The sequence below is a fragment of the Pelobates fuscus genome, chromosome 12, assembly GCF_036172605.1.
Source record: "Pelobates fuscus isolate aPelFus1 chromosome 12, aPelFus1.pri, whole genome shotgun sequence".
NCBI lineage: Eukaryota > Metazoa > Chordata > Amphibia > Anura > Pelobatidae > Pelobates > Pelobates fuscus.
In genome coordinates, this window is record NC_086328.1 from 1,988,937 (window position 1) to 2,110,832 (window position 121,896).

Sequence of the window (121,896 nt, forward strand, 5' to 3'; positions counted from 1 at the left end):
GTTATCCCTAATTCGCTTCCATTAAGGGTATACGTTGCTTGTGTATTCTTTACGCCGAAGTGCATAACTTTGCATTTTTCAACATTAAATTTCATCTGCCATTTGAGTGCCCAGTCTATCTAAATCCCTCTGCAGCAAAGTAATATCTTGCTCACATTGTATTATTTTACAAAGTTTTGTGTCATCTGCAAAGACTGAAACATGACTTTCAATGCTGTCTTCAATATCATTTATAAACATGTTAAATAGAAGGGGTCCCAGAACAGACCCCTGAGGGACACCACTTGCCACCTCTGTCCAGCTTGAAAATTTACCATTAACGACAACTCTTTGTATTCTGTTTTTAAGCCAATGTTCTACCCAAGAACAAGCATTTTCATCTAGACCGATTTCCTTGAGTTTGAAGACTAATCTATTGTGAGGAACCGTATCAAATGCCTTGGCAAAATCCAAGTAGATCACATCCACTGCAACACACTGATCTATACTTCTGCTTAACGCAATGTTTCCCTAGATTTCTGCAATGGGGCCTCTGCCGGTCTACTTTAAAAACAAGAGTTTATTTCCAAGAACTCTTTGCTATTTTTAGCTGGACTATCATCCTGTAATCTGTGTGTCAATATAACGTTGTTCTTTGTGTGCAGCCAGTAAAGAAGAAGAAGATTAAGCGAGAGGTTAAAATTCTGGAGAATTTACGGGGTGGCACCAACATCATCCGGCTTCTTGACACAATCAAGGATCCAGTGGTATGTACTGACTGTATTTCCCCGGCATGTACTGACCAATGGCTGAATGGATACAGGCTGGGGGTAATTGCAGATCAGTAAGGCTAAATCACCAGATTAGATGCCCAGTACTGTATCCAGCCTGGAGTATGTGCTGAACATGCAGACTGAATACCCAGTATGTACTGACCAATGGCTGAATGGATACAGGCTGGGCGTAATTGCAGATCAGTAAGGCTAAATCACCAGATTAGATGCCCAGTACTGTATCCAGCCTGGAGTATGTGCTGAACATGCAGACTGAATACCCAGTATGTACTGACCAATGGCTGAATGGATACAGGCTGGGCGTAATTGCAGATCAGTAAGGCTAAATCACCAGATTAGATGCCCAGTACTGTATCCAGCCTGGAGTATGTGCTGAACATGCAGACTGAATACCCAGTATGTACTGACCAATGGCTGAATGGATACAGGCTGGGCGTAATTGCAGATCAGTAAGGCTAAATCACCAGATTAGATGCCCAGTACTGTATCCAGCCTGGAGTATGTGCTGAACATGCAGACTGAATACCCAGTATGTACTGACCAATGGCTGAATGGATACAGGCTGGGCGTAATTGCAGATCAGTAAGGCTAAATCACTAGATTAGATGCCCAGTACTGTATCCAGCCTGGAGTATGTGCTGAACATGCAGACTGAATACCCAGTATGTACTGACCAATGGCTGAATGGATACAGGCTGGGCGTAATTGCAGATCAGTAAGGCTAAATCACTAGATTAGATGCCCAGTACTGTATCCAGCCTGGAGTATGTGCTGAACATGCAGACTGAATACCCAGTATGTACTGACCAATGGCTGAATGGATACAGGCTGGGCGTAATTGCAGATCAGTAAGGCTAAATCACTAGATTAGATGCCCAGTACTGTATCCAGCCTGGAGTATGTGCTGAACATGCAGACTGAATACCCAGTATGTACTGACCAATGGCTGAATGGATACAGGCTGGGGGTAATTGCAGATCAGTAAGGCTAAATCACTAGATTAGATGTCCAGTACTGTATCCAGCCTGGAGTATGTGCTGAACATGTTCTCACTGAAGCTGACTGAATACCCAGTATGTGTGTAATATTTACAGCAGTAACCGATATTACATCCCCTGTCTGTGGTTTGAAGTCACTGAGACAGACTGAAGCACAATCTAGGGGAATCTTGTCCCACACTTGATTTATGTAAAGCGACTGACACTCATCCAAAATTAGTATTAAACTAACCTTATGTTTTCCTTCTTGTGATTATCGGGGATTATGTCACAGTATTCTCATGCAGGTGTGCTGAAGTCAGTGTGTTGGCACCATGTTCCAAACGGTGCCAGTAAAGTTAGCAGGAGCTCTGATGGGTGTTTGTTGCCAGTTTCTAACAGATCTTTTTTTATGTATCGTTGTGCCCTAGAAAATGTTTTTGTTTTTTGTTCTTATTGCACAGTCCAAGACTCCAGCCCTTGTCTTTGAATACATCAATAACACGGACTTTAAGGTATGTGGCATAAAATAAGTTAAAGGGGGCTGGGAGAACCACGTAGAGACACATCCATGGATCTGGTTCTATATGTGTGCTATCTGCTGCCAGGCATGCCACTAGACATAGTCAGTTAGGGAAAAGGGAAGAGGCGACCCAGACTTTTTGTCATTTCTATATATTCACACTATATATATTATTATATTTTCTCTAAATTACATTTGGTGTTTTTGTTTAGAATGGAAGTAATCGGGATTCCCTGCGTTGTCACTTCACTTACCCTGTTTTTGTTTTGTCTCCCTCTTGCAGCAGCTTTATCAGGTCCTCACAGACTATGACATTAGATTTTACATGTACGAACTGCTAAAGGTGAGTCTCAGCAATAGCGGCTTAGCATTGTGGTGTTTGGGAGTCTGAGCTCCTTGATGTATAGGATTCCTCTGATTATTTTTCTTCTCTGTGTCAGGCCTTGGATTACTGCCACAGCCAGGGGGTCATGCACCGCGATGTGAAGCCTCATAATGTAATGATTGATCATCAGCAGAAAAAGGTAGTTGGTGTTTTACCTTCTCCCCCTTTCGGGGATTACTCCTTACCTTTCCTCCTGTAACACATTGCTTTCTCTTAGCTCCGGTTGATAGACTGGGGCCTGGCAGAGTTTTACCATCCGGCACAGGAATACAATGTGCGAGTGGCTTCTCGTTACTTCAAGGGTCCTGAGCTGTTGGTGGATTACCAGGTGAGTGTGCAGAGCCCAGTGGTGAGTGGATGGTCTGTTATACAAAGTGTGGGTAGCGACACTCACTCTTCCTCGTGGTGCCATTTACAGATGTATGACTACAGTCTGGACATGTGGAGCCTGGGCTGTATGTTGGCCAGTATGATCTTTCGTAAGGAGCCATTCTTCCACGGCCAAGACAATTATGACCAGGTGACTATTATCTACTGTAAATATTGATAATATGTGACTGTAAGAAAGAGATGCAGCTGCCATCCTTGGACTGATCATAATGAGTTATTGAAAGTGGATTTGTGGTAGACATACTCTGTGGGAACCATCACACCTGTGGGAGCTTGTTGGACATCTCACTAATATGGAATTGGCTGTCCTATGCGGTTATAACAGCTGCCTCTCTTGTGAGATATTGATTATAATGGTAGACAGTGGTGGCTAATGGCATAGTGGTTAAAGGTGTTTCAGGAATGCATGGTGACGGACATTGATGTATAATGGCCTGCCATAGAGAGATGTGGACTTGTGAGTTGTAGCGGAGCTACGGTACTCCATGCTGAGGTGGTTAAGGAGAAGGAGAGAAAAGAGCTTCTGAAATATAAAGCCAAAAAAGAAGACCCTCCACAATTACCTATTATTTTAGATTTTAACAAGAATAACATTTTGAAAAAGATTATAAAAAAAACACTGGCATATCCTTAAACAAGACGACCTTTTGAGAGACCATATCCCAGACAGACCAAATGTAATATTTAGAGGGGCCCCTAGTTTTAAGACCATCCTCACGAGCAATTATACGAAGAACAATGTGCAGCAGAGAAAAAAAGTTTTATCTATGCCGAAAGGTTTTTTTAAGTGTAATAAATGCAGTGTGTGTAAAACTACAGACATGCTCCGCAAATTAAATTCTCCCATGCATAGACACAGCCCAAAACACATTGAAAACATTAAGAACCTATACAACACATGGTATCCCCAGATAGCTCATCCCAGAGCGCCCAATCTGTGCAAATAGTGCCCTGATCAAAAGTCTGGCGTGGAAACGACACTTGGTTGATGTTTTGACTGGCCACGGCTAAGATTCTAGCTGAAAACCGTTCCACCTGGCCGGCCTGGAAATAGCACTGGATCTTGCACTCCAACTTTGCTGGAGGGTGCCAGCCAGGTCTCGGGGAAGCCATATTGAGAGATTATAGGTCTTTACAGTATAATCATCAGTGATGATGATACGTGCAGGCTAATAGTTGATGGAAGTGATTTATGAGATCCATTGTTTACACGTGCAGTTGCAACTATTTATCTCTTGTTTTGCAGCTGGTAAGGATTGCCAAAGTGCTGGGCACTGATGAGTTATTTGGATACCTTAAGAAATATCACATAGAGCTCGATCCTCACTTTAACGACATCCTGGGCCAGTGAGTAATGTCTGTTAACTTGGTTTTAGGAGGTGGGGCTGGGTAACCAGCTGGTGTAAGATGCATTGACATTATACCCCTCCACCCCTTCTAAAGGCACTCACGGAAACGCTGGGAGAACTTCCTGCACAGTGAGAACAGACACCTAGTGAGTGCAGAGGCTCTGGACATGTTGGATAAATTACTGCGTTACGACCATCAGCAGAGACTGACGGCACGGGAGGCCATGGAGCACCCTTACTTCTGTAAGTGCAGAAATTTAGGGCTTGTTTCCTTGTGAGTGGGAGCATATGAGGGAGGAGAGAGACAATATCTGAAGTTGTCTCAATTTCTTAGTGTTTTTGATGCCTCTGTGTTGCTTGATTTTTGGGGTACATACCCCAGTTTGTTTAGTGATGGCAGGACCAGTTGTTTTAATGTTCTTTTTCGTCTCTCTCAGATCCAGTTGTGAAGGAGCAGCAAGTGCAGGCAGACAGCTCTCTGGTCCCTAGCAGCCTGTCAGCCACTCGATGAGGACTAAGGATTGTGGGTAATGACACTTTGCTTTTCTTTCACCTGAATAGAACAGATTGCTCGACCTCTCCGGTCTGTCCTCCACCTGCTGGTAATCTCTCAAACTCTGGTCAATCACACACAGTATAGGATCCAGAGAAACCTTTCGTTATAGTTACATTTCCTTATTTTGGTAAAGTAAACCTATGTTTTGTGTTTTAGCGGGGGTTGCAGGGTGGTGGAAAACTCTCCTCAGGGCATCCAGCCTACTCAGGGGTTAAAAGACCTCCTTGTGCCACCTCATTGTATAATGAGGACGTTTGTGCAGATCCCAGAATGCACTGCTTTGCATTCCAGCACACAGTGAATTAGGCAACCAGACCGTCACGGATTATACTCACCTACTGGACTTCTCTGAAAGTTAGAAGGGGGTGTGAGAAAAATAGAGGGAAAGAGACGGAATGCTGGGGAACATGTGCAGCGTGAGTCAGATAGTAAGAAAGACGAGAGACTGGCTGAGCGGAAAGATATGGAACAAAGGGGGGGGGGTCAGGCTTTAAATGTCTTGCCTGCCACACAAGTAGCAACATCAATAAAATTAAAAGCTCTGCCAGACTGCTGTTTGTTATTACTGAAAGCTATTTCCTACGATTATGGCACTTGTGGTAAATGGTAGGTGCTGATATCACTCTGTCTGGCAGCCAATCCCTGTCCTTTTATGAGTTGTACTCGTTAACACTACAGCGACTTTGTAATACTATATAGATTCACTTAAGTAATGTTTTTGCCCAGTGTTCCTTTAAAGCAGATAAAAACTAAAAAATCAGCGCTTTTATAAAACTGATTCAGTGCAAAGACATCTCAATCACAAAATACAAAGTCTCTCTTATCCAATAGGAAGTAGGGTAACACAGAAGGTGCTTATGGAGGTATATGTAACGACAAAAGTAGGAGGAACGAACACTGTAGTAAGTAAAACCTCTAAGTGGATTATGGGTAAAGCTAAATTGTAGATTACACTAGCTTTAGTTTAACTATAATCTTAATTTTATTAATGACAGGAGGCTTCATATTTGCTTAAGTCTCTCTTTACTAGAACTCCACAGCAGCACATTAACACAGAGCTAAAAACACCAGAGACAAAAAAGTTAGGAATCCATAAAAGGCTTCTCCCAACCATTTCCTCTTTCACGCTGCGACAAAATAAGGTACATGAATACACCACAAATACAATAACAGGAGAAACAAACATAACATAACGATGAATGCAATGTGAACTAGAAACCGTGGAACCAGTGGGTGAAGCCTTGACCTTTATCCTGTAGATCTAAGAACTGTAGCCGAACCATTAAACTGAAACGAGATAAACAGAGTCGAAAACACTGATTAGCGAATGAAATGTACTGAGAAAACCTGAATCCCCTTCGTCAAATACTGACAGTACAGTATCCCAGGTACTGAGAAAGCATGAATCCCCATCATAAAATACTGACGATACCATATCCCAGATAACCCCAACTCCCCCAGCCTAACAAACCTAGCCCAGGAGACCAGGTGAATAAACAAGTCAGTCAAACCGAGAAACTGGGAGGGAAATATTCGCCTCCTGTCATTAATAAAATTAAGATTATAGTTACACTAAAGCTAGTATAATCTTCAATTTTATAACATAACCGGAGGCTTCATATTTGCTGTTTTAACGCTCAGACAGCAAAGACCAAAGAGACACGATCCGCTGTACCAACCTAAACTTTGTGAAGATAGCTCTTCGTAACTGGCAGGAAAGTGTACGATGTCTTGGAGAAATGCGCCCGCCATGTCGGCGCCTGAAGTCGCCGTGTTACCGACTGAAATGAACTGAAAAGACCTATATCCGCCGCCAATGCCAACAACAACCGAGTGGTACATGAAGGGCGAAAAAAGGCAAAGAACCGTCTAAACAAACGGTGGCGTTGAACGCAGCATAAAGGAGGCACGCGCAACCAAGATAAGAAAAAAAACCCTCGGGTCCGACTAGAACCGATAGACAACTAAGATCCGAACCCATCTGAAAGAAAAAAACAAGGTATAATAAAGGAAACAAATCCGAAAACCGGCAATTGAAGCACGACAAAAAAAAATGCGTGTACACCTTGGGGAGATGAATACCTGTCCTCAGGAATCGTAAAGGACTCACACCCCAATGAACCTGCACGTCTTGCTCGAAAAGGAATATTAAACAGAGCGAGGCCCGCCGAAAACAGTCGTATGCGCTACCTAATCTAAATGATACGACAGTCCCCGGTCAATAAAGTGACCAAACAATTCTCGAACCCTGTAACAGCGTTAGCAAAAATTTCTGGTAATCCGTACCAGACTGAACTACGTCAGGGTTGCCATGCAGACAAACGTCTTTCAGTCCCCGAGATCAAATGGGACAGGTCAGAGGAATCAAGGACACTAGTTTCGACCCGGCCGAAGAGGAGGCCATAATACCAAAGTACCAGCAGACCGAGACACCTGTAGTAAGGTCCTGGGACCAAACAAACGGTGGAGACTCGTCAGTGTCTCCGTGTCGAACACCCCTGGAGGGAAGCGTCCATCACTGAGCAAACGGGTCTGTAAGCCAGATGAACTGGTCGGGCCTGATAGGTCCTCCTCCGTGGACTAAAGTCTTGACGCCGGGTCCTCCCAGAAAACCTATTCCAAACGTACGAGAACTCGGGTAGAGGAAGGCGTAGGAGGCACCCTTGCGTCCAATCCACCCTCCAGGACTCTACTCCTCAAGATGTAGAGGGGGTCGATATTTCCTTGGTTGAACACAAAATCCAGAGACCCGAACAAGGGAAACGCAGAGAGCGCCTGACCTTTTGGTCTGGGAGGTACCTCGTGGAGGGTCCAGCAAGCCCGTCTGGGTAGACCGTACAGTGAAACGTCGTTGTTACAAACTGCCATTTGTAACTGTTATTGTATTTGACAAATTGCCCTGCTTCCCTGTGTTATGGAGAAGCCTTCTGCCCCATGACTATGGACCTAGTGTGTATGGCGATTTGACTGTATTTGTGGGATCTGAGCGCTGTTTGGATATATTGAGCGCTCAGATCCAAGCCATCTGGGGATAGGTTGAATGTGGGGTTTCCGTTCAGTATGATAGGAGTTATGTATTTTTGTGTATTTTTGCTGTTGTGAATAGATATTTTCTGTACCTGGAGATAGCTGGCTTACCACACCCAGTTAAGCCAATTATCTCCAGGATAGAGGACTCTGTGGAACTGGTTTGGGCTGGAAAGCCATGCTTCACTTGGCCACAAAGGATTTCGACCTAACTTTTAAACCACTGGAGGGAATTGACTGATGTTTGGATATGTTTGTATTTTAAGTATGCTAAGTTCGAATGTGTAATTTTTATGGAGATTGGATGTATGGTTTTAAAGTTATAGAGTATGTGTAAAAACGGTATTTTTACTGTCTGTGATAATTATGTTAATCCCTTGTGTAACATAATTATATCACAGGCAGAGGGGAGGATTTTGTGTGTAATTGCTGGGAGTGTTTTCGGTAATGTACGTGTATGATTGGTTGTTTTGTAACACCTTGTGGGTGGTCCTATCTAAGGGGATCCTGCATAAAAGGTTATTTTGGTGCCAATAAACAGAATGACTTGTCTTGTCCCTCTAACTTGCAGCCTTGACTCATGTTTGTAGGGGACATCTATAATCACTACAGGGATTGCTATGCTCTTCATACTCCCTTAGCTACTGAGCTCTTGTAAGAGCTCTTGTTCCTGATCCTGCTTCGCTCTACGGAAGGAAGAGGTTCACCTACTGGAACCTGGAGCCTGGTCGTAGGTCCAGGGTGGATAGCAGACGGCGAGATCCTAGCCCAGCAGCGGCGGTTCGTGGAGTCTGCAGTACTTATGGTGTCTACGCAGTATTTATGGTGTCTACGGTGCTGAAGGTCCTTTGGTGAGCGCTAGGAGCATCCTTTCTACGGTCCAACTTCCAGCCAGCCTGGAAGCAACCATAACAGTCGTATATCGGAGAAGTGCTGCGTCCGGGTCCCAACGCGTGGAAAAACGAGAAGGATATCTTCAGATAGTTCTGGTATTCCTGAATGTCCTAAATTCATCCAAACCTGCCAACCAGGCTGTATTATCGTCCGAATGAATGATGCCCCAGATACTCCTCTCGCAAGGGAGAAAATTGAGCCCGCCTTACCAGGAATAGACCCCGCAGTCCTTAGAAGTTCCCTGAGGACCGCGTCTAATTCAAAGTAACTACTGGATATACGTTCAAGCGTAGTCTCATGCGGAGGCTCCAAAGGGCTCAGATCCCTTAATCCCAAGCACCTCCAGCGGTCCAAACTGTGATTAAGATAGAGTCGCCTGCAATCCCCAGATTCTGGGTCCCGTCTGGTATGTCATCCGAAGGTTGAGGCAAATGTGGATTTCCGGGGCCAAGGGTCCAATCCCCTATAACAGGTACGGGTTGGAGCTTTAGATATGCCTCTGTAAATTTATTTATTTTTTCATATAAAAACTGGACACCTAATATACTTCCTCAAATGTCCCGCTAGCACAACTCACTCATGTAGAGGAGAACAATTGGCTTGCCAGTGCGGACTTAAAAGTAGAGAATAGGCACTGCAGCGGGCCGCACTCAGGATCTCCTGTATACTAGACAGGAGCTTTAACCAGGAAAGCCGCAGCGCCCCATCGGGGTCTAGGTCTGAGTACGAGAGCAGAGACTCTTCCAAAGAACCCAGGTGAGCAATGGGTCAAGGGGCGAACAGGGGTTCGTTTAAGGCGACCCACAAGACAACCTTTTCTTCCACATTTGTCGGCGCCCCCGTAGTGGGCTTTGTTCTCAGTCTCACGGTGCCACTTGGGGACATCATCATAGTCCCCACCCCAATCGTCCTCTCCCTCCGAGGGGGACCGGTCCGCCCACCATTCAGCTAGGGCGGCCATAGTAGGGGGGGTGGGTTACGGGGACTTTCACCCCTGCGCCACATAGGCAGTGTAGTCTGGCCATCGAGGCCAATCGTATCGGGGCTAGACGCTCCTCCGGAGTCTAATCTTTCCGGGCGCCTGGTTCAGGGCCTTCCCCCTTCCAGTAGCGCTTTTGCGCACTTGTCTGCTCTCCTCTAGGAGAGTCTGACTCATTCAAGTTGCCTGCCTTTTTTAAGAAGGTGGTCACTACCACGTCCGGTGGTCACTGACTCCCCTGCGCCACCTAGGCAGTGCCGTCTGGCCATCGAGGCCAATTGTTTCGGGGTTAGACGCTTCTCCGGAGCCTTACCTGTCCGAGCGCCTGGTTCAGGGCCTTCACCCTTCCAGTAGCGCTTATGCGCACTTGCCTGCTCTCCTCAAGGATAGTCTGACTCATTCAAGTCGCCTTCCCTTAAAGGTGGTCGCTACTGTAACCTCTAGGAGTATGAAGGACCAGTGTCACCGGCAGAAACATCGGGGCAGCACCCCATATAGTGACGGAGGCAAGGCTCGGCATGCAGGCATTCTGGCATAGACAAGGCAGGCCAACCAGTGGGGCACAGTCAAAGCAGGCCAACCAGTGGGGCACAGTCAAAGCAGGCCAACCAGTGGGGCACAGTCAAAGCAGGCCAACCAGTGGGGCACAGTCAAAGCAGGCCAATCAGTGGGGCACAGTCAAAGCAGGCCAATCAGTGGGGCACAGTCAAAGCAGGCCAATCAGTGGGGCACTGTCAAAGCAGGCCAATCAGTGGGGCACTGTCAAAGCAGGCCTATCCATGTTTCACGGGTAAGACAGGCTCATCATAGATGTAAAGGCAGGTAGGCCAAACGAGTAGCAGGGTAGGCGGGAATGGTAGGTCCAGCCGGTAAGCAACGGGTTCTGAGTGAAACTGCCCAGTGAAAAGGCCGCCTGCATGCAGCAAAAACTCCCCTAGGTAGAACACTAAACATCTCCAAAAATTAACCAAATTGGCAGGTGAGTAGTAATAGCGTTCTTTCAAGCCAAATGATGGTACTTATTTATATATATAAGTATGAATGGCCGAATTGATCCTGCCAGGATTTGAGTGACCTGCCTTTGAACAGACTTGTTGTCAGGTAATTTACCAACTGCGCTACCTCTGGGCAGCACGGAACACTCACAAAAACTCCATAGCCCTAGGGGGGGTTACCCACTGACATAGACCCACTCTTGGATGGTACCCCCACCAATACTCCAAAACCCTTGGGTGGTACTCCCACTAGAACAGAATAGCCCCTAGGTGGGACACCTACCTAAACCCAAACACTATACTAGAGCCCCAGGGTAAAACAAACCAGGCAGGGTAAAAGAGGGGGTAACCCCTGAATGAGACTCCCATGAGAAAATAACTATGCAGTGAAAAAAATAGTAAAGAAACGTAAAACCACACATTATATATGAGGGGTGTACAATCAGCCCAAATATCCTGCAGCAACCTCTCAACAAAAATACATACAGCAGGAAGTGAAGCCATAGGCTGTGGCATACAAAGATTCAATTTGCAAGTGATCTGGACACTTCCACTTGCCATATAGCACTCTGGTGTGTTGCCTTGCTAAACCATTTATTATACTATTAATTTCATGCACTTGCAAGTAAACCAAAAAATACACCAGGAAACATGTCCACTGATTTAGTGGTCCTGGTAGAAACTGGGTGATTTATTCATTTCCAGATTTAACTCCCTAAGATTTGACGTCACCTACCAGGAGCCCTGTTACCTAAGTGATCTTGCACATAAGAGCAGGATCCTCTGAGAAGAAAAGTAGATCGAAAGGAGCAACACGAGGTTGGGAGCCGTCGCTCCCATGTGGTCGCCCGTCCGGTTCCCACCGCGGTCGAGGCAGGACGGGAGGCGGTTCACTGAACCGCTCCCTGCCAACCGAGAGCAAAGGAAAGGGAATTGGGCTGCAGAGGCAGCAAGGGAGGAGGGAGAAAAAAGGAGGTAAGGAAGGGAAACACCCCTATCGAACCCTAAAACAAGCGGCATGTACACCCAGATTGACTTAATTAAAACAAGGTAACATGGAATAAAATGAAAATACATATAGTGTACAAACGGAAACATACACATAATTGCAAATAACGGTAAAAACCTCAGAATAAACATAGGATTAAACGAAAGTATAAACACACCTGGGCGGAAGAATCCATGCTTACGGGTAGTGCTGGTACTTCAGATGGTTCTTGTTGTAAGAGGTATCCTCATAGGAATATAAAACATGTATAGTGTAGTTAGTATATTGGGCTAGATTGCAGGGGTATTTCTATATATATGATGCACTCACATATTGTGGAGCCTAAGTATTGTCTCCAGAAATAGAGCGTGAAGTGGTATAATCCCTACTCAAGGGTATAGGTGTTGTGGGTCTCCGTGGAGATATATATAATGTGCACTGTAGGAATGGAGTATTAAGCACAATAAACAAATTAAAAACCTACTCACATGCTTTAGAGCAAATCAGGGTTTTCTCAATCCAGTACGCTTAGGTGGTGGTATCCACACCAAGGATATATAAACCAGGAATCGAACAGCATGAAATCAGATCCAATAAAAAATTACTTTTATTATTAAAAAAATCAACAATAAAATAAGTGAATTAAACAATATTGTAAGTACACTTAGCGCATTTCACCATAAGTTGGCTTTCTCAAAAGTATTTACCTTTAAAGCAGCATTGACCCAGCTGACCTTTTGTTTCTCTGTTCCTCTTAGGATGCCGCTGTGGTTCTCACTATGTTTCCGTGAGCAGGACCAGATCCTGGCATGAGTTGCCGTAAATGCGTGCAGCCTGGGGCGAATTCAGCGGCACTGCTCCCCAGAATCCTTCTATTTGGTCACTGAGATACAACAATGGACAGTCTGCGTTCTCACTTGTTGGACTGTGACCCCAGACCTCTCCCATTCCTTTCTTACCTCGGAGGGTAGGAAGATTTGGAGTCTGCATAAATATGTACCTTGGTTGACCCTTTGCCTTTTGGACAGCACTTCCTTGTAGAGCTGGTCAGGTATTTCTGAGCAGATCTTGCAGGGATGTGAGAGTCGGCCAGTAGATCGCAGGCTTTGAGGGAATGATTGCCAGGATAAAGACTGATTACTGCGCGGTTCCTTGTTTGTCATTGTATGAAGTGGAGCAGTTTGTTACAGGGTAATACTATGACAGATGCAGCAATACCCCCTGTACCACAAGATTATTCTTATTATTTTTAACATTATCCAGGGACCTTGTAGGTTTTAAGGCCATGATTTGTGAGTTTGAAAGCTCTATATTTCCAGTCTTAATTTTCTGTTTTTCTGCAGAGCCGGCAAATTTTGGTGACCGTGCTAAAAGGAGAAATTAGCCGCACGTCGAGACTGCCATTTTAGTTTAGAGACTGTACCCATTTTGGTTCTCTTGTATTGAGTTTTGGTCATGTTTAGTTCCAACGCTGGGACTGAGCTCAGGAGAACGTGCATATATAGACCAGTTATCCCATGTGAATGTTTGTTTGTTTTTGCCTTTTGGTTAATGGACAATCCGTGTAATGGGCACCTTCAGATACCTAGAGTCACCCTTTTCTGCCAGGCAGGACAGCGACTTTGTAATCTACTCCTGGCCCCTTTAACCTGCCCAGCATAGGACATCCGTTATACTGCTCCCAGGGTGGAGGGTGTGACCACCCACGTGGTTTTCACCCGTTCTCTTATCACATTCAAGCTACCTCGGTAACTGGCTCTGCTGCAGCGTGGGAGCCCGGCCGCTGCATTCTCTGCTTCTTAGTCTACGGCTGTGAGTTTGGAATAGACTTTCCTGGGGGGAAGACAGTGTTTCAGTGTTTTTATTTTTTATTATTTCCTTGTGTAAGCTCATGGGGTCATTAAGTCTGCAAGTTTGGGCTGTGGTACACTGTGCTATCATTGACTAGTCCTTCCAGTGATACAGGGTACAGCAGTTCCCCCTGACACGGTCTATAAATTGATCCAGTCGCCTCGGAGATGGAGAGGTCTACAAACCCTTCATTTTAATAAACCCTTTCCACTGTCTGGGTGGTAAAGTGGAAACTCATATATTACAATATGGGCGCTTCATGTGCAACCTTAACCCTCCGAGGGTCTGCATACCAGGACAGGGCATTCCTGTCTTACCTTCCCTTTGATTCCCAGTAACGATGGGCCCTTGTGGGCATATAGAGTGTTAGGTACACATTGACCCAAACAGTACTGTCTCCCACCTCTTGGAATCCAGTCTATAAATACCTCTGATAAGCAGTGTGGACTCCAGACTCTTTATTTCATTGTGCGTGTTTGTGCATGGTGTGTGCTTTGTGTATATGTGTTGATATGCCTCCACGATTATCGCAGTCCAGTTACACAGGATGAAGCTTCGCTATGGGGAGGGATAACCACACTGGTTTTACTGGAACCAATATAGCAGCGCTCGCCTGTCATTCGCCACGATGCTTCATAGCACAGAAAAGATTCATTCAGTAGGTTAGGAATCACAAATTGAGCATGGAAATTAATATTATAGGCCAAACAAATTGATTGAACTGGATAAATAGCTGCAAAGTGCTTCAAATGTGTCTATCTTTACCTGAAATTTGCAAATTGCCCCTATAGGTTCCCTTATCCAGGGCTTACATCAGAAATTTCGGGGCCCCTGACACAGTTCAAAGTGTGGGCCCCCAGGGCCCATTCTGAGTCCACCCACAAGGATGGCCTGTGTGGTGTGTAAAATGGATACAGATTGCACATTTGTATAATGAATGTAGTTTTGTGTGTTTTAGATAAAGTGTGTGTTTGTGTGGTGAATGCAGTGTTTTTGTTGTGGCTTTAGTGTGTGTATGGTGAATGCAGTGCGTGTTTGTGTTGTGGTTTTAGTGTGTGTATGGTGAAAGCAGTGTGTGTTTGTGTTGTGGTTTTAGTGTGTGTATGGTGAATGCAGTGCGTGTTTGTGTTGTGGTTTTAGTGTGTGTATGGTGAATGCAGTGTGTGTTTGTGTTGTGGTTTTAGTGTGTGTATGGTGAATGCAGTGTGTGTTTGTGTTGTGGTTTTAGTGTGTGTATGGTGAATGCAGTGCGTGTTTGTGTTGTGGTTTTAGTGTGTGTATGGTGAATGCAGTGTGTGTTTGTGTTGTGGTTTTAGTGTGTGTATGGTGAATGCAGTGTGTGTTTGTGTTGTGGTTTTAGTGTGTGTATGGTGAATGCAGTTTGTGTTGTGGTTTTAGTGTGTGTATGGTGAAAGCAGTGTGTGTTTGTGTTGTGGTTTTAGTGTATTTACGGTGAATGCAGTGTGTGTGTGTTTGTGTTGTGGTTTTAGTGTGTTTATGGTGAATGCAGTGTGTGTTGTGGTTTTAGTGTGTGTGTATGCAGTGTGTTTGTGTTGTGGTTTTAGTGTGTTTATGGTGAATGCAGTGTGTGTTGTGGTTTTAGTGTGTGTGTATGCAGTGTGTTTGTGTTGTGGTTTTAGTGTGTTTATGGTGAATGCAGTGTGTGTTGTGGTTTTAGTGTGTGTGTATGCAGTGTGTTTGTGTTGTGGTTTTAGTGTGTGTATGCAGTGTGTTTGTGTTGTGGTTTTAGTGTGTGTAAATGTGGGGGCTGTATGTAAAATAGGGGGGTGGGAGGGGAGCTTTTTTGGTTGCATTTACATTTTATGCCTCCCTCCCTGCTTCTTACCTGGCCAGGGAGGGGGGAGATCGCATCCCTGGTGGTCCGGTAGTCTGGTAGAGGGAGAGAGCCGCTGTAGAATGCAGACGTGGACCAGCCAGCACATCTTAACACTCCAGCAGTTCCTGCCTGTAAGTCTCGCGAGCTGTGTCTGTTTGCCGCGTGGAGCGTTGCCATGGTAACCCGTGACAACGCTCTGCCGGCCGCGGAGCTCGCAAGAGTTATGGGCAGGAGCAGCTGGAGCGTTAAGATGTGCTGGCTGGTCCACGTCTGCATTCTACAGATAGCCGGGGGCCGCAGGTGAACATATAGATAGCGATAATCGCTATCTATATGTGCACAAATGAAATGTGGGGCCCGGGCCTCCCTGAGCAGTCCGGGCCCCCCAGGACCGCCGGGCCCATGACAACCGTTATGGTTGTCATGCCCTGATGGCGGCCCTGCCCTTATCGAATGAAGTCCACTGTGGCCAATTGTCCCAGTATGTGACTGCTAGCGGCCTTTCATTACCATAAACAGATTCTTCTGGTCTAGTGATGTGTGATCATCCACGCACTGTCTTTTTTATTTTTTATTTTTACTTTTGTTGTGCAGTATGAGTTACAAACATGCCTGTTATGCCACGACAACAGTCACAGGTACATCAACGTAAACATTGTCCTGACATTTTTATAAACAGATATGAGGACTAATAGGTGAGTATATGCGATCAATGTTAAATGTATGCAAGTTGTAAAGCGTTAAATAACAGGCATAATTAACTCATTGCTATCCAGTGTACAGTTAGTTTATGGCTGTTCATGAAAGATCAGGATGCAGCTCCCCGTGCCGTGTAGGGAGCTAAATTAACATGGTATATAACTATATAAAGGGTGTCTCAGTGTTGGCTGTGGACATTTTGTCGTTCGATACCCCTAAAGGCTATTGGCTAGTGTCCCCAGTATCGATACCCCTACAGGCTATTGGCTAGTGTCCCCAGTATCGATACCCCGACAGGCTATTGGCTAGTGTCCCCAGTATCGATACCCCCTACAGGCTATTGGCTAGTGTCCCCAGTATCGATACCCCCTACAGGCTATTGGCTAGTGTCCCCAGTATCGATACCCCGACAGGCTATTGGCTAGTGTCCCCAGTATCGATACCCCTACAGGCTATTGGCTAGTGTCCCCAGTATTGATTCCCCTACAGGCTATTGGCTAGTGTCCCCAGTATCGATACCCCGACAGGCTATTGGCTAGTGTCCCCAGTATCGATACCCCTACAGGCTATTGGCTAGTGTCCCCAGTATCGATTCCCCTACAGGCTATTGGCTAGTGTCCCCAGTATCGATACCCCTACAGGCTATTGGCTAGTGTCCCCAGTATCGATACCCCTACAGGCTATTGGCTAGTGTCCCCAGTATCGATACCCCCTACAGGCTATTGGCTAGTGTCCCCAGTATCGATACCCCTACAGGCTATTGGCTAGTGTCCCCAGTATCGATACCCCTACAGGCTATTGGCTAGTGTCCCCAGTATCGATACCCCTACAGGCTATTGGCTAGTGTCCCCAGTATCGATTCCCCTACAGGCTATTGGCTAGTGTCTCCAGTATCGATACCCCTACAGGCTATTGGCTAGTGTCCCCAGTATCGATACCCCTACAGGCTATTGGCTAGTGTCCCCAGTATCGATACCCCTACAGGCTATTGGCTAGTGTCCCCAGTATCGATACCCCTACAGGCTATTGGCTAGTGTCCCCAGTATCGATACCCCTACAGGCTATTGGCTAGTGTCCCCAGTATCGATACCCCTACAGGCTATTGGCTAGTGTCCCCAGTATCGATACCCCTACAGGCTATTGGCTAGTGTCCCCAGTATCGATACCCCTACAGGCTATTGGCTAGTGTCCCCAGTATCGATTCCCCTACAGGCTATTGGCTAGTGTCCCCAGTATCGATACCCCTACAGGCTATTGGCTAGTGTCCCCAGTATCGATACCCCCTACAGGCTATTGGCTAGTGTCCCCAGTATCGATACCCCTACAGGCTATTGGCTAGTGTCCCCAGTATCGATACCCCTACAGGCTATTGGCTAGTGTCCCCAGTATCGATACCCCTACAGGCTATTGGCTAGTGTCCCCAGTATCGATTCCCCTACAGGCTATTGGCTAGTGTCTCCAGTATCGATACCCCTACAGGCTATTGGCTAGTGTCCCCAGTATCGATACCCCTACAGGCTATTGGCTAGTGTCCCCAGTATCGATACCCCTACAGGCTATTGGCTAGTGTCCCCAGTATCGATACCCCTACAGGCTATTGGCTAGTGTCCCCAGTATCGATACCCCTACAGGCTATTGGCTAGTGTCCCCAGTATCGATACCCCTACAGGCTATTGGCTAGTGTCCCCAGTATCGATACCCCTACAGGCTATTGGCTAGTGTCCCCAGTATCGATACCCCTACAGGCTATTGGCTAGTGTCCCCAGTATCGATACCCCTACAGGCTATTGGCTAGTGTCCCCAGTATCGATACCCCTACAGGCTATTGGCTAGTGTCCCCAGTATCGATTCCCCTACAGGCTATTGGCTAGTGTCTCCAGTATCGATACCCCTACAGGCTATTGGCTAGTGTCCCCAGTATCGATACCCCTACAGGCTATTGGCTAGTGTCCCCAGTATCGAATAACCCTACAGGCTATTGGCTAGTGTCCCCAGTATCGATACCCCTACAGGCTATTGGCTAGTGTCCCCAGTATCGATACCCCTACAGGCTATTGGCTAGTGTCCCCAGTATCGATAACCCTACAGGCTATTGGCTAGTGTCCCCAGTATCGATACCCCTACAGGCTATTGGCTAGTGTCCCCAGTATCGATACCCCGACAGGCTATTGGCTAGTGTCCCCAGTATCGATACCCCTACAGGCTATTGGCTAGTGTCTCCAGTATCGATACCCCTACAGGCTATTGGCTAGTGTCTCCAGTATCGATACCCCTACAGGCTATTGGCTAGTGTCCCCAGTATCGATACCCCTACAGGCTATTGGCTAGTGTCCCCAGTATCGATAACCCTACAGGCTATTGGCTAGTGTCCCCAGTATCGATACCCCTACAGGCTATTGGCTAGTGTCCCCAGTATCGATACCCCTAAAGGCTATTGGCTAGTGTCCCCAGTATCGATACCCCTACAGGCTATTGGCTAGTGTCCCCAGTATCGATACCCCTACAGGCTATTGGCTAGTGTCTCCAGTATCGATACCCCTACAGGCTATTGGCTAGTGTCCCCAGTATCGATACCCCTACAGGCTATTGGCTAGTGTCCCCAGTATCGATACCCCTACAGGCTATTGGCTAGTGTCCCCAGTATCGATAACCCTACAGGCTATTGGCTAGTGTCCCCAGTATCGATACCCCTACAGGCTATTGGCTAGTGTCCCCAGTATCGATACCCCTACAGGCTATTGGCTAGTGTCCCCAGTATCGATACCCCTACAGGCTATTGGCTAGTGTCCCCAGTATAGCAGCAGAGGCTATTGGCTAGTGTCCCCAGTATAGCAGCAGAGGATGGAGCAGAAGACATTTCAGTAGAGGAATTAGCATGTCAGCATTGCACAGCTTGACCTGTCTGGAGGTGTGTGCGAGGGGGGGGGGGGGGGGGGGGAAATCTTGCAGTTTTTAGTTTAACCCCATAAGGACCAAACTTCTGGAATAAAAGGGAATCATGACATGTCACACATGTCAGGTGTCCTTAAGGGGTTAAGGGAGATGAGTCACACCCTCTTTAGTTGGCTGCTGCAGGCGTGTATGACCCTACTGCGTGTTGATGAGTAGTGGCCTAGGTATCTCGCCGTCTCTAGTGCTGTCAGTGTGCCATCATGGCCTGCGATACAGTATGTCTGGGTGGTTAGGGGTCTTTCAGTCCCAGCGCCTGGGGGGGGTGGGCGGGAGGGGAGCTCTGTGCCCAGGTAGACTCCAGGTCAGGGTTTAGCCAGCGAGTTGTTATCTAAACAATATAAGCAATAATAAACATATTGATGTGTGTCATGCCAAGTACATTAAATTATGACTAAGCTATATCGCCCAGCGATCAATGGGTATCAGTGGGTGGTCAGCCCGAGTCTGACAGCACAGACCGGCTAGGATACCCAATACGTTAAACTAAACGATAAGCAATCGGTAATGAAGCAGAATAAAGCGCCACCATTGGGAATGCCCGGGGAGTCTGACTGTCCTCGTGATTCACGTTCTGCTCTGCACCTTATGTTCAGGTAGTTACAGCAACACTGGGGTCGGGTGTGAGGCCCAGCGGCACGGGCGGGACAGTTCTGGGGGGGGGTGCGAGCTATGCGGCCATGGAGCAGGGGGGGCGGGGAGCGGGGGGGAGCCATGGAGCAGGGGGCGGCCATGGAGCAGGGGGCGGCCATGGAGCAGGGGGCGGCCATGGAGCAGGGGGCGGCCATGGAGCAGGGGGAGCCAGGGAGCAGGGGGAGCCAGGGAGCAGGGGGGGGCCAGGGAGCAGGGGGGGCCAGGGAGCAGGGGGGGCGGCCATGGAGCAGGGGGGGCGGCCATGGAGCAGGGGGGGCGGCCATGGAGCAGGGGGGGCGGCCATGGAGCAGGGGGGGCGGCCAGGGAGCAGGGGGGGCGGCCAGGGAGCAGGGGGCGGCCAGGGAGCAGGGGGGGCGGCCATGGAGCAGGGGGCGGCCAGGGAGCAGGGGGCGGCCAGGGAGCAGGGGGGGCGGCCATGGAGCAGGGGGAGCCAGGGAGCAGGGGGGGCGGCCATGGAGCAGGGGGCGGCCAGGGAGCAGGGGGCGGCCAGGGAGCAGGGGGCGGCCATGGAGCAGGGGGAGCCAGGGAGCAGGGGGGGGCCAGGGAGCAGGGGGGGGCCAGGGAGCAGGGGGGGCGGCCATGGAGCAGGGGGAGCCAGGGAGCAGGGGGGGGCGGCCATGGAGCAGGGGGAGCCAGGGAGCAGGGGGCGGCCAGGGAGCAGGGGGGGCGGCCATGGAGCAGGGGGAGCGGCCATGGAGCAGGGGGAGCCAGGGAGCAGGGGGGGCGGCCATGGAGCAGGGGGCGGCCATGGAGCAGGGGGCGGCCATGGAGCAGGGGGCGGCCATGGAGCAGGGGGCGGCCATGGAGCAGGGGGCGGCCATGGAGCAGGGGGCGGCCATGGAGCAGGGGGCGGCCATGGAGCAGGGGGCGGCCATGGAGCAGGGGGAGCCAGGGAGCAGGGGGGGGCCAGGGAGCAGGGGGGGCGGCCATGGAGCAGGGGGAGCCAGGGAGCAGGGGGGGGCGGCCAGGGAGCAGGGGGGGCGGCCATGGAGCAGGGGGGGCGGCCAGGGAGCAGGGGGCGGCCAGGGAGCAGGGGGGGCGGCCATGGAGCAGGGGGAGCCAGGGAGCAGGGGGGGCGGCCATGGAGCAGGGGGCGGCCATGGAGCAGGCGGCGGCCAGGGAGCAGGGGGGGGCGGCCAGGGAGCAGGGGGGGCGGCCATGGAGCAGGGGGGGCGGCCATGGAGCAGGGGGGGCGGCCAGGGAGCAGGGGGCGGCCAGGGAGCAGGGGGGGCGGCCATGGAGCAGGGGGGGCGGCCAGGGAGCAGGGGGCGGCCAGGGAGCAGGGGGGGCGGCCATGGAGCAGGGGGAGCCAGGGAGCAGGGGGGGCGGCCATGGAGCAGGGGGCGGCCATGGAGCAGGCGGCGGCCAGGGAGCAGGGGGCGGCCAGGGAGCAGGGGGCGGCCAGGGAGCAGGGGGCGGCCATGGAGCAGGGGGAGCCAGGGAGCAGGGGGAGCCAGGGAGCAGGGGGGGCGGCCATGGAGCAGGGGGAGCCAGGGAGCAGGGGGGGCCAGGGAGCAGGGGGGGGCAGGGAGCAGGGGGGGCGGCCATGGAGCAGGGGGGGCCAGGGAGCAGGGGGCGGCCATGGAGCAGGGGGAGCCAGGGAGCAGGGGGCGGCCATGGAGCAGGGGGAGCCAGGGAGCAGGGGGCGGCCATGGAGCAGGGGGTGCCAGGTACCCGGGTGGGGGATTCATTATTCTCCACCCGGGTCTATTAAAAAAATAATAAAATCGCGGCAGAGGGGGCGGGGCTAATACCTCCCGAAGCCCCTGCTGCACAGGAAGAGGGAAGGAGTCCCTGCTTCTCAATCAGCCAACTGCATCCACTGGAAAGAGGTAAGTGTGTGTGTGTGACTGTCTGTGTGTGTGTGTGTGTGACTGTCTGTGTGTGTGTGTGTGTGTGTGACTGTGTGTGTGTGTGTGTGACTGTCGGTGTGTGTGACTGTCGGTGTGTGTGTCTGTCGGTGTGTGTGTCTGTCGGTGTGTGTGTGTGTGTGTGTGTGTGTGTGTGTGTGTGACTGTGTGTGTGTGTGACTGACTCTGTGTGTGTGACTGACTGTGTGTGTGTGTGACTGACTGTGTGTGTGTGTGTGACTGTCTCTGTGTGTGTGTGTGTGTGTGTGTGTGACTGTCAGTCTGTGTGTGACTGTCAGTCTGTGTGTATGGGACTGTCTGCCTACCTGTGTGTGTCTGTCACTGTGTAACTGTCTGTGTGTGTATAACTGTATGTGTGACTGTCTGTGTATATGACTGCCTGTGCCTGTGTGACGTTCTGTGTGTGACTCTAATTGTGTTTGTCGCTGTAGCTGTGCCATTGTGTGTGCCTGTATGTGTGACTGTCTTTAACTGAGTGTGTGTGTGTGTGTGTGCACATCTGTCAAGCCGCACTTTGACTGACAGATGCTCACTCACTGACACACACTCTCATATACACTGACAAACAATGACATACACACACACTATTACTTGGACACACACTGACAGATGCACACTCTCACTGGCAGATGCACGCACTCACTGAAAGATGCATGCCCCCACTAACAGACACTCACTGACCGACACATACACACTCACTCACAGACACACACACATTCATTTACAGACACACACGTTTACACACTTAGACACACACACACACACACATTCATTCACAGACGCACACACACATTCACTTAGACATACACACTCTCTCACACACACACAGACATTTCACCTAACACTCACAAACTAATATTTTTTAAATTCTATTTTAAATCCACCTAGCCTCCCTGGGAGAGCTGGAGCGATTTCTTACCTGCAGTCCAGTGTGGCTGCTGGGCGGGCAGGCAGGGGGCGCACAGGCTGAGTAGGCAGCGCTTAGTGATGCCGGGAGCCGGAATGACATCATATTCCAGCTCCCGGCTTCATTAAGCGACGCAGAGCAGGAAGAGCTCAGGTGAGTATGCTCCTTCGCTGCTCGCTGCCAGCCTCGGGGGGGCTCAAAGGTGGCCAGCGGGGGATCTGCCTGGGCGTTTGGCGGCTTTTTTTGCCTCCCCCTGCAAAGTGCTGCCCAAGGCAGATGCCTTGTTTGCCTCGCGATACACACGTCCCTGGTGCCTGTGTGTGTTACTGTATTCAGGCAAGTTGGTGGGGGGTGGGGCCCCGTGAAGACTTTTCACACAGGGCACCTAATTGCCTAAATACCCCCGGCCCTGGGGGTGTTGGTCAGTGAGGGAGGAATCTTGCCGTTTTTAGTTTAAGGGAGAGGAGTCATACTTTTGCTTCTGTAGAGGTGAACCCTCTTTAGGTGGCTCCTCCCCATGTTGTTAGGAGGTGAGCTGGGGGACTCGGCTGTGGTTTAGGTATAAGTTGTTTAGGTGTTTTTCCCCGTTTTTCCCCGTTTTTCTCGTTTGTGCCTCGGAGCTCCAGAATAGTACGACCGCTTGCCTCGGCTGCCAGGCTCCGCCCCCCTGTCAGTCTCCTTTTTAATGTTACCCATATCTTGTTAAGGTAGGTGGGAGGGAGTTTCCCCTGAATTTAAAGCACTATTTACCAATAATTCTGCATTTTTTCATTGTGGGTATATCTCCGCACACCTTGTAAACACTGCAGATGTCTTGTCTGAAGCCGTTGCAATCCGTCCCCTTTAACCCCAGAAAAGACTTTAAGATCCATGTGTTGGGGAAAGGACCCCATTTGGAAGTTTCTGATCTTGTGTGCAGCGTTCCAATGGAGAGATTGTGGGAGGAAGGGCCCTGTGGACGCGCTTGCTCATGCTGTCACTTGGGGAGAAGACAGAGCTAACAGAAGATATCCTCCCTGGCTGGTAAACTGCAAAGATTAACACAAGTTATTGGCGATTTTCAATCCTTCATTTAATGGTGTGGTTTTCAAAGAAGTGACAATTTGCCTTTAAATATTCGGGAAATGTTGTGTATTGTGCGTTTAGTGTGAATGTAGATCGTACATCTTATCCATATTACTGTACCGGGTGACTGAGCAGGACTCCACTATAGTGTTTTCCTGGCACTATAGCTCCCCGTTACAAACCCCTTCTGTCTCTTACCTGACATCAGCGCTGATGGACTCCTCCCATGCTGATGTCAACCCATAGTAAACCATACAATAATACAGAAAAGGGGTGCGCTGTGTCTTTAAGACAAAAAATGTGCAATATTCCTTTAAAAACACTCTGGTGCTTATATCAATTCACAACCTCTGCCATATAAAAGTGTGTTGATATTACATACACTGGTGTCAGTACAAAAAAGTGCGACGGTGCAAATGCCACTAATATACCAGTGCTATAGTGAAAATAAATAAAGTAAACGGAGCACTTACAATGTCCAGCTGTATATACCTTAGATCAAGTTGCTCCCAATTATATATACATATATATGAAAAACAAAAGGAGTTACATAGTGTAATACAGTACTACAAATATAATATGGAGACAGTATATATAATTGCACTCACAAGATGAGTCTGCTCTAACTGTATCCGCTTTTTAGATGCTTTAAGCCAAGGATCACAAGACGGCAGCAGGTCGAAAAAACTCTTTAATTTCAGCAAATCTTCAGAATTTAAAATTCACCAAAGTGCTGTCACTTGGCTCCCTCAGTCCTTCTATGGAATGTAGTCCGTTCGGTATGGCTGCCGGCTAGCACAATATTGGGAAATGCATTTCAGTGCATTGGGAAGCACCTGCTGCCGTCTTGTGATCCTTGGCTTAAAGCATCTAAAAAGCGGATACAGTTAGAGCAGACTCATCTTGTGAGTGCAATTATATATACTGTCTCCATATTATATTTGTAGTACTGTATTACACTATGTAACTCCTTTTGTTTTTCATATATATGTATATATAATTGGGAGCAACTTGATCTAAGGTATATACAGCTGGACATTGTAAGTGCTCCGTTTACTTTATTTATTTTCACTATAGCACTGGTATATTAGTGGCATTTGCACCGTCGCACTTTTTTGTACTGACACCAGTGTATGTAATATCAACACACTTTTATATGGCAGAGGTTGTGAATTGATATAAGCACCAGAGTGTTTTTAAAGGAATATTGCACATTTTTTGTCTTAAAGACACAGCGCACCCCTTTTCTGTATTATTGTATTTTTAGTGTTTTAAGAGCTATTGCACTTTATGAGGGAGCTGCTTCTTATGTTTTAAGGTTTTTTTTATATATTTATTCACGATTTTAGACGTGTATTGAGTGCCATCTGCTACTTGTTTTTTTCCATAGTAAACCATAACCTGTAAAATGCATCTTTGTGGGCTTCTGGGTGACCACATCCAGCGTCGGTTAGGCGACCAAAAGTCATCTAACGACCCGGAAGTCCCTCTAATGGCTATCTGCGGGTTAACTTCACCTCTAGGGCTGTCTCCCAAAGTTATTATTGCAGTTTGTTAAAAACGTTGCAGGGTTATGGGACCTGGGACAGCGCACCCAGACCACTTCAATGAGCTGACATGGTCTGGGTCCCTTATAGCAGCAGAGAGCCCCGCTGTCTAACCTATGAAATGCGACACTAGATACCTGGAATAGCCTTCCAGTGGGAGCGGTAACAGTGATATAGAAAGGGTGGTAGATACCTGGAATAGCCTTCCAGTGGGAGCAGTAACAGTGATATAGAAAGCTTAGTAGATACCTGGAATAGCCTTCCAGTGGAAGCAGTAACAGTGATATAGAAAGGGTAGTAGATACCTGGAATAGCCTTCCAGTGGGAGCAGTAACAGTGATATAGAAAGGGTAGTAGATACCTGGAATAGCCTTTTTATAGCAAATAGTTGCTTGAGCTACATTTAAAGATATTATTGGTTGCTAATCAGCAAGCGGCGTTGTTTTTGTGTCAGATTGAGAGGAGAGTTGTTTGGAGCAGTGAGTGCAGAGTGATGAAGCAGCCACGAGGGGGCAGTATAGTGTGGCTGTACCCACTTAGCCGCTAACAGCAGTGGAATGGAAGTTCGAAACTCAGTACTGAGCGGAACAGAGCAAGTCCCCCCCCTTCCTATCCTGCGAAGGGCACATTAACCCATTCCTATTCTGCGAAGGGCACATTAACCCATTCCTATCCTGCGAAGGGCACATTAACCCCTTCCTATCCTGCGAAGGGCACATTAACCCCTTCCTATCCTGCGAAGGGCACATTAACCCCTTCCTATCCTGCGAAGGGCACATTAACCCCTTCCTATCCTGCGAAGGGCACATTAACCCCTTCCTATCCTGCGAAGGGCACATTAACCCCTTCCTATCCTGCGAAGCGCACATTAACCCCTTTCTATCCTGCGAAGGGCACATTAACCCCTTCCTATCCTGGCAATAAAGCTCCCAGTAATGTACAGTGTATGGGTCATCACAGAGCTCCACTGCAATAAAGCTCCCAGTAATGTACAGTGTATGGGTCATCACAGAGCTCCACTGCAATAAAGCTCCCAGTAATGTACAGTGTATGGGTCATCACAGAGCTCCACTGCACTAAAGCTCCCAGTAATGTACAGTGTATGGGTCATCACAGAGCTCCACTGCACTAAAGCTCCCAGTAATGTACAGTGTATGGGTCATCACAGAGCTCCACTGCAATAAAGCTCCCAGTAATGTACAGTGTATGGGTCATCACAGAGCTCCACTGCAATAAAGCTCCCAGTAATGTACAGGGTATGGGTCATCACAGAGCTCCACTGCAATAAAACTCCCAGTAATGTACAGTGTATGGGTCATCACAGAGCTCCACTGCAATAAAGCTCCCAGCAATATACAGTGTATGGGTCATCACAGAGCTCCACTGCAATAAAGCTCCCAGTAATGTACAGTGTATGGGTCATCACAGAGCTCCACTGCAATAAAGCTCCCAGTAATGTACAGTGTATGGGTCATCACAGAGCTCCACGGCAATAAAACTCCCAGTAATGTACAGTGTATGGGTCATCACAGAGCTCCACTGCAATAAAACTCCCAGTAATGTACAGTGTATGGGTCATCACAGAGCTCCACTGCAATAAAGCTCCCAGTAATGTACAGTGTATGTGTCATCACAGAGCTCCACTGCAATAAAGCTCCCAGTAATGTACAGTGTATGGGTCATCACAGAGCTCCACTGCAATAAAGCTCCCAGTAATGTACAGTGTATGGGTCATCACAGAGCTCCACTGCAATAAAGCTCCCAGTAATGTACAGTGTATGGGTCATCACAGAGCTCCACTGCACTAAAGCTCCCAGTAATGTACAGTGTATGGGTCATCACAGAGCTCCACTGCACTAAAGCTCCCAGTAATGTACAGTGTATGGGTCATCACAGAGCTCCACTGCAATAAAGCTCCCAGTAATGTACAGTGTATGGGTCATCACAGAGCTCCACTGCAATAAAGCTCCCAGTAATGTACAGTGTATGGGTCATCACAGAGCTCCACTGCAATAAAACTCCCAGTAATGTACAGTGTATGGGTCATCACAGAGCTCCACTGCAATAAAGCTCCCAGTAATATACAGTGTATGGGTCATCACAGAGCTCCACTGCAATAAAGCTCCCAGTAATGTACAGTGTATGGGTCATCACAGAGCTCCACTGCAATAAAGCTTCCAGTAATGTACAGTGTATGGGTCATCACAGAGCTCCACGGCAATAAAACTCCCAGTAATGTACAGTGTATGGGTCATCACAGAGCTCCACGGCAATAAAACTCCCAGTAATGTACAGTGTATGGGTCATCACAGAGCTATATCTAGAATTACTAACGGCTGATCCATATATTCTATATCTAGAATTACTAACGGCGCGATCCATATATTCTATATCTAGAATTACTAACGGCGCGATCCATATATTCTATATCTAGAATTACTAACGGCGCGATCCATATATTCTATATCTAGAATTACTAACGGCGCGATCCATATATTCTATATCTAGAATTACTAACGGCTGATCCATATATTCTATATCTAGAATTACTAACGGCGCGATCCATATATTCTATATCTAGAATTACTAACGGCTGATCCATATATTCTATATCTAGAATTACTAACGGCTGATCCATATATTCTATATCTAGAATTACTAACGGCGCGATCCATATATTCTATATCTAGAATTACTAACGGCTGATCCATATATTCTATATCTAGAATTACTAACGGCTGATCCATATATTCTATATCTAGAATTACTAACGGCGCGATCCATATATTCTATATCTAGAATTACTAACGGCTGATCCATATATTCTATATCTAGAATTACTAACGGCTGATCCATATATTCTATATCTAGAATTACTAACGGCTGATCCATATATTCTATATCTAGAATTACTAACGGCTGATCCATATATTCTATATCTAGAATTACTAACGGCTGATCCATATATTCTATATCTAGAATTACTAACGGCTGATCCATATATTCTATATCTAGAATTACTAACGGCGCGATCCATATATTCTATATCTAGATTTACTAACGGGCGATCCATATATTCTATATCTAGAATTACTAACGGCTGATCCATATATTCTATATCTAGAATTACTAACGGGCGATCCATATATTCTATATCTAGAATTACTAACGGCGCGATCCATATATTCTATATCTAGAATTACTAACGGCTGATCCATATATTCTATATCTAGAATTACTAACGGCGCGATCCATATATTCTATATCTAGAATTACTAACGGCTGATCCATATATTCTATATCTAGAATTACTAACTGCGCGATCCATATATTCTATATCTAGAATTACTAACGGCTGATCCATATATTCTATATCTAGAATTACTAACGGCTGATCCATATATTCTATATCTAGAATTACTAACGGGCGATCCATATATTCTATATCTAGAATTACTAACGGCTGATCCATATATTCTATATCTAGAATTACTAACGGCGCGATCCATATATTCTATATCTAGAATTACTAACGGCTGATCCATATATTCTATATCTAGAATTACTAACGGCTGATCCATATATTCTATATCTAGAATTACTAACGGCGCGATCCATATATTCTATATCTAGAATTACTAACGGCGCGATCCATATATTCTATATCTAGAATTACTAACGGCTGATCCATATATTCTATATCTAGAATTACTAACGGCTTATCCATATATTCTATATCTAGAATTACTAACGGCGCTATCCATATATTCTATATCTAGAATTACTAACGGCTTATCCATATATTCTATATCTAGAATTACTAACGGCTGATCCATATATTCTATATCTAGAATTACTAACGGCTGATCCATATATTCTATATCTAGAATTACTAACGGGCGATCCATATATTCTATATCTAGAATTACTAACGGCTGATCCATATATTCTATATCTAGAATTACTAACGGCTGATCCATATATTCTATATCTAGAATTACTAACGGCTGATCCATATATACTATATCTAGAATTACTAACGGCGCGATCCATATATTCTATATCTAGAATTACTAACGGCTGATCCATATATTCTATATCTAGAATTACTAACGGCTGATCCATATATTCTATATCTAGAATTACTAACGGCTGATCCATATATTCTATATCTAGAATTACTAACGGCTGATCCATATATTCTATATCTAGAATTACTAACGGCTGATCCATATATTCTATATCTAGAATTACTAACGGCTGATCCATATATTCTATATCTAGAATTACTAACGGGCGATCCATATATTCTATATCTAGAATTACTAACGGCTGATCCATATATTCTATATCTAGAATTACTAACGGCGCGATCCATATATTCTATATCTAGAATTACTAACGGCTGATCCATATATTCTATATCTAGAATTACTAACGGCTGATCCATATATTCTATATCTAGAATTACTAACGGCGCGATCCATATATTCTATATCTAGAATTACTAACGGCGCGATCCATATATTCTATATCTAGAATTACTAACGGCTGATCCATATATTCTATATCTAGAATTACTAACGGCTTATCCATATATTCTATATCTAGAATTACTAACGGCGCTATCCATATATTCTATATCTAGAATTACTAACGGCTTATCCATATATTCTATATCTAGAATTACTAACGGCTGATCCATATATTCTATATCTAGAATTACTAACGGCTGATCCATATATTCTATATCTAGAATTACTAACGGGCGATCCATATATTCTATATCTAGAATTACTAACGGCTGATCCATATATTCTATATCTAGAATTACTAACGGCTGATCCATATATTCTATATCTAGAATTACTAACGGCTGATCCATATATTCTATATCTAGAATTACTAACGGCTGATCCATATATACTATATCTAGAATTACTAACGGCGCGATCCATATATTCTATATCTAGAATTACTAACGGCTGATCCATATATTCTATATCTAGAATTACTAACGGCTGATCCATATATTCTATATCTAGAATTACTAACGGCTGATCCATATATTCTATATCTAGAATTACTAACGGCTGATCCATATATTCTATATCTAGAATTACTAACGGCTGATCCATATATTCTATATCTAGAATTACTAACTGCGCGATCCATATATTCTATATCTAGAATTACTAACGGGCGATCCATATATTCTATATCTAGAATTACTAACAGCGCGATCCATAGAGTGATCGGCCCGCACTGTGTGAGTGTAACGCCCCTCAGCTGGTCTAGTTTTCTTTTCATTAATGATTGAGTCAGAGCGGCTAATAGACCATTAAACTGATGAACTCTGGGATTTCGTTAAGTAGAGTATTCCCCTCCCCATCATTACATTAGGAACATTGTGCGTCACACTCTGCTTCCAGACTCACAGTGAATGTTAAACACGTCTCCTGAATACTGATAGCAATATATAGTGTATACACAGAGCAAGCCCTGCTTCTATCTATCTATGGATTTATATAGTGTATAAACAGAGCGAGCCCTGCTTCTATCTATCTATGGATTTATATAGTGTATAAACAGAGCGAGTCCTGCTTCTATCTATCTATGGATTTATATAGTATATAAACAGAGCGAGCCCTGCTTCTATCTATCTATGGATTTATATAGTGTATAAACAGAGCGAGCCCTGCTTCTTTCTATCTATGGATTTATATAGTGTATAAACAGAGCGAGCCCTGCTTCTATCTATCTATGGATTTATATAGTGTATAAACAGAGCGAGTCCTGCTTCTATCTATCTATGGATTTATATAGTGTATAAACAGAGCGAGCCCTGCTTCTATCTATCTATGGCTTTATATAGTGTATAAACAGAGCGAGTCCTGCTTCTATCTATCTATGGATTTATATAGTGTATAAACAGAGCGAGCCCTGCTTCTATCTATCTATGGATTTATATAGTGTATAAACAGAGCAAGCCCTGCTTCTATCTATCTATGGATTTATATAGTGTATAAACAGAGCGAGCCCTGCTTCTATCTATCTATGGATTTATATAGTGTATAAACAGAGCGAGCCCTGCTTCTATCTATGGATTTATATAGTGTATAAAAAGAGCGAGCCCTGCTTCTATCTATCTATGGATTTATATAGTGTATAAACAGAGCGAGTCCTGCTTCTATCTATCTATGGATTTATATAGTGTATAAACAGAGCGAGCCCTGCTTCTATCTATCTATGGATTTATATAGTGTATAAACAGAGCGAGTCCTGCTTCTATCTATCTATGGATTTATATAGTGTATAAACAGAGCGAGCCCTGCTTCTATCTATGGATTTATATAGTGTATAAACAGAGCGAGCCCTGCTTCTATCTATCTATGGATTTATATAGTGTATAAACAGAGCGAGCCCTGCTTCTATCTATCTATGGATTTATATAGTGTATAAACAGAGCGAGTCCTGCTTCTATCTATCTATGGATTTATATAGTGTATAAACAGAGCGAGCCCTACTTCTATCTATCTATGGATTTATATAGTGTATAAACAGAGCGAGCCCTGCTTCTATCCATCTATGGATTTATATAGTGTATAAACAGAGCGAGTCCTGCTTCTATCTATCTATGGATTTATATAGTGTATAAACAGAGCGAGCCCTGCTTCTATCTATCTATGGATTTATATAGTGTATAAACAGAGCGAGCCCTGCTTCTATCTATGGATTTATATAGTGTATAAACAGAGCGAGTCCTGCTTCTATCTATCTATGGATTTATATAGTGTATAAACAGAGCGAGCCCTGCTTCTATCTATCTATGGATTTATATAGTGTATAAACAGAGCGAGCCCTGCTTCTATCTATGGATTTATATAGTGTATAAACAGAGCGAGCCCTGCTTCTATCTATGGATTTATATAGTGTATAAACAGAGCGAGCCCTGCTTCTATCTATGGATTTATATAGTGTATAAACAGAGCGAGTCCTGCTTCTATCTATCTATGGATTTATATAGTGTATAAACAGAGCGAGCCCTGCTTCTATCTATCTATGGATTTATATAGTGTATAAACAGAGCGAGTCCTGCTTCTATCTATCTATGGATTTATATAGTGTATAAACAGAGCGAGCCCTGCTTCTATCTATGGATTTATATAGTGTATAAACAGAGCGAGCCCTGCTTCTATCTATCTATGGATTTATATAGTGTATAAACAGAGCGAGCCCTGCTTCTATCTATCTATGGATTTATATAGTGTATAAACAGAGCGAGTCCTGCTTCTATCTATCTATGGATTTATATAGTGTATAAACAGAGCGAGCTCTGCTTCTATCTATCTATGGATTTATATAGTGTATAAACAGAGCGAGTCCTGCTTCTATCCATCTATGGATTTATATAGTGTATAAACAGAGCGAGTCCTGCTTCTATCTATCTATGGATTTATATAGTGTATAAACAGAGCGAGCCCTGCTTCTATCTATCTATGGATTTATATAGTGTATAAACAGAGCGAGTCCTGCTTCTATCAAGCTATGGATTTATATAGTGTATAAACAGAGCGAGCCCTGCTTCTATCAAGCTATGGATTTATATAGTGTAAACAGAGCGAGCCCTGCTTCTATCTATCTATCTATGGATTTATATAGTGTATAAACAGAGCGAGCCCTGCTTCTATCTATCTATCTATGGATTTATATAGTGTATAAACAGAGCGAGCCCTGCTTCTATCTATCTATCTATGGATTTATATAGTGTATAAACAGAGCGAGACGTGCTTCTATCTATGGATTTATATAGTGTATAAACAGAGCGAGCCCTGCTTCTATGGATTTATATAGTGTATAAACAGAGCGAGTCCTGCTTCTATCTATCTATGGATTTATATAGTGTATAAACAGAGCGAGCCCTGCTTCTATCTATCTATGGATTTATATAGTGTATAAACAGAGCGAGTCCTGCTTCTATCTATGGATTTATATAGTGTATAAACAGAGCGAGTCCTGCTTCTATCTATCTATGGATTTATATAGTGTATAAACAGAGCGAGCCCTGCTTCTATCTATCTATCTATGGATTTATATAGTGTATAAACAGAGCGAGCCCTGCTTCTATCTATCTATCTATGGATTTATATAGTGTTTAAACAGAGCGAGACGTGCTTCTATCTATGGATTTATATAGTGTATAAACAGAGCGAGCCCTGCTTCTATCTATCTATGGATTTATATAGTGTATAAACAGAGCGAGCCCTGCTTCTATCTATGGATTTATATAGTGTATAAACAGAGCGAGTCCTGCTTCTATCTATCTATGGATTTATATAGTGTAAACAGAGCGAGCCCTGCTTCTATCTATCTATGGATTTATATAGTGTATAAACAGAGCGAGCCCTGCTTCTATTTATCTATCTATGGATTTATATAGTGTATAAACAGAGCGAGCCCTGCTTCTATCTATCTATCTATGGATTTATATGGTGTTTAAACAGAGCGAGACGTGCTTCTATCTATGGATTTATATAGTGTATAAACAGAGCGAGCCCTGCTTCTATCTATCTATGGATTTATATAGTGTATAAACAGAGCGAGCCCTGCTTCTATCTATCTATGGATTTATATAGAGTATAAACAGAGCGAGCCCTGCTTCTATCTATCTATGGATTTATATAGTGTATAAACAGAGCGAGCCCTGCTTCTATCTATGGATTTATATAGTGTATAAACAGAGCGAGCCCTCCTTCTATCTATGGATTTATATAGTGTATAAACAGAGCGAGCCCTGCTTCTATCTATCTATGGATTTATATAGTGTATAAACAGAGCGAGCCCTGCTTCTATCTATGGATTTATATAGTGTATAAACAGAGCGAGCCCTGCTTCTATCTATGGATTTATATAGTGTATAAACAGAGCGAGTCCTGCTTCTATCTATCTATGGATTTATATAGTGTATAAACAGAGCGAGCCCTGCTTCTATCTATCTATGGATTTATATAGTGTACAAACAGAGCGAGCCCTGCTTCTATCTATCTATGGATTTATATAGTGTATAAACAGAGCGAGCCCTGCTTCTATTTATCTATCTATCTATGGATTTATATAGTGTATAAACAGAGCGAGCCCTGCTTCTATCTATGGATTTATATAGTGTATAAACAGAGTGAGCCCTGCTTCTATCTATGGATTTATATAGTGTATAAACAGAGCGAGCCCTGCTTCTATCTATGGATTTATATAGTGTATAAACAGAGCGAGCCCTGCTTCTATCTATGGATTTATATAGTGTATAAACAGAGCGAGTCCTGCTTCTATCTATGGATTTATATAGTGTATAAACAGAGCGAGCCCTGCTTCTATCCATCTATGGATTTATATAGTGTATAAACAGAGGGAGCCCTGCTTCTATCAATCTATGGATTTATATAGTGTATAAACAGAGCGAGCCCTGCTTCTATCTATGGATTTATATAGTGTATAAACAGAGCGAGCCCTGCTTCTATCTATGGATTTATATAGTGTATAAACAGAGCGAGCCCTGCTTCTATCTATCTATGGATTTATATAGTGTATAAACAGAGCGAGCCCTGCTTCTATCTATCTATGGATTTATATAGTGTATAAACAGAGCGAGCCCTGCTTCTATCTATCTATGGATTTATATAGTGTATAAACAGAGCGAGCCCTGCTTCTATCTATGGATTTATATAGTGTATAAACAGAGCGAGCCCTGCTTCTATCTATCTATGGATTTATATAGTGTGTAAACAGAGCGAGTCCTGCTTCTATCTATCTATTGATTTATATAGTGTATAAACAGAGCGAGCCCTGCTTCTATCTATCTATGGCTTTATATAGTGTATAAACAGAGCGAGCCCGGCTTCTATCTATCTATTGATTTATATAGTGTATAAACAGAGCGAGCCCTGCTTCTATCTATCTATGGATTTATATAGTGTATAAACAGAGCGAGCCCTGCTTCTATCTATCTATGGATTTATATAGTGTATAAACAGAGCGAGCCCTGCTTCTATCTATGGATTTATATAGTGTATAAACAGAGCGAGCCCTGCTTCTATCTATGGATTTATATAGTGTATAAACAGAGCGAGTCCTGCTTCTATCTATCTATGGATTTATATAGTGTATAAACAGAGCGAGCCCTGCTTCTATCTATCTATGGATTTATATAGTGTACAAACAGAGCGAGCCCTGCTTCTATCTATCTATGGATTTATATAGTGTATAAACAGAGCGAGCCCTGCTTCTATTTATCTATCTATCTATGGATTTATATAGTGTATAAACAGAGCGAGCCCTGCTTCTATCTATGGATTTATATAGTGTATAAACAGAGTGAGCCCTGCTTCTATCTATGGATTTATATAGTGTATAAACAGAGCGAGCCCTGCTTCTATCTATGGATTTATATAGTGTATAAACAGAGCGAGCCCTGCTTCTATCTATGGATTTATATAGTGTATAAACAGAGCGAGTCCTGCTTCTATCTATGGATTTATATAGTGTATAAACAGAGCGAGCCCTGCTTCTATCCATCTATGGATTTATATAGTGTATAAACAGAGGGAGCCCTGCTTCTATCAATCTATGGATTTATATAGTGTATAAACAGAGCGAGCCCTGCTTCTATCTATGGATTTATATAGTGTATAAACAGAGCGAGCCCTGCTTCTATCTATGGATTTATATAGTGTATAAACAGAGCGAGCCCTGCTTCTATCTATCTATGGATTTATATAGTGTATAAACAGAGCGAGCCCTGCTTCTATCTATCTATGGATTTATATAGTGTATAAACAGAGCGAGCCCTGCTTCTATCTATCTATGGATTTATATAGTGTATAAACAGAGCGAGCCCTGCTTCTATCTATCTATGGCTTTATATAGTGTATAAACAGAGCGAGCCCTGCTTCTATCTATCTATTGATTTATATAGTGTATAAACAGAGCGAGCCCTGCTTCTATCTATCTATGGATTTATATAGTGTATAAACAGAGCGAGCCCTGCTTCTATCTATCTATGGATTTATATAGTGTATAAACAGAGCGAGCCCTGCTTCTATCTATGGATTTATATAGTGTATAAACAGAGCGAGCCCTGCTTCTATCTATCTATGGCTTTATATAGTGTATAAACAGAGCAAGCCCTGCTTCTATCTATCTATTGATTTATATAGTGTATAAACAGAGCGAGCCCTGCTTCTATCTATCTATGGCTTTATATAGTGTATAAACAGAGCGAGCCCGGCTTCTATCTATCTATTGATTTATATAGTGTATAAACAGAGCGAGCCCTGCTTCTATCTATCTATGGATTTAAATAGTGTATAAACAGAGCGAGCCCTGCTTCTATCTATCTATGGCTTTATATAGTGTATAAACAGAGCGAGCCCTGCTTCTATCTATCTATTGATTTATATAGTGTATAAACAGAGCGAGCCCTGCTTCTATCTATCTATGGCTTTATATAGTGTATAAACAGAGCGAGTCCTGCTTCTATCTATCTATGGATTTATATAGTGTATAAACAGAGCGAGCCCTGCTTCTATCTATGGATTTATATAGTGTATAAACAGAGCGAGTCCTGCTTCTATCTATCTATGGCTTTATATAGTGTATAAACAGAGCGAGCCCTGCTTCTATCTATCTATGGCTTTATATAGTGTATAAACAGAGCGAGCCCTGCTTCTATCTATCTATGGCTTTATATAGTGTATAAACAGAGCGAGCCCTGCTTCTATCTATCTATGGCTTTATATAGTGTATAAACAGAGCGAGCCCTGCTTCTATCTATCTATGGATTTATATAGTGTATAAACAGAGCGATCCCTGCTTCTATCTATGGATTTATATAGTGTATACACAGAGCGAGTCCTGCTTCTATCTATGGATTTATATAGTGTATAAACAGAGCGAGTCCTGCTTCTATCTATCTATGGATTTATATAGTGTATAAACAGAGCGAGCCCTGCTTCTATCTATCTATGGATTTATATAGTGTATAAACAGAGCGAGTCCTGCTTCTATCTATCTATGGATTTATATAGTGTATAAACAGAGCGAGTCCTGCTTCTATCTATCTATGGATTTATATAGTGTATAAACAGAGCGAGCCCTGCTTCTATCTATGGATTTATATAGTGTATAAACAGAGCGAGTCCTGCTTCTATCTATCTATGGCTTTATATAGTGTATAAACAGAGCGAGCCCTGCTTCTATCTATCTATGGCTTTATATAGTGTATAAACAGAGCGAGCCCTGCTTCTATCTATCTATGGCTTTATATAGTGTATAAACAGAGCGAGCCCTGCTTCTATCTATCTATGGCTTTATATAGTGTATAAACAGAGCGAGCCCTGCTTCTATCTATCTATGGATTTATATAGTGTATAAACAGAGCGATCCCTGCTTCTATCTATGGATTTATATAGTGTATACACAGAGCGAGTCCTGCTTCTATCTATGGATTTATATAGTGTATAAACAGAGCGAGTCCTGCTTCTATCTATCTATGGATTTATATAGTGTATAAACAGAGCGAGCCCTGCTTCTATCTATCTATGGATTTATATAGTGTATAAACAGAGCGAGTCCTGCTTCTATCTATCTATGGATTTATATAGTGTATAAACAGAGCGAGCCCTGCTTCTATCTATCTATGGATTTATATAGTGTATAAACAGAGTGAGCCCTGCTTCTATCTATGGATTTATATAGTGTATAAACAGAGCGAGTCCTGCTTCTATCTATCTATGGATTTATATAGTGTATAAACAGAGCGAGTCCTGCTTCTATCTATGGATTTATATAGTGTATAAAAAGAGCGAGCCCTGCTTCTATCTATCTATGGCTTTATATAGTGTATAAACAGAGCGAGCCCTGCTTCTATCTATCTATGGCTTTATATAGTGTATAAACAGAGCGAGCCCTGCTTCTATCTATCTATGGCTTTATATAGTGTATAAACAGAGCGAGCCCTGCTTCTATCTATCTATGGCTTTATATAGTGTATAAACAGAGCGAGCCCTGCTTCTTTCTATCTATGGCTTTATATAGTGTATAAACAGAGCAAGCCCTGCTTCTATCTATCTATTGATTTATATAGTGTATAAACAGAGCGAGCCCTGCTTCTATCTATCTATGGATTTATATAGTGTATAAACAGAGCGAGTCCTGCTTCTATCTATCTATGGATTTATATAGTGTATAAACAGAGCGAGTCCTGCTTCTATCTATGGATTTATATAGTGTATAAACAGAGCGCGTCCTGCTTCTATCTATCTATGGATTTATATAGTGTATAAACAGAGCGCGTCCTGCTTCTATCTATCTATGGATTTATGTAGTATATAAACAGAGCGAGTCCTGCTTCTATCTATGGATTTATATAGTGTATAAACAGAGCGAGTCCTGCTTCTATCTATCTATGGCTTTATATAGTGTATAAACAGAGCGAGCCCTGCTTCTATCTATCTATTGATTTATATAGTGTATAAACAGAGCGAGTCCTGCTTCTATCTATCTATGGATTTATATAGTGTATAAACAGAGCGAGCCCTGCTTCTATCTATCTATGGGTTTATATAGTGTATAAACAGAGCGAGCCCTGCTTCTATCTATCTATGGATTTATATAGTGTATAAACAGAGCGAGCCCTGCTTCTATCTATCTGTCTATGGATTTATATAGTGTATAAACAGAGCGAGTCCTGCTTCTATCTATGGATTTATATAGTGTATAAACAGAGCGAGCCCTGCTTCTATCTATCTATGGCTTTATATAGTGTATAAACAGAGCGAGCCCTGCTATCTATCTATCTATGGATTTATATAGTGTATAAACAGAGCGAGCCCTGCTTCTATATATCTATGGATTTATATAGTGTATAAACAGAGCGAGCCCTGCTATCTATCTATCTATGGATTTATATAGTGTATAAACAGAGCGAGCCCTGCTACTATCTATGGATTTATATAGTGTATAAACAGAGCGAGCCCTGCTTCTATCTATGGATTTATATAGTGTATAAACAGAGCGAGTCCTGTCTACGTATTTCTTGTATCCTGAGAGGGTAACACCTCTCAGGATACTAGCCTATTATTTGAACTGCAACTCCCATAAAGCCATGCGATAGTCAGAACTGCTTTAGAAGACAATGAATCGTGACTGGCAATCACTTTCTGGTCTTGCTAGAGGTCGCTTCAGAGACTGTGGATTTACAGCAAATGAAAGTTCTAGGTCAGCCCCTGGAGTGTACTATTAAACAAACCGCTGACAAATGGCAATGTTTGCGGAGCTGGTCCAGCCCTTTCTGGCCGAGAAAGTAAGCTCTTTGCTCTGAGTCCAAGGTTATCCCTACCCCATGCTGACTGTGGAATGATGGAACAACTCACTGTTTAAAAAACAAAAAATTTAATAAAAACATAACATTTTCAAACAAACATTCAAGTGAACTTTGATCATAAAGAGATTCGTGAAACACTATCCATTCTCGTTGCACTCACTGGGATGAGCCCGATGTGTGACCATACGGCCTCTTTCTTCCTATTATAGAGAGATTTACAATAACCATTAACCACGTTCTTGTCTTCTAGAACGGCCACAGATTCTTCAGGCTTTCGTAAGATGCTCTGCTACAGTCAGTAATAGCTGACAGCATTGATATTAATCCCCCAATGAGCGCAAGAAACGTGAACAGTCTTATACCCTAATCTTTCCAGTGCAAAATGCATGGTATAAATAATATACATCCTCAGTGCAGGGATAAACATTCCCCAGGTATTTGCACAGTGCAGGCACTACCGACATTAAGGGCATTCATTTCCTGAAATGTACCATCGTTACCAGTATACAAAGGACACACGCAGGCAAGGTTAACCTGCGGACTACTAGAAGGCACCACTATTCACAAACTCTTGGGATGTCATCGATGGCTCTTACAGGGATCCTGATAAATCTCAGAAAAGGGAGGCACTATGCCAGGCTTTGGGAAAATGCTCTCAATGCAAAGGGTGGAATGGAAGAGATGAAGAGGATTCTTCAGAACCTCACCTTCCCCTGGTTAGCACCACAAAAAAAACTGAACGGGTCATAATAAGAGCAAGGTGGTGGAGGCAGGACGACATTACACCCACTCCTGTAACGAGCGCTTGCAGTACCGGAAGGCTTTAGGGGGTCCTTTACGGTGCATCTGAACAATAACGTATATTAGCCCTAAAATACACAGGAGGAGGAGAAGTGGAACAATCACCATGGCAACACTGATCGCCCTGGTGTACTCATCAATGTGGACAACAATGTCCGTCGTGTCTGGGGCTTCACGGCCACCACTTTCTGCATCCTTTTTATCTTTATTGTCGGTCTCCAAATCAGGATTAAATGGGGGGCGGTTGACGTCTGGCCAGCGGGGATCAGGGTCTGGGTCTTTGTACACCTCCTCCTGGCAGCCCATGAAATCACGCAGGATAGATTTTGGGTAACCCGGTTCTGTCTGCAGGCGCTGGTTATCAAACTTCCAGTACCTGGTTCCTTTATAGAAGTAAGTGAAGGCTGCAATAGAGAGGAAGGCTTTACACCACGGGTCATGGTATGAGAACCGCTACTTACACCTCAACCCTTCGATCTTCTAAAAATATATCTATATTGTATCAATATCTGGATACAGCTAACCCTTCAATATTCTAGAAATATCTATAATGTATCAAAGGGGTAGTTGTATACAGATATTGATACAATATAGATATTTCTAGAATATCGATGTCTGTATCCAGCTAACCATTCGATATTCTAGCAATCTGTATTGTATCAATATCTGTATACAGCTAACCATTCGATATTCTAGCAATCTGTATTGTATCAATATCTGTATACAGCTAACCATTCGATATTCTAGCAATATCTGTATACATATAATGAGTATCCATGGCTAGATCATATAGAATAGAGAGTGTTGATATATGCGATTCCCAGTTCTCCCTTCGTGGTATAATGAGACACTGAGACCCATTTAGCTGGGAATGCTGTGACCCGTCTGCTACGAGCAGGAAATAGATTGAAGAAAGGCCAGTGTAGGAGATGATATCATGCGGAGAGCGGGGCCTCTCTCACTAATTTGTTTCATTCTAAGACAGAGGGGACAGAATGGGTTAAGCCCAGCCCTGAAATGGCTCTACTAGAATGGAAGGGGGGGTGGCGGGGTCTCGTCCGGTTTCAGCCGGGGACAATGATCACTTTATTCTTAGAATGGGAGATAAGAGAAGATCACGGATTTCCTCACCAAATCCCCCCAGCCTTATTTTATCCATACTCACATGCGTCCGTACTCAGGAAGGCTCCTTTAGGGGTGTCGGGGATCCCAGCCCAGACAGTAATGGGTTTGGGGTAACTTGTATCAGCAGAACGAGTCTCCTCATTGAATCGCCAGTACCTGGAATGAGTGAGAGCAGTGAATGGCGCGTGTTCTGATTAATGTAATTAGATGTTTGATGGCTACTTACTGTATACAATATGGACCCATGTCAGATGTTTCTATATAGCGTGTACGTGTATAAAACCAGCTGTCTGACACCTAGCGAGGTATCTGTTCATGGAAACATGCTGGTTTGCTCTATTCATACACTTTTCCTGTTTTCCCATTTTATCAATGTGTCTGAGTGATCGCTAGCTCCCGGGTGGGACATTTATAACCTCACCCTTTATTGGTCTAATTCACTAATCTGCGGCTCCACTCCTAGCAATCACAGCATTCTATTACAATCCACATTGTCAGGTCACGGTGACCTCCGAGAGAGACAGAATCCTTACAGACACGTAATGAAGACTAGTAAACGCTGGGCGGGGGACGGCGGGAGTGTCAATTAAAAGTGGGTGGGGATGGCGAGAGTGTCACATACTGGAGGATGGCGGGAGTGTCACATACCGGGGGATGGGAGGAGTGTCAGATAAGGGTGGGCGGGACGGCAGGAGTGTCACGTGACAGTGGGCGGAGTGTCAATTAACAGTGGGTGGGGATGGCGGGAGTGTCACGTACCGAAGGATGGCGGGAGTGTCACGTACCGGGGGATGGGAGGAGTGTCACATAAGGGTGGGCGGGGATGGTGGGAGTGTCACTTAAAGGAGGGCGGGGATGGCAGGAGTGTCACTTAAAGGAGGGCTGGGATGGCAGGAGTGTCACTTAAAGGAGGGCGGGGATGGCAGGAGTGTCACACAGAGCAGGGGATTCACGTAAAGAAGGGCATGCCATTAACATTTTGATAAGTAATACCATATTAAATGTTAACATAAAACTATGGAGCAGAAAGAGATTGAATTTTTCTACCCAGCTCACAGACACCAACTCTAAAAAGAAAGATGAATCACCCCACAAGCACTGTTCCTCGTGCCGCAACGAGGAAACATGACCATACGTTCAAACTTGTTTATATTTGTTTTGGTTTGTTTAAAATGTTTAGAAACTTGTCAGAACAGAATCGCTTACGGAAAAATAACTACTCTACCTGTATATGCCTCTCTGTATCACAATGTTTTTTATTGATCTGTTCGCACTTTGGCGTTTGCATAAGCCCACACAATACCTTTTGTGCAACATTTGTGTACCTGTTAATTCTGTCAATCATAAAATAAAGAATTTTTAAAAAAAATCACCCCACAAGCCCCTTTCTTACTTGTCCCCACGGAAGAGGTAAGTATGACCGGTAGGTTCCCACCAGATGGCAGAGTCAATTCGGTCATAAGGAATGCCATATCCGTAGCTGGTGAGTGGCTGGGGGTACCCGCTTTCCAGATTAGCCTCTCTGAAGAGCCAGAACTTCTCACCTGTAAATAAACAGCGCCACAAGGTCAACGGCTACTATGGCACTAACCGGGAGACTGGCGCGCACACCGCTAACCGGGAGACTGGCGCGCACACCGCTAACCGGGAGACTGGCGCGCACACCGCTAACCGGGAGACTGGCGCGCACAGCGCTAACCGGGAGACTGGCGCGCACACCGCTAACCGGGAGACTGGCGCGCACACCGCTAACCGGGAGACTGGCGCGCACACCGCTAACTGGGAGACTGGCGCGCACACCGCTAACCGGGAGACTGGCGCGCACACGGGAAGAATTGAGTCTATTGAAGTGAGAATTACTGGGAGTTTCTACGTTAAAATTCACTGTATAAATATTATCTAACGACGCTGTGGTATTTCACAAAGCTTTACATCAATTATTCTCATTTAAACAGAGCTTATTAAAACTTCCATCCTTCTACAAATTCTCTGACCTTTAAAGAAGACGAATTTCCCATCATGCCTCTCATAGACCGCAGTGATGTTGGCAGGCAGACCTCGCCAGAAGTGGCCAATTGGCATTGGGTAGTTATCTAGGACTCGGTTATGCCGTACCCTCCAGAACCAGCCGCCCTACCGGCAGAACAAGACAGTATCGTTTCATTGTCAATGTAACATGCGTGATGTGACTGTACATAATATGGTGCTGACCCCATAAACAATGAACATTGGGAGTCTTGTCCCCCCCACTGCAGTCAAACAACAAATCCCGGCAATAGATTCACCTTGAAAACAAACATTTCTCCGCGCAGGACGCTTACGGAGTCAAAATTGCCCTCACAGATATTTGGTCCATACTGGTCAGGTCGGGTGGGAATACGAGGTGGCTGGTCTGGTCTCCCTCTTGGTGGTGGTTCCGGGGGCCTTTTACCAGGGCTCTCAGTAGGGGGCAAGGTTGCTGGGGTGAAAGGAACAGCATCTTCTGGGAGTCCTGGGGAAAATAATGGTAGTCAGACAAGATTCCTGGAAACACAAAATAATTTTAGGTAAGAATATACAGCACGGGGCTTGCTGGGAAATGCAATAACCCGATTCACGAGGGCTATAGATCCACATATATTGAGCAGCTACATGGGGTACAGATTCATACAGCAGGTACGGAGGGGGGTTATAGATTCACACAGCAGGTACGGAGGGAGGTTATAGATTCACACAGCAGGTACGGAGGGAGGTTATAGATTCACACAGCAGGTACGGAGGGGGGTTATAGATTCACACAGCAGGTACGGAGGGAGGTTATAGATTCACACAGCAGGTACGGAGGGAGGTTATAGATTCACACAGCAGGTACGGAGGGGGTTATAGATTCACACAGCAGGTACGGAGGGAGGTTATAGATTCACACAGCAGGTACGGAGGGAGGTTATAGATTCACACAGCAGGTACGGAGGGAGGTTATAGATTCACACAGCAGGTACGGAGGGGGTTATAGATTCACACAGCAGGTACGGAGGGAGGTTATAGATTCACACAGCAGGTACGGAGGGGGGTTATAGATTCACACAGCAGGTACGGAGGGGGGTTATAGATTCACACAGCAGGTACGGAGGGAGGTTATAGATTCACACAGCAGGTACGGAGGGAGGTTATAGATTCACACAGCAGGTACGGAGGGGGGTTATAGATTCACACAGCAGGTACGGAGGGGGGTTATAGATTCACACAGCAGGTACGGAGGGGGGTTATAGATTCACACAGCAGGTACGGAGGGGGGGGTTATAGATTCACACAGCAGGTACGGAGGGGGGGTTATAGAATCACACAGCAGGTACGGAGGGGGGTTATAGATTCACACACCAGGTACGGAGGGGGTTATAGATTCACACAGCAGGTACGGAGGGGGGTTATAGATTCACACAGCAGGTACGGAGGGGGGTTATAGATTCACACAGCAGGTACGGAGGGGGGTTATAGATTCACACAGCAGGTACGGAGGGAGGTTATAGATTCACACAGCGGGTACGGAGGGAGGTTATAGATTCACACAGCAGGTACGGAGGGGGGTTATAGATTCACACAGCAGGTATGGAGGGGGGTTATAGATTCACACAGCAGGTACGGAGGGGGGTTATAGATTCACACAGCAGGTACGGAACGGGGTTATAGATTCACACAGCAGGTACGGAACGGGGTTATAGATTCACACAGCAGGTACGGAGGGGGGTTATAGATTCACACAGCAGGTACGGAGGGGGGTTATAGATTCACACAGCAGGTACGGAGGGGGGTTATAGATTCACACAGCAGGTACGGAGGGGGGTTATAGATTCACACAGCAGGTACGGAGGGAGGTTATAGATTCACACAGCAGGTACGGAGGGGGGTTATAGATTCACACAGCAGGTACGGAGGGAGGTTATAGATTCACACAGCAGGTACGGAGGGAGGTTATAGATTCACACAGCAGGTACGGAGGGAGGTTATAGATTCACACAGCAGGTACGGAGGGGGGTTATAGATTCACACAGCAGGTACGGAGGGAGGTTATAGATTCACACAGCAGGTACGGAGGGGGGTTATAGATTCACACAGCAGGTACGGAGGGGGGTTATAGATTCACACAGCAGGTACGGAGGGGGGTTATAGATTCACACAGCAGGTACGGAGGGGGGTTATAGATTCACACAGCAGGTACGGAGAGGGGTTATAGATTCACACAGCAGGTACGGAGGGGGGGGTTATAGATTCACAAAGCAGGTACGGAGGGAGGTTATAGATTCACACAGCAGGTACGGAGGGGGGTTATAGATTCACACAGCAGGTACGGAGGGGGGTTATAGATTCACACAGCAGGTACGGAGGGAGGTTATAGATTCACACAGCAGGTACGGAGGGGGGGGTTATAGAATCACACAGCAGGTACGGAGGGGGGTTATAGATTCACACAGCAGGTACGGAGGGGGGGGTTATAGAATCACACAGCAGGTACGGAGGGGGGTTATAGATTCACACAGCAGGTACGGAGGGGGGTTATAGATTCACACAGCAGGTACGGAGGGAGGTTATAGATTCACACAGCAGGTACGGAGGGAGGTTATAGATTCACACAGCAGGTACGGAGGGAGGTTATAGATTCACACAGCAGGTACGGAGGGGGGTTATAGATTCACACAGCAGGTACGGAGGGGGGTTATAGATTCACACAGCAAGTACGGAGGGGGGTTATAGATTCACACAGCAGGTACGGAGGGAGGTTATAGATTCACACAGCAGGTACGGAGGGGGTTATAGATTCACACAGCAGGTACGGAGGGGGTTATAGATTCACACAGCAGGTACGGAGGGGGGTTATAGATTCACACAGCAGGTACGGAGGGGGGTTATAGATTCACACAGCAGGTACGGAGGGGGGTTATAGATTCACACAGCAGGTACGGAGGGAGGTTATAGATTCACACAGCAGGTACGGAGGGAGGTTATAGATTCACACAGCAGGTACGGAGGGAGGTTATAGATTCACACAGCAGGTACGGAGGGGGGTTATAGATTCACACAGCAGGTACGGAGGGAGGTTATAGATTCACACAGCAGGTACGGAGGGGGTTATAGATTCACACAGCAGGTACGGAGGGGGGTTATAGATTCACACAGCAGGTACGGAGGGGGGTTATAGATTCACACAGCAGGTACGGAGGGGGGGGGTTATAGATTCACACAGCAGGTACGGAGGGGGGTTATAGATTCACACAGCAGGTACGGAGGGGGAGGTTATAGATTCACACAGCAGGTACGGAGGGGGGTTATAGATTCACACAGCAGGTACGGAGGGGGGTTATAGATTCACACAGCAGGTACGGAGGGGGGTTATAGATTCACACAGCAGGTACGGAGGGAGGTTATAGATTCACACAGCAGGTACGGAGGGAGGTTATAGATTTACACAGTAGGTACGGAGGGGGGGTTATAGAATCACACAGCAGGTACGGAGGGGGGTTATAGATTCACACAGCAGGTACGGAGGGAGGTTATAGATTCACACAGCAGGTACGGAGGGAGGTTATAGATTCACACAGCAGGTACGGAGGGGGGTTATAGATTCACACAGCAGGTACGGAGGGGGGTTATAGATTCACACAGCAGGTACGGAGGGGGGTTATAGATTCACACAGCAGGTACGGAGGGGGTTTATAGATTCACACAGCAGGTACGGAGGGGGGGGGGTTATAGATTCACACAGCAGGTACGGAGGGGGGTTATAGATTCACACAGCAGGTACGGAGGGGGAGGTTATAGATTCACACAGCAGGTACGGAGGGGGGTTATAGATTCACACAGCAGGTACGGAGGGGGGTTATAGATTCACACAGCAGGTACGGAGGGGGGTTATAGATTCACACAGCAGGTACGGAGGGAGGTTATAGATTCACACAGCAGGTACGGAGGGAGGTTATAGATTCACACAGTAGGTACGGAGGGGGGGTTATAGAATCACACAGCAGGTACGGAGGGGGGTTAAAGATTCACACAGCAGGTACGGAGGGAGGTTATAGATTCACACAGCAGGTACGGAGGGAGGTTATAGATTCACACAGCAGGTACGGAGGGGGGTTATAGATTCACACAGCAGGTACGGAGGGGGGTTATAGATTCACACAGCAGGTACGGAGGGGGGTTATAGATTCACACAGCAGGTACGGAGGGGGGTTATAGATTCACACAGCAGGTACGGAGGGGGGGGGGGTTATAGATTCACACAGCAGGTACGGAGGGGGGTTATAGATTCACACAGCAGGTACGGAGGGGGAGGTTATAGATTCACACAGCAGGTACGGAGGGGGGTTATAGATTCACACAGCAGGTACGGAGGGGGGTTATAGATTCACACAGCAGGTACGGAGGGGGGTTATAGATTCACACAGCAGGTACGGAGGGGGGGGGTTATAGATTCACACAGCAGGTACGGAGGGGGGGGGGGGTTATAGATTCACACAGCAGGTACGGGGGGGGGGGGGGGGTTATAGATTCACACAGCAGGTACGGAGGGGGTACAGGAAATATGTCTACTGCTGTATAACAGGAGACACTGCGGGAAGGAACATTGCCAAGAATAGGTCCGGGCCATCAGCCAGTTTGCCAGCAGTGATTAGCAAGTTAAGTCAGCAGGGAGGAGCTTCCTGGCAGTGGGGGTGGTCTAACAGTCAGCAGGGAGGAGCTTCCTGGCAGTGGGGGTGGTCTAACAGTCAGCAGGGAGGAGCTTCCTGGCAGTGGGGGTGGTCTAACAGTCAGCAGGGAGGAGCTTCCTGGCAGTGGGGGTGGTCTAACAGTCAGCAGGGAGGAGCTTCCTGGCAGTGGGGGTGGTCTAACAGTCAGCAGGGAGGAGCTTCCTGGCAGTGGGGGTGGTCTAACAGTCAGCAGGGAGGAGCTTCCTGGCAGTGGGGGTGGTCTAACAGTCAGCAGGGAGGAGCTTCCTGGCAGTGGGGGTGGTCTAACAGTCAGCAGGGAGGAGCTTGCTAATAGAACATGTTGACTGACCATACAGCTGCTGTATCCCACGCCTGTCGTCTTCCGGCAGCTGGAAGTCGTCCGTGTCCATCCACTGATAGAAAGGAGCCATAATGGCTGTAGGATTGCTGGAATGCTCTAACCCAAGAGAGTGACCCAGCTCATGAACGGCCACCAGGAACAGGTGATTCCCTGCACAACAAACAATAACAGAGAATAATGGCATTACCATAAGGAATACAGAATATCGGCCATACTGCAAGACTACTGGACATTGCTATCCCCGCCTCCACGCCCCAACCATGTGTGCAGCGTCCTGTGTCTTTAATGATGCCTGCATGACATGTGGCGTTGCCATGGTTACAAGGATGTCATATGGCTTTCCCAATGCCCTGAGAGTATTGTGCAGAGTCTCCTCCATCACAAGAACATCGCACAGCATTGTGGGAAATGCCTGGCGTCATACGTCAGTCCGGATCGCACATACGTATGGTTCACTCATATCCACATGGATTCCACCTGAGATCTCTCACCAACAACAAACCCGCCACATTGGCCACACAAACAAAGATCTGAACATACAACATGCAATAACCAAACCTGAAATCTCACCCGACAGCTCCATGTTTTGCACAGTCCAGGGCTCGTCTGAGTCAAAATGTACATCACCTCCCATCCCTGGACCTGGGAAATAGGCATGTGCTAGGAAACCACCGGGACCATCAAACGGAGAGCTGTCTCCATGGAAACCAGACGCAAAGAGGATTAAAATGTCTGCTTTGGATTGCCGCACACGTACAGTCTCATAAGGCACTTCCTGAAAAGTTAGAGGCGTAGCACTCGACCAGACGCGGAATGCCTTGCGGATCGCATTCACAGAGCTGTCTGCTCCAACTTTCTCTGAGAAGTTCTGGATACTGTGGATTGGAGATGAAGATGTCAGAATGCGTGTGATTGAGTGTAATAAGAGTCGGCATGGTTTGGTAATCTCACCATCCCTGACGTGGCATCGTGTTTAGAACAGACAGACAGGAAGGAAGCACCATCCCACAGGGGTTTAAATGGAACATTTCACATAGAATAGATATAGATACGAGACCACTAGACTCTTCAAATAAATAAGGCAAAGAATGGATTGCTTACACTATATTTATCAGTAAGTTCCTCTCACCTACGGAGACATCCCAATGGTAGCAGTTTGTGTTCTCTGTCTAAGTGGCCGAGACCTGCCCCGTTTGGGGTCCATCCACCTAATAATAGGACAGCAAGACCTCCGGAGAGTTTGCAGTGTGGTTTCTTTAGTTCCCTTTCCAATTCTTTATTTTAAGAAATCGCAGTACACAGTGCCACAGCTGTCCATCATACAGACTAAGAAAACATATGAACATTGAATGCAAACCTACATTAAAGAGACACTCTACTCCCAAATACAAATCACTGCTTAGTAGCAATACCCCCAATGGAAACATACATGCATATATTTATGCAATTTTTCATTGGGGTATATAAACAGCTTGCAAAAACTGCAGATCTCTCGTCTGCTGCCTTTGCAAGCCCTCCCATTCTAACCCCGCCCAGACTTTCTGTGACTGTCCAATCACAGACTCCCAATACAGCTTAGTGAGAAGTCGTTGCAAGGCAGGTGCTCTGGGCAATTGCTGCATCTTGAGTTCAGTGAAAATAAGCTAACCAAACCAGGAAGTAACAGGATCGGGTGTCTGATTGGCAGCCAGGGGGGTGTAACCAAGTTCATTTATAAAAGTGGCAATTTCTATAGAATTTTGCACTTTTTCCAAAATGTTAAAAATAAGGACACAATTTTCACACATAAAGCTTTTCAGCAAGATAAAGTTGTTTAGGGGTCTGGTGTACCTCATTATACTACCTCATTATAATTAACAAAATAAGAAGGAAAGAATAGGAAGGATAGATAACCAAGAGAAGACATTTCTTGGTTTCTGTTGATAAAATCTCAGTAAAGAGCGCAGTGAATGAGAACGATTAACTGGCTGTCAGAAACAGGAAGCACAAGAAAATCATCTCATTCTAATAATCCTATTTATACCCAGGAAGAACATTTGTCATCTGTTAAACTACATGAAAACCATTCTAGACGCTGTTTGTACTCGGTGTTTACATTTTACAATCTAAATAGCGGATGGAAAAATTCTACAAATCAACAAAACTATAACAATTAGGCTAAAATAGTCAGCAATTTGGTTTCATTTATTGCTGAGTGAATAAAGTAATTATATCTATTGATAACTAAGCAATAGAATGATGCATTAAATATTTCTGACCCTTCCATCCTTTCAAATAAATAATCCCAACAGCATGAGTAGCTCACACACTGGCATTATGGTTAGCAATGACCGATGCCCTAACCTGCTCTACACAATCTAATCTACCACCCTTTCTAAATCACTGTTACTGCTCCCACTGGAAGGCTATTCCAGGTATCTACTACCCTTTCTAAATCACTGTTACTGCTCCCACTGGAAGGCTATTCCAGGTATCTACCACCCTTTCTAAATCACTGTTACTGCTCCCACTGGAAGGCTATTCCAGGTATCTACTACCCTTTCTATATCACTGTTACTGCTCCCACTGGAAGGCTATTCCAGGTATCTACTACCCTTTCTAAATCACTGTTACTGCTCCCACTGGAAGGCTATTCCAGGTATCTACCACCCTTTCTATATCACTGTTACTTCTCCCACTGGAAGGCTATTCCAGGTATCTACTACCCTTTCTATATCACTGTTACTGCTCCCACTGGAAGGCTATTCCAGGTATCTACTACCCTTTCTATATCACTGTTACTGCTCCCACTGGAAGGCTATTCCAGGTATCTACTACCCTTTCTAAATCACTGTTACTGCTCCCACTGGAAGGCTATTCCAGGTATCTACCACCCTTTCTATATCACTGTTACTTCTCCCACTGGAAGGCTATTCCAGGTATCTACTACCCTTTCTATATCACTGTTACTGCTCCCACTGGAAGGCTATTCCAGGTATCTACTACCCTTTCTATATCACTGTTACTGCTCCCACTGGAAGGCTATTCCAGGTATCTACCACCCTTTCTATATCACTGTTACTTCTCCCACTGGAAGGCTATTCCAGGTATCTACTACCCTTTCTATATCACTGTTACTGCTCCCACTGGAAGGCTATTCCAGGTATCTACTACCCTTTCTATATCACTGTTACTGCTCCCACTGGAAGGCTATTCCAGGTATCTACTACCCTTTCTATATCACTGTTACTGCTCCCACTGGAAGGCTATTCCAGGTATCTACTACCCTTTCTATATCGCTGTTACTGCTCCCACTGGAAGGCTATTCCAGGTATCTACTACCCTTTCTATATCGCTGTTACTGCTCCCACTGGAAGGCTATTCCAGGTATCTACTACCCTTTCTATATCGCTGTTACTGCTCCCACTGGAAGGCTATTCCAGGTATCTACTACCCTTTCTATATCACTGTTACTGCTCCCACTGGAAGGCTATTCCAGGTATCTACTACCCTTTCTAAATCACTGTTACTGCTCCCACTGGAAGGCTATTCCAGGTATCTACCACCCTTTCTATATCACTGTTACTTCTCCCACTGGAAGGCTATTCCAGGTATCTACTACCCTTTCTATATCACTGTTACTGCTCCCACTGGAAGGCTATTCCAGGTATCTACTACCCTTTCTATATCACTGTTACTGCTCCCACTGGAAGGCTATTCCAGGTATCTACTACCCTTTCTAAATCACTGTTACTGCTCCCACTGGAAGGCTATTCCAGGTATCTACCACCCTTTCTATATCACTGTTACTTCTCCCACTGGAAGGCTATTCCAGGTATCTACTACCCTTTCTATATCACTGTTACTGCTCCCACTGGAAGGCTATTCCAGGTATCTACTACCCTTTCTATATCACTGTTACTGCTCCCACTGGAAGGCTATTCCAGGTATCTACTACCCTTTCTATATCACTGTTACTGCTCCCACTGGAAGGCTATTGCTGGTATCTACTACCCTTTCTATGTCACTGTTACTGCTCCCACTGGAAGGCTATTCCCGGTATCTACTACCCTTTCTATATCACTGTTACTGCTCCCACTGGAAGGCTATTCCAGGTATCTACTACCCTTTCTATATCACTGTTACTGCTCCCACTGGAAGGCTATTCCGGGTATCTACTACCCTTTCTATATCACTGTTACTGCTCCCACTGGAAGGCTATTCCCGGTATCTACTACCCTTTCTATATCACTGTTACTGCTCCCACTGGAAGGCTATTCCAGGTATCTACTACCCTTTCTATATCACTGTTACTGCTCCCACTGGAAGGCTATTCCAGGTATCTACTACCCTTTCTATGTCACTGTTTACATAGTTTCTGGTCCGTACATTCAGTCCATAGCATGTAATATCCACCTAAATGTCAGCTGCTGTTGGCTCCATTTGCGGCCTGTGTGTGCATAACGTTTCTTTCTCATATTTGATTTCAACTGTGTCCCAATCTGATCCGGAACTCCACAGCGAGGCTTCTGCATCCACCTGTGGAAAAGGAGCCCAGTCATAGAGGGAGAAATACCAAACAGGAACGAGTTAGTAATGGAGGAATGAAATATAGCATGGGAGCTGGATGTGGGATTATGGAGCTCTGTGTACAGGGAGCTGGATAGAGGGAGCTCGCAGTGGGTGTATGGAGCTCTGTGTACAGGGAGCTGGATGGGGGAGCTCGCAGTGGGTGTATGGAGCTCTGTGTACAGGGAGCTGGATGGGGGAGCTTGCAGTGGGTGTATGGAGCTCTGTGTACAGGGAGCTGGATGGGGGAGCTCACAGTGGGTGTATGGAGCTTTGTGTACAGGGAGCTGGATGGGGGAGCTCACAGTGGGTGTATGGAGCTCTGTGTACAGGGAACTGGATGGGGGAGCTTGCAGTGGGTGTATGGAGCTCTGTGTACTCACAGTGGGTGTATGGAGCTCTGTGTACAGGGAGCTGGATGGGGGAGCTCGCAGTGGGTGTATGGAGCTCTGTGTACAGGGAGCTGAATGGGGGAGCTTGCAGTGGGTGTATGGAGCTCTGTGTACAGGGAGCTGGATGGGGGAGCTCACAGTGGGTGTATGGAGCTCTGTGTACAGGGAGCTGGATGGGGGAGCTCACAGTGGGTGTATGGAGCTCTGTGTACAGGGAGCTGGATGGGGGAGCTCACAGTGGGTGTATGGAGCTCTGTGTACAGGGGGGAGCTCGCAGTGGGTGTATGGAGCTCTGTGTACAGGGAGCTGGATGGGGGAGCTCACAGTGGGTGTATGGAGCTGTGTACAGGGGGGAGCTCGCAGTGGGTGTATGGAGCTCTGTGTACATGGAGCTGGATGGGGGAGCTCACAGTGGTTGTATGGAGCTCTGTGTACAGGGAGCTGGATGGGGGGAGCTCACAGTGGTTGTATGGAGCTCTGTGTACAGGGAGCTGGATGGGGGAGCTCACAGTGGGTGTATGGAGCTCTGTGTACAAGGAGCTGGATGGGGGAGCTTGCAGTGGGTGTATGGAGCTCTGTGTACAGGGAGCTGGATGGGGGGAGCTCTTGGTGAGGGTGAATGACGGCATGATGATGGATGGACACACACTGGTGACAGAGTTTCCCAGGTCATCTGGATTGGTTGATTTCAAATTAAGGACGTTTCCTTCACCTGAGACACAATAACTACAAGCGCTTTGTCTGATCAACCGGTTCAGAAAACCTGGCACTCATTGCATGCCGGTGAGCGATGAGGTCAGAGGTCATTACTCTGTGGTGGTTTGGTCAAGTTTTCCAGTCACCGGGATCCCATAGAATTGCTGCATCTCAGAGATGGCATCAGACAGAATCTGTGCAGATCGAAGGGTGGACATCTGACGGCTGGTCTGAGGAAGGTACCCATACAGACGCAGCCAGGCCTGCAAACAAAGAGCGAAAATATTCACTGCGCCAACTCCAACCCTGGGCACCCTACATTACATACCGCCACCGCCTGCTGCAACTACATTACATACCGCCACCGCCTGCTGCAACTACATTACATACCGCCACCGCCTGCCGCAACTATATGACATACCGCCACAGCGTGCTGCAACTACATTACATACCGCTACCGCCTGCCGCAACTACATTACATACCGCCACCGCCTGCAGCAACTACATTACATACCGCCACCGCCTGCTGCAACAATATTACATACCGCCACCGCCTGCAGCAACTACATTACATACCGCCACCGCCTGCAGCAACTACATTACATACCGCCACCGCCTGCTGCAACAATATTACATACCGCCACCGCCTGCTGCAACTACATTACATACCGCCACCGCCTGCTGCAACTACATTACATACCGCCACCGCCTGCAGCAACTACATTACATACCGCCACCGCCTGCTGCAACAATATTACATACCGCCACCGCCTGCTGCAACTACATTACATACCGCCACCGCCTGCTGCAACTACATTACATACCGCCACTGCCTGCTGCAACTACATTACATACCGCCACCGCGTGCTGCAACTACATTACATACCGCCACCGCCTGCAGCAACTACATTACATACCGCCACCGCCTGCTGCAACTGCATTACATACCGCCACCGCCTGCTGCAACTACATTACATACCGCCACCGCCTGCAGCAACTACATTACATACCGCCACCGCCTGCTGCAACTACATTACATACCGCCACCGCCTGCAGCAACTACATTATATACCGCCACCGCCTGCTGCAACTACATTACATACCGCCACCGCCTGCCGCAACTACATTACATACCGCCACCGCGTGCTGCAACTACATTACATACCGCCACCGCCTGCTGCACCTACATTACATACCGCCACCGCATGCTGCAACTACATTACATACCGCCACCGCCTGCAGCAACTACATTACATACCGCCACCGCCTGCTGCAACTACATTACATACCGCCACCGCGTGCTGCAACTACATTACATACCGCCACCGCCTGCTGCACCTACATTACATACCGCCACCGCGTGCTGCAACTACATTACATACCGCCACCGCCTGCAGCAACTACATTACATACCGCCACCGCCTGCTGCAACTACATTACATACCGCCACCGCGTGCTGCAACTACATTACATACCGCCACCGCCTGCAGCAACTACATTACATACCGCCACCGCCTGCTGCAACTACATTACATACCGCCACCGCGTGCTGCAACTACATTACATACCGCCACCAGCAACTACATTACATACCGCCACCGCCTGCAGCAACTACATTACATACCGCCACCGCCTGCTGCAACTACATTACATACCGCCACCGCCTGCAGCAACTACATTACATACCGCCACCGCCTGCCGCAACTACATTACATACCGCCACCGCCTGCCGCAACTACATTACATACCGCCACCGCCTGCTGCAACTACATTACATACCGCCACCGCCTGCTGCAACTACATTACATACCGCCACCGCCTGCTGCAACTACATTACATACCGCCACCGCCTGCTGCAACTACATTACATACCGCCACCGCCTGCCGCACCTACATTACATACCGCCACCGCCTGCAGCAACTACATTACATACCGCCACCGCCTGCCGCAACTACATTACATACCGCCACCGCCTGCCGCAACTACATTACATACCGCCACCGCCTGCAGCAACTACATTACTTACCGCTACCGCCTGCCGCAACTACATTACATACCGCCACCGCCTGCAGCAACTACATTACATACCGCCACCGCCTGCTGCAACAATATTACATACCGCCACCGCCTGCTGCAACAATATTACATACCGCCACCGCCTGCAGCAACTACATTACATACCGCCACCGCCTGCAGCAACTACATTACATACCGCCACCGCCTGCTGCAACAATATTACATACCGCCACCGCCTGCTGCAACTACATTACATACCGCCACCGCCTGCTGCAACTACATTACATACCGCCACCGCCTGCTGCAACTACATTACATACCGCCACCGCCTGCTGCAACTACATTACATACCGCCACCGCCTGCTGCAACTACATTACATACCGCCACCGCGTGCTGCAACTACATTACATACCGCCACCGCCTGCAGCAACTACATTACATACCGCCACCGCCTGCTGCAACTACATTACATACCGCCACCGCCTGCTGCAACTACATTACATACCGCCACCGCCTGCAGCAACTACATTACATACCGCCACCGCCTGCTGCAACTACATTACATACCGCCACCGCCTGCAGCAACTACATTACATACCGCCACCGCCTGCTGCAACTACATTACATACCGCCACCGCCTGCAGCAACTACATTACATACCGCCACCGCCTGCTGCAACTACATTACATACCGCCACCGCCTGCCGCAACTACATTACATACCGCCACCGCGTGCTGCAACTACATTACATACCGCCACCGCCTGCTGCACCTACATTACATACCGCCACCGCGTGCTGCAACTACATTACATACCGCCACCGCCTGCAGCAACTACATTACATACCGCCACCACCTGCTGCAACTACATTACATACCGCCACCGCGTGCTGCAACTACATTACATACCGCCACCGCCTGCTGCACCTACATTACATACCGCCACCGCGTGCTGCAACTACATTACATACCGCCACCGCCTGCAGCAACTACATTACATACCGCCACCGCCTGCTGCAACTACATTACATACCGCCACCGCGTGCTGCAACTACATTACATACCGCCACCGCCTGCAGCAACTACATTACATACCGCCACCGCCTGCTGCAACTACATTACATACCGCCACCGCGTGCTGCAACTACATTACATACCGCCACCAGCAACTACATTACATACCGCCACCGCCTGCAGCAACTACATTACATACCGCCACCGCCTGCTGCAACTACATTACATACCGCCACCGCCTGCTGCAACTACATTACATACCGCCACCGCCTGCCGCAACTACATTACATACCGCCACCGCCTGCTGCAACTACATTACATACCGCCACCGCCTGCTGCAACTACATTACATACCGCCACCGCCTGCTGCAACTACATTACATACCGCCACCGCCTGCTGCAACTACATTACATACCGCCACCACATTACATACCGCCACCGCCTGCAGCAACTACATTACATACCGCCACCGCCTGCCGCAACTACATTACATACCGCCACCGCCTGCTGCACCTACATTACATACCGCCACCGCCTGCCGCAACTACATTACATACCGCCACCGCCTGCAGCACCTACATTACATACCGCCACCGCCTGCTGCACCTACATTACATACCGCCACCGCCTGCAGCAACTACATTACATACCGCCACCGCCTGCTGCAACTACATTACATACCGCCACCGCCTGCTGCAACTACATTACATACCGCCACCGCCTGCTGCAACTACATTACATACCGCCACCGCCTGCCGCAACTACATTACATACCGCCACCGCCTGCAGCAACTACATTACATACCGCCACCGCCTGCAGCAACTACATTACATACCGCCACCGCCTGCCGCAACTACATTACATACCGCCACCGCCTGCCGCAACTACATTACATACCGCCACCGCCTGCTGCAACTACATTACATACCGCCACCGCAACTACATTACATACCGCCACCGCAACTACATTACATACCGCCACCGCCTGCAGCAACTACATTACATACCGCCACCGCCTGCTGCAACTACATTACATACCGCCACCGCCTGCAGCAACTACATTACATACCGCCACCGCCTGCTGCAACTACATTACATACCGCCACCGCCTGCCGCAACTACATTACATACCGCCACCGCCTGCCGCAACTACATTACATACCGCCACCGCCTGCCGCAACTACATTACATACCGCCACCGCCTGCCGCAACTACATTACATACCGCCACCGCCTGCCGCAACTACATTACATACCGCCACCGCGTGCCGCACCTACATTACATACCGCCACCGCCTGCTGCAACTACATTACATACCGCCACCGCCTGCTGCAACTACATTACATACCGCCACCGCCTGCTGCAACTACATTACATACCGCCACCGCCTGCTGCAACTACATTACATACCGCCACCGCCTGCTGCACCTACATTACATACCGCCACCGCCTGCTGCAACTACATTACATACCTCCACTGCCTGCAGCAACTACATTACATACCGCCACCGCCTGCCGCACCTACATTACATACCGCCACCGCCTGCTGCAACTACATTACATACCGCCACCGCCTGCCGCACCTACATTACATACCGCCACCGCGTGCTGCAACTACATTACATACCGCCACCGCCTGCTGCAACTACATTACATACCGCCACCGCCTGCAGCAACTACATTACATACCGCCACCGCCTGCAGCAACTACATTACATACCGCCACCGCCTGCTGCAACTACATTACATACCGCCACCGCCTGCAGCAACTACATTACATACCGTCACCGCCTGCTGCAACTACATTACATACCGCCACCGCCTGCCGCAACTACATTACATACCGCCACCGCCTGCAGCAACTACATTACATACCGCCACCGCCTGCTGCACCTACATTACATACCGCCACCGCCTGCCGCAACTACATTACATACCGCCACCGCCTGCAGCAACTACATTACATACCGCCACCGCCTGCCGCAACTACATTACATACCGCCACCGCCTGCCGCAACTACATTACATACCGCCACCGCCTGCCGCAACTACATTACATACCGCCACCGCCTGCCGCAACTACATTACATACCGCCACCGCCTGCCGCAACTACATTACATACCGCCACCGCCTGCTGCAACTACATTACATACCGCCACCGCCTGCAGCAACTACATTACATACCGTCACCGCCTGCTGCAACTACATTACATACCGCCACCGCCTGCCGCAACTACATTACATACCGCCACCGCCTGCAGCAACTACATTACATACCGCCACCGCCTGCTGCACCTACATTACATACCGCCACCGCCTGCCGCAACTACATTACATACCGCCACCGCCTGAAGCACCTACATTACATACCGCCACCGCCTGCTGCACCTACATTACATACCGCCACCGCCTGCAGCAACTACATTACATACCGCCACCGCCTGCCGCAACTACATTACATACCGCCACCGCCTGCCGCAACTACATTACATACCGCCACCGCCTGCCGCAACTACATTACATACCGCCACCGCCTGCCGCAACTACATTACATACCGCCACCGCCTGCAGCAACTACATTACATACCGCCACCGCCTGCTGCACCTACATTACATACCGCCACCGCCTGCAGCAACTACATTACATACCGCCACCGCCTGCTGCAACTACATTACATACCGCCACCGCCTGCTGCAACTACATTACATACCGCCACCGCCTGCAGCAACTACATTACATACCGCCACCGCCTGCAGCAACTACATTACATACCGCCACCGCCTGCAGCAACTACATTACATACCGCCACCGCCTGCCGCAACTACATTACATACCGCCACCGCCTGCAGCAACTACATTACATACCGCCACCGCCTGCAGCAACTACATTACATACCGCCACCGCCTGCAGCAACTACATTACATACCGCCACCGCCTGCCGCAACTACATTACATACCGCCACCGCCTGCCGCAACTACATTACATACCGCCACCGCCTGCCGCAACTACATTACATACCGCCACCGCCTGCCGCAACTACATTACATACCGCCACCGCCTGCAGCAACTACATTACATACCGCCACCGCCTGCTGCAACTACATTACATACCGCCACCGCCTGCTGCAACAATATTACATACCGCCACCGCCTGCTGCAACTACATTACATACCGCCACCGCCTGCTGCAACTACATTACATACTGCCACTGCCTGCTGCAACTACATTACATACCGCCACCGCGTGCTGCAACTACATTACATACCGCCACCGCCTGCAGCAACTACATTACATACCGCCACCGCCTGCTGCAACTGCATTACATACCGCCACCGCCTGCTGCAACTACATTACATACCGCCACCGCCTGCCGCAACTACATTACATACCGCCACCGCCTGCTGCAACTACATTACATACCGCCACCGCCTGCCGCAACTACATTACATACCGCCACCGCCTGCAGCAACTACATTACATACCACCACTGCCTGCTGCACCTACACTGCAATCCCCCCCCCCCCCTATATAAACATAGTATTTGTGGCGGCAGATGAGAACCATTCGGCCCTTCCAGTCCCCCCAATTCCCTGAATCCCCCCATTACTCCCTGGCCTGAGCTCATTGCTGGGATTCCCTCACTGAGTTACCTCCGCCCTGGAGTCCCCCTCGCTGTCTGCCCGCTGCCCCCGGCAGGAGAGGAGGATAAGGAGGGTCCCGGCTAGGAGCACCCCCGGCCCCCCGGCTGCCATTCTGGGGGTCCCCTTTGTTTTCCTTCGCCCCGGGCTGAGGCTGCAGAGTGTGTGACGCTCCCTACAGCCAGCGACTGCCCGGAGCCCAGAGCCCCGCCCCCAGCCACGCCCCGCCCGGCAGGGCCTCCCCCAGGCACCGTGTGCAAAGTGACAGCCGCTCTCCGAGCCGCACAGACTGCAGGGCTCTCCCCAGCCATGAGACCATGGAGTCCTCTGCCAGCCCAATACCACCCAGGCAAGTGCCAACCCAATACCACCCTGTGCCAGCCTGTACCAGCCCAATACCACCCAGAGCCAACCCTGTACCAGCCCAATACCACCCAGGCCAGTGCCAACCCAATACCACCCTGTGCCAGCCTGTACCAGCCCAATACCACCCAGAGCCAACCCTGTACCAGCCCAATACCACCCAGGCCAGTGCCAACCCAATACCACCCTGTGCCAGCCTGTACCAGCCCAATACCACCCAGAGCCAACCCTGTACCAGCCCAATACCACCCAGGCCAGTGCCAACCCAATACCACCCTGTGCCAGCCTGTGCCAGCCCAATACCACCCAGAGCCAACCCTGTACCAGCCCAATACCACCCAGAGCCAACCCTGTACCAGCCCAATACCACCCAGGCCAGTGCCAACCCAATACCACCCTGTGCCAGCCTGTACCAGCCCAATACCACCCAGAGCCAACCCTGTACCAGCCCAATACCACCCAGGCCAGTGCCAACCCAATACCACCCTGTGCCAGCCTGTACCAGCCCAATACCACCCAGGCAAGTGCCAACCCAATACCACCCTGTGCCAGCCCAACACCACCCAGAGCCAACCCTGTACCAGCCCAATACCACCCAGGCCAGTGCCAACCCAATACCACCCTGTGCCAGTCTGTACCAGCCCAATACCACCCAGAGCCAACCCAGTGCCAACCAATACCACCCAGAGCCAACCCAGTGCCAACCAATACCACCCAGAGCCAACCCTGTACCAGCCCAATACCACCCACGCCAGTGCCAACCCAATACCACCCTGTGCCAGCCTGTACCAGCCCAATACCACCCAGAGCCAACCCAGTGCCAACCAATACCACCCAGAGCCAACCAATACCACCCAGAGCCAACCCTGTACCAGCCCAATACCACCCAGAGCCAACCCAATACCACCCAGAGCCAACCAATACCACCCAGTGCCAACCAATACCACCCAGTGCCAGCCAATACCACCCAGTGCCAGCATGTACCAGCCCAATACCACCCAGAGCCAACCCTGTACCAGCCCAATACCACCCAGAGCCAACCCTGTACCAGCCCAATACCACCCAGTGCCAGCCAATACCACCCAGAGCCAACCCAGTGCCAGCCAATACCACCCAGAGCCAACCAATACCACCCAGAGCCAGCCAATACCACCCAGAGCCAACCAATACCACCCAGAGCCAACCAATACCACCCAGAGCCAGCCAATATCACCCAGAGCCAACCAATACCACCCAGAGCCAGCCAATACCACCCAGAGCCAACCAATACCACCCAGAGCCAGCCAATACCACCCAGAGCCAATCAATACCACCCAGAGCCAACCCAATACCACCCAGTGCCAGCCAATACCACCCAGAGCCAACCAATACCACCCTGTGCCAGCCCAATACCACCCACAGCCAACCCAGTGCCAACCTGTACCAGCCCAATACCACCCAGAGCCAACCCAATACCAGCCTGTACCAGCCCAATACCACCCAGTGCCAACCAATACCACCCAGAGCCAACCAATACCACGCTGTGCCAGCCTGTACCAGCCCAATACCACCCAGAGCCAGCCCAATACCACCCACAGCCAACCCAGTGCCAGCCAATACCACCCTGTGCACGCCCAATACCACCCAGAGCCAGCCTGTACTAGCCAATACCACCCTGTGCCAGCCCGATACCACCTAGTACCAGCCATTACCACCCAGTGCTAGCCCAGTGCCAACCCAATACCACTCTGTGCCAGCCTGTACCAGCCCAATACCACCCTGTGCCAGCCTGTACAGCCAATACCACCCAGTGCTAGCCCAGTACCAGCCAATACCACCCAGAGCCAACCAATACCACCCAGAGCCAACCCAATACCACCCAGTGCCACCCTGTACCAGCCCAATACCACCCAGTACCAGCCCAATACCACCCAGTGCTAGCCCAGTACCAGCCAATACCACCCAGAGCCAACCCAATACCACCCAGAGCCAACCCAATACCACCCAGAGCCAACCCAGTGCCAGCCAATACCACCCTGTACCAGCCCAATACCACCCAGAGCCAGCCAATATCACCCAGAGCCAACCAATACCACCCAGAGCCAACCAATACCACCCAGAGCCAGCCAATATCACCCAGAGCCAATCAATACCACCCAGAGCCAACCCAATACCACCCAGTGCCAGCCAATACCACCCAGAGCCAACCAATACCACCCTGTGCCAGCCCAATACCACCCAGAGCCAACCCAATGCCAACCTGTACCAGCCCAATACCACCCAGAGCCAACCCAATACCAGCCTGTACCAGCCCAATACCACCCAGAGCCAACCAATACCACGCTGTGCCAGCCTGTACCAGCCCAATACCACCCAGAGCCAACCCTATGCCAGCCCAATACCACCCACAGCCAACCCAGTGCCAGCCAATACCACCCTGTGCCAGCCCAATACCACCCAGAGCCAGCCTGTACTAGCCAATACCACCCTGTGCCAGCCCGATACCACCTAGTGCCAGCCATTACCACCCAGTGCTAGCCCAGTGCCAACCCAATACCACTCTGTGCCAGCCTGTACCAGCCCAATACCACCCTGTGCCAGCCTGTACAGCCAATACCACCCTGTGCCAGCCTGTACAGCCAATACCACCCAGTGCCAGTCAATACCACCCAGTGCTAGCCCAGTGCCAGTCAATACCACCCAGTGCTAGCCCAGTACCAGCCAATACCACCCAGAGCCAACCAATACCACCCAGAGCCAACCCAATACCACCCAGTGCCACCCTGTACCAGCCCAATACCACCCAGTACCAGCCCAATACCACCCAGTGCTAGCCCAGTACCAGCCAATACCACCCAGAGCCAACCCAATACCACCCAGAGCCAACCCAGTGCCAGCCAATACCACCCTGTACCAGCCCAATACCACCTAGTGCCAGCCATTACCACCCAATGCCACTCAAATAGCAAACAGTACAAACCCAATACCGCCCAGTGCCAGCCTAATACCAACCCAATACCACCCAGTGCCAGCTCAATACTGTGCCAAGCCAGTACCAGCCTGCACCATCCCAATACCAGTCTGTACCAACCCAATACCACCCAGTTCCAGCCTGTACCAACCCAATGCACTCCTGCCTGGCGTCAACCAACTGGACAGGTAATCTATAAGGCCTACCCTCCTGCTCCGCACCAACCAACGCAACAAGTAATTTGTATAGTATTTGATCCTGCATAGTGCCAAGTCAGTGTACATTATTAAGTGTTCTTTACACTACATAGACAGTAATATACCAAAACGTGCAGATTGTTCCCGATCGGATTGCTATTACTTTGTGGAACGTTTCGCCGAATGGTTCACAGAATATCGTCGTTCTTGTGGCGAAATTTGTCCCATAGGAATGAATGGCAAAGCTAGAGTGGGAGCTGGCAAAAGCTGAAAAATCAGGACATGATTTCTAAACTGCCACCACTCCCTCATTTTCAGGCCCACCTACACAAATCTTTTATCAAAACGTTCAGCTATCCCTGCTGCCACTAAAAATGTCCACAGCTAAGCCATAGTCCTGATAGTTTTCGCAATATGACCATTTGTTTGCAACTCACGCCGTCCATTGACATTCATTGAAACTCCACTCTGCAAAGCTCACATTTGAAGGGCAATTTCTAAACTGCGACTGTGCCTTCATTGTTAATATCTCAGAGACATACTATACATCAAAATGTAGGTCTGGGTCTTGTGATTCTCACACTATAAAGCTCTTCACTGTAGGATTTATAGTTTTTAAAATACGACCGTTTGAAGATGGCAACCGCCAAAATACTCTGACCTGTGCCAGGCTGCAGCAGCAAGTGATGTCATAGACAGGGCCTTTTGCACCTGCTAATGTTTTTATAACTGTATGTTTTAATGTAACTGTGAAGCACTTTGGGCAACAACGTTGCAATTAAATGTGCTATATAAATAAATAATAACAGTTACTCCGCCCACTCCAGTTGTAGACTACTGGTGGAGGCAAGAACACTTCACACAATTTCCCCAGAAATTGTAGCTTTTCTAGTTTATTTTATTTGCATAAAGTATTAACCCAGAATATCTAATAGCTCCTATTTTGGCACACTGGTTCCTTTTAAAGGGTTTCTCTCATGCTGCCCCCTGCAGGCGGTTTACATGCCTGCAAATTAACAGTATAAAGAAGATAATTTAGCAATCTGTCAAATAGACCTTTCTGACCAGTTATTTGAATATGTTTTTTGCAATTTATTAAATCACGTTTCCATCAATTCACGGTTCAGAATAAAATCCTATGATTAAATGTTACAGTGGTGCAGAATTAAAGCTAAACTATTTTCTGATTAGCTCCCCATTGCATGAACCGGGCTGGACACACTGGCACTGTAATAGCGAGTATTAAAACCATGATGGTTAATAAGAGGGCTTTGATTGGACACAGAGCCCTGTTACCTCCCAACCGCTACTGAAGAGGTCGTCATAGATGGATCATTAGAAAAGACGTTTCAACAAAATAATCCGAGATGTGCAATGATTTCCCATTGCGGTCCTGAGGAGGTTAATGAGGTATAAACAGAGCAGGCAGGCAGGCAGGCAGGCAGGCACCATGCATTCCCCTCCAATGTCCTGAACATGTAGCAGCAGCATATTGCATGTGATTTATTGAGAAACACAGCATGTCAGTTCCTAGGCCAAATCTGAGAGGGAGCTTCGGGCTTCATTGTATCCGTTCTTCTGACAGAAGTGGTTTGCATTTACATAAAATAAAAAGTGATATTAAGAGAAAGCATGACAACGTTTGGCCAGTAAAGAGGGAAATACAGCAAAATAACACAAGGTTTGCTGCATGTCATGACTTTAATGTGTAACTACAGAATCCATACATACAAGTGGGTCAACTGAAAGCCTACAAAATACAACACAGGACCAATACATTTACAAAACAGTCAGAATTTCTTACAAAATGGCCTGTATTGGTCCAGGATTTATTTATTTATTTTTCTTTACAAACTCAAGTCTTGTTTCGAGGGGTAAAGGGAGGCAGCTAATAACTCCTTAAAGCAAGCTCCCACATTGATCATTTACAATTGTCAAAAATAAAATAAAATAGTGTTTGGTTCTCTTTACAAGCCAAATGGCAGAAGCTCGTCACATCCTGGTGAAACGTTCTGATCAGCTGGAGGCAGAGATTAACTGTACACAGTACCCATCACCCCACCCAGCCTTACAGAGGACAGTCTGTAAACAAAGTGAAAGCAGTAGGATTGACAAGTATTTAAAGAGCACAGCACGGGCCTTCAAAGGCTGCAGGAATAAACTTGACTTTGTTGCTTAGCGCAGAGGGAGCTGTGACCTTTAAATAGGCTCAGAGTTATTTCCCCAGCTGTTCCCGTCACACCCCATTGCCACACAAGTGCTTGGTGTCCAGCAGTCCCACTCACTAGCAAAGAGTTCATCTGCTGAAGAGTTGCCCAGGCAAACCTCTGGAAGTGAAGCAGTTAATAACCATAACCTCCCACAGCCTGCCAATGCAGTGCCAACCCATGAAAAGACCAGCCCACACTAAGAGGGGGGTTATGTTTTTGTTGCATTTGAGATCAGTATGTACAAGAGATCAAGAAAAGAAAAATATATATATATATATTCACAACATTCTAACAGTTTTGGCCAAATATTGGACATATGGGAGTATGAGGGAAAAACTAAATTTGCCAGACTTCATTCCACCACCCCATCCAAAAACAGAAGATATGTCATCCTGCCGCACTCCTGGCTCAAATTTGTGCTGTGAATGATATGGCCATCAGGTGCAGGGGGAGCGGGACATTTTGGGGAAAAACAAAAATAAATTTCAAAAAATTTAAACGTGTACAGTTGGGGATTCTTCACATTAGACGTTTGTTGTTCAGGCTCAAAGCAGAGCAGTTTGACTCAGTTTTCTGAAAAGCAGGCTCCTAACTGGCACCTGTGCCTTCCATCACTTGCTGGGCTTGTTTCTGCCCCATACAGCACTGAGCGACAGACTGGAACAACCTAGGGAGGAAGAGACCGGTCAGCTCATTGACTCCAATCACATTCAGATCATTTAAGGGGGGGGGGGGGGGGGGGGGGGGGGGGGGAGACCGTCACAGGTGGGGGGAGAGACAGAGAGAGAGAGACAGAGAGCGCCACAGGCGAGGGGGTGGGGAGAGAGCGCCACAGGCGAGGGGGTGGGGAGAGAGAGCGCCACAGGCGAGGGGGTGGGGAGAGAGAGCGCCACAGGCGAGGGGGTGGGGAGAGAGAGCGCCACAGGCGAGGGGGTGGGGGGAGAGAGAGCGCCACAGGCGAGGGGAGTGGGGAGAGAGAGCGCCACAGGCGAGGGGAGTGGGGAAGAGAGCGCGCCACAGGCGAGGGGAGTGGGGAGAGAGAGCGCGCCACAGGCGAGGGGGTGGGGAGAGAGCGCGCCACAGGCGAGGGGGGTGGGGGAGAGAGCGCGCCACAGGCGAGGGGGTGGGGAGAGAGCGCGCCACAGGCGAGGGGGTGGGGAGAGAGCGCGCCACAGGCGAGGGGGTGGGGAGAGAGCGCGCCACAGGCGAGGGGGTGGGGAGAGAGCGCGCCACAGGCGAGGGGGGGGGAGAGAGCGCGCCACAGGCGAGGGGGTGGGGAGAGAGCGCGCCACAGGCGAGGGGGTGGGGAGAGAGCGCGCCACAGGCGAGGGGGTGGGGAGAGAGCGCGCCACAGGCGAGGGGGTGGGGAGAGAGCGCGCCACAGGCGAGGGGGTGGGGAGAGAGCGCGCCACAGGCGAGGGGGTGGGGAGAGAGCGCGCCACAGGCGAGGGGGTGGGGAGAGAGCGCGCCACAGGCGAGGGGGTGGGGGAGAGAGCGCGCCACAGGCGAGGGGGTGGGGAGAGAGCGCCACAGGCGAGGGGGTGGGGAGAGAGCGCCACAGGCGAGGGGGTGGGGGAGAGAGCGCCACAGGCGAGGGGGTGGGGAGAGAGCGCCACAGGCGAGGGGGTGGGGAACGAACCGAGAAAGACAGTTGTGGGTGGGAGGGAGAAAGACAGTCACAGGTGGGGATAGATCTAATCAGATTAAAGACAAGCTAACAGTTGTGAAATTAACTTACTTCTCAATTTCTGGCGCACAGTGAACAAACTCATGGTTCCAGAACTTGAAGGCTGGGTTCTTAATTAGCTCAATAAAGGTAATCAGGAGGCCCCATGGGTGTGGCCTGTTCACAATTAACCGCTCCAACAGAACCCTACAGAGGAGAAAGTGAGCAAAAGAAAGCAAGATTTTAATTTCGCTTTATTCTGCAGCATGACACGAGCACATGGTATGAAAGACTGGGATGGACTATAGACAACTTCGGGGGCACATTTCATGTTAACTTCGGAATTACTGTAGCTAAAGAGGTAATGGCACCCCACCTGGTTATCTGCTCCTGGATGGCTTCAGTGTTTGCCTCAGCGAAGAGGTAAAGCATGGTGCAGCTGAAGTAGTGAGTGTGGCTATTGGGATAACGCAGCTGATTGGCAATCGCGTTCAAGAAGAGGTAACGACCTAAAGAGAATAAAACACTGAATTGTAAATAGCTCTGCAGGATTTTAGGCCACACAGCTCTGCAATAAAACCTCACCTTCAGTGTCCAGGTCCACGGCCAGATTCTGGAAGATGTCCATGTGAGCAGAGTGTGTGATAGTGCTCATGGAAGGAGTGCTACCCTTGTTGTGGATGTGAGCAATCGCTTGTGTCCCCACATACAGGACTAAAGCATTTATCAGCTGGATGTTGTATCTGTTTCCAGGCTCGTTCGATACCTAGAAAGCCACAGGAGGAGGCAGAAAGGTAAGTTGCAAGCCCACTTCTAGAGGGCAAACTCCAGCTCCTCTCGGCATTCTGTGCATTTACCTGCAGGTTGCTGCGGAGTTCCGATAGGAACGTGACTGGGGACCGGGTTTTAAGGTAAGAATCCAAGTCCTTCTTGAACTGTGGAGGCATCACTCCCGTAAAGTTTGTAAGAATTCGAGGGGCAATGTTTATCTCGCTTAACATGTCCACCTAGAGGCCAAGATAAACAGGATGCAATAAATCCCTGCTTGATGAGATACTCAAACTGCATGCAGGAGTCCAGTTCTACGTGGAGACTCTAAACCCAACAGTATAACCTGTCCCCAAGCTCTCAGGCTGTAATCTGCTTACTGTATTGGCAGCTACCAGCGTTAAAGGAGCACGGGTCATTCTGTCGCACCACAGCGTAGCCACTGTCTAAATACAGACACTGGTTTAAAAAATGGTGCCTTATTACACTACCATACCACTAACTAGCAGGACACAACCACCTAACATTGTAGACTTGATTGGTTCCATGGTGCCAGCAGTAGGCTCTATATACAAAGCTTGATGCGGTTATTGAATTGCCAATACCTTGAGGTTGGGGGTAAAAGGATCCGGAAGTCTCATGTTTCGTGGGAAGGCACTCAGAATTAGGTTCCTCAACTGGATGCAGTTGGGTGGAATCACATCACAGAAGCCGTAGTGATAGTCACACAAGAACTCTGGGAAGTCATGAAGTAGCACAAGCAGTACACGTAGGGTGCCCTGTACAAAACAGTGGGACACCATTAAAACAGGAAGTGGAAGAGTCAGCAAAACATGCAGTATCAGCATTCCCCATGTGACATACCTTATAGAGGATTTGCATAGGTTTGGTGAGTTCCACATTCCTCAGAAATGGAGCGAGGTACTTAAAGAGGTCAATGAGTAGCTGTGCGTACATGGGCCAGCCCTGTGTAGGTAAATAGAGGGGTTCAGTTCACATGGTCACTATACACGCACACATCTACCTCCTGCTTAGATAAGCTCACCTTCTGTTGCGGGGTGTGAGCCAACATTCGAGCAATAAATATACGATGAGAGATTAGTTCCAGCCAGGCATAGACAAACCCTGCTGCTTTGGTTGGCCGGAGGATATGGAAGGTATTGCTGCAAGAGAGATTTAACGGTTCAGAGAGTACAGATGGAATTAATGGCATTTCCATATGCTACACGACTTCTCTCAGAGAGCTCAAGTTAGACAAGGATAGTGGATCTGGGTGCGAACATACCAAAATGCAGTCAGTGTCTGAAAGTTTATAGTTTCTAAGACATGTTCAGGTGCATTCAACTCCAGCAAAAGCATGATGAATATCCGATGGTACGGCAGCTGCTGGAATTCACTCTGTCTTACTTCATGGTCTTGTAATAAGACTCCCACCACAATACCAAGAACCTGTCACAGGGAGAAGGTGTCAGCACATCACAGAGCTCCCTAAAAGGTGCCCAATTCCCACAGACCATAAACTACATGCCCACCTTGTTCAAGAGATTGATTTTTGTGACTGTGTTAGTGGCTTCCCCGGAATGCTTCACCAGCAAAGCAATCAGCCGCACAAAGGCATCCAGGTTATGGTAGCACTTGGCTCGGATCATGGTGGGATTGGCAGCAGGGTTGTGCTGCTGCTCTGCCTGGGCGCGGTAGCTGATCTCCACACACATCTCCGTACACAAGCGGAAGAAGCGAGTAATCAGATCATCAGTCTTCAGGATACCTTGCTGATGCATCTGAGAATAGAAAAGTTTAATAAATAGTCTGTATGTCCATCTGCAGATTTCACAGACAAGAAAACTACAACAGACTGGACAGGGCTAGAAAATTTAAACAGCTCCAGCTTGCAGTGGTGGTGAGGTTGCCTAGAGTGGTTTAATATCAAGCCGTTTTGAAACAAACGTACTTTGTGCCAGTGGTCTGCCCCACAGTAGCTGTATAGATGCAGAATGTACACTTCCACATCAACATGGATTCTGTCCATCCTATACAGACTGACCAATACAGTAGTGTTAATTCTCATTAAGGCAGAGATTGGGCACAGTCTGTGCAGGCAAAGCGAGCCCTGGTTAATGTCAAACTAATATTAAAGACACTAGGCAGCACTTGTGGTGGCAGGTTTTCATTTGACAAGTTAGGCAGAAAATGGCTCTAAAGCGATGCTTTAAAGACTCCCAGCTTCCAGATGTGCAGGGACACACTACAAACGAGCACTTGCAAGTGTAATGACTGCCCTCTCAATGGGTACCGCATGTACCGGTGGGTGAGCAGCAACAATAGACTACCAGTGGTCACTTCCAGACAGCCGTGTGCGTGGCATATAAAATTGTTAGAGAATGAGAAATACACTTTTAGACTCTTTACAGCATGAACTAGGAGCTCCACTGTTAAGCCCTATTTTGCCATTTTGTGCCTGCATGCTTTCATATGACAAAGTGTTCTGAGTCCTGACACCATAACCATTTAAAAAAAATCATAAGTGGCAATGTTCCCTAGTGTGTGTGTAAATCAGGACTTTGTTTCACGCACTGCACAGTATATCACTACAGACGTGACACGGTCTGATACAGGAACAGACCAGAAAACCGATCAGGTAGTTTAAGTTTCTATTTAAGGGTGCTCTAGCATGGTTTAAAAGTATCTTCAGGTGATGGCTAGAAGAGTTTTAATTGGTTTACAACAACATGTAACATTTGATACGATAAAGGTCTCTACCTGGCCAACGAACGCAGAGAATGCCTTGGTACTGTCCCTCCCAGCTGCTGCTGAATGGTAGAGGTTTACCCATTCTCTCAACAAATACTCTGCCTTCTCTCTCAAGCCTGGCGGATCGTCATATTCTGAGGCCTGAGAAATGCCAGAATGCATCATGAAGTTTGGCCCACCTTGGGCACGCTCAATCATGGCTTCAAAATTGGAGCGCAGAACATCCATCAGCTGTGGGAGCCTGGAAACAAGATGCTGGTTTAATAACCAAGAATGCACAAACTTACATAGCTATGAAGGTCTTCATCAGTCCTTGACAACCAGACACCACGGCCAATGTTCACTGCTATTACCAAACACTGCACATGGAAGGCGCAGTAAGAGAAAGCAGAAAATACTGTTGCACCACAGCGTAACCCCTACCAAAGCCTAGGAATGGGTTTAAAAATGGTGCGTAGATCTAAATAAAACCCACAAAATACCACAAGTATACAGCCATTATTCATTTAACAAAAAAATCTTCCTAGAAACCCCAGTATCTACACCATGTACTATTCAGGAGAGGGCGTTCACTCACCCTTCTGGGGCATTGCCTCTTGAGTGGGCATTTATTCGCATCAGTGTCTCGATAGTGTGGAAGAATTCAGCCTCAGTCACGTGGCTTACACTGCGTTCATCCACCAGCAGAATCTTAACCAGCTGCATGGCAAAGGCTACAGCCATATAGTTCAGGCCGTTCTCCATGGACTAGGCAACAAAGGAATGGGCAAGACACCAACATCAATGTCAGGGTGCAGTACTTTACAGTCATGTAATACAGCATAAAAAAGGTCACTATAAAGATTACGCTAATGCATGTCCCACTAAGTACAGATAAGGAAATCAAGCAGCTAAACATCATCCCCAGTCACCCAGCCACCCACATCAGGTAAACAGTAAGGCTCTGTAAAGAGTGAACACTCACAAGTTGCATACCTTTAACTGCATTACCTGAGCCAGGTGAAGGTCGTACTGCTGCATGTTCACTAGGTGATTTCTGATCAGAAGCTCCACGGCTTCAACATTGTATTTATATTCATCTCGGCACTCGATCAGACACCTGCAGGAGGAAAGGAACATGTAGTGCCTCTTTAGGGGGATACGGATACAGAATGCAGACTAATCCTTAATACGGGTGTGCTCAGTTAGACAAGCCAGACAGTATACATGCGAGCAAATAGTTTCAAGGCTTCCACGATGAAGAGATGGGGAAATACAAACCTGGTAATCTGTTTGTTGCACCACGGAGAGCCGTATGCCCGGCCATCCTGCAGTGCCTTCAGGACCAAGAGATGACATTCCCGATAACGAAGGAGAAGGTCTGCATCAGCACCACTGGTGGCATCCAGAAGACCCTCCACGGCCTGCAGAGGTGAAGCCATTAAAAATTAGCATGTCAACAGGATAGATTAAAAGACCTATAACAAACACGTCACCTCCCCCAGGTAAATCTTTAAAGTAATATGGCAGCCTGGCATGCTCGTTCCATTATTACATTCTGTTTATTACAAGAAGCAGATCTCCGTATAGAATACATTCTGTAGCCAGGCCGACCAGTAACCAATCTAGAACGATTGACAGGCAGCCATTTCTACACATCTTTTTGAAAAGTCACCTTCTGTAAGAGTCCAAGAGCAGCAATAGCATCGCGAGAGTTGCGAGCCAGTGCCACCGCCTCCAACAAGCTGCGCAGGGCCTGGGACTGTGGGTTCATTGCTAGTGTGGGAGGTATTGCATGCAAATGCTGCTCCAGCTCTGTGATGCATTTGTCATAGATCTGGGCGACATCATCTGTGGCCCAGGCTTGTTGCTGTGGAGTAGAGAGGGGAAATATCACACTTGTACAATATCAATGCAGTATGTCCCAGAAGGTGCAATCACAGTACAGTGTGGGTTTCACATTCCTTTCTGGTACCTTCATTGGTTGTGCAAGGAATCCTGTGGGTTGGGTCAGGTCATTGGTTGGAAGAAATCCAGGAACGTTCCGTGCAAACTCTTCATAAACAGCCAGCTGTTTAGAGTCCACGCCTCCAACCTGTGGGAAAATAGACGACATGCATTTTGCTTTGAATTTCAGACAGATTAGAAATTTTTTTTAGTTAAAATAAAGAGTAAAGCAGAGTTAAACCTTTTAATGTGTGGGGTCTAGAAGGTACGCAATTCAGGTTTTCAGTTTATTCTGATATTCTTCAGGTGTTAACATGGCATTTGTGCGGATCATAAAGTTTTTCCTCAAAGAGAACTACATCACATTACCAGTATGTCGAGCAACGGCCAGAAAGAGGTCTAAGGTTTGCGACTATTCGCTCAATCATTACTCTGAGCAAGAATTCAAGTCAACCTCCCCCACAACGTGAGAGACTAAGACACTTACTTTGAGCCGGATCTGCTCCGGCATACGCTCCGCCTGGTAGGTTAACACTACTGGGTCGCAGTAACGACGTCCTTCCTGTCGGGCATGCTTCCGCAGCTCAAATTCCTGAAAACATGCACATTAATGGGTTTAAATTCATGTGGTCCAAAACTACAGAGATTCATGGTTTGGCGATAAATTAAAATAAAAAAAATACATTCGCTCTTCTAAAATATTCCCTGAACTTTAAAGTTATGCCCACAGAGTAATGGAAATAAAAAAAAAATATTCCAGTACAGTCGTACTGTCTAAACATGACTGTTTCCAGCCTAATAAAGTACAAAAAAAGGTTCAACATTTAGACTGCAAATACAAGTCAGCAATCACTTTGTTTAAAAGAACAGTTCAATTCAAGCACCCTTGTGTTTAGGGTGTCTGGAGTGCCCCAGCAGGGTGCCCATTTAAAAATAAAAACAAGCTTTCTTGGGTCCGAGCTTCCAGATTTGTTAAGCAGAATTAGCAAGGTTAATGAGCTGAGCAGTCATGCAGGACTGCACTTACTGGCCAAGAGCATCAACTTGGCACTTGCCAATGAGCATGGTCCCGACTTTGTAGTGCTTAGCAAGATATTGGGATGTGGTGTAGGCAATTTTGAAAGCGTTTGACAAATTATATTAGAAAAGCACCAGGCCACTCCTACAACCATTACAGACTGAAGTGATTATGGTGCCAGTATTCTTTGATTGCACAGCTGTCTGAAGGTAATCACATGGTACTTACAGTTGCAAGCCTCTTATCCATTTCAGGTCCAGCTTTTTCCACTGCAGTTTTCTGTATAAAGCAGCAGGCCAACTCACAGTTGTCTTGGGCAAGCTGTGCTGCTGCCTGCTCCATCATCTCCCGCTGCTGGGGGGAAGCTGCCTGGAGACAGGAGATCAAACATTAAAATTCACAGATTACGATAACCCAAACGGCAGCATATTCAGACACCGCAAATACAATCTTAGCAACTTCTGAGGTCAACACAATGGTATTTACAATAGTGCTCTGTCCTAAAAGCACAAAACCATTCTAACCTAAACAAGGTATTCCCCAAGCACCACAAAGAGAGGGAATCTAAATAAGAAGCTCTAGCTGTGCTTTTTGAATAGGCGTGGTACAGGACTGCACACCGTTTACACAAGTTAAAAAGTAGTTTTGGGAATTTTAAGTTCAAACGCAAATAAAACCCAAGAGTAATCTGCTATTTTACCCGCATTGCCGTGGCAAAACTGTTCTTCAAGTTTGTGGCAATGCTCATAAGCAGCGGCTCACGGCAGGTGATCATGGCCATGCCGGCAGTAAGGTTCCGCATCATATGGTGGGCAGCCACTCTCATGCGAGACTCCTCAGAGTCCAGCGCAAAGTCTTTCCGTACAATCTGCTCACACGTTGTCATTGCAATCTTGATTGACCGATCGACGACTGGGTGAACCAGCTCCTGTACTGCTCGCTCAATAGCCTGGCGCACACACTGTTTAAGCTGAGGGTGAGCTTGGAACAAAGGAATCTGAAAAAACAAAAGTCATAACATGAAAATCGTTTCATTTAAAGGAACACACCACATACAACTTGCTGAACTGGTGTGTGTCTAGATTCTGTCACATCTATCTTCTGCTTTTGTTCGCGCCATAGAATGCACGCATGCCTTCCACTTCATTAAGTGGTACTACAGCTGACCGAGCAGCATCGGAAAGCTGCGAGTGTACGACTCCTTAAAGAGCCGCCTCTGATTTGTGTTTACCCACACAACGGCTTTCCCATAAAGGCACAAAGAAAACCTGCAATAAGTACATAGTTACATAGCTGAAAAGAGACTTTCAGCCATCAAGTTCAGCCTTCCTCACATTCCCCAGTTTGAAGCAGTTCCAATTGCAACAAACTAGGGGAAAAAAAAATAAAAAAATTCCCTCGAGCCCAGAATGGCAGTCAGATTTATACTTGGATCAAAAAGCAATTGCCCTGCATTGAAAAATTATATCCTTGAATATTCTGTTTTTGCAAGTATGCATCTAGTTGCTGTTTGAACCTCTGTATGGACTCTGATAAAACCACTTCTTCAGGCAGAGAATTCCACATGCTTTTTCAAGATCATTTATAAAAATGTTAAATAGAAGGGGTCCCAGAACAGAACCCTGAGGGACACCACTTGCCACCTCTGTATATGCATGTTTTCTATAGGGTATATCAACTAAGTTGTTAAACAGACAATGGAGTGTTCCTCCAACAAAATGCAAGCTGGAGCCAACAGTTTCCAAAGCAGATTTAAACCCCAGGGGGTGTAGAGATCGATATATAGGTTTACAGAGATCAGGACTCACCGTAGGATTGAGTGTGATGTGAGGAGCCAGCCCGGCAAGAGAATAGACATGAATATCGTGGTAGCTATACTGAGGCTGTGGTGGAACGCTGGATGTACAGGTTGTACTGGGCGGAGGCGCTGTGGCCGTGGCTAAATAAAACATAAGAAAATGCTGTAACTCGAGTTAACCACCCCTCAGTGTTGTAACAGATGGCTTACAGTAAGGACCCAACACAAATGGAAAAAAAAATTCCTTTTTGGTGTGTGCAAAATCTGCACAATTCACACCCACACAAATCTAGTCTATCGCACATTTCTTATCTACAACTTAAAGAATGGTTACTGAAACATACTCCTGCCACCAAGACTGTACGTGGGCTGCAGCTGACTAGTTTCGATAAGATGCAGAAAAACTAAAACCTGCTCTCAAAATCATTGATACTTTTTGTTGGTGTGAGCTTCCATTTGTTCGAGCGTGGGAACGAGATCTAAATGGTACATGTCCAGAAAATACTTGGGAAAAGATTAAGATCCTACAAGAAACTCACTGTGCACTAAATGACATAGAACTCTCTAGGAAGATCCTTTATAGATGGTACCTGGTGCCAGAATGCCTCTCTGACAATAGCTGGAGGTGTGACAAGAGTGATACTTTGGTGGGCTTGTCCAAAACTAACAAATTAAAAAAAATACAAAAATTTTTTTAAACCTTCTCTGCTATCATGGGATTAACTATCCCGGACATCCCAGATTGTCTTCTGCTACAAAATTACCAATATAAATAGAGCCGCGGGGGTCTGAGCAAAAACTAAATGATTCTCCTCGTGTTAAACTGCTGTACACAACCAATAGAAAAAACAAAACCCAAAACAAAAAAAAAAAACAACAACTGAATGTATGGCCAAAACAGCAGCTAACCAAAAAAACTAAATCAAAACCTAAATTTGGAAGATAGCCTGGGATAGGTGGGAAGACACAAGGTAGTCTGATAGACCAACAAAGTAATAGCAATCTGAACCTCGCCCACAATAAGCAAAACCAGTGCAAGAAGTGAATGTGTTTTAACTCATGCAGAGTATGCTCACCCCCCCTTTGGGACTTTTTTGTTAAGCTCTTTTACTGACACCCTACTGTACCAAATGGAATGCATTTAACCTTAAAGGTACACTAAATCACCAAAACTACAGCTTAATGTAGAGGTTCTGGAAAGTATAGTCATTCCCTAGGAACACCTCCACTGGCCGCCACTCCTCAGATGGCTGCTAGAGGTGCTTCCTGGGGCAGTGCTGCAGTGTGTGACTGACATTCAGTGTCTCCTCCCTCTGCATGGACACACTGAACTTTCCTCAGAGATTCGATTCAATGATTGGCACAGTCGGCATTAGGCCTCGCCCCCTTGCAGATTTCAGGCAATTTAAAGCTTCCTTCTGTGAAAGTATTGATTTGGCCAAAATGTAATTCTAATGTCCGCAAGGAGGTGGAACTGGGGCAGGGCCAGCGGACACGCACAGCGCTGGAAATAAAGCATTTTGTTCTACCTTCTAAGGGGGTTTTGGGAAGAAAGCTGCTTAAATAGTATTAACACTAGAGAGTCTGGAATACAGGTTTGTGTTCCTTTAAGTGAAGAGTGCTGAATGGTTATCCGTTTTCTAAGAAAAGTACACAATTTATTCCTTAACCACCACTCTGGCATACCGTGGCTAGATCCTGTACTACTAATCAATAATCAATCGGTAGTACAATCGGTACTAATCAATCGGTAGTAGTCATGACTGAAATCTGATCTCTCTCCCACTCTTCCTTCTCATCTCTCCCTTTTCAAATTACTTAAAAGTCACTCAAAATATTTACGACACCATACACTTTTCTGTATTTCACATGCTGAAACATTGATTCTGTTGAGCATGTCTGGTACAGTTAACATTTGAGACCTAACCTTTATTGCGGATGTACTGCTCCAGATGTGTAACCTGAACATGAACAATTCAGAATAAAAACAAGAAAGAAACTCACCACTTCAGACATTAAAGTGGAAGTGCCCAATTTCAGGGTTTTTACAGAGTTTGTCGGATGAGACAGCCAATGTCATTCAAATAGAGGTAAAATGGATAAATCTAATGGATATCTGAACAAGATGTCAGCCCAGGTAAGTGTCAAACAGTTTGGCTAGTAATCATGGAATGGGACATGAGGCTCAAAGAACCTTAATTGTGAGAGTACAATGTAGCAGTTAGTGTGACCGGTTAATCAAGCAAAGATAGCTCCTGGATTACTTAAGTCTCAATAAGAAGAGCAAATCTGGCAGCCATGGAAGGAAAAGGCTTTTTTCACATTTCGATTAAAGCTCAGAGGGGAAAAACCCCCCCACAAAAAACAGTCTTGCAACCAATAAAAGGGGAGACCCATATTACACAGCAGCAACAGCCGATTCATGCTTCCATGCAAACAGGCACCTCAGACAGTCTAGGTGGAACCTACAAAACATTGTGAAGTTCCAGGTTTCTCACCTGTGAAAACTGCATCAGATTCCTGCTTCTCCACCGAAGCCCAGAGCTTACCAGCCGTGCGGATGGCATACTCATTGGCACTGGTGATCGGTGGCAGCTCTTCTGGCTGTTTCAAGTCTTTCTTTGGGGCAGAAAGCTGCTCATCCAGACTCTTTAGACGATCTTTGTCCTTTAAGAGGCTGCCAGGCTTTAAGTCATTGATGTCCAATGCTAGGTTTTTACACAAGACCTCGATCTCAAACTTCAGATTCAGCTGTGATCAAAGAACAATCAATATAAAGTCATGATTACAAAAATGTGTGTTATTGGAAGATATTTACATAATGCTCAGTAATTTAAAAGCAGAAATAAATTACATCCACACATGATAAAAAAGGCTATTTAACCACTACAGTGAGCTTGGAGTGTTCTTATTGTGTCAGGAGTGCCCTCCTTTAGTCTGTAGCCACAATAATTAGAAACTGCCAACTTAGCTGGTCCTGCACAGCAGAGCTCATGGCAAACCTTTGCCAATTGTCAGTCAGCAAAACACCGAGCGAGGCCCTTCACCGAATGTTTTAGCTCACTGGTTCAGCTTAGAGCTGCCAAATAGGTGGCATCAGCTGGATCCCATGAAAGCGGCCAAACTACTCTATGGCACTCTTGGCAGCATTATCCTGGAAGCGGATTACGGTGATAGGCGTATTTTCAGATGACTCAAGGGGAGGAGAAATAAAGAGTTTCACAGGAAGAAACATTTCCTTGAAACCTTAATACGTGTCTGCACTAGGCAAGATGGTGAAAGATCACATTGTCTACAGAATAGGTAGGATTTTAGATACCGGTTTTATCCACTTTAGAATACATTCCCCTTTATTAGAATTCCTGCAGCTAAGAAACCCCATAAAACCCATCCTACGGAGCAGGTGAATATTGGACATGCATAAGTCAAATCGATTTTTGCCATTTGTCATGCTCTGCAACAAAATATAAAATTTAGCATAATTCTACTGCGGTCAGAGGTGTCAAAAAACAAACAAACCCACAAACAAGTATTTTCAAAGGCACAAGATCTACTGGAAATGGAAGAGCCAAATACAGGTTCAAGTTTGATAAAAATAAACTTGCCAGCTCACCTTTAAGTCATGCTCTTGGTGAAGCTCAGCCAGTACGTTCATAATGGCCATTGTCCAGGGATTAGGAGGCCGGAAAACCTGTATGCAAAGACTCCGTGTCAGTATAAAGTGAAGTAGAAGATACAGTATAGAGGTAGAAAGTAGCCAGATAACATCAAACCACTGATCCTTACCACACTTCTGATGCTGGACTCCAACACTTTGGCAACAAAAGGCACAACGTAGAGAAGTTCTTGCTGTCCTTTAACATAAGCTTCAAGCAGCAAGGACTTTACATCCAGGTCCTGGGGACAAATATATCGTTATAGAAGCATTTCATGGAGACAGCCAAGGGACACTAAGCAGGACAGCTCTGCACAGACAAACACTTACTGTGTGCAAGATGGGCTTGTTTTTCGCCAAAGTGATCATCCCCAGCCAGTGGCCCAAGTTCTTCAGGAGAGATCGATCTGAGAAATTGGCAGCAGCCTTGTCAGAAGTTAGAAGTACCTGAAAGATGGATAAAGGAAAACAGTTATTCACAAGGCCAGTGCAAGTTCTCCTAGTCAGACACTTGTAATAAATACTTACCTTTATGTTTCTGTAGGTCTCTGCAAGTACCATTTTATTGAATTCTAGGTTTTTCAGAGCATCCATGAAGTTTGAATACAAGCTGTGGAAGTTCAGTTCAATGCTAACCCTTTTCATCACCAAATACTGCGATACCCAAGGCATGAATTCATCTTTCACAGTTTCCTTTAACTCTTCCACCTGGAGAGGACATGTTAAAAATCACAGCACTGTATAAACAGACAAGAAAGAACACCATGCACACAAACTACCAGATTCCAATGTGTATTAGACTTGTCAAACAGAACTGTTATAACTATGAAGAGAGTTAAAGATGCACAAAATATTTACCAAAAAAAAAAAAAGTCTTATTTTGTAGAGGAGATCTGCAGAATAAGTTCATGCACCAACCTTTTGGGTCATGTTTGACTGGGACAAGTTATTAAATATAAATGCAATCTTCTCCTGGACACTCTCCGGGGGTTCCACGGTGCGCTCATTCTGGTCTGTAGCCACTAGCAGGGTGTCGATATTGGTTGTATTTATGGATGGCTAGAAAGAAGAGTAACAGGGCAAATTAGTAGATGGTCCCAACCAATACCAGTCACAGAACTGGAAAAAGCCATCAAGTCACTATCTGGAAAGGACACGAGTCAACAAGGGCCCCTTACAAGAAGAGCAACAAATTGTTCCAGTCAAATTTAACATTTCACAAGAGCATTTTAAAAGAACATTTCCGTCTAAAGTTTGAGGACCTAATTTTACCTTTATATGTAGCTGCCCCCCTCACCCAAAAAGAGGTTATTTATAAACCATGAGTGATGGCAGCTCGTCACAATTCGACCTAGGAAGCATCATGGGTAATCATCCAGGGAAAAGTTAATGTTTTAAATAGAGAACACTGGGAAGTAGGGTGAAGACATTGAAAAAAAAACACTCCATGCAGGCTAGCTCCATGTCCCATTAAGCTGTCACTGGCCTGTGTGGCGTGTTCATTACAGAAGTAAGCAGGGAAGCCATTCACATTAGTTACAAGTGGCTGCTTACCGGTACATCCTTCTTGAAACTGACACCAGTCGGCCTGGTTATGGTGATTGTTTTTGCACTGGTGGTAGTGGTAGAGGTGGTTACAACATTTGTGCTGACAGGGCCGGGGACTGGAACTTTGGATGGAGCCTGAGCCTGGGATAGTGCAATACTGCCTGGTGTTTGAATGGAGCCTTGCATCTTCACCGGGGGATCCCGGGACTGCTGGCCATACTCTATATACTGCAGGGGGAAAGGATAGATTTAGTAACCAGAGCAAAAAACGTTTCTACCACCCACTGAGGCCATGAGAGCACACTCACCTCTTGCAAGTGATGGGGAAACTGGATAAAATGAGTGATGGATGCCAAGTGCTGACAGTATTGAGGATAGTCCTTCAATCTGAAACCAGAGGCATGATTAAATTAGCAGTGTTACAGAAACAAATGCACGGATAGAAGTTTCATTAAAAAGGACAGCAAACCCTCTGCATATCCTCCATTGAAGGAGCCAAAATAATTTAATAAAACAATTTTAATCTGAAAGCAGTTTCATGAATGTCCTAGAGTCCAAGGGGGTGTTCAGACAGAAGACTCTTAACCCAAAGGCAGCCACTAGCTAGACACAGGGTGCACCATGAGCCAATTACGGGAGAAGCAGAATGGCACCTTGGTAAAAAGAAGTTTCCCATAAACAGTCTGAGCACTATAGCAGTCTTTCCTACAACCAAGACACCACTTACCGATTCTTAAACCTATCTAGTGCAGCTATTCCGAAGAAATACATTTTGGATCCATAAGGTTTCCGTAGAGCTTCCAATACATAGCGCAGTGCAAGCCCTAAAGCCATGTACGTGACCAGTCCTTTCTCTATAATGCCACCAAACAGGCAGGCTGTAATGTGCAGCTCCTTGTCTGGGTACTGCGGGAAGAAACGGTATTCCTCAAACAGGTTACGAAGCATGCAGTTAAATACTTCCCGTTCCCGCTTTATGCTGGAGTCTTTAAACCTCTGAAGCATCTCCAGCACCTGTAAAGAAATGGCATCAGTCAGCACGGGAGCTCTGAACAATAACAACCACACAAGCCTCGTTTCATGTTGCCCTATGGTGTACTTTGAAATGCAGTTATTTACATACGTTCACTGCCTCCATTTGAGAGAAGTTCAATACCAACTACATAACAGACTGTTCGTGCCATCTAGGTTTGACAAATGGAGTAACAAATGTGCTGAAAGAGCAGTCTTGATGGAGATGTGGGGTGAATTTGGGTAACTGTCTATATCTGAGGGGGGGGGGGAGGAAGAAGAAGTGTTTAAAGCAATAGAACTATGATGTGATCTAGGACTGGAAAGTAATCGCTTTACTTCACTTCTACCATTCTTCCCATAATCCTCCACATTTTAACTGCGGCAAAGTTGATAACTAGGAACTGGAAATGTAATGTTCCAAAACAAGAAATTCTGGCAATGCAAGATAGAAATGGGTTGTGCTAGAAGAAAGAATTGTAAGTCACCTGCAGTAAGTGTGTGGGATTATTATTGGATAACAAGCACATTACAGTTTAGTTATCTAGAATAGATGAAGGCCATATTTAACTATGTATGTTTCTATGTCTAGACATTATACGGACAGGTTTAGGATGAATGGGATCATTGGGTACCACGTGTTAAGTATAGATTTCGTTTTTTTGTGTAAAGTTATTTTTTTTACATGTGTGAAACGGAAAATAAAGCTTTTACTTGGAAAGGCTCTCCTGGTGCTGGGACCAGTGTTAAAAAGAGGTTACAATGCAGGAAACATGTGCATGCATCACTCTTCCTTAAATGGATTCGCAAAGCACAGAGCCCCTTTGGATTGTTTTAAGTAGAACAGTTTAAAAGTTAATTCAAAGGCATTGTGTAATGAATCAATTTATTTAAAGGGACACTAAGCACCCAGACCACTTCAGCTAATTAACGTGGTCTGGATTCTGTGACCCTTTTGCACTTACTGCTGCAATTTAAACATTGTTCTCTGGAACTGCAAGAGCACTAAGTCTGCGGCTTTCTACCAGACAGCCACTGGTACCCCTTCAGCGACATGGGATGGGGCAGGAGCGCACTCCAGGAATCTCTAGTTCCAGGAAAACTGGTTTGCGTTCCTGCCACTGGTGAATCTTACAAATGGCAGCTTTCATTAGCCAACCTGGATCAAGTGAATTGAGCCCAGAAGTTCACTCACTGGCCAAGAGCACTCATGAGCTGCATGTGAGTCAGCAGGCATTAGAGTAGGTGTGGTGACAGTCATTTGTCACCATGGTTTGCCATGTACCAGAATCCCACTTTAGAATTCATTACAGTACATCAAGTTAAATCATTCATTCATCACTTTATAACAAGGAGACTTGACAGAGCCCTCACTCAGCATGAACATTCCAAATATGCAGTCAGTTCCATACCTCATCCACCGACATGGTTGGGTGAGGCGGCTGGTTGTAAATGCGTTGGAAGTAGCTGTTTGCTTCATCGTCAATTTCTTTACTAAAGTGCTGATTAGCCTCCGGCCACACCTGAGACAGGTCCGCTGCAAGAAAGACATTGCATTAGTAGCATTGTTATATAGTGCCACAGTATGTGGACACTCATTCTGGATAGTACGCCATTTACGTTCTGGATTCTTACTTTGCTGGAATGTAGGCTGGTTCAGTCCAGATGTGCTCAGTTTTCTTTGGCTGAAGGATTCATTAATGACAGCTGGAAGTCCAAGGCCCGCTGTACTCATTCCAGTTAAGCTGCTAGTTCCAAGGCCACCTTTATAATGACATGACACATCAGTTAGACACCACAAGCTATGCAACAGGCCTTCTGCAGCGCACACAGCCCTACTAGTCCTCTAGGTTAGCCCCATACAGCCTACAAACAGTAAGGAGGAAAAACTAGTCACCTGGAAGCTGAGAGGACAGGCTCCCGAGGCCACTGAATGCACTGGATTGGTTGGGAGCGGGAAGTGGAGGAAATGCCTTTGCTGGTGACTGAGGAGTGCTGAATGTAGAGCCCAGGTTGGGAGGAAAAGAAGGCATGCTCTGTGTATGAGGAGCAGAACCACCAATACTGAGAGAGGCCATGGCAGCGAGGGTATCCATCTAGGAGGGAGAGAGGAAAAAGCTTTATTAAAACAGCTGCAAAGCAATCAATGAGTTAATCACCAATGTGAGAATTCTAGGGGAATACAAAATGTATAGTCCGAATAACTGGACAGAAAGACAAAATGTGTGCCCACGTGACAAAATGTTTCAGTTTGGATGTTTTGACGTTAAATTTGAAATTCACCCCACCATATTTTGGGATTGTAGAATGCGGAAACCATTCTGGATAGATATAGGGGACAAGGTTTTCTGCTACATATCATTCCAGACTCATAACGCAGTAATGCTGAACCTTATAAAAGCTACCAAGACGAGCATAACTTTCCACTGGAAAACCACACTAACCCCCTGTTTAAAAAAAAAAAAAGTTTACAAAAATGAAGCTGCAGTATTGCTGTATAAATAACCTAGAATACTCTATAAAGTACTTTATGTCATATTGAATACAGACAAGCAGATCCACATACTCATGTATATCAGTCTTGCCAATTCATATCCTGTACGGATTTAAATTTCTACTGTTCTGCTACCTATTGACAAAAATGTATATTTTATACCTTGTGGCATGTGTCTACCGTCTTCTCTGTATGTCAAAGTGTTAAAACTTTACATTTTACAAAGTGACATTTTTAAAATTCACCTTGAATTCTCCCTTTCCAGAATAACCCTGGGAGACACTAAATGTGAAGCTCAGGTGGAGCCACGCAGATATAGATCTCAGTAGAAAGGAATCCCTCCCTCCCAACAGCCCACACAGTGGGTAGAGCAGGAATGGTGATTAGCGGCTCCAATAGACGTTACTATACCTGTACAGGGGATATGGCATCCAGGCTGCTGGTGCTGGGGGGACGGCCTTTTGGCATTACTCCCGGTGGTGGCTGTCTTGCTTTATTCACAACATTACTACAGTTGGCAACCATGGTAAGGATGGTCTCAGACAGCTCCTGAGAAACACTCCTATAGAAAAGAGGAGATAGCAAAATCTAGTATCCAAACACACTTAGGATGGGTTATATACTAAGGCCCAAAGAAAGCAAGCACTAAAATAAAACAAGAAGGGATCAAATCAAATGAACTGCTTCATAGAAATACTAGGGAACAGCTTTATAAGAGGAAATGGCTCCTTACCAGGGTAGTCCGTATCCCAACAGCCTGTCAGCAGAAATCAGTCAGGACTACACAACAATTTAACAATGAGAAAATTGAGCACAACCCTAGCCTGTTCCCAGGTGATTTCACATACATTACAAGAAATGGGGTACAAGATCTACATCCCATCACAGGCCCTTACAGGATAGTATGTAGCTCTCTAGGGCTGGGAAAGGAATATAAAAATCACACAATCCGGACATACTACACATGCCCAACTTCAGTCACATGGGATATGGTAACAAAATAACCATTAAAAGGGAACACTACATCCTGCTCCAGTACTTTAGTGGTTAACTGACTGTTAGCTGATCTCTTGGAAGAATGGCCAAGCTGGTTACAGAAATGGAATATAGCGTCAATGTTCATGTGAGTTTATAATCACAAATGTAAAGCATTGATCATTAAGCACTCACACAATATTCTTACAGACCTGGTTAGATTCTACATCCTGTGGGCAGCTGTAACTAGAAGAAAGGGAGGTGGCTGGACTAAACCTGTGCTGGACAATTCCTTGTCAGTCAGCAGCCTTGAATAAAAAACATCTACATTCTAGTCAGAACAAACTGGAATATTGAACCATTGCACCGCAACACAGCAAATACATATTAACCCATTCTATGCCATCAGCCTGCTTCCTCCATCACACAGATTATAACCTAGCCTTCAAACAGATGTATTTTAAAAAGATCTAAGATGCCCAAATCATTCTGCATCCACCTCCCACCTGCCCCACACACAGCTCTTTGCTTAACGCAAATTATCGTATTTGTTTGTGCTTGGCTGGTAAGTCCAGCCTTCTAACCTACCCAGCACAAGCTTGGAGACAGCCCAGCATAGTCCCCAGAGTCTCCGGAGGAAGCTGGGAACTTTTAGGCTGATCCTTCTCTGGGGCAAGGCCACCAAGGATGGAGGGACATCTCCTTTTCAAGAAGGTCATGCATGCCTGGATAAAGGGCTCCTAGAAGAGAGGGAGCAGGATTTCAAATTTCACATTCTGACTGTCCAGAATGAAAGGAGTTACATGACCTTCCAACAAACATTAAAACCAAGGTGGTAAACAATGCAAAGTTGGTTTTACCCCATGCTCCCGAATTTTATCTGTGAGCCATTTGTCAAGTTTGAGGTATTCCCGTCGAGAAGCAAGTGCAGCAAGGTCAATAACAAAGGCAAATGGCGTACCATTTAGCAGCATTGACAAGGCCTACAGAGAAAGAAAACACTATGTTCAAACGGTTTCTGAAAAGACTATTTCAAGTACAACATGCCATTGTTTCAGTCATCAATAAGCTTACAGTAATTAGCATTTAATATGGATAGGACAGCTGCAGCCATTACCCCAATCCATACAAATTCCTCCCTGTACTAAGTTTTTTGGAAGTTTGAGAGTAAATTACATTTTTTTTTTGAAAATTAGATATCTTGATCAAGACCTGAATAGGTCAAAACGTTGGTCTGCTGAACTTTAAATATTTGGACATCGTAAACTGAACACTTTCAAATCCAGGAGTGCGCCTTGTTATTCCCATTATATATTATTTTTTCGCTGGTTATGCACCCTGGTATGTACCCATCAATTTTTCCATTGGAAGGAAGAGTGCCAAAATGATCTCTGCTTATTTTAGGGGGACTGACCCTAAAATAAGCAGAGATCATTACACATTTAATTGAACATAAATCAAAGGGCACCGGTGGGGGGGGGGGGGGGGGTTCTTCACTAGATTTACTATGTCACCAGTAATAAAATACACAGCCTTTTGGTACAATGATTTATCTAAAAACAGATCAAGCTTGCAGAAGGGGAATCATGAAACACGTATATATTATATATATATATATATTTTATTTGTTTATTTATTTTTTACACAGAATATATCTACATCTACTTCTTCGGCACTCTCCCAGCACAAACAAATAGATGTCAGGCCAGGGTGCTAACCCTCGAAAAATTTAAAAAGAATGCACTCTTGGACTTAAAAATAAACAGTTTTAATGTGAAAGTCAAATACCTCTAAAAACTGCCTGGTTTTATAATTTGTGACGTTTTGTATAGTAATGTGCAGGATCCTAGCAGTTTCAAGTGCAGTGGCTGCGTTATATGCAGCCATATGATCAAATGTGTTCCCACTGAACAACCACATAGTGAAAAAAAACAAAACACTAGATTACATATACTACTGATCATGTTGTCTACTACATGATCACTAGGCCCCGTTGGGCTTTCGTGTGTAGGGAAGACTGGTCTCATGCTCAGGGATTGTATACGAGGCCATCGATCTTTCAACACAGCGTTCCGGGATCAAAGAACTGCCAAACACTTCCTCACTGCTGACCACCTACCCTCCCCTCAGATTTATGTCCGTAGACCACATTCCTTCTGCCTAGAGGAGGTGATGGATCCAAACTTTTGCCACAGCATGAGGCATACTGGATTCACCACTTGGACATTGTTGCTCCCAAAGGTTTAAACAAAAATATTTTTTATTCTATGTTCATCTAGTCCTCTATTAAGATTGCCAGAATTGGCTAATGTGAGCATTAATGTATGCTTCTATCCAAGTTTGTTTTGGTAATGGTATTAGCATAGTATTCCTGTAAGGGGAAGGATCTCCTTTATACTTTTTTTCTCATTACTTTTTGTTGAATATTGTCTTTGCTGAACATTTTTTGGTTCATTGTCTACCAGAGGTTCTAGGATCAGTACTCTGGACTATGGATCTAGTTTACACCATCTCTGATAATATACAATATCGCCCTTTGTTTTTTTTCTGAATATGCATCTGTACTTTACAGTATTTCTTTTTGCACTATATAGGTGATGTGGATGTGGATCGGGTTCTGTTTATTTTTATGTAGCGTTGTTTGTTTTTACTCATTGATCACCTAGGTGTCTGTACACTTCCACCCTTTTGTTGTTCTGTTCACCTGTATCCCGTACTCTGTTATCCTCTTACCTGGACTGTTTAGTGTGTTTGTTCTTTTGAACATATTTTTTTGACACTTCGTATCACAGTTGCTAGGACACAGTGTTTACCGTGGCAACAGTGACGTAATGACATCACAAACAGTCTTCCTTCACTTCCGTGTTTCAATCAGTTCGAGGGTCCACACTTCACTGCATTGGTGAGTTCACTTATTTTTCCTATATAACATCACTTCGATTGTATACACTGTGATCTTAAAGACCCTGAGGAGTCAAAACGTTGACCATTCACATTTGATGTATTTGACTTTCACATTAAAAACTGTTATTTTTAAGTCCAGGAGTGAGTGAGTATACACACACACAGTAACCCCTACCCTGCCAGACACACCCATACATATATCTCCACAACCAAGCATCAGACAAAATTTAAAATAGTTTCAGAAAAAAAAAAAGCTGGGGAGAAAGGGAGCAATGAATGATAAAGACAACTGCAGTAAAACCATCTCACCTTTAAATCTTGGGCAACATCAAGTATTCGAGAGAGGCGGGCCTGATCATACTGCTCCCCGCGCATGTACCATTCTGCCATGGCATGCATTATAAGCTGCCGAATGGAGGGGGACTGGCCCTAAAATAAGCAGAGATCATTACACATTTCATTGAACATAAACCATAAGGCACCTAGGGGGGGAGGGGAGGTTCTTAACTAGATATACTATGTCACCAGTAATAAAATACACAGCCTTTTGGTACAATGATTTATCTAAAAACAGATCAAGCTTGCAGAAGGGGAAACATGTTCACAGACTTGCTGCCTCCCCCTTATTTAGAACGGCATCATCCCTTTTGCAGAATCTCATCCAAAATACTGGATAGTTTACTCAAGTTTCATGGAAATCCCGAGTTTTACTCACCTGGCCATGCCATGCGTAGTGCAGAATGATGGCAGAGTTTGGGTGATTACCGAGAAATATTGGCATCAGTGTTGAGATGAGCTCATGGCGCAAAGTATGCCAGGAGGTGTTAATTTGCAGTAAGGCCAAAACCAGCATATCGGGGCAATGCTTGATTGGATAGCTGAAGAGTTGTTTCACTTGCTCATATTGGCCCACTTCAGCCAGCCGAAGTAAGGACTCAATGAGATCCAAGCTTTTCCTAAAACCAAGCAAGACACACAAGGAAAATGGTTTAGAGCTGCCACAGAAAGAAAGCCAGCAAGGATTGGTTAGTATGTCACTGGTATGAGTGGGTCAATACTTGCCATGTAGCAATCTCCCGGTTGTCATCTTCTGGTGGTGCCTTCAGAATATCAGTTGCTACAGCATGGCAGGGGTAGTCAGCAAAGCAGAAGATATCTGGATTCATTAAGGAATGATGAATGAAGGAGAGCTGGATAAGAAAAAAAAAAATAATTAAATATACACACACACACACATTACAATTTGTTCATAAAACAAATCCTGAGCAAGAAAGTGTGCAGAGTGCATGGCAAGTACCTGGCCTTCTGCATGTTTCCACGGCCTGTAGATTAAATCGACAGGGAATGGTTCCATACCAAGACCGCGCTGGATGCCATACACCACCGTCTGGAGACCTTTGCTGTCACGGATTTGAAATCCTGGGTTATCAAGCTCATACGTGACCTCTTTAAAGTTCAGACTTGGGTTCTGGGGATTTCAAAAACACATTAAATGCATAAGTCATAATCTTTTTCTAAGAGTAACAAAAAGGGAAACTCTGCCCCTCTCCCCCCCCAAACATTTCCACCATTTAAACAGCTTATATGGAATACAGGTCACATGTAAGTGTGTGAAAATATTTACCACATAATACTTCATTCTAACCGGGAAAATGAGCATTAAATCCGGAATATTGGTTAAACTACCCCCAAATTAACATTTTAAGAAAGGATCCCTACTTCCCCTCCCACAGAATGAGCAGTAAGCAATAGATGTGATTTATACCCAAGTGCAGTATTCCAGAAAAATGCAACGTAAACTATTTGTGTAATGATCCTCAGGTGGTATAACTATAGCAGTCTGCTGGGGCACACAGCTGTGGTAATGTCAGCAGAATGGATTAAAAGGGGACAGTTACCAGTTCCTTCACCACATCGATGAGAACTTCGACGTTCCAGGTGTGGGGTTGCACGCCATCGTTCTTATCCTTCCCATCGCTCCAGATGCCGCTGCCAGGAGAGGAGATAGACTGCAAACCAAAGGCAGCTATTAGTATGAACCTCAGTCACAATGCAATAAGCCAGATTCCACCAAGCACTCCTTACCTGTAAAGCTATTCCATCCGTCAGGCCCGAGTGTGTCCGAGCCATCATTCCAAGAACTCTGGCTACCTGCACAGCTGTTACTTCGCGAACACCAAACTGAACAATGATGTTGCGGCATTCTTCCAAACTGAAACAAAACAAGTGCTTTTTATTGGTTTGCTGTTGGCTGTAAGGATTCACTGGACCATGCAAGGATAAAATGACAGTTAAGCTGGCTCAGCTTAAGGTTTCCCACTAGTTGACCAGCCAATGCAGCACTGGGTGAAATGTTCTCACAGTTTATGGGGACAGCGCTGTAATCCCACCTATAAATCTGATATTTGGGTTCTGCACACAAAACATTCTGGATGTTTTATTAAAAATCCACACGTTATCTGATGCTACATAACATGGCCTGTAACCATTCAAAACCTCAACTATAGATCTGGCCAACAGAGGAACGTTGAGGAATTATTACAGTCACCACACTTTCTTCGAAAAAATGCAAAAAGTCACTATGTGGACTGCCATCCCGTTAGAAAGGGGGTCACAATTTCCACTAGCCAATGAGATTCACACCATGGATGACGTGCAGCATCCAAGCAGAATTAAGGATTTGAAAATATTGAGCTCTGACAAGAGAAAGCACTCTCACTTGGCACGAACCTGACACAGAAGCCATAACCCACTTCCTGCATGAAGTCTGCCAGAGAGCTGTCCATCATGGTTTTGGCAATTCCTCCAGAGTCAGATAAAATCCGGTCCATTAGGATGTCCCGTTTTTCAGGATAAAGAAGTGGTGCAAGCACCACAGGGCAACGTTCCTGGGGAAAATCTGACCAAACATTTCAATTACTTCCACAGTACATCAAGGTAACAGTTCACTTCATTAAATACCCAAAGGTGAAGCACCTAGAACCCAGACAGATATTAGCAATGGGAATGTAGCAGGGAGTCAGGGCAGTGTCATATTCCCCACGGTTTACCTAACCCAAAATATTACATTTTGTGATCTCTGGAGGACATTAAGCACAAATGTAAAAGTCTATATTGCTGTGTTTCTCTCTCTGGTACTGATAAAGTCCAGCTCAGCTTCCTGCTAATCACTGTATTATTTAACATACGACGGAGAATCCAACATTATGTTCTGTCTCCCCTTTCACCACAGTGTGTAAATACAAGTTATTGGTGATTCAATATAAAGAATGCATGGCGAGTGTGTATGTGACAGATCTGTTCCTAAAATACAAGTTAAATACTTGCATCCTCTTAAGCACCTCGTCTCCATTGTATTTCATACCTCTGCGTAGGGTCTTGAGAAATGCAACAATCTGCTCCTGCCCAACCCCAAAAGCTCCCTTCTGGCCAAAGAGGAGATTGGAGAGGAGGAGGTGCAGGACCTCTATTGCAATATCCTGGAAGCCACCTTCTTGGCTGCCAGACACGTCCACGTCCACGTATGAACGTAGAAGGTCAGGTAGCTTCTGCTTCACAAACTGGGCAGCTATTAAGAAGGGAGGAGAGAAAAAAAAAATAACACAATGAAGACTAACTGTATGCTAATCATATTTACAGAACCAAAATTTAAAAAGCAGCCTGATAGCACATACAAGGAGTAGCACATCGGATTTAGATTTATTTTTGCATTATTCTAGCAGACACTAAGTGGAGAGCAGGTGGGATGGCTCCAAGTACAATACAGGCATTTTGTCAACACATAGATACCATATGTCTCAGTGTTTTTTTTTTTTTTACACCACACATAGAAACATGTAGAGGTCTTACCAAATCCCTGCAGATCACTGCTGGAAGAATTGAGAAGTGCAAGGCCAAAGATAACCTGTTAAGAGGGAAAACGTGATGATCACACAGAAGCAGCACAGAAATATATATTTAAAAAAAAAAAAAAATCATAGCTACTTACCTCTTGCACCTTGCTAAGTTTCAAAACTTTACTCAACTGAGCAAAAAGATGGGGTGATGGCTTGAGGCTCTTTCAAAGAGAAAAGAAAAAGTAAATAATTATACCATGTAAGAATACGCCTTTATTACTAAGGTTTCTATTTTCTGCAGCTTTTAAACCCCCCCCCCCCCCCCCCCAAAAAAAACACTATTTAAAACTGAAACAATTGAGTAGAGTGCTCCTTTATCAAAGAGAATCAGATTTAGCATAAATGTGCCAAACAAAACCCCCACTAACCTTCTGATAGTGCAATGGATTGTCAATGGCGTAGGATAGAGTAGAGATGAAGTTGGGTTTTGTTATGAGTGCAGCACACTCCTGAATCAGAAACTGAGTCTGTAAGGAAAGAACACATCAAGTCTCACACAGAATAATGCAACAAGTCTGATCGAGTCAAACAAAGGGAACATCTGATCTGCCCACGTTACCTGAGAAAACATCTAACGTGAAGGCAAAGTTACATGCAGAGTGTGCCATACCTGATGGAAGTCTTTGCCGCTACTTTTACCATCACCGCTGAAATCAACATGTGAGAATAGACAGCGTAATAAGTGCCTGTCTGCCTCAGGGCCGTGCTGATTCACAATCTAGAAGGAAAGGGAGGGAATGAGCAAGTTTAAACTAGTAAAGGACAAGCAGAATTGCAAGGTCCAAAGCTACTGCTGGACCAACGGTAATCACACCCTGTGTACGGAGGTAGCTCACTTTAAAAGACATTCACAAATACACCAGAGCTGTTGCATTACTATCAAGGGTGAAAAGTCACTTAAGTTAACAGATTTACATTTACAAAGAGCAAGTGATGAGCTAGCATGTCATGGCATTAACATGCACACAGACTTATGACATACTAGCATGCTTAGACACTGGATGCTGCGTTTCATGCATCTTCTTGGACTGCCTCAGAAACCAAGCAACAGACAAATTCTGTATAACCTAGCCTACGGCTGCAGTGATTCTACAAACATGACACGTTTTGGTACACATCGACCTGGTCAATGCCCTTTTATTCTATCTGCCCTATGAGTGACAGAAGGGAGGCTACAGAAAGAAAGAAAAAAAATAAAAAAAGCCATGCAGCAGTTACTGGTTGCTGATTTTTGTAGAAGCAAGATACGTTTTTATTGAAGGTTTATATTTTGTGATAATTTGGGGTAGATTTAGGTGTTAATGGGACACATTTCATTTAAGTGGTCTGTGTGCAACGTCCCAATCCGTTTAACCTAGTCATGTAAAATGTTGCAGGTTCTGAGAAACTGCAATAATTACTATGAAGGGTTAAGTTCACCTAATGGAGGCTTTTCCTGTTCCCCAACAGTTTTACTCTGCAATCTCACGCTTTGCATGATGACATCCAACGTCCTGAGATTTCCCATAGGAAAATATTGATTCAAGGACTTCCATTGGGAAGCTTTAATGTGCACGAGGAGAGTTCTATTCATTAAAAGGCCCACAATTGCTGTGATGTCATGAGAGGAGACCAATGAGAATTAAGGTTAACAAGGTTTAACACCTATGTGTCAATCAGCAGGGGACAAGTTAGGGACAGAGACAATAAAGAGCTAGGCATACATGTTTGTATAGTAGCGTTTTATGGTATCAGATTATTCCAGTTATATTCTTCGTCCAATTTGTGCTGCGAGGGGGGACAGTCACTGATTGAAGCACTGGAAACCAAGAACATGTGGTAACCTAATTTTCAAGTTCAGCTCTGGGTTTTATGTATTTATTTTTAATTTAAAATAACAGCATAAACCAGTACAATCAACGTAAAAGGCAAAGCCAGGGCATAGAAAACAAAAACATTTGGGGATTACTTTGAAGAGTTTCACTCTGACTATTGGCACTTATTTTTGCAGCATTTGTGCCAAAAATACTCCTCCCTGCGCCACTTGTGTAATTTGACATTTTCCTACGATTAAAGGGACACTGTAGGCACCCAGAACATTGAGTTCCAGAGAACAATGTTTACAGATAGTGCCAGGAATACAGCTTTGTACAGTATCCCTTTAAACACATTTTCCACCCACTGTATGAGTGGTGGATTTTTTGTCAGGGGCCAACATGAGAAGACAACTTATTTAACAAACTCCTCCCCCCCAAAAAAAGCCAACACTGAACTATAAAAGAAAACGTGTATAGATAGCCCCAACCCCTTCTTTTTTCTCCTCTGTATGCTCTCTCTCTATGCAGACTGTCCGGTATATTTGACTGTTTATAACAACGATTGACAGGATAAAAGAAAAATCCAGTTACAGGATAAAAAGATTGATTTCTGCATTTACAGTGTTTGAATCATGCTGGCTCTGCCCCTGATCTGCCTCTATCAGTTTCAGCCAATCCTATGGGGAAGCATTGTGATTGGATCAGGCTACAACTTCTATTGATGTCAGCATGCAGGTCAAAAGGAAACAGGGACAAAGCCTGCAGCTTCAGGCTTGAATACAAGTAAGATTTTACTATATTTAGGGAGGCATGAAGGCTAGATGGTGGTTTTAACCCTATAGGGTCAGGAATACATGTTTGTTTTCCTGACCCTATAGTGCTCCTTTAAGGAAGCCGTTTTGGCATATAGATCATGTCCCTGAAGTCTCACAGCTCAATGCTCTGCTATTTAGGAGTTAAATCACTTTTGTTTCAGTTTATGCAGCCCTAGCCACACACCCCCTGGCTGTGATTGACAGAGCCTGCATGAAAACAGAATGGTTTGATTTTTAATCAGATGTAACTTAATTTTTTATAGTACTATAGCGCCAGGAAACCAAACGAGTTTTCCTGACATAGGGTCATTCGGTCGTCCCCTCCTCTCCCCCCCCGGGCTGAAGGGGTTAAAACTATTTCAGCTACTTACCTTTCTCCAGGGCTGGGCTCCCTTGGCGCTGGGGAACTCTCCTCCCTCTGCCGACAGAAGCGCGCATTCAAACCGCCCATAGAAAAGCATTACTCAATGCTTTCCTATGGACATCCAGCGTCTTCTCACAGCGATTGTCATGGAAGCTCCTCTAGCGGCTGTCCGTGAGACCGCCACTAGAGGCTGGATTAACCCTCAGTGAAACAGTTTCTCTGAAACGGCTATGTTTTCAGCTGCAGGGTTAACCCTAGAGGGACTTGGCACCCAGAGCACTTCATTGACAATCTTTGAATTTTATGAGTAACAGTCAAGTAAGTTTCCCTATCAAATCTGGTATTGGCTGCCACACGGACTGTCATATCTATTGCAGTGTCTGTGGGAAAAACTAAAAGACCTCTCAATATTAGTCTAATGGAAGATAGAAAGAATATTTAAAAAAAGGCATGATCACTCACTCTGTCACGGCCAATTGCAACTCATGTCCCTCTTTCAATTGGAGGGATTTTCGGGGTATAGGCATCGAACAAGTGTCCCCCATACTGGAAGGGAGGGGATAGAGATTTAAAATTGTCTCAGACCTATTGGAAATACCAATTGGACTCCCTAGAACCTAAAGGGATGAATGTAGATATAGATCTAGCTTGCTTTATGATATAACATCTCCTTTTTGTATACTCTTGTATACCTTTTTCTATTTTTTTTATTGTTTGTACATAGAGAGAAGTTAACTTTAAATTGGTTAAGGTCTGTATGTATTTCAGGAAGTGATTTGCATCTCTCACCTAAAAGATTTTTTAGCCAACGGTTGTATACAGCTTCGTTTTTTTTTTATTATTTTTATTTATTTCCCTCTCATTTTTACACTTTTTACCATTTTCTAAAAAAAGTGTCTATACACAGTCACATACTTTTCAAATATGGCATTATGTTATATTACGCCAAGGCCTATTTAGCCTTAATGTATTATATATTTGTAGAATACGCCATAAGGAAGTTGTTAAATTGCCAGTACTTCCTTTTATAATTCCATATTCATATGTGGAATGTTTCCCTTTCTTCTTTTGACAATTTTTATTGTATTTTTTTTTCTACACTTTATATTTACTTTTTTAGTCCATGAACTTTATGGTGAGAGATGAAATTCCCCCTTGATTTGTTTATAAAACTGCTTTTCCCAATGGATGTATGATTAATAACCCGATATTCAACATTTTTTCGTTCTAATATTGAATAGTTGATATATTATCACTTGAGCAATAGGTTTGTGTGTGGAAGGCATAGGACTATAGCAATGGAACGCATACAGCGTTCAGGACGGTCTGACCGGAACAGACGCGTGTAACGCATACACTACCCAGTGGAACGCAAGCCGATCCAACTAAACAAGCCCGTGAAAATTCATACCAACAATTACAAACATGAGGACACAAAGCATGAAGGCCTATAGAAAGAACTGACCCCTCAGTCCACCAATGAAATCCATCTGGAATTCAGTTCAATCAATTACATTGGATAACCGTATTTAATGGGACCGAGGGAGGGTGGGTACTATGCATGTTTATGTATTGCTGTTTATTTTTAACTCTGATGAAGTCCACTGCGTTGGACAAAATGCGTTAGATGTTCTTTGATAGTACATTTTATTAGGCAATTTGTGCCTTAATAAATAACATTTTTGCATTTGTATCCTGAAGTACCGGAGTCTGCTGACTATTTACTATCTTCCATAGTAGACCAGTGTAATCCCCTATGTGGATTTCAAGGCGTTTACCTGATTTCTATCTTGTGAGTGCAATCCAACATCGCAGTGTTTTATTTATATATACTGTACAACACTGTGCTTTTTGTAGTATCAGATGGATACAAAATGGAAATAGGGATGCAACTAGGTGCTAAAATATGAAAAACAGAGACTCGAGTGGGAAAGGCCCCTAAGGAAGATATCTACATTGTACTAAGTTAAGTACATATCTATCTGTGATTTTGTTGATAAATAGATTTTTTTGTCTATTGAGCTGAAGTGGTCCGGGTGCCTATAGTGGTCCTTTAAGTAGAAGGATAGAGAGAGCCTGAAAATTGCCATTTACCCTTTATGAATATATAATATGGGTGGGTACAACAAGATAGAGCAGAGCATTACTGTTAAACAGAAAACAACTTGCAAAATAGCATGAGTCTTGTTCTTAAAGGGACACTCCAGACATTAAAACTTTTTGAAAAGTTTGTGTAACAAGGGTTTCATTTTTCAGAAATTACGGATTTTAATGAAAATTTGCCACTTTTATAAATGAACCTTGTTACACCCCCTTGGCTGTCAGTCACCCTCTTACTTCCTGGTTTGTTTAGCTCAGTGGAACTAAACTGAAGAGGCAGCAATTGCCTGAACTGATTGGACAGCAATAGAAAGTCTGGGTGGAGTTAGAAGGGGAGGACTTGAAAAGGCTGCAGACAAGAGACCAAAAAATAATTTGCAGGCTGTTTTTAGACACCTCCACCCCCCCTCAAAAAATAAATAAAAATAAGTCCATGTATGTTCTCATTAGGGGCATATCTACTAGTCAATTTTATTTGTTTTGTATTTTGGCAGCGGAGTGTCCCTTTAATAGACAAAATATACTCAGCATAACATTTAGGAGCCGTTCGCCCAAAGAATTGCCTAGCTTATTGAAAAAGGATCCAGAAAACTAAAAAAATAAAATAAAAGGGCTTTTCATTAACCACTGAGCCCATGCATTGATTTCCACAGGCAGGAGTTTTCCAGCAGACCCGGCTTCACACAGTTTGTGCAGCAATTAAATCCACCAGTAGCATGGTATCGCTGAGAAGCTCCACAAAGTGTCCCACTTACGTGCTGTATTTCTTGCTGGCTGGCTCTGTAGTTTTTCTTTGTTAAATTGTCCACAAGGTAACTGATTTGAGACAAGGCCAGCGAGAGCGAGTCAAGATTCATTGCTGGTTGGGGCGGAAGCAGGCGGCCGAGCCCGGCGCAAAATCACCATTATTCCCCTTTAGTCACCTCAGAGACAGGTTAATTTCTTTTAGCCTATTCTGGAAATATTTTTGGTATCCTCAGTCTTCCTGGTCGTCTTGAAACATGGCACCTGCAGAAAGATAATTTAGAAATGTTATATACACTTAATAATTAAAACAGCCCTATTTATAGGGAACCTTTGGGTCTTCAGGTTTTCGGAGATGAAAATGAGTCTTATGTAAGCAATCACAGCAAGACAGATTCAGAACAAACTAGGCCAAGCTGTAATGTTTGTTACAGACCGTACTCGTGGCACCTCTATTAAGCATAAAATGTAAAAGAAAATAAGTAAAGCGTCTAAAACTGGTCTAATAAGGTTTAACTAATGATAGTTATACAGCAGCCAGAATAATGTAAGACATTGTGAATCAGTGATGTAACTCTGCTAGATTCTACCAGATAGAATGTCAGTGTGAAGTATGCACCTGGGATACACATGGAGAAATCTAGCCCAACTCTAGAGCACTGGGTTTCAAAGTCTACCTACTGAAGCAGAATGGGTTAATTCCTAAATCCTGGACAATGCTGGGTGAAAGAAGTGACAGTACTGTATCAAGTCAGACACCTAGAACACATTAGGAGAGTGTTTGATTTTCAATAAAACTGTTCAGGGCAGATCCTCAGCACACCATGCAGTGCCAGGCCACAGAGACAAGTTTAGACATGGCATAGAGGGTTGCGCTCCCCCCCCCCCCCCCCCGGCGGAGCACGGGTAGAGTCTGACCCAGCGCCGAGAGACATCGGCACGGGATTCAGGTAAGTGCTTGATGGGGTTTTAACCCTTCAGCCCTGAGGGAGGAAGGGCACTCCAAGAGCCTATAGCGGCAGGAAAACTGGTTTGTTTTCCTGGCACTATAAGATCTCTCTAACAACGCTACAGGAACACCTAGCAGCACAAAGTAACCAGCTACTAGCAACAGACTCCCACCCTAACTAGTTAACACAAGGCAGAACAATACTGCTCTTGAAGGACCTTCGCAATGGAAAAATCATCTAACTACAGACCAATCCACTGTATCCCCACAAAACGGAAGGTCCTATCAGGCACCAATAATTAATAAATACATGAGCAATGGGGTTCTGGGGTTTTAAAAAAATGCCAGAGGATCAAAACACCAGCTGTTGGCAGACCAAGCAGTCACACGGGATTTTAAGACCAGACAAACCAATCTGGGCACAACCTGGATTGACTACAAGATAGCATTTGACAGTGCCACACACATTAATACTTCCATGTTTGGCCCTATACAAGGACAGCAAGACACCAAAAACCTCAAGAAATCAATGGACAAATGGAAAAAAATATCAAAAATCCAATACAGGACAATAACACAAGCGAACATGAATTGTGGCATATACCAAGGTGATGCGCTATCACTCATGCGGCTCTGCATAAGTCCCAAACCCCTTAGCCAGATCATCATTAAGAGTGGAGCTACCCTCAGCTACCTATTCTACATAGACAACATCAAGCTGTATGCCAAGAATGTGCAGGATATTGGCTTACAGATCCACCTAACCAGGATATAAAGCAAGGACATTGGGAGTGTGGGCATACGATAGCAAAAAAAGAGGGAAGAGGATAAGAACAGGAGTTCAAAGACCAAAATAGGAGATAAATAGCCACAAGTACCTGGGGGTACTACAAACACATGACAACCATGAGGCAGAGGCAAGGAGGACACCAATATCAAAGTACCCACAGAGAGTCACACACGTCCTGAAGTCTCAGCTCAAATGCAAGAACATGATCCAAGCCATCACATATGCCCCACCAGACAAGTACCAACTAGAATAATTTGGCCAAGAAAGAACTGGTCAGCATTGATGTCAAAACCTCATGAGTGTCAAGGCCACAGTCCTAGATGAAACAGAGCATCCATTAGTACATTACAGAGATGGCTCCAAAAATAAACTGCTAAGGAAATGTCTGAAAGAGGATGCAGAAGGAGGCGGCTTTATGGCAAGACAAATCTACCCATGGGGTGTACCATCAGCAGATAGTGAATGTGGCTCACATTACAAAGTTCTACCAGTAGTGGAAAAATGTAGGCCTGAAAGACAGCACTTAGGCACCAGTTCTAGCAGCTCAGAAACAGACACTCCACCAGATCATTAGAAGCATGGGTCTTCCACACCAGGCAATACCTAATGTACAAAGTGGCCTCTGAGTTAATCCAGCAAGAAGCAGCAGGACGTTAGCATACACTGAGGCACAATCATATTGCTGGAATTGTGTAGTGAAATATCTGCACAGAGTCCAGATGGGAGACACCACAAAGGGTAGTTGAAAATGAAAGCAAAGATCTTGTGGGACTTTTAGATTCAGAGAGACAGGTAGTGGTCAACCAACCTGACATCATGATGTTCGACAAGGAACGGAAGACTGCAGTGGTGATGGACATGGCAATACACAGTGAACAAAACATCAGGAAGGAGGATCATGAGAAGGTGGACACACAGCAAGGACGGATTAAAAAAAAAATGCTAATCTTACAAATATCTATATTGGATCTAATTGTACTGCATAGAATAAGTCACAGACTGGGAAGCTTATTTGATGCTCCTACAGACAAGATAAAAAGGATCAATGACAACAGGATATTTCTAATCAATGTCCTTAATGGGACTTCAACATTACAGCAGCAAACATGCAAAGAACAGATCGACAACCAAACATTAAATTATTTTTGAATATTTTCTTGGAGCAGGCCCTTACCCTAAATAACTATACACTGGCAAGCTTCTCGCGCATGGCTGACGTGAGTACATAAAACAAGCACAGCTGTGATAAGTTTGGGCAACTGGCTGCAAGTGTGGTTGTAGGACATGAGTGCTATAAAAAGGTAAAACCCCACATGTATCTCACTTATGATTAAGGGGTAAAAAGACTAGAATAAGAAAACATTAATTAACATAAGCCATTGAGCAGCACACGTTACCCTGTGCAAATCACGTTATTCTTGTTTTTGCATTTAATCGCTAGATCGAAAGCTAACCTATATACCAAGAGACAAGGTGGAAACCAGACATCACAGAACAGAGAAGAAGTCGAGCTAACAATGCTAAGGGGCCGATCTAAATAATTCTCTTAGAGCATGGATCCTCAAACTCCGGCCCCTAAGATGTTGCTGAACTACAACTCCCATGATTCTTTGAATTACATAGATGGCCAGAGAATCATGGGAGTTGTAGTTCAGCAACATCTGGATTGGGGGACAGAGTTTGAGAACCCATGTCTTAGAGAATGAGCGCGCTGGTCACTCTCCACACCATGACTTTTACAATAAAGCTTTGTTACGGTGACCTATTTAATGGTGATTCTTCATACACGAATGTTTAATCCTGCCTGGACCAAGAAATGCTTGTGGACAAGTAGTGAGCCATAGAAGTTTGGAGACAGTGAGCTGGCTGAGTAAAGAAGTGACCCATAGTTGTAGGCGGGCAGTGAGTGGCAGTAAAGAAGGGCGCTGGCCGAGTACCCAGGATTTTATTGGGGCAGCATGTGGCGGCTATGCAGCTGGAACAGTACCCGTAAACACATGTGGTTACAGTGAAGATTTATTTAATGAGCCCTCCCACATTAAACATAATATGAGTAAATATTTATTGAAAAGGACTGCTTTGAGAATAGGAGGCTGGGCCCAAGAGATAATTGGTGACCAGTGACTATGGGGCTGGCCCAGGTGTATATTGAGAGCTGTGAGTGGTGGCTATGGGGGGGCTGCCACAAGGTATTTTGAATGGAAGTAAGTGCTGGCTATAGCAGTGAGGTGGCTATGGGGGTCCAGCCCAGGGGTATATTGGCGGGGCAGTGAGTGATGGCTGTGGGTTGTTGGCTTGAGGTATATCGGGGCAGTGAGTGGTGGCTGCGAAGGAATATATTGGGGGTGAAGTGAGAAGGGGTTGGCTCGTGGTGTATGGTGGGGGGCAAGGATATATTGGGGCTTTGAGTGGTATATTGAGGGACAGTGAGTGGTAGCTGTGGGGTGTTAGCTTGTGGTATATCGGGGCAGTGAGTGGGGACTGGCTCCTGGTTTATGATGGGGGTGGTATTGGCAGTAGTGGGGGCCTGGCTAGGTATATATTGGGGGCATCTATATTTGGGGAGCCCGTTCAGGGTATATTGGGGCAGTGGGGTTCTGTATATTGGAGGGCAGTGAGTAATATCTATAGGGGGTGCAGTCACTGAGTATAACAGTGGGCCTGTCTAGTGTATATTTGGGGGTTCTGTCCAGGGTATAATGAGGCTGTGCAGTACTGTACGTTGGGAGGGGCCAGGGGCACTGAATATTTGGACAGTGAGAGATATATTATAGGGCGTGCCCGAGAAATATTAGTAGGGCCTTACAGGGTATAATGGGGGCGCTGTATATCGGGGGAAGCGAGTGGTATATTAGTGAGGCAGTCTTAGGGTATATTGCGTGGGGGCTGCCTGATATATATTTACGGGGGCAGTCTCTATTAGATATAGTGGAGGCCATCTATGGGTATATTGCGGGGGGCTGCCTGAGGCATTAGTGTGTGTGTGTGTGTGGGGGGGCAGCCTGGCTATATATTAAGGGGGGGGGGGGGGCAGCCTGGCTATATATTAAGGGGGGGGGGGCAGCCTGGCTATATATTAAGGGGGGGGGGGCAGCCTGGCTATATATTAAGGGGGGGGGGGCAGCCTGGCTATATATTAAGGGGGGGGGGGCAGCCTGGCTATATATTAAGGGGGGGGGGCAGCCTGGCTATATATTAAGGGGGGGGGGCAGCCTGGCTATATATTAAGGGGGGGGGGCAGCCTGGCTATATATTAAGGGGGGGGGGGCAGCCTGGCTATATATTAAGGGGGGGGGGGGGCAGCCTGGCTATATATTAAGGGGGGGGGGCAGCCTGGCTATATATTAAGGGGGGGGGCAGCCTGGCTATATATTAAGGGGGGGGGGCAGCCTGGCTATATATTAAGGGGGGGGGGCAGCCTGGCTATATATTAAGGGGGGGGGGCAGCCTGGCTATATATTAAGGGGGGGGGGGGCAGCCTGGCTATATATTAAGGGGGGGGGGCAGCCTGGCTATATATTAAGGGGGGGGGGGGGCAGCCTGGCTATATATTAAGGGGGGGGGCAGCCTGGCTATATATTAAGGGGGGGGGGCAGCCTGGCTATATATTAAGGGGGGGGGCAGCCTGGCTATATATTAAGGGGGGGGGCAGCCTGGCTATATATTAAGGGGGGGGGGGGGCAGCCTGGCTATATATTAAGGGGGGGGGGGGCAGCCTGGCTATATATTAAGGGGGGGGGGCAGCCTGGCTATATATTAAGGGGGGGGGCAGCCTGGCTATATATTAAGGGGGGGGGGGCAGCCTGGCTATATATTAAGGGGGGGGGGCAGCCTGGCTATATATTAAGGGGGGGGGCAGCCTGGCTATATATTAAGGGGGGGGGCAGCCTGGCTATATATTAAGGGGGGGGCAGCCTGGCTATATATTAAGGGGGGGGGCAGCCTGGCTATATATTAAGGGGGGGGGGGCAGCCTGGCTATATATTAAGGGGAGGGGGCAGCCTGGCTATATATTAAGGGGAGGGGGCAGCCTGGCTATATATTAAGGGGAGGGGGCAGCCTGGCTATATATTAAGGGGGGGGGGGGCAGCCTGGCTATATATTAAGGGGGGGGGGCAGCCTGGCTATATATTAAGGGGGGGGGGGCAGCCTGGCTATATATTAAGGGGGGGGGGGGCAGCCTGGCTATATATTAAGGGGGGGGGCAGCCTGGCTATATATTAAGTGGGGGGCAGCCTGGCTATATATTAAGTGGGGGGCAGCCTGGCTATATATTAAGTGGGGGGCAGCCTGGCTATATATTAAGTGGGGGGCAGCCTGGCTATATATTAAGTGGGGGGCAGCCTGGCTATATATTAAGTGGGGGGCAGCCTGGCTATATATTAAGTGGGGGGCAGCCTGGCTATATATTAAGTGGGGGGCAGCCTGGCTATATATTAAGTGGGGGGCAGCCTGGCTATATATTAAGTGGGGGGCAGCCTGGCTATATATTAAGTGGGGGGCAGCCTGGCTATATATTAAGTGGGGGGCAGCCTGGCTATATATTAAGTGGGGGGCAGCCTGGCTATATATTAAGTGGGGGGCAGCCTGGCTATATATTAAGTGGGGGGCAGCCTGGCTATATATTAAGTGGGGGGCAGCCTGGCTATATATTAAGTGGGGGGCAGCCTGGCTATATATTAAGTGGGGGGCAGCCTGGCTATATATTAAGTGGGGGGCAGCCTGGCTATATATTAAGTGGGGGGCAGCCTGGCTATATATTAAGTGGGGGGCAGCCTGGCTATATATTAAGTGGGGGGCAGCCTGGCTATATATTAAGTGGGGGGCAGCCTGGCTATATATTAAGTGGGGGGCAGCCTGGCTATATATTAAGTGGGGGGCAGCCTGGCTATATATTAAGTGGGGGGCAGCCTGGCTATATATTAAGTGGGGGGCAGCCTGGCTATATATTAAGTGGGGGGCAGCCTGGCTATATATTAAGTGGGGGGCAGCCTGGCTATATATTAAGTGGGGGGCAGCCTGGCTATATATTAAGTGGGGGGCAGCCTGGCTATATATTAAGTGGGGGGCAGCCTGGCTATATATTAAGTGGGGGGCAGCCTGGCTATATATTAAGTGGGGGGCAGCCTGGCTATATATTAAGTGGGGGGCAGCCTGGCTATATATTAAGTGGGGGGCAGCCTGGCTATATATTAAGTGGGGGGCAGCCTGGCTATATATTAAGTGGGGGGCAGCCTGGCTATATATTAAGGGGGGGCAGCCTGGCTATATATTAAGGGGGGGCAGCCTGGCTATATATTAAGGGGGGGGCAGCCTGGCTATATATTAAGTGGGGGGCAGCCTGGCTATATATAAAGTGGGGGGCAGCCTGGCTATATATTAAGTGGGGGGCAGCCTGGCTATATATTAAGTGGGGGGCAGCCTGGCTATATATTAAGGGGGGGGCAGCCTGGCTATATATTAAGGGGGGGGCAGTCTGGCTATATATTAAGGGGGGGGCAGCCTGGCTATATATTAAGGGGGGGCAGCCTGGCTATATATTAAGGGGGGGCAGCCTGGCTATATATTAAGGGGGGGCAGTCTGGCTATATATTAAGGGGGGGCAGTCTGGCTATATATTAAGGGGGGGCAGTCTGGCTATATATTAAAGGGGGGCAGTCTGGCTATATATTAAAGGGGGGCAGTCTGGCTATATATTAAGGGGGGGCAGCCTGGCTATATATTAAGGGGGGCAGCCTGGCTATATATTAAGGGGGGGCAGTCTGGCTATATATTAAGGGGGGCAGTCTGGCTATATATTAAGGGGGGGCAGCCTGGCTATATATTAAGGGGGGCAGCCTGGCTATATATTAAGGGGGGGCAGTCTGGCTATATATTAAGGGGCAGCCTGGCTATATATTAAGGGGGGGCAGTCTGGCTATATATTAAGGGGGGCAGTCTGGCTATATATTAAGGGGGGCAGTCTGGCTATATATTAAGGGGGGGCAGCCTGGCTATATATTAAGGGGGGCAGCCTGGCTATATATTAAGTGGGGGGCAGCCTGGCTATATATTAAGTGGGGGGCAGCCTGGCTATATATTAAGTGGGGGGCAGCCTGGCTATATATTAAGTGGGGGGCAGCCTGGCTATATATTAAGTGGGGGGCAGCCTGGCTATATATTAAGGGGGGGCAGCCTGGCTATATATTAAGGGGGGGCAGCCTGGCTATATATTAAGGGGGGGCAGCCTGGCTATATATTAAGTGGGGGGCAGCCTGGCTATATATTAAGTGGGGGGCAGCCTGGCTATATATTAAGTGGGGGGCAGCCTGGCTATATATTAAGTGGGGGGCAGCCTGGCTATATATTAAGTGGGGGGCAGCCTGGCTATATATTAAGGGGGGGGCAGCCTGGCTATATATTAAGGGGGGGGCAGTCTGGCTATATATTAAGGGGGGGGCAGCCTGGCTATATATTAAGGGGGGGCAGCCTGGCTATATATTAAGGGGGGGCAGTCTGGCTATATATTAAGGGGGGGCAGTCTGGCTATATATTAAGGGGGGGCAGTCTGGCTATATATTAAAGGGGGGCAGTCTGGCTATATATTAAAGGGGGGCAGTCTGGCTATATATTAAGGGGGGCAGTCTGGCTATATATTAAGGGGGGGCAGCCTGGCTATATATTAAGGGGGGGCAGCCTGGCTATATATTAAGGGGGGGCAGCCTGGCTATATATTAAGGGGGGGCAGCCTGGCTATATATTAAGGGGGGGCAGTCTGGCTATATATTAAGGGGGGGCAGTCTGGCTATATATTAAGGGGGGGCAGTCTGGCTATATATTAAAGGGGGGCAGTCTGGCTATATATTAAGGGGGGCAGTCTGGCTATATATTAAGGGGGGGCAGCCTGGCTATATATTAAGGGGGGCAGCCTGGCTATATATTAAGGGGGGGCAGTCTGGCTATATATTAAGGGGGGCAGTCTGGCTATATATTAAGGGGGGGCAGCCTGGCTATATATTAAGGGGGGCAGCCTGGCTATATATTAAGGGGGGGCAGTCTGGCTATATATTAAGGGGCAGCCTGGCTATATATTAAGGGGGGGCAGTCTGGCTATATATTAAGGGGGGCAGTCTGGCTATATATTAAGGGGGGCAGTCTGGCTATATATTAAGGGGGGGCAGCCTGGCTATATATTAAGGGGGGCAGCCTGGCTATATATTAAGTGGGGGGCAGCCTGGCTATATATTAAGTGGGGGGCAGCCTGGCTATATATTAAGTGGGGGGCAGCCTGGCTATATATTAAGTGGGGGGCAGCCTGGCTATATATTAAGTGGGGGGCAGCCTGGCTATATATTAAGGGGGGGGCAGCCTGGCTATATATTAAGGGGGGGCAGCCTGGCTATATATTAAGGGGGGGCAGCCTGGCTATATATTAAGGGGGGGGCAGCCTGGCTATATATTAAGTGGGGGGCAGCCTGGCTATATATTAAGTGGGGGGCAGCCTGGCTATATATTAAGTGGGGGGCAGCCTGGCTATATATTAAGTGGGGGGCAGCCTGGCTATATATTAAGGGGGGGGCAGCCTGGCTATATATTAAGGGGGGGGCAGTCTGGCTATATATTAAGGGGGGGGCAGCCTGGCTATATATTAAGGGGGGGCAGCCTGGCTATATATTAAGGGGGGGCAGCCTGGCTATATATTAAGGGGGGGCAGTCTGGCTATATATTAAGGGGGGGCAGTCTGGCTATATATTAAGGGGGGGCAGTCTGGCTATATATTAAAGGGGGGCAGTCTGGCTATATATTAAGGGGGGCAGTCTGGCTATATATTAAGGGGGGGCAGCCTGGCTATATATTAAGGGGGGCAGCCTGGCTATATATTAAGGGGGGGCAGTCTGGCTATATATTAAGGGGGGCAGTCTGGCTATATATTAAGGGGGGGCAGCCTGGCTATATATTAAGGGGGGCAGCCTGGCTATATATTAAGGGGGGGCAGTCTGGCTATATATTAAGGGGGCAGCCTGGCTATATATTAAGGGGGGGCAGTCTGGCTATATATTAAGGGGGGCAGTCTGGCTATATATTAAGGGGGGCAGTCTGGCTATATATTAAGGGGGGGCAGCCTGGCTATATATTAAGGGGGGGCAGTCTGGCTATATATTAAGGGGGGGGCAGTCTGGCTATATATTAAGGGGGGGCAGTCTGGCTATATATTAAGGGGGGCAGCCTGGCTATATATTAAGGGGGGGCAGCCTGGCTATATATTAAGGGGGGGCAGTCTGGCTATATATTAAGGGGGGGCAGTCTGGCTATATATTAAGGGGGGGCAGTCTGGCTATATATTAAGGGGGGGCAGTCTGGCTATATATTAAGGGGGGGCAGTCTGGCTATATATTAAGGGGGGGGCAGTCTGGCTATATATTAAGGGGGGGGCAGTCTGGCTATATATTAAGGGGGGGCAGTCTGGCTATATATTAAGGGGGGGCAGCCTGGCTATATATTAAGGGGGGGGCAGCCTGGCTATATATTAAGGGGGGGGCAGCCTGGCTATATATTAAGGGGGGGCAGTCTGGCTATATATTAAGGGGGGGCAGTCTGGCTATATATTAAGGGGGGGCAGTCTGGCTATATATTAAGGGGGGGCAGTCTGGCTATATATTAAGGGGGGGCAGTCTGGCTATATATTAAGGGGGGGCAGTCTGGCTATATATTAAGGGGGGGCAGTCTGGCTATATATTAAGGGGGGGCAGTCTGGCTATATATTAAGGGGGGGCAGTCTGGCTATATATTAAGGGGGGGCAGTCTGGCTATATATTAAGGGGGGGCAGTCTGGCTATATATTAAGGGGGGCAGTCTGGCTATATATTAAGGGGGGGCAGTCTGGCTATATATTAAGGGGGGCAGTCTGGCTATATATTAAGGGGGGGCAGTCTGGCTATATATTAAGGGGGGCAGTCTGGCTATATATTAAGGGGGGGCAGCCTGGCTATATATTAAGGGGGGGCAGCCTGGCTATATATTAAGGGGGGGCAGTCTGGCTATATATTAAGGGGGGGCAGTCTGGCTATATATTAAGGGGGGCAGCCTGGCTATATATTAAGGGGGGGCAGCCTGGCTATATATTAAGGGGGGCAGTCTGGCTATATATTAAGGGGGGGCAGTCTGGCTATATATTAAGGGGGGCAGTCTGGCTATATATTAAGGGGGGCAGTCTGGCTATATATTAAGGGGGGCAGTCTGGCTATATATTAAGGGGGGCAGTCTGGCTATATATTAAGGGGGGGGCAGCCTGGCTATATATTAAGGGGGGGCAGCCTGGCTATATATTAAGGGGGGGCAGTCTGGCTATATATTAAGGGGGGGCAGTCTGGCTATATATTAAGGGGGGGCAGTCTGGCTATATATTAAGGGGGGGCAGTCTGGCTATATATTAAGGGGGGGCAGTCTGGCTATATATTAAGGGGGGGCAGTCTGGCTATATATTAAGGGGGGGCAGTCTGGCTATATATTAAGGGGGGCAGTCTGGCTATATATTAAGGGGGGGCAGTCTGGCTATATATTAAGGGGGGCAGTCTGGCTATATATTAAGGGGGGGCAGTCTGGCTATATATTAAGGGGGGCAGTCTGGCTATATATTAAGGGGGGGCAGCCTGGCTATATATTAAGGGGGGGCAGTCTGGCTATATATTAAGGGGGGGCAGTCTGGCTATATATTAAGGGGGGCAGTCTGGCTATATATTAAGGGGGGGCAGCCTGGCTATATATTAAGGGGGGCAGCCTGGCTATATATTAAGGGGGGGCAGTCTGGCTATATATTAAGGGGGGCAGCCTGGCTATATATTAAGGGGGGGCAGTCTGGCTATATATTAAGGGGGGCAGTCTGGCTATATATTAAGGGGGGGCAGCCTGGCTATATATTAAGGGGGGGCAGTCTGGCTATATATTAAGGGGGGCAGCCTGGCTATATATTAAGGGGGGGCAGTCTGGCTATATATTAAGGGGGGCAGCCTGGCTATATATTAAGGGGGGCAGCCTGGCTATATATTAAGGGGGGCAGCCTGGCTATATATTAAGGGGGGCAGCCTGGCTATATATTAAGGGGGGCAGCCTGGCTATATATTAAGGGGGGCAGCCTGGCTATATATTAAGGGGGGCAGCCTGGCTATATATTAAGGGGGGCAGCCTGGCTATATATTAAGGGGGGGCAGTCTGGCAATATATTAAGGGGGGCAGTCTGGCAATATATTAAGGGGGGCAGTATGGGGGGGGGGGGGGGGTACAGGAAGTTCTGTGCGGCCGGCGAGGCCCGGGATGTGACGTCGCGCTGCGCTGGGCCCCTGCGGCCGGCACGGAGCTCACCTGCGGCGCCGCGGTCTGTGCTGGGCTCTCCGCTCCGCTAAGCTCACACACCGGCCGGTCACACGCTGCTCCGCCGCTCCCTGCGCCGCTTTCCGGTCTGTCCGTTTGTTTTCCAACACAAAATGGCGCCGCACTGCGCTCGCTCCCGGCACGGCCTCACCTCCCTCCCCTATTTCACCCGCTCCGCTTGCCCCGCCCCTTGCCAGGCAGACAGCCAATGGGAAGCAGCCCTGACTGGGATACGTCACGAACGTGCGCGCTCCCGCGCTACGACAACTTAATCCTCCAATAGGAAGCTTTGGTCCCCGCCCCTACGGTCAAACCAGCGTGGCCGCGTCACAGGGAGACACGCCCCCTGCGCCGCTCTCAGCCAATCACAAGGCAGCATCGGCCCTGTCACAGGCTCGGGCCGCTTTGTTATCGGGACAGATTGGAAGGAACCATTATTACCTGGACACAGGGGGAGGGGGGAGAAGCACGCCGCTCTCCGGGTGTCTCTGCGGAAACTCTACAACACATTAAATGCGGGATTCGTGTTAATAGGAGTCAGAGGACTTCTACCGGCCCGGAACGGCTGTCAGCCCCCCCTACACAGAATGGTACGGTCTGTTACTAGGCTGGGAGGAGTAAGGCGGATGGTATGATCCTGCACCCCCCTCCTTGGGTATTGGTACAGCCTATTGCAAGCCAGGCAGCGCGCGCTGTCCGCTGCCGGCCTGTGATTGGCTCAACTCGCGGCACGTGATCCTCACTCAGACCAATAGCAGCACAGAAACCGTTTACCTCAGATTTTATTAAAGACACGGAGGCTCATATTATGCATAACTCTTTCTTTATTTCCTCAGCAGCAAAGATAGAGGAATATAAATATTATCAAACTGAAAGAAAAAACTGTACAGGCATAACAGGCAGCCAATCACATAACAGAGGCAGTGACTATATAAGGCCCGTGTCTCCCACACTCCTCCTCTTTCTTTGCTGCTTCCTCACACAGCTCAGTATCTTGAGCTCTCCTACTCATTGCATTTTTGTTTTGTGATGTGTATTTGTGGTTCATGTTTTTGGCTTATTGCTATTATTATTATACTGATACCGGAGAAACTGACGGAAGCCAAGCACAGAGAGATGGACACAGGTTTCTTCAGGAAGGAAGAGATTCTTTATTGGATCACCGATCGGGACTCAGAGGGACTAGCGTCACCAAAATACAGCAAAGTCTGAGTACTGAATACATAGAGTACATTCCTTATATAGCACTGTAGCTCCTCCCACAATTAACTACACCCACACATACCCTTAACCTATTTAATAAATAGAGTCTAAACTCATCCATCCGGTCTAACCACGTGGCTCATCTGATACAAAGGAGAGGGACGCGTAATTCCAGTTCTTACATTCCTGCACCTGGTCAGTACAGTGATGACAGTATCTTAGCTACGTGTAATTAACCAACTGATACTACAAACACATATACATACATATGCCTTGTGGCAATCTTAGCCTGCTAAACTTGTATTTTACTGGAATTACATCACATTCCCCCCTTTGATGCCTCTGATATTTCACAATTACTTGAGGCATCACTTAACCTTGGTTTGCATATACCTCAGGTTACCATGAACCAGACCAGACTTATCTTATGATGTGAATCTTCAACATTCATCTTCTTGCATTGGTTCTCCCTGATCTAGAGCCTTATACTTATATATCGCCATTATCTGTGCAGCAGCCTTCCTCTCTGCTATACTTCCTATCAGGCTTTGCACAGACCTAACTACTAAGGGTATAAGACACGGTAGGAGTAGACACAACAGTAAAATCAGTAGGACTCCACCTACCACTGCCTTAAGCCCTCCAAACCACTCATACCAGCTACCAAACCAACTACTTGGATTGTACCCTTTCCATACCTGAGTAGGCACATGCGCTAGTTTAACCATATGGCTAGTAAGCTCAGCTATTGCTTGCCCTTCGTCATCTATTTGAAGACAGCAATTACTTAGGTTAAACTTCCCACATACACCTCCCTCTACTGCCAAAAGGTAATCCAAGGCTAATCTATTTTGGTAGACTGCTGTCCTCATCCTGGTGTTATGCTTCGCTAGAAGATTGAGCGCTTGTGATGTCTCATTTGTGATAATCTCAACCACCGCCTGTAATCTTATAATACGGTTGAGCATATAAATAGGGGTTCTATAACCAAAGGTACCATCCTCAGCCCACGTGGCTGGCCCATAATAATCTATAATACGCTGGGGAGGCCATTCATTATCTTCCCAGGCGCCTATCTCTATGGGTCCCCTTTTCTTCCTATGATTCACATCATACACTTTAACACCTAAAGTCTCACCTGTTTCAATCGGTAACAAGAAGAAGGATGGTTTGAGCATACCCAACACACATGCCCCTTCCCAGTCCTGTGGCAACTCCGAATAGGCTTTCTTACCACAGATCCAGTACAAATTTGCTGGGGCTCTCCAGGTAGATGTGATGGATAGATCAAACCACACATCCTTTAAATTGGCATATCTAGCAAACGGGTTAGATGGTTCTGAGACATTTGAAGCCGACCACCAAGTTGTATTCTTTGTATCATCATCATAAGCTTTTTGCCCTAGACAAGTTAATTCTCCTACAGAAGTATTATACATCATTCCTTTCCTTGCTATGCAAACATAACCTATGATGGAGGTCTTTAATCTCCACTCAGATTTACCTCTAACACTCATATGATAATCGGCTTGTGTAGATATTAATTGGTCAACTGCCTCAGAACCGGACATTACCTCCTTTGCTTCCCAAGGCCATTGGTCTCCCATGTTAGTACCTCCACACACATAGCAGTTGGTAACATTAAGACTACCGGCAATACTTTCAGCTAAATCGATGAACAGGTTTTTAGCATTATGGGGGATCTTATTATCTATACTCATCTCTTCGTAAAAGGAATGGTATACTTGATGAGTCTGGGAGGATACCGTATCAGTCTCTATTCCTATAAACAATAATGTCCCAGGATCTAAACCCGTCCCGTATATTTGAAACCCAAATAAATTTCCATACTTATCTAAGAACTTGTCGGGGTTATTAATGAGTATATGGACTGGGTTGCATTCCATAGACTTACAATAAGGGCTAGTCGGCAACTTAGTCACTATCATGTCTTTGTCTACTGTCTGTCCCCAAGTTGCCCACCCCACACAAGACCAATATGGGCAAAAGTTATAATCTCTATTTGGGCATCTAGGACTTACATATTTATTTTTGCTACTGGGACAAATATATTTATCGTTAGACCCATACGTCCTCTCCCATCTAAGATCCCCACATACATTCCACGGCTTTCTACCACTCGATATCGCTTTACACGCATCAAATAGCAGAACACCCGAAGAATGTACGGATTCTAACACCGTTTTATTAATTAGGGTCCCCTGAGGATCTCCATTCCTGAGAGTCAACCAGATTGTACGAGGTTGATACTCCGGACTGAAGCACTTAGGTTCTCCTACTCCTAAATGGCACACACTATAATCTATATTTAAGTATCTACATCTCGATACATCTCCTTTACACTCGTATTGTGAATGCCAAATTAGGGTTTGGGAAATATGGTTACCTGTTCTCGTAGTCTTAATGCATACCTCACAGCTAGGAGTGTCGGTACCTCTACCTTCCTGAATATAAAAACACATGTAAATAAACACAATCAAAAGCACATCTTTCGCCGTCATCCTCAGTCTTCGTCCGTGCGATGGAACCTCAGCTTCCAGGATGTGAGGGCTGCAGGGAATGGAGTTCTGCTCGTCTTCACAGGTGTCCCTTCGAGACTTTCCTGGCTTATACACTATGTGATGGTAAGCGGACAGGCTTTATTATGGCCTTCTCACTCACACCTGTAACAATAAAATTTGTAATCCACAATAATTCCTCGTTACTCCGACTGAGTAGTGCGTTTTAACCGGATCTTGCAGGGATTCTCTGGATCTACTGTAACTTGCCAAGAATCGACTGCTGCTGGTTTAACCCTGGAGTGATGTATCCACGGAGTCACTTCTGCTACTTTTATTGCTGTAGGGGTAGACAAAAGAACAACATAAGGACCTCTCCACTTGGGCCCTAACGGTACATTATTCCACTCTTTAATCCACACTTGATCTCCTGGATGATAACTATGAACAGGGGGATAAATATTCACAGGTAATCTATCTTGTACCCATTTCTGTACCTCCTCCATAGTCTTACCCAACTCTACAACCTGCTGCCGGGTAATTCCTTCTCCCAACTGACTCAAGTCCCCCCTTAAGTTACCAAGTACGGGAGGTGGTCGCCCATACATGATTTCAAAAGGAGAGAGGCCCATCCTTCTGGTAGGGGTACTGCGGATTCGCAATAAAGCTATGGGTAAGAGAACGTTCCACTTAAGTTGGGTTTCCTGACACATTTTAGCCAACTGGTTCTTTATAGTTCTATTCATTCTCTCTACCTTACCAGAACTCTGGGGTCTATATGCAGTATGAAGCCTCCACTTTATACCAAGCATATGAGTCAGTTGTTGTAGGCACTGATGAACAAAAGCTGGACCATTGTCCGATCCTATAGAACAGGGTAGTCCATATCGGGGTATTATTTCTCGTAGCAGGAATCTCACAACTTCTCCTGCTTTCTCTGTACGAGTAGGACATGCTTCTACCCAGCCTGAATAGGTGCACACAATTACCAGCAGGTAACGATGTCCACCCGATTTAGGCATCACTGTAAAGTCTATTTGTAGATCGGACATGGGGAGTCCCCCCATAAACTGAACTCCTGGTGGCTTTACTGGTCCTTGTCTTGCATTATTCTTAGCACACGTTACACATCTGCGTACAATGGCCTGAGTCAAGTTGGACAATCTTGGTATGTAGAAATGTTTTCTAAGAGATTCTTCAGTACTGTCTCTCCCAGAATGTGTCCTGTTGTGATAATTTTGGACAATTTCTACCGCTAGCGATGCTGGTATAACTATTCTTCCATCTTCTAGCTGATACCACTTGTTCTCCAGATACTTTCCCGGTTCAGTCTTTAACCACTCCTCTTCTTGAGCTGTATAAACTGGAGTCCATTGGGACAGTGGAGTTGGTATAAGAGCAGCTATATGCCCCACATACTCCTGTCTTCCTGATTCAGCAGCACGCTTAGCTGCACTATCTGCCATCCGATTTCCCTTGGTTACATCACCATCACCTCTCAGATGTGCTCGACAATGAATAATACCGACTTCTTTCGGCTCCCACACTGCTTCCAATAGTTGTAGGATTTCAGCTGCGTACTTGATTTCTTTGCCCTCTGAATTCAGTAGTCCTCTTTCTTTATACAAAGCTCCGTGGGCATGAGTGGTTAAAAACGCATACTTAGAGTCCGTATAGATATTTACTCTTAAACCTTCAGCCAATTGTAACGCTCGTGTTAGTGCTATTAATTCTGCCTTTTGTGCTGATGTTCCTTTCGCCAGTGGCCGAGCTTCTATCACCTTGTCTATGGTTGTTACTGCATATCCTGCATAGCGGATCCCTTCTTTCACATAACTACTGCCGTCGGTGTAATATTGAACATCGGGGTTCTGGATGGGAAAATCACGAAGATCTGGTCTACTTGAGAATACTTCATCCATTACTTCCAAACAATCATGTTGACTTTCAGTAGGTTGTGGCAAAAGGGTAGCTGGATTTAAGGTGTTTACAGTCTCTAAATGCACTCTTGGGTTTTCACACAACATTGCTTGATACTTGGTCATACGGCTATTACTAAACCAATGATTTCCTTTGTAATCCAACAACGTCTGTACTGCATGTGGGACTCGTACATAAAGTTCTTGACCCAGAGTGAGTTTATCGGCTTCAGCTACTAGCAGGGCGGCTGCAGCTACGGCTCTTAGACAAGGTGGAAGTCCGCTGGCCACTGCATCCAGTTGCTTAGACATGTAGGCAACAGGTCTTTGCCATGATCCCAAGTACTGTGTCAATACTCCCACAGCCATTCTTCTTTGCTCGTGTACATATAAGTAGAATGGTCGTGTGTGATCAGGTAGACCTAATGCTGGGGCACTCATCAAAGCCTTCTTCACATCTTCAAATGCCGTTTGCTGTTCTTGGGTCCATAAGAAGGGGTCGTGCTCTGTACCTTTGATAGCTGCGTACAGAGGTTTTGCTAGTATCGCATAGCTGGGAATCCATATCCTACAGAAGCCTGCTGCCCCCAAGAATTCTCGCACTTGTCTTCTATTCTTGGGTATTGGTATTTGGCAGACAGCTTCTTTTCTCTCTGGCCCCATAATTCTTTGACCTTCAGAGATATGGAATCCTAGATACTTGACAGTTGGCAAACACAACTGAGCCTTCTTTCTAGACACCTTGTATCCTGCCTTCCAGAGAATGTGTAGTAGATCGTGCGTTGCTTGCTGACAGATTTCTTTTGTAACTGCTGCTATCAACAAGTCATCTACATATTGTAACAATACACACTCTCCTGGGATGGACTCGAAATCCAATAGATCTTGACTTAGGGCTGAACCAAATAGGGTAGGTGAATTTTTAAACCCTTGGGGCAGTCTTGTCCAAGTCATTTGGCGTTTTGAGCCCGTTACAGCGTTCTCCCACTGGAAAGCGAAAATACATTGACTTTCTGCGGCAATTCGGAGGCAAAAGAAGGCATCTTTGAGATCTAAGACTGTGAAGTAAGTAGCCCCGCCCGGAATTAAAGCAAGCAGGTTATATGGATTGGGTACAACTGGATGTATGCTAACAACCGCATCATTGACTGCTCTTAAGTCCTGCACAGGTCGATACTCATCTGTGCCGGGCTTTTGAACAGGCAGCAATGGGGTGTTCCAGGGGGAAGTACAGAATTTTAGGATACCATACCGTATGAACTTATCCAGATAGGATTGGATGTTCTTCTTAGCCTTCTGCGGAATGTGATATTGTCTTAGGCTCACTGGATAAACCCCATGTTTCAGTTCAATTTTTATTGGTGGAATATTGCGGGCCAGTCCTGGTGGGTTGTTCTCTGCCCAAACTCCTGGTATGTTAAACAATGTCTCATCACTCCTAGGGTTTTGGCTAGTCAACACTGTATAAAGTCGCCACTCTTCTTCCTTTGGTACGGATAAAGTCATAATACCTGAAGGTCCATTAAACTTTAAAGATGTTGTTCCATCTGGTAGGAACGTAATCTGCGCTTGTAATTTGGATAGCATATCACGTCCCAGCAATTGGACTGGACATTCAGGCATATAAAGGAATTGGTGTTTTACTACGTGGCCTCCCAATGTACAGAGTCGACTTTTAAGAACCGGTCTTTCAGCACTTCTTCCAGTTGCTCCTATCACAGTAATAGTCCTTCCAGATGGAGGAGCAACTAGATTAGTCACCACTGAATGTTCAGCACCAGTGTCGATCATGAACGCACTCCTTTTCCCCCCTATTGATACATCGACCATAGGCTCCGCTCGACCAAGGGGGATGGAGCCCGGTCGGTATCAATAGTCCTCCATGACCGTGTCAGCCAATCCTACGAAGTCCCTACCTTCTCTATCGCGGGACCTTTGCGCTGCTGGAATATATCTGTCTTCCCTAACACTTCCTCTGTTCCCATTACTCCCTCTATAACCATTACTCCCTCCGGGGCCTCCTCTACCTCTCGCTCTGCCTCTAAAGTTTCCGTAGCCTGCCCTGGGTAGGACCCTCTCGTACTGCTCTCTTTGCGGACATTCGTTCCTCCAATGCCCTTCTTCCTTGCAATACGCACACTGATCCCTACTCAAAGGCTCTCTACTCCATCTATTATTGCCTCTATCTGGGCCCCGTTTATCTACGCCTGCGATCGCTACCGCTAGCATATCAGCCTTTTTACGCATCTTGCGCTCCTCCTCTTTCTTGCTTTCTGTTTCCCTATTCATATACACCTTATTAGCTACCTCCATTAGTTGGGTGATTGACATACCTGCAAACCCTTCTAGCTTTTGTAGCTTGCGCTTAATATCTCCGTAAGCTTGGCTGACAAAGGCGGAGTTCACCATTCGGGAATTGTCTGCGTCTTCCGGATTAAAGGGGGTGTACAAGCGGTACGCCTCCAATAATCGGTCATAAAAGACACTGGGCGCTTCATCGCTTTTCTGGATCACCTCAACTGTCTTCGACATGTTAATGGCTTTCTTTCCTCCGGCTTTCATGCCAGCAATTATAGCGTCTCTATAGGCTCTGAGTTGAACCATATCAGCACCATTTACGTTCCAATCGGGATCAGTGTTGGGATAATGTGTTGCGGCCCATGCTGCTGGATTAGCTTGGTTCAAAGCACGGGCTCTATCTTCTAATGCTTTAATGGCTGCTTGATTTATTCTTGTCCTTTCCTCATTGTTAAATAAAGTCATTAGTAACTGCTGGCAATCAGCCCATGTCGGATTATGCGTCTGTACTATTGAGGTGAACAGATCAGTCATGGCTTGTGGTTTCTCAGTATACGAGGAATTATGGGTCTTCCAGTTTAAAAGGTCGGTAGTGGTGAAAGGGACATATACGAAGACAGGGTCAGCGTGTGCCATTTGACCTGCGGCATCGATATAAGCTGACCCGGGATTTAAGCGAAGAGGCATCTGATAGTGCTTTAATTGTTGGGCACCAGTCAACTGTCGGGTTTGGATGGGGCTACGTAGGGAAGCGTCAGTCATGGGTTCCGGTCGGGGAGAGATAGGGTATGGGGATGTGGGAGGTTGGTTTTGGGAAAAGGTAGTGAATAGAACACTTCGGGCCGAGCTAGATGAAGCTTGACCGGAAGTCTGAAGTGGCGCCAAATCAGGATATTCATTTTTAATGGAGGTTGGTCTATCTGGTTCCGGAAGGGGGGATTTAGTACGAGGGGGGGTGGATCCTGCACTGGAGGAGGAAGCGGAAGTGGATGGGGGTAGTGAGGGAAGGGTTACAGGACTTCCTGCGTTTGCGTCACTTCTTCTTAACGGAAAGTAAGGGGGCGGCAAAGGGATCTCGGACTCAGGGGGCGTGTCCAAAATGGGCCTAACACCAGCCCTAGTGGACGAACAAGTCCTAGCTACCATGAGGCGACACTGTTCCTCGTGGCATGTCCGGAGCCATTTTGGCGAGTCATTTACGGCCTGTCTCCAACAATCAATATAAGGAAACTGGCCGTAAAGTTCAGGCCTACCTGATACAGCCACGTGTAAGCGCTGTACCAGAGTTGGATCCAAACTGCCACGTGGCGGCCATGCCGCAACCAAAGTAGGCCACTCCCTAGTGCACAAAGTGACCAAACGTACAGGGGACATCTTAACCCCAAAATCACAAACTTTGAATCCCTTTTTAAAATTCTTAACCATACATCCTAAGGGATCCGGAATCGTTGACTGCGACGCACCCATATTTAACAGTGGAACGTTGTCGACAACGATTACTATACATGCGTACTATTCAACAGTCACACCCGTTTCCTCTGGCAACAGCACCACGTGGTACGGTTATCAAGTGAAACGTACACAATAACAATAAACACTCAGGGAATTCCCGTACACACACAGCTGCTACACCAGTCACTATATAATCAATATTATGCCCTTTGGCGTAACTACACAGTCACCCACGCTATAATTCTCTATATACGAATTACCCGTCTATAACACACCCCAGTAACATCGTCTTTTACAAATAGCGGTTACAGTACGGTTAGCATAGGTCAAAGCACAAGTTAAGGTCACAATACAATTATTAGTGGTTATGGTGTTAAACATGCAATGGACGACAATGATTAGTACTTATTATATAATGTCAGTAAATATACAGGGTTATGGTACCGTGCACTATAATACAGCAACACACTATTAACACTCTTGCTAGACGGCTGAGCTCGCGCTATCTAACAAGATATACACTTTACTAAACAATCGTTAACACATTTACAATTCCCAACTAAACTATTGGCCAGTACCTTGAATGGACTACCTAAAACTATATACACCCGTTTTGGTTAGCCACACTGCCCAATCACCACATATACATAGCGAGCTAGAGATCCGAATTTACACAGGCGCCTCTTAGTCGCACTATACAACGAGCTAGAGATCCGAATTTACACAGGCGCCTCTTAGTCGTACTATCAAAAGTCTAGTGGGTTCCAAATTTACACGCCTTCCCACTTAGCCCAGATAGGATGAGAACTAGCGAACCGAATTTACACAGGCGCCGCTTAGTCTCCCGGTCCCTCCGACCTAGCGAACGTAATATACACCCTAGAACGCTAGTCTAGACAAGACACCGGTGTCCGGCTAGGGCTATCTTACACCAGGACCCCGCCTGACTAACCAAATCAAACGGTCTGACTAAAGAGCGTTCGATCGAGCGGTGCGCCTTCGCTCCTTCCCTCCGACAGAGGGGGCAGATACAGATTCAAAAACCCCTTTGGGCCTACCGCACAATCGGTATACCCCTAGCGGGTCCTGCCGTCTAAAACAGCAGTTATCTTACCTCCTCGTTCCTGAACCTGAGTTCACACTCATCGACGGGGACACCCCAGCACTTCTCACGTAGAGGCCGATGATCTCCTGGACAACAGACCAGTGGCGCCGAGACGAAGGGAGGTCCACGCAGAAGTTCAGGGGTGCAGCCGTAGAGAACGTGGGCAAAGATAGACCGTCTCACGCCTCTGCCTCTCAGCTACCGTTGAACGATGAGCTTCCCGGCCAACGCACCAAATGATACCGGAGAAACTGACGGAAGCCAAGCACAGAGAGATGGACACAGGTTTCTTCAGGAAGGAAGAGATTCTTTATTGGATCACCGATCGGGACTCAGAGGGACTAGCGTCACCAAAATACAGCAAAGTCTGAGTACTGAATACATAGAGTACATTCCTTATATAGCACTGTAGCTCCTCCCACAATTAACTACACCCACACATACCCTTAACCTATTTAATGAATAGAGTCTAAACTCATCCATCCGGTCT

The 121,896-nt window shown here is 46.2% G+C and overlaps 4 protein-coding genes across 7 annotated transcripts in view; 2 read left to right on the top strand and 2 right to left on the bottom strand.

Moving 5' to 3' along the window:
* CSNK2A2 (casein kinase 2 alpha 2) overlaps positions 1-14,127 on the top strand; it is a 26,215-nt gene extending 12,088 nt beyond the window's left edge. Inside the window, exons 3-12 of the mRNA XM_063438392.1 lie at positions 645-746; positions 2,215-2,265; positions 2,557-2,616; positions 2,714-2,797; positions 2,876-2,986; positions 3,077-3,178; positions 4,295-4,395; positions 4,492-4,640; positions 4,835-4,924; positions 12,595-14,127. Of these exons, the coding sequence (XP_063294462.1) occupies positions 645-746; positions 2,215-2,265; positions 2,557-2,616; positions 2,714-2,797; positions 2,876-2,986; positions 3,077-3,178; positions 4,295-4,395; positions 4,492-4,640; positions 4,835-4,908 (834 nt within the window). The 3' untranslated portion in view covers positions 4,909-4,924; positions 12,595-14,127. The remainder of the gene's footprint in view (positions 1-644; positions 747-2,214; positions 2,266-2,556; positions 2,617-2,713; positions 2,798-2,875; positions 2,987-3,076; positions 3,179-4,294; positions 4,396-4,491; positions 4,641-4,834; positions 4,925-12,594) is intronic.
* Positions 14,128-39,686: 25,559 nt separating this feature from the next.
* Positions 39,687-61,059, bottom strand: MMP15 (matrix metallopeptidase 15). 3 transcript variants are annotated; one of them, XM_063438429.1, is made up of 10 exons: positions 60,888-61,059; positions 54,314-54,462; positions 52,959-53,081; positions 49,134-49,438; positions 48,552-48,713; positions 43,805-44,010; positions 43,514-43,652; positions 42,913-43,063; positions 41,560-41,675; positions 39,687-40,798 (listed from the first exon to the last, which is right to left on the bottom strand). In XM_063438429.1, the coding sequence occupies exons 1-10, from the start codon at positions 60,987-60,989 to the stop codon at positions 40,374-40,376; spliced, it is 1,878 nt and encodes a 625-aa protein (XP_063294499.1). In that variant the 5' UTR covers positions 60,990-61,059; the 3' UTR covers positions 39,687-40,373. The 3 variants fall into 3 exon arrangements, with proteins under 3 accessions (XP_063294499.1, XP_063294498.1, XP_063294500.1); XM_063438428.1 differs by having other exon boundaries at positions 49,122-49,438; XM_063438430.1 differs by lacking the exon at positions 60,888-61,059 and having other exon boundaries at positions 49,122-49,438; positions 54,216-54,400.
* A 133-nt stretch (positions 61,060-61,192) lies between these two features.
* Positions 61,193-62,881, top strand: LOC134579033 (uncharacterized). The gene has a single exon (XM_063438164.1). It carries the CDS (start codon positions 61,193-61,195, stop codon positions 62,879-62,881), a length of 1,689 nt encoding a protein of 562 aa, XP_063294234.1.
* A 3,186-nt stretch (positions 62,882-66,067) lies between these two features.
* CNOT1 (CCR4-NOT transcription complex subunit 1) lies at positions 66,068-111,057 on the bottom strand. 2 transcript variants are annotated; one of them, XM_063437779.1, is made up of 49 exons: positions 110,902-111,057; positions 98,836-99,088; positions 93,616-93,723; positions 93,374-93,472; positions 93,098-93,166; positions 92,959-93,013; positions 92,474-92,677; positions 91,840-92,008; positions 91,195-91,321; positions 91,008-91,118; positions 90,407-90,577; positions 90,172-90,299; positions 89,825-90,065; positions 89,419-89,538; positions 87,066-87,188; positions 86,794-86,945; positions 85,642-85,792; positions 84,634-84,832; positions 84,372-84,500; positions 84,149-84,273; positions 82,453-82,739; positions 82,034-82,112; positions 81,732-81,953; positions 81,096-81,236; positions 80,706-80,885; positions 80,508-80,624; positions 80,309-80,419; positions 80,136-80,213; positions 79,021-79,273; positions 76,533-76,663; positions 75,425-75,721; positions 74,953-75,093; positions 74,194-74,298; positions 73,735-73,854; positions 73,435-73,629; positions 73,041-73,183; positions 72,771-72,879; positions 72,358-72,527; positions 71,790-72,021; positions 70,562-70,810; positions 70,315-70,478; positions 70,075-70,192; positions 69,894-69,995; positions 69,635-69,808; positions 69,119-69,268; positions 68,847-69,027; positions 68,638-68,770; positions 68,334-68,468; positions 66,068-67,262 (listed from the first exon to the last, which is right to left on the bottom strand). In XM_063437779.1, the coding sequence occupies exons 2-49, from the start codon at positions 98,935-98,937 to the stop codon at positions 67,184-67,186; spliced, it is 7,179 nt and encodes a 2,392-aa protein (XP_063293849.1). In that variant the 5' UTR covers positions 98,938-99,088; positions 110,902-111,057; the 3' UTR covers positions 66,068-67,183. The 2 variants fall into 2 exon arrangements, with proteins under 2 accessions (XP_063293849.1, XP_063293848.1); XM_063437778.1 differs by having other exon boundaries at positions 72,756-72,879.
* Positions 111,058-121,896: the final 10,839 nt, after the last annotated feature.

Coding starts and splice junctions, on each gene's coding strand:
- MMP15 (XM_063438428.1), bottom strand. CDS start 60,989: ATGGCAGCCGGGGGGCCGGGGGTGCTCCTAGCCGGGACCCTCCTTATC. Junction 41,676..42,912: donor TACCTCTTCCGTGGGGACAA/GTAAGAAAGGGG, acceptor CACTCATTCCAG/GTACTGGCGATTCAATGAGG. Junction 40,799..41,559: donor CTTCCTGAGTACGGACGCAT/GTGAGTATGGAT, acceptor TCTCTATTGCAG/CCTTCACTTACTTCTATAAA.
- LOC134579033 (XM_063438164.1), top strand. CDS start 61,193: ATGGAGTCCTCTGCCAGCCCAATACCACCCAGGCAAGTGCCAACCCAA.
- CNOT1 (XM_063437778.1), bottom strand. CDS start 98,937: ATGAATCTTGACTCGCTCTCGCTGGCCTTGTCTCAAATCAGTTACCTT. Junction 92,009..92,473: donor TCTCAAGACCCTACGCAGAG/GTATGAAATACA, acceptor ATGTTTGGTCAG/ATTTTCCCCAGGAACGTTGC. Junction 84,501..84,633: donor CCTGTCCTCTCAGCTTCCAG/GTGACTAGTTTT, acceptor GTCATTATAAAG/GTGGCCTTGGAACTAGCAGC.